Consider the following 121,777-nt stretch of genomic DNA (forward strand, 5'->3'; position numbering starts at 1 on the left):
ATTTTACATTTGATTCATGAAGGCGGTGGGTGGATCTACAGGGTAGGTCAGAAAACATTACAAGCAACTCATTGTAATTTGAAAATGCCACATCAATAACACAATTGCTTAGTAGTTTCTAAAGAAAATTTAAGACTAAAATATTACCAGTATGATTAGCTGTCGGGAATTTTGAATTTCAAAAATATTTACACTTATAGCAATGTTTTCTTACCTACCCTGCATCTACTAATGGCTCAAAAGAAGTTTATTTTCATCAAACCAGTTTGCCATAATGAAAAATCTTTGTTTAACTCTTTATTTAAGCGCATAGATCAAAAGCCACCACAATTTTAATACTGTTTCATCGGTGTATAATAAAATGTCGGATAAATTCCAGCTCATTCAGAAAATCCTTAATGTAGTTGGTCAATACTAAATACTAATTTCTGTATAATAAACAAACAGTTTATTTGAGCCACAACGTGTGCCTTTCTTCCAATTGCACTTCAAGCACTGTCAAGTGAAGATTTTCATCCTTAACTTTTTATCCCTATAATGAAGGACCGCATCTCTTCCATTAATTTTCATAAAGGTACTCAATATTGCTTGTTTTAATGTCTGTGATGATTATTCTTCTCGCATTTTTGTCAAAATTGTGAAGGACAGGCAAAGACACTGTGATTTTGGAAGTATTTTAGCTATTTTCTATTGATTTTGAAATGGCAAGTGCTTTGAGAAGAAAGAAAGGGGTGGAGTGTAAAATTCATAGTTTTACCAAAGTAACTTGACCATATAGTGCATTGTTTCCAATCGTAAAATTTACATTTTATTTGTCACGCAGGTTCAGTGATTATGACTTTTCTAATTTCGCGTAAAGACTAATCATTAGCAAGTTTATAATAATAAAAGCAATAAAATGATTATGGTGATAGTCGGGAGGGCACATTGTTATATACTTTGTAAATATAAATATATAAATATAAATATATAAATATAAATATAAATATGGTAATTATTGATGAGAAGAAGAAAATACACAAAAACTACAATTTCATCCCGACAAGTCTGTTTCGTGATTTCTCACTCTTCAGGGGATATTAAATGAATACAAAGCATGTGCTAGATTATATATACAAGAGGAAGTTAGGGTAAAAATTAAGATAGAATTACAGAATATGTTGAGTGTATGGTTACAAATTGGATAAAAGTGCCTTGTGTCTATGGCGACAAGAGGAGATAAGTTCGTTACGTTTGTTGAGTGATGATAGTTGTGGTTGGTAGGTGATAAAGAATTTTTCTTTCAGGCATAGGTTGCATCTTTTGTTGGCGCTGTTGCACGGTTTGCTGTGAGTGATGATGTTCCATGAGATATCGTGAGCGATGTTGTTGTCTTTTAGTGTCCATATGTGTTTGCTGAGTTCGGTGGAGTTTCTTAGTTTTTTGTGGCGGAAAGAGGCAGTGTGGTTCCGGTGTCGAGTCTTAAATTCGTTTTCTGTAAGTCCGATGTAGGTCTCAGTTGTGTTAGCGTCCAAACGTTTAACAGTTGCTTACTACTTGGCTTGATGTAGGATTTTGGATCTGCCAATGCACTGTGACTACAATTCTCAGTTGTAGCTACTAATCTGTCTGCCATGCTGTTAAAGAAGTAGTCCTGCTAAGCACTTCAGTCGAATAGAAGACTCGTCTTCAGAAGTAAAGTTTTGTAGTAACACCAGAATGATGCTTGGAACTCTTGCTTAGTGAATAGAAAATTCATTTTTAAACAGCATTATTTCTATGCATGTGCAACGTCATCAAGAAAGAAAAACGAGTGAAGGAATGATTTGCAAGTTATATACAGCATAATATGAATTAAACCTTTTTTCTATTTCAAAAAAAGCACTGTTACAGTGTTCATAAAATGGAAAAATCAACAACAAATGACATGGCTACAAATCTCTCTTTAACTAGACTTATCTCTTTTGCTAACTTTGATATTTATTTAGCTATCACTTCTGTCAAAAAGATGTGGCACGTCCTTTGCATTCTTGCAAACAAAATACGAAACCAGCTCGTTTTTAAAAAGTTTCGTTTTCCATCAAGTATACTGGGTGAGAGAGAAAGATGGTTATGTCAACACATGAGTTGCAAGACAGCTAAAAGATCATGTCTAAGAAGCCGCATTTTTTATCTTCTTTATGCATCATGCATGTTTACTTTTAAACAACCAAATCTCTCTTTCTAACTTTGATTCTGATTGTTATCCTGAATTAATCTGCACTTAGTTATATTGGTCAACTTGAATCTGTAATTTTATACTGCAATCGCTTGCAAACTGAATTGATTGTAATAATTACATTGTTTTTCTTTTCGGCCAAAAGATATCAATTCATGATCGTGTATATTGCTCGAATACCAGCATGCAATGTCACAGAAAACACATTCAATTAAAAGCAGTTTGCAAATTGATCACTGCAGTTAGTATGTCGTATAATGCTCATAAAATTCCTTAGAATGATATTTTTCTGAAATCTGATGCAATCAGAAATACTACAGCAAATATTTTCCACGCAGAACATTAGTAATAGTTGTGCTGTTGACCATTTGACTTGATTTTCACTGGGGAGGAGAGAGGGTGAAGCATCTGTGGTTTTGCCACAAACAAGTATTCATATTCCATTTATATTATGAAATTTACATTTATTTGCCAGAGTCGGTCATTTTATAGTTTCTTACATTAGATTTCGATTTAAAACCGAAAAAATAAAATTTAATCATGACCCCACTCGATGACAAATGGTCACATTTTTACAAAGGAATGTAATTGACTTCAGATGCAAAAGTCCAACAAGAAAACTCGTGCACAGATAGCTATCTCTATACAGCATACTATTGAAATAAGAAATCAGTGTAATGAAGCAAACTCTTATTAATCAGTTTTTGTGTCAATAATTATAGTGCAAAGTTAATTGCTATAAAAAACCTACATAATGACTTAATTAAAAAGTCCAAGATACATGCAGTGCAGAGTACAATTGATCAAAGGTTAATAGGTACAAACTATGCTTTACTTTGTATTTTAATGTTAAAAGCTTTTTGAGATTGTTCCAGAGGCGTCGCTATGCTGTTCGACAAGGGTTTGAGGGACATGGCCTTATAAATATTGTTTATTCGCGAGATCTCTAAAACACCACTTCCCACATTTTCAAGAAAGTTTTATGACAATATGAAAGACTCACATCGGCAATTTAAGTTAAAAGCAAATATTTTTACAAAAGTTAATCTAAATTTGTCAACAATGGAATCCAAATCCATACTATGTGCGTTTTCTCTTTCTATGCTGATATGAAACAAATATTCAAGGTCTTTATCCTATGTAATTCACTCAACTATGTGCAAAAGTACTCAGCAAATATTTATAGCTTTTTGTTAAATGAATCATTGTATATTCCCTTTAAGATTTCAAAGTAAAAAAATTATAAAATTGAAAAATTGTGAAAGCACGTCTCACCCCCTTCCATTTCACTCTTTAGCTACGCCGCTGAATTGCTCCATTATTTTTCAATGTTATAAGATACTCAGGATAGCACTGGTTATCTTGGAAAATGACGAACATTGTGGGATTATTTTGGTTATCGACAACAGAATCATAAAGTAGACCTGGATTACTGGGATCATTTCTTGATGGTGGTGCCTTTAGTCCTTCCTTACCCAATGTGTACTTTCCAACAAGAACTTTGGCGATGTATATCTTTGGTTGTGATCCAGCAGAACACTGTTCACGAGAGTAATCCAGAGAAAACGATGCATCTCTTGCAAAGTATACTCCATTTCCATAAATTGCTCCTGTAAATTGAACACATGCATTAATTAAGGAAAAATGTTTGTTGTGGGCGTACACTAGAAATTACAAATGGATGTCCATTTGTGAATTCTTTAGTTTTAACATAGAAGGTCGTCGTATTCTTAATAAAATATCAAAAACTTTTGTCAAAAAATTAGGCTAATGTACTTTCAATTGCGTTAACATTTTTCTCTGTAATTATAAATAGGATTTAATGCCAAATTGAGAAACTCTTCAAAAATTGTCTAAGTAAATATGGATCTGTCTTTAACTCTCACCATTTACGCCAGCAAAGCCTTCGCTAAAGTTGTTCGAGTTTATTGCTTCAACGTTGTTTGGGTTAGTGCCGTGAAAAAGACGCATTTCATTCACATCATCACGCATTGAACTTTTAAAGGTCTGGTAACGACAGTAAAGCCCGGGGTTTTGTATCCTTTGAATCTCATAAATTTCGTCAGGATCTCCTTTACAAGCCTTGAAATAATTTTTTATCTCGTCATATTCAGCGGATGATGGTTTAAGTTTTTCAACATTGACAACTTGATCGGAAGGCTGAGGTGACCAACTTGATGGAACTGGGATATCTAAATCATGTATGAGGTGTTGCTACTTATAATAGTATGTAACACTCGAGGATGACAACTTGAGATTAAAATTTATGATTACGATTTGAAATTAAAATTTAAGATTAAGAATTGAGATTTAAGACTTTCTATGCAATGAAAAATTTAAATATGTTTTCTGTTTCTTCAAAGTATTGAAGATTAAAAATCAAATAATAAATGTTTTACCTATAGTTGAGGAAATTTCTTTTATGGTGTACTGACTAATACGTTTTTTGAACATATGGCTTGCTATCATCACGTCGCAGCTCAAACCAGTGAAAGAAATTGTGTTCTCATCCTCAAACTCTATTCTAATGCTATCCGACGGTGTTTCCTTCAATTCATCTACCAAATATCGTAGAACAAGATCATAGAGATTTTTATGACGAATTTTTGATGTGGTGATATTATCTTTGATGAACTTTTCGATTTTTTGTATTGCAGAAGAAACTTCTTCATCGGAACGTCCTATAATTCGAAACGTTATGGATTCTTTGCCACAGCCAAATGCAAGAGGAACAAAGATTGGCTTTAAATTAGAGGTACTGTCGCCTAAATGGAAAAATTGGTTTGCAAAATGCTGATCATATTTACTTTAAAAAAGGTTCTTTTTAACCATATAAAGTGGAAAACATCTTTTACAAATAGATTATTTTTGAAATGTAATCGTTTGAGTTTATAGTGTTTCTTTCTTGTAATTTAGTGTAATTCTATCCTTTTAATTAAAATGAAAAGTTTTTTTATGATATTAATTATCAACTAACAAATTTAGACTCACTGCTTGTAGTCTGTCTTTCTGGATCATATCTTATCAACTTGATTTCCTTCAGTGAACTTTGTGGATATGTGGAACTGAATCTTTTGAATTCTTCTTTCATCAAACGTAAAACAGTTGTTTCGGGAAACTTGTGTTTACCTGCTCCTATTATTGGCAACGCCACAGACTTGGCAGAACGTTTGTTGCATTCCTCAAGAATTTTAAATAGTAGTTTTCGGAGCACCTTGTTTTATGATAAAAATAATTATATTTAAAGAAATCGAAGAAGACTTGGCTTTTGAAATATATTGAATGAATTTTTCTTAAGTAATCCTTACTTCTTCAGCATCACCTCCCGGTTTCCAATCACAACAAACGGCATGAACGACAAAATTACATGAAAGATTTCCTGCATTCGTTGTTGCTATATCACCTGTGGAAATGTAAGGCTGATTACCACATTCTGTGACATAAGAGTCCCCAGCCATATTATTTAATGCTCGTCCAGTCATTGTTGCATCACTCAGATATGAGACCGCTGAGTTGACCAAAACATCAACCTTGGAATAAAATTAAAAACACAGTGATCTTCTGATCCACGTTAAAGAAGGATATTATTTTCTTTTTTATAAATGATATACGAAAACGTAAAATACACAAAACTAGTCCCCCTTTTACCTATGGCATATTATCCGACAAAAGCATGGAAGTAAAATAAGTAATGATGACACTCACGCTTTCTTTGGCGAGATCGCCATACTTCCATAAAACGTTTAGACCTTCTTTTGTCATAAAATTGCATTCATTGAATTGTTTTAAATCTTTCTTAAATTGACGTCTTTTATAGATAATGCCTTCAATGTCAAATTGCTGAATATTTTCTGCAAGGCTATCAGTCACCTTCATCGTTACATTCGTTTGTACTTTAATAAATTTCAAATATCTTTGTCCATCCTCGTTAAAAAATAATTTGAGAATTCCAGGTGATGAGTATGATCTTGTTTTCGTTCTAATATCATTTTTTAACTTCATTATGCTAGTCTTTGCCTCTTCAATTCCTTTCTTTGTTCCAGAATATTTCAATAATCCCAGACTCATCGTAATTTTAACTTTCTCATCTTTAAGTTGAGCTTCAATCACTTCAAATTCTTTTTTTAGTTTTTCTTTCATAAAACGTGTCATCTCAAGCTCAACATCAACAAAGAGAGATTCTACCTTTGGTATACGAAAAATTATTTTAATCGTGTAATAAAATAACTAACGGTTTCTGATTGACTAATCGCTATTGGTATAAAATCTGCATGTCTCTCTACTCTACTACATCAAGCGCCGATGAAAAAGTCACTATCGCGTTATGACATCGTAAAGGTAACATGAACGTCCTGAGGAAAGGGGATTATGAAATACCTCTCCCCCTCCCCCCTCCTCCGATTGGCTTATAATACAAAGTCACAAAATTGTGTTTCGATGTCTGTATTCAGTTTTTAATCGATAAGAAATATAATAATACACGCCTTCATTTTTTTTGTCAGTTATTTGAGTGTTGCAAGTTTTTCTTTACTTACCACTTTTGGACTTGCCACTCTCTTTTTTACTTCTATGACTTCACAAGTATTGCTCTCTGCAGGATTATTGTCATAACTATTATCTAGGTAATTGTGATCACTTTTAACACTCTTATTTGATGCAGGTGGAATAATATTTATAAAGGAGTTGGTGATTCCCTCATTTTGATGGATGCTATCAACGCAAAGCACGCCTGGCTTTTAAATATTTTACAATTATCTTTTTTTGATAAGCATTTTGAGCTTTTGCTGGCTCTATTACCTGCTGGATGAACTAAAAACCTACGCAGATGCCGACCAACGTCATCAGATTTGCTTTTCTAAAAGGAGTTAAAGGTTGCCTTAACAAAAAGACAAAATTTTCTCTTGTCGTTATGGCTGTAACAAAGTTTTTTTGTCATGGGCTATCAGCAGCATTTACAAAGCTAAAAATTGTATGGTATAAGCAAACAATGATATCTTACTTTCCTTGTCCTTCCTTGACTATTTCCCATTTTGTGAGTTGAGGTTCGTGTGACTGTGACGACTATTTCAAAGATCGTCAACTGTTTTTTGTGATTTGAATGTCAGCTGATTTAGTTTTACTGACAATACCAAATTTCAACTAATAGTGAGAAAAAATAAATTTGTGGCTTATTACGAGAATGCTTTCATGTAATTTCAGTGAGAGTTCATAAATTTTTATCCGAGTAGTTCTATATAAAATTCATATATACAAGATCTCGATATGTAATTCATCATACCTGGCCATTTTGGTTCGTTTTTGAGATAAATACGGTATCTTTGAAAAAGTGTCATGCAAATATTTTGTCAAGAGTATATATTAATGCATCATTCGTAATCACTTAACAAGGGCGTTGGATGGAAAGGGGGTTGCATTAAAATAGCAAAATTACTATGATAGAGAATGTTTTCTATGGTTCTATTTTGACACAAAACATATTGATATGTTCATTGCAGCCAACCAAGCGGGCTTCTAAATAATTGCGCAAGAGCATTTAGCAAATTTGTTATTAATATGAAGATTACTCTGAATATCATTACTGCTAAGTTTGTCGAAATGTCAGTGAACATCAACACCAACAGTCATGCAGTCTCAGGATGATACTAACCTGGACGATCTACATCTGCAAAAATTTTATCCAGAGGTGTAGGAAGTATGTGAAAGTTTGGTGGGCTCAAGATTTTTCGGGAACTTTTCATTTAAAAAGGACACATTTTTTGTAAAAAAGTGCACCTTTCTTTTATCAAATTTAAAAAGTGGGAGTGGGTGGGCTCGTGCTTCCCCATGCCCCATCCTTACGCCATGGTAATCATCTGCTGAGACAGCAAACTAGTCTACGACGTGTTACATGAAAGCTTATGCTTTGAATGCATAAACAATTTAGCGCATATACATATTTTTGTATCAACAAACAATGTAGACATTTGACTAGACCGAAATATAAAGTTGTCTTACTATTTTTGTGCGAAGGATCGTGTTGGTTTGTTGTAACTATTTTCTTAATAACATTTTGGCAAAATTACATTGCAGAAGATTCTGCTTTCATGGCAATTGATCTTTGAACGCGGAGGTTTCGCACATAGTAAGTATTTCATTATATTCATTATTTATTGGTCTTGTGACTCGTGTTTTAAATTCTTTATCGTTTTGACGTAGTAATTACAAAAATGCAAAGGAAAAATGCATTGAATTTGTTCCTGCTTTACAGTTTTCTAAGCTGAGCATTACAACATTCTGACCACAGTGATTGACATACAATGCTTCAAAGCACTTACGGGGACTCAGAAAATAGCTAACATAGAATCAAAAAAAAAGAAGTTAGTCACTTTAAAAAATAGTGGCATGCAAAGCGTCTTGTAAATCAGGGAATCAAACTTATTGTGGCTTTCTTAGCGTTTGAAAGTTTCTTTCTTACGAGGCTCATCTAAATAACTTTTCCAAAATGTATGTAGGCAAGACAGCTTGACGGTCTATTTTCAACAAAGCACAGCTTTGTAGGTGTTGCAAATACAGCAAAATTAAGTATATTTTCTAGTATGCTTCCAGCCTCGCTCCCAGACGCTTTCGTATACTTAATAAGTTTTGACCTATGTCTTCCACAATTAAGGAAAAGCAGTCAGAAAGTTTAAAAGAAGCACGTTGGTATAATTGTTTATGACGCTTTAAAACCGCCAAAAGTTGATAAAATTGTGTTGTAGACAGAAGCTTTTTTGATAGCAATTTCAACAACAACAACAACTACCGACAAGTATTTAAGTAATCTTACCTTTCTCAATCAAATTTGAGTAATTGCAATAAATATATTAAAAGCCTTTCACAAACTATTATGGATACAAGAAGCGCTTCAGTCAATATTCTGTCTCATTATGCATGAACGACGTTGGAGGATGTATAATGGGGGTGGGCTCGATTCACATTTACGCATGTTATAATCTGTCGAAAACAATGGCTTTCAAAGGAACTTAGTAGAGCATATCATGCATTTATGAATATAATACCACACAATTTATTAATCTTTCCAAAGTCCAATTATACATTGTTTTATATTTCTAGGTAATAGCAACAATGAAATGAAACTGAAACAAACCTTGAACGTCGACAACTTCTCGTCTTCTTTTTTCATTTTGACTCCTGTTCTTGCACGACACTTAAAGAACAAATTGAGTGAAATTTTATTTTTTAAATTAGCCATATTGCCTGGCCTAGTTTCGAAAATGAAAGTGCATACTTTCAAAGGATTTTTACTGATCAAAATGTCTTTCAATAGAATTATAATTTGTTATGATGATCAGGGATGTAAATTAGTTAAATCTCTGTTAAAGAAACATACTCCCAAAATTATTTCGAATTTATTTTAATGAGAAAAGATACTCGTAGTAGGAATGTTAATTATGGAATAATAGGCGATCCTTAATTAGGTTGCTTGGGCCATTCAACAAGAGAACCATTAACAGAATCAAAATTGATAGGATAGCTTATTAATGAGTGTAATAATACAGTGTTGATATCTTCAATTCGTGTTCATCATGATTTATTCATTTTTGGTGAGTTGAGTGCAATTTTATTTTGTCAATCAACATAGAATGTCTTAAAATTATGTTGTGATGGCTCGTATATATACTTAACATACATACATGAAGTAAACATATAGTTTCGCAGTACAAGTCAAGATATTCTGACTATTCCGAAAATAAGATGCCCTAGGACGAAAGAATTAACTGCAGTTACCAAGAGCGTAAGCAGATTGGTAATCAGGGGGGGCTCATATTCATACATTCATGTCATAATTCTTTCAAAACAATGCATTTAAAAAGAACTTAACTCTGTATATCATGAATATATGAATATGAGCCCGTCAATTATCGATCTTCCTACGCTCATGGCAGTTAATGTTCTTGGAGTGTAGGAATGTAGTTTGTTATTACAAAGAAGCAGAAGATAAGCCCATGCGCTGTTTTTGATGATATTTCAAAGATAGGAAGGAAGAAAGATACGTTAAAAGACCGAAATTGAGACGACTGTCCTTAGGCAGCAACGAAAAGAGAAGATCAAACACCTTAAAATTAGAGCTAGAAGTTGCCATAAAGGAAGGTACAGTAAGATGACGGCTTAGGCAAAAAGCTGGAGAGGATGTAAATATATTTTAAAGAGTGAAGAGACTAGTTGCAATGAGAAAAATGATGTTTTGAAATGAATCAATCTATAAAGCTAATCCCTGGAGTAAAAATATTTGTCAGTGTTACGTGTGTGGTCCCGAAAGAATAACTATTAATTTTGGTTCTATTTCCACACGCAACAAAGATAGTGTGAACCAGTTATATTTCTCAAACAATTTATTTATCAACGCGTAATTAGTAAAGTAGATAAGTGTCTTAATAATAATATTAACAAGTATGAGTAAAACTTATCTCTTCTGTCTGAGTACAGCCGCGAGTCTATTGTTGAGCGTTCGTGAGTCCAACAATGACTCACAATAGTTTTCCAAATAGATTAAAGGCACAGAAGCCAAAAGATAGTTATGGCACAAAAGCCAAGAAAATCGTCTTGTAGATTGTAGCTTGTCAACCTGCTTCGGTAGGCTATGCCTCCTAAGTTTGTCTCCTCGAAGGTTGTGCTCGTAGGTTGTGCTCGTAGGTTGTGCTCAGTGGTCTAAACTACTCATATATATATATCTAATGGGAAGTATTGTGGTTTTGTGACCTACATCCCATACGCAATACAGTATGTTACAGCAAGATATAGTTTACAGCAAGATATAGGTTCTAAAATATGTGTTTACGCATGTAAGCAAGCTTCTAGCGCATGCAATCAAGATTCTAGATTATGTCCTATTTGTAATGAGTTTGCAAAATGGATACTAAAGTTAAAATATAAAAATATGGAATGTTTAGTAATATAATAGTGGTTTAAAGTAAATGGTTTGAGCCTGGGAGTATCGTTACATGTTTGTAAATGTACATCGTCCAGGTTGGTATAGTCCTGAGAAGGACTGTTTTTGTTGTTGTTGACTGACGTTTCGACAACCTTAGCGGTAGTCATCTTCAGAGTCAAATGAGGAGTAAACGTCAGGTTAGCCGTATTTGTTATCTGGTTCTTACTTCATTGTATTGTGTGTACAGGAAATGTGTATTGTCATTGTGAATTAGTGTGAAGTGAAATATTTTTATTTTTAGTTGTGATGTGTGATTTAGGTGTGATGTTTTTAGTTGTAATGTGTGGGTGTCAATTATGTATTGACATTGTGAATTAGTGTGAAGTGTAATGTTTTTAGTTGATAGTTTGTTTGTATTGTGAATAAGTCGTTTGTAAGGTGCCGGTAATTGCTGTGATCTGTTCAGGGGGGTTTGTTCCAAGTTGGTAGACCAACTTTCTAATGTAAGCCGTTGTCTATAGTCAGTACTGTAAGTAATGCATTTTGCCGAGTCACAGTCAATGTTGTGCTTTGTGATTCGGTGATGTTCGGCAATGTGATTAGTTTTGTCTTGTTTCTTAGTAGCTCGTTTGTGTTCAGTAAGTCTTATGTTTAAGTTCCTGCCAGTTTCCGAGATTCAGGAAGCGTGGCAGTCGGAACAGTTTATTTTTTAAACTGCACCTTGTCGTTCGTTGGGTTGTTCTTTGTCCTTTATGTTCGTTAATACTTGTCGCAACGTTGTGATTGCTTTATGTGCGACACGTATGTTGTATGGTCGTAAGATACGCGAGCTAGTCTCAGACGTACCTTTGATGTAAGGTATCGTTGCTGTTGTCACTGAGTTGTTCGTTTCATATGTGAAATCACTGTTCACCAGTATTCCACTTAATCTGGCACTTACTTGTACAAAAACCCTCATTACAAACACCACGGACGTACTGCCATTACCGACAGAAGACATTATGGAGCTACTGGAACTCTGCCTCACCTCGACTTACTTCCAGTAGAAAGTTACACACTACAAACAATTACATTGGACAGCAATGGGCTCACTCGTTTCTGTTGTAGTTGCTGAAATTGTAATGCAATCTATTGAGGAATGAGCGCTAACGACTTACAAAGATGCACTACCTTTTTTGATTTTGCTACGTAGATGACACAATCACAGCACTACATTCAGACGAGATTGATGACTTTCACACTCACATCAACAAACAGAACAGCCACATACAATTTACCAAAGATGTTAAAGAAAACGGAACCCTTCCTTTTCTCCACTGTTTGGTAAAACATGACAAACAAAAACTACGAACAACAGTTTATCGCAAGCCAACACATACTAACCGACATCTAGACCAATCATCTTTCAACCCTACATCAGACAAAGCCACCACAATCAAAATATTAACAAGACGTGCACAAATCATATGTGATTCACCGAACGCTCTACACAACGAAAACAACTATCTCAAACATGTTTTTGACAAAAACAACTATAACTCTGACTTTATCAAACGCAACACTTACAAACCCAACGAAACGAACAACTCAGTGACAACAGCAACGATACCTTACATCAAAGGTACGTCTGAGACTATCTCGCGTATCTTACGACCATAAAACATACGTGTCGCACATAAAGCAATCACAACGTTACGACAAGTACTAACGAACATAAAGGACAAAGAACAACCCAACGAATGACAAGGTGCAGTTTACAAAATAAACTGTTCCGACTGCCACGCTTCCTGAATCTCGGAAACTGGCAGGAACTTAAACATAAGACTTACTGAACACAAACGAGCTACTAAGAAACAAGACAAAACTAATCACATTGCCGAACATCACCGAATCACAAATCACAACTTTGATTGGGACTCGGCAAAATGCATTACTTACAGTACTGACTATAGACAACGGCTTACATTAGAAAGTTGGTCTACCAACTTGGAACAAACCCCCCTGAACAGATGACAGCAATTACCGGCACCTTACAAACGACTTATTCACAATACAAACAAACTATCAACTAAAAACATTACACTTCACACTAATTCACAATGATAATACATAATTGACACCCACACATTACAACTAAAAACATCACAACTAAAAATAAAAATATTTCACTTCACACTAATTCACAATGACAATACACATTTCCTGTACACACAATACAATGAGGTAAGAACCAGATAACAAATACGGCTAACCTGACGTTTACTCCTCATTTGACTCTGAAGATGACTACCGCTAAGGTTGTCGAAACGTCAGTCAACAACAACAAAAACAGTCCTTCTCAGGACTATACCAACCTGGACGATCTACATTTACAAACATGTAATAATAGTAGTTTATAAATGATATTACATAATAGTAGTTGCTATCATGTAACAGTCAGAGGAGCTCTACCATTTAAAATTCTTTGTTTCCTATAGAAAAATTAAGGAAAACAACAACGAAAATTTAAAGAAATTGCCTTGGAAAAGCTTAGACGAAATAAAAGTTCTGTGAATTATTGTATAATTTGCTGGAATACCTGCATGCAATGTCAAAAGAAACATTTTCATGTAAAGGCTGTTCTCAAACTAATCACTGCAGTTGGTGTGTAATATAGTTCTCATAGAATTTCACGGAATGCTGATGACATCTGAAGTCATTTCACAGTTGGGAGTAAAGGTTATGGCGTTTTACCGACAAACACGTGACCACAATCTGTTGTTATTATGAACTTTAATTAATATATCAGGGTCACATTAATTATGTGCTTATCATTAAACGTGCGGAGTGAAATACGATAAAAACTTGAGCTAATTAACCCAGTAAATATAAAAAGTGTAAAGTACAATTGACTTATGGTAAATAAGTGCAAACTGTGTAGGACTAATTCACTTTGTTTTTATAATAAAAAAGTTTTGGAGGCGTTGCCAGGTTTTTAATACTGGGGTAGAAACAATGTGAACATAAGGTGTAAGATCTCTTAGAGCATTCGGAGAATGACCTCATAAAATTGTTTATTGACAAGATCCCAAACAATTTCCATAATTAGCTAGTTTGAATATTTCAACAATAGAATCCAACTCAATGTTATGTGCAATGTTTTTTTTTGTTCGTGTGAAACAAATATTCAAGATCTTAATTTGACATGAACTCTACGTTGACATTCTTAATAACATACATTTTTCTATTTATAAAATAAAGCAAATTCCGAAGAGGGACATCTCGTTTTCTTGATATTCAAGATATTACAAGAGTTTGAAACAAAATAATGTGTAATATTTCGTCTTTATTCCAAAGACATCATCAGACTTATATATCTGATGATATCTTCAGACATATAAGTCATCATCAGACATATAAGTCTAAGACATATAAGATGATATCATCAGACATATAAGTCTGATGATGTCTTTGGAATAAAGACGAAATATTACACATTATTTTGTTTCAAACTCTTGTAATATCTTGAATATCAAGAAAACGAGATGTCCCTCTTCGGAATTTGCTTTATTTTGTATTATTTGAAATTGTCTGCTTGTCCTGGTTATTTTTCTATTTATGAGAGTGGAATCCTTGAACTCTACCCACAAATTTCAAGTTTGAAGTATGAACATCAAAAAATGGTCTTTTGCCTTAATGGAAAAACCTGTTTCCCATTTCACTCTCTGGCTACGCCCCTGATTTTCATTATTTCTTCAATGTTATAAGATACTCAGGATAGCACTGACTATCTTGGAAAATGACATACATTGTGGGATCATTTTGGTTATCGACAACAGAATCATAAAGTAGACCTGGATTGTTTGGATCATTTCTCGATGGTGGTTCATTTAGTCCTTGCTGGCCCAATGTGTACTTTCCAACGAGAACTTTGGCGATGTACATCTTTGGATGTGACCCAGAACACTGACGAAGAGAGTATTTGAAAGAATATGATGCCTCTCTTGCAAAGTATACTCCGTTTCCATACAATACTCCTGTAAATTGAACACATTTATTAAGGAAAAATCTTTTTTGTGGGGTTAAAAGAAAAATTTTGAATGGATATCTGTTTGCGTATTCTTTAGTTTCAACAAAGTAGGTCGTCATATACTTAAAAAAATATCAAAATTTTGTTTAACTTTTTTCTTTGCTTGGTAATTATAAAACAAGAAATTGTCTTCGTAAAACTGGAGCTATCTGTAACTCTCACCATTTACGCCAGCAAAGCGTCGGCTAAAGTTGTTCGAGTTTATTGCTTCAACGTTGTTTGGATTAGTGCCGTGAAAAAGACGCATTTCATTCACATCATCACGCATTGAACTTTTAAAGGTCTGGTAACGACAGTAAAGCCCGGGGTTTTGTATCCTTTGAATCTCATAAATTTTGTCAGGGTCTCCTTTGGAATCTTTGAAATAATTTTTTATCTCGTCATATTCAGCGGATGATGGTTTAAGTTTGACAACCTTGACAACTTGATCGGAAGGCTGAAGTGACCAACTTGATGGAACTGGGAAATCTAAATCAAATACGAGGTGTTGCTACTTATAATAGTATGTAACACTCGAGGATGAGAACTAAATTTTGGAAGTTTATAGGATTTTTTACACCATGAAAAACTTAAATATATTTTCTGTTTCTCGAAATTATTGAAGATTAAAAATCAAATGATAAATGTTTTACCTATAGTTGAAGCAATTTTTTTTTTTGTGTACTGACTGATAACTTTTTTCAACAAATTGCTTGACATCATCACGTCGCAGCTCAAACCAGTGAAAGAAATTGTTCTCTCATCCAGACACTCCATTCTAACGCTATTCGACGGTGTTTCCTTCAATTCATGTACCAAATATCGAAGAAGAAGATCATAAAGATTTTCATGATGAATTTTCGATGTGGTGATATTATCTTGGATGAACTTTTCGATTTTTTGTATTGCAGAAGAAACTTCTTCATCGGAACGTCCTATAATTCGAAACGTTATGGATTCTTTGCCACAGCCAAATGCAAGAGGAACAAAGATTGGCTTTAAATTAGAGGTACTGTCGCCTAAATGGAAAAATTGGTTTGCAAAATGCTGATCATATTTACTTTAAAAAAGGTTCTTTTTAACCATATAAAGTGGAAAACATCTTTTACAAATAGATTATTTTTGAAATGTAATCGTTTGAGTTTATAGTGTTTCTTTCTTGTAATTTAGTGTAATTCTATCCTTTTAATTAAAATGAAAAGTTTTTTTATGATATTAATTATCAACTAACAAATTTAGACTCACTGCTTGTAGTCTGTCTTTCTGGATCATATCTTATCAACTTGATTTCCTTCAGTGAACTTTGTGGATATGTGGAACTGAATCTTTGAATTCTTCTTTCATCAAACGTAAAACAGTTGTTTCGGGAAACTTGTGTTTACCTGCTTCTATTATTGGCAACGCCACAGACTTGGCAGAACGTTTGTTGCATTCCTCAAGAATTTTAAATAGTAGTTTTCGAGCACCTTGTTTTATGATAAAATAATTATATTTAAAGAAATCGAAGAAGACTTGGCTTTTGAAATATATTGAATGAATTTTTCTTAAGTAATCCTTACTTCTTCAGCATCACCTCCGGTTTCCAATCACAACAAACGGCATGAACGACAAAATTACATGAAAGATTTCCTGCATTCGTTGTTGCTATATCACCTGTGGAAATGTAAGGCTGATTACCACATTCTGTGACATAAGAGTCCCCAGCCATATTATTTAATGCTCGTCCAGTCATTGTTGCATCACTCAGATATGAGACCGCTGAGTTGACCAAAACATCAACCTTGGAATAAAATTAAAAACACAGTGATCTTCTGATCCACGTTAAAGAAGGATATTATTTTCTTTTTTATAAATGATATACGAAAACGTAAAATACACAAAACTAGTCCCCCTTTTACCTATGGCATATTATCCGACAAAAGCATGGAAGTAAAATAAGTAATGATGACACTCACGCTTTCTTTGGCGAGATCGCCATACTTCCATAAAACGTTTAGACCTTCTTTTGTCATAAAATTGCATTCATTGAATTGTTTTAAGTCTTTCTTAAATTGACGTCTTTTATAGATAATGCCTTCAATGTCAAATTGCTGAATATTTTCTGCATGGCTATCCGTCACCTTTATCATGACATTTGTTTGTTTTTCAATAAAAAATTTCAAATATTTTTGTCCATCCTCATTAAAAAATAATTTGAGAATTCCAGGTGATGAGTATGATCTTGTTTTCGTTCTAATATCATTTTTTAACTTTATTATGCTAGTCTTTGCCTCTTCAATTCCTTTCTTTGTTCCAGAATATTTCAATAATCCCAGACTCATCGTAATTTTAACTTTCTCATCTTTAAGTTGAGCTTCAATCACTTCAAATTCTTCTTTTAGGTTTTTTTCCATAAAACGTGTCATATCAAGCTCAACATCAACAAGGAGAGATTCTACCTTTGGTAAACAAAAAAGTATTTGAATTAAAGACATGTTGAAAAAGCAATATAGGTAGCTTATTACACAAAGTTGTGTTACGATTCTTAAATTCAGTTTTCACTTGATGCGAAGAATATAGCAAGCCTCATTTTTTTGGTGTGAAACTTTGGCATTGCTATCAAACTCATATTGTTTATTCCACGAGTTAATATTTGGAATTTTCTGCTTTATGGCTCATTGCCGTAAATTAAGTTTTCTTTTACTAAAACTTGGACTTACCACTTTCTCGTTCACTTCACTAATATTGCTCAGTAAAGGACTTTGGGCGCCATCACCTATGTAATTATGATCATTTTTTACACTCTTATTTCATGATGTTCGAACCGAAAACAAATATTTCTGAGGGCAGGTAGGAATAAATCCCTTATTTTGCTACATCCATGGTATTAACAAGGAGTTGACCCAGCCTTCTGGGTTTTTTATTATTGTTCTTTTGTTTTTTTAAGCATCTTGTTCTTTTGCTGGTTTGATTACCTTCTGAATCAGGTGGAAGATTACATGGATGCCGATCATCGGACGTGCTATTCTAAGAATGGTTAAATGGTTATGGGCTATAAATAATACTTACAAAGCTACCTATTTTAAAGTAACATAACAAACATTAATCTTACATTAGATTTTCCTTGACTGAACCATTGGGAAATCGAATGCCGGAAGGAGCTATAGGAATAACAAGCAGATGTAATTAGCTACAATTCTAGTGCATAAAATTGATTAAGTACATGTATTATGCATTTATCGTACCTAAAGCAATTTTCATTGCTTTTTTCTTTTGCACTTTTTGTTTTGTTAATAGATGTTTGTGACGTTGACGACTATATCACGAAGAATTTATAAAACTTCAGTTTTTTGGTACGAAACTTTGGCATTGCTATCAACACTTAAATGGTTAACTCCACAAAAAAAAAACAAACAACGAATTATGTACTTGTAAGTAACAAGTGCTTTTTGTCATGGGTTATGAAAAACATTCAGAAAGCTACCCATTTTAAAGTAACATAACAAACATTAATCTTACATTAGATTTTTCTTGACTGAACCGTTGGGAAATCGAATGCCGGAAGGAGCTATAGGAATAACAAGCAGATGTAATTAGCTACAATTCTAGTGCATAAAATTGATTAAGTACATGTATTATGCATTTATCGTACCTAAAGCAATTTTCATTGCTTTTTTCTTTTGCACTTTTTGTTTTGTTAATTGATGTTTGTGACGTTGACGACTATATCACGAAGAATTTATAAAACTTCAGTTTTTTGGTACGAAACTTTGGCATTGCTATCAACACTTAAATGGTTAACTCCACAAAAAAAACCAACGAAACATGTACTTGTAAGTAACAAGTGCTTTTTGTCATGGGTTATGAAATACATTCAGAAAGCTACCCATTATAAAGTAACATAACAAACATTGATCTTACATTAGATTTTCCTTGACTGAACCGTTGGGGAATCAAACGCTGGAAGGAGCTATAAGAATAACAAGCAGATATAATTACAATTTTGGTGAAAAAAGTTGAATAGCATATATCATACAATGAAGAACGTTTCTTGCGCTTTTTATTCTGATTCCGTCTTTGTATATTTCCCATTTTGTTACGGTTGATGTTTGTGTGACTGTGACGACTATTTCACGAAAGTGAACTAATGTGAACTGTTCTTTGACGATTTAAATTCCAACTGACTTCGTTTTGTCGACTGTATAGATGTATATAATCATAAAATATATTAATATACCTTAAAAAATCAATTAATGTTCATCGATCAATGACGTTCTCATAATCTTTTTATAACGTCAAAGAAATTTGAAGAATTTCTTTGAAATTTGAAGAATTTGAAGAATTTTGAAGAATAAATAGCTAGTTTAAAAATGAACGAAGTAGTCCCTTTTAAAATGGTAGCTGAGGCAAAGCCTTCTGTTATTGTACCTTTCTTACAAGACGTTTCCTAAATGTATGCCAAAAAGAAAACTCTCTGGTCTATTTCCAACAAAGCAAAGCTTGAAGGCGTCACAAACATATGGCAATACGCAGTATACTTTCCTGTATATCTATAAGTTTTGACCAAAGTCTTCTAAATTAAGGGAAAAGCATTCTGAAAGTTTAAAATAAACGCAGTAAAATGTTTGTTATTACGCGTGAACTCGTCAAAATTAAGGCGCTTAAATTTTGTTGTTTACGGAATTCTTTTAACAACACTTTAACAACAAGAAAAACCAACAAGTTCTTATATTTATCTTACCTGTTTAAATTCAATTGAACCAATTGCAGTTAGTATCTCAAAAAGCCTTTTCATGAACGTTTATAGATTTAAAAGCACTTCAAATAAACATTCTATCTTCAAAGGAACTAATTAGATTATATCATGCACATACAAATATTACCCCTCTAGCCCCATTTATTAATGAAACAAAGTTCAAATGTAAATTGCTTTATATTTCTAGGTAATAGCAACAACGAAAGGATGGAGAAAAAAACTTTAAACGTAGTTGCTTTTAGTTGCTTTAATCTAATTTCGTCCGTCCTCATGTCTGTATACTTTATGACTGGACGCAAATCAACTTTCGTTTACTCATGCTTTCAGTAATAACAAGATATTTAAAGAATCCAAAGCACTGTCACTTGCTCAGTTACTAAATAATCACGCAAAGAATTACACAGTTTCATTATAACTTACGTTAAAACAATGTAAGGTTCTTTATAAAGCAAATCGTGTAACACATTGCATGTTGAACTCAAAGGCTTGATGCAAAGACATACTTCCAGGTACAACACTTATAATATTATAAATATTAATTCTTATATTTTTAGGCTATCGACAAAGAGCTTAAATTTACAATATTACATAAATAAAGAAGAATTTAAATTGCTGGAAAGTGAAAGATTTGTTAAAGACTCTCAGACCGTGAAATCGCGATAAAATTGTGTTATGTGTATTTGTAGTATGTTGGGTATATTTTTTGAGTATTGATAACATTGCAAAAATTATACACAGTTTAACTTACCTGGATAGGTAGAGAAGTGCCGAGAAATTTCTTACAAAAGCTTGAAATCAACTTTCGCGTCAAGTGAACTTTCGCTTCGAACCGCTTTCACTTTGTCACTGACGTGTAATTAAATAATCCAAAAACCTTTCACAAGGCAATTAATATTCATGCCAACAAATATGCTGTTCCGTAAAAATGAAATGAAAAGTGAAACAAAAAATTGGATGCCAAATTTTGTGTTGTCTTTGCATTAATCTACTGAAATACTACACGTCTAATGACCATTTTTCAATACGTGTGATTTTGTGTTAAAAATGGAACAAAAAATTTAAAAAAAGTTTGACAGTTGTAGCCAATTCAAGTTGTCAATAATGAAACGCAAGATATTCCGCCGACATCTACATTTCAGCGCCATTGTAATTTATATCAAATCTTATTAAGGAAATTTTCTGCTGCAGAAATTATTTTCAGAAAGGCCTTAGAAATGTTAACACCAACTACACATATTAGATTAGTAATAGACTATCACATGACCTACCTATATATGTATAACACAATGATAAAATCATTATAACTATGTCAAGACACTTAACAGTTGTTATCAATTTGCTAAGAGTATTCTGATAGAAAAGTCTATGTTTTTAAAAGTCCGAATTTATTTTATTAGAATCTTTAGTATCATTACTTAGCTAATACATTCATCAGCTGCTTGACAAAGAAACATTCATCCTCCCCAATTTTAAGGTAGTTTCAACTTGTCTTTATTCCAACAACTTTTTGTGCTTCTAATATCATATGGTGATGAACAATCTATTTAATTTACACTGAAAAATGCATCTTCTTTCCAATCATTTTTGTATAACATGAGTTAATTAAGAAGTAAGAAAGAATACCTTCATATTTATACAGTCGAAGAATCCAAAGTCTCTTAGTTTACTTGTATAATATATTCCGCATGCTCTGGCCTTGTAAAGTTAAAGTTAGATGAATGAAACAAATCCTACATATTTAAAATTTTTCACAAAGTCAATATTCTGTTAATATGTACATATCTAAAGGGATGGATTTCATATTTGCTTGCTGAAGGTAGTGATAGTGAGAAGTATAGGAGTGTTATAAAATATCCTAAGAGTATCTTTACCTTTTTCCTAATCCTACATCATAGCCTTATTATTGTTTGCATGCAGTTTTTGAAGCAGGCTATTCTATAATGGTGCCGGAATACACTTATATGACTTAAATACTCATTACCCCTGCATTCGCTAATTGTTCAAACTATGTTTATTTATATCAAACTATTTTCCTATAAGAGAAACTCTTTAACTTATAACTTAAGTGCATTGAATCAGAGCTATCACATTTTCTGCTGTATAATCTGTGTATGATGCATTATCTCAAAAATACCATCTCGTTCATCTCCCTAACGTAGATGGTGGATACTAAAGAATCAGAAATTGTTATTTTCTGTACTCTGAATGCATTAGACCAAAAGTGGATAAAAGCAATAACATACACGTTGCATCCAGTGTCACATGATATATTGTTAAAAATAGTTAATGACTGTAGCTATTAGACCGTATACAAAGTTAGCAACCGAAGATTGTTCGTCTAAGTGGTGTCGTCAGCTTGATAATATTTGTTTTTTGCGGACTATAACACCACTGGTTCTTTTTAATAGCTATGATGATTATTCTTCTATCATTTCGGTGAATTGGTCAAAAATGTGAAGGACGAACAAAGACATTATGATTTTGGTAGTATTTTAGTTATGTAATGCAGATGTTCTAAAAGCCAAACACTTTGACTGTGTGGTATAGTAGGGAGGGATTGGTGTACAATCTTTAGTTTACCAACGTATTCATATTCATTGTTTTGCTGAATTTATTATTTATTTATCAGGTTGGTTGATTTAGATTGTGGGTATTTTAATTTGTAGGAAGGACCAATGAATAATTGACAAGATAAAGACAATCAAGTCAAGTTTACTTTTGTCCAAATTTTTGGTAGTTAGATATTTAATGACGAAACAGCATCTACCAACATACGTCATATTATTTATAGCGATTGGTAAAGAAAATTAGAAGGAGTATAGCTCCACCCCTTCCCACGTGTCAACCCCAATTTCCATTCGATATTCGAATAGAAACAATTCTTTCTAAGCCTCCATCATCATCTCAACAGAAGATTTAATGTTACATTGTTGTACATGTGAATGGAGTTTACAGTAAATTAAATTGAAAAGAATAAATATCTACGACATGTTGTCGAGAAAGAAAATGAAATCAGCTATATTCACATTACTGAATTCAGCAGTAAATATCAAATGTTTACGTAGAATGCATAACACAAACTTGTAGTTAAGAAAAATATATAGAAATGTCTCTAGCTTGTAAAAGAAATGTGCAGAATAAAATTGATCATTACTAAAATAAGAATTGCAGAACTTTTTTACTTCGTATTTAGAGACGAAAGTCTCCTGAAACTGCTTTATTGTTTGTTTAATGTTATAAGATACTCAGGATAGGACTGGTTATCTTGGAAAATGACGAATATTGTTGGATTGCTTGGAGTATCCACAACAGAATCATAGAGTAGACCTGGGTTACCGGGATCATTTCTTGATGGTGGCTCCTTTAGTCCCTCCTTACCCAATGTGTACGCTCCAACAAGAACTTTGGCGATGTACATCTTTGGTTGCGATCCAGAACACTGATGAAGAGAGTACTTGAGAGAATACGATGCATCTCTGGCAAAATATACTCCGTTTCCATATTTTACAGCTATAAACAGAATACAAGTTTTAGGACAACTGTTTACTGTAAAGATTATTAAAATTTCCCGAAGAAAATCTACTTCTGCAGTCTTAAAGAGTCCTCATATACTTCGAAAAATTTCATGAAGTTTCTTAGAAAAATAGCCTAATGTTTTTTTTGCGTCAAACCATGTTTGTACTTATGCATATATTCTGTGATGACCTTTCAAAAAGGGATAATTGTAAGACATGAAAATATGTAACTCTCACCATTTACTCCTGCAAAGCTTCGGCTGAAGTTATTTGAATTTATTGAACGAACGTTGTTTGGATTAGTGCCGTGAAAAAGACGCATTTCATTCACATCACCACACATGGAACTCTTAAAGGCCTGGTAGCGAGAATACAAACGAGGGTTCTGTATTCTATTAATCTCATAAATTTGATCAGATCTTCCTCCTCGAGCCACAAAGTAATCTTTAATCTCGATGTATTCAGAGGATGATCGTGTCAGTCCGACAAGATTGACAACTTGATCGGAAGGCTGGGGTGACCAACTTGATGGAACTGAGAAATTTAAAAGAAATATTTATAATGTCAGCAAGCATGGTTTTGAAAACTTTTATTAACAATCATTCTTCAGAAATGAGTCGTCACAGCATATAAAATATTCTCTCCCCTGTTTTCGTTATATAACAAATAAATTATTAAATAAAAGAAAAGATGGTAAAAAATGGATATCTGTATCGAAATTTCTCTCTTGTAAAATCGTTTTAGGAAGAATTGCTTCAGGATATAATAAGTCAACAAAACTACAAACCAGAATTAAATCCAATTATCTTTCTCAACAATGTCTTTGTTTCACCCGTCCTTCTGCTGGTGGCTTTCATTTGTGAGAAATCTACATTGAATACTTGTCCATCTGATTCTGTGAACTCCACTGTTTGTTCATCATGCATTCGAGCAATCTCGAGTATACTGCTCAACTCTTTATTATAATGGATAACTTTATTGTGTACATCTTGGTAACTCCATTGAACGTTTTCTGACAGGTATGTCAGTCGTTTAAGTCTTTTTTCATCTTCAGTGAGCTTGCTTATGAAATCTTTGAGAATTGTGCTCGTTTGAATAACATTGGTGTTCAAACCTGTCAATGAAATCGTCTGTTCATTCTCACATTCCATCCTTATGCGAGCATCCGTTGCAATCTTTTTCAATTCACTTGCATATTTTAGGAGAACATCGTAAAGATTTTTATGATCAACCTTCTTTGTGATGATGTTGTGATGGATAAACTCGTCGATTTTTTGAAAGGCGAACAACATTTTTTGGTCGGAACGTCCCATAACCTGAAGCGTTATGGACTCTTTGCCGCAGCCAAACGCAAGAGGAACAAAACTCGGCTTTTTATGCGATGAAGCGTCGTCTAAACAATCAGAAAATTTATCAGTGGCTTCACAATTGAAGTTTTGATAAAATTTATATGCTTCAAAGTACCGTTTAAGTTCTTTTTTCGTGTTCCTCCCGGATCATATCTTACCAAAATGATTTCCTTTAGTAAACTTTTTGTAAATTTGGAACTGAATATTTCGAACTTTTCTCTCATTAAACGTAAAACAACAGTTTCCTGAAAATTGTGTTTCCCTGTTCCCAACAAAGGCATCGCCACAGATTTGGCATTAAGACGATTGCATTCCTCCAGAATTTTCCACAAAAGTCCACTTAACACCTGAAAACATGAAAACAATCACATGATTTTTAATAAAATTTACAGTGTCCTTAGGTTTTCAATAGTGTAAGCTAATCAGGAAGAATTTCTTTGAAAAGTGAAGTTGTTTACAACCAATATCAAATTATGTAAAAAATATAAAATTACTGAAGATGACTCAACCCGTACTTCAGCAGACTTTCCTCCTATGCTCCAATCACAACAAACCGCATGAATGACGTTATGGCATGAGAGCATCCCTCCGCCCATTGTAGCTATATTCCCTTGGTTAATATGAGGATGTTGACGACACTCAGCAACATACGACGGTCCAGCAATAGGATAAGATTTGGCAAAGATATCTATTTACGGAAGACGAAAATCTGTCATGATCTGTGTGTGTTAGTAATTTCAAATATGAGATGTATAAGTTTTCTTTTTAAACTATAACTTACTGCTTGCATTTTTACATCTTCAAATTTATTTGTAGAAAAGAAAGGCCTGACGTCACTATTATACTTACATCATTGTGTTCACTAGTTGCACTCTCCTTTGGGGAAAGCAAATCTCTTCTTTGGTCATGTAATTGAGAAATAGAGGGACAAAATTCTGTTGGAAGTATGGAAAAAAAATCATGAATGCAAACATTATTTTTGAATGGATCCATCCATTCCTTGCTGGGTTCATTGTGATTTCATGCTTTGTCGCGCTGCTTGAAAATATTAGGGAAGATATTTTTATGATTTTTATGACAATAGTCTGAAAATTCGGAGCTGTTCCAATAAACTAAAATACATGGAACGCTACATGTAATACAAAACCCTAATAATTTTTTGAAGCCGTGAGTTCACACTCAGACACGCGAGACTTTATCCCAGACACGCGTGTGTAGCAATTAATTATTACTCGGCGAGAGAATCTCGAAACACTACACATGCGTGTCTGGGTGTAATCTCGCGCATACGGTTGTCAGATTTGGCTTCAATTATTTGTTTCAGTAGCGTTCCATCTAATTTAGTTTAATGAGCTGTACATCCGTAGTACAAACGAAAATTGATAATTTTGTTGAAAATTTTTAATTCTTGTTGAGTACAGGTTAATGCAAAAGACATAGCATTTTTTTTTGAAAATCCTGGAAAAGCCCTATTCCTCTTTTCTCGTATTTCAATGGATAAATACAAAATATGGAGCAGAAAGAAATAAAATAATCAGGATGTCTTGCTGATTCATGAGAAGTAGAAAGGATTCCCGACCATGACGTACTGGAAGATGATTAAGTACTCAAATGCTAATCATAAAAGTTACAGGGAATCTCTGGGTGGTGTGTTTTTTTGGGGGGGAGGTGGGGAGAGTGTCATAGAGCTACGATCTGCGTACCTGCTGAACTACTTGAAGACAGGCCTGGACGCTGACCAGTGTCATCAACTGTGCCAATCTATAGGAATTTTATTAGGAAACAACATGTTCAGTGAAAATTGGACTTGATCGCACAACACGAATAACATCAAAAAACATGAATGTATACATTCAATGAATTCTGTTCTTACGTCAAAATGTTCTGGAGCATCTCGTCCGACATGAGCAACATGCCTGAAAAAGATCAAATTAGTTTTACGTATAGCAAATATAACTTAAATTTGTACCATCAACAATGAACGACTGTAAGGTTTAATCAGACATCTCCGATTCAGCAATGGCTGGTTGAAAACGGAACCTTAAATGATAATAAAACAAAACCTTACCAAAAATTAGACGGTACACCAATATCCTCCTTTCTGATATTTCTCTTCCTTTTAACGCTTTTTCTCTTTTTAATCTTGGGCATTGATGTGAATGACGGGAGCAATTGCGTGATTGGAGGATGATCTCTAATGTAAGTGATAATCATAGAAGATGAAATAACGTAAACTTAGTTTGGAAATGCGTTTTCGTATCGAACATTTACACTTTCGTATAAGCTACACTAAATTAAATGTTATTCTTACTAAATCCATGGAATAGAACACTGGGTAAAACACAACCCGCGATACGGAAGGGTTTCCGGTGTAACTTTTCACAACTTGCATCGATTTACAATGCAATGAAAGAAAAATATTTTCTAACAATGAAGCCATATGCCAATTTGAAAATCTAACTGAAACTATCGCATTGTATCCTAAAATCAATTGCTTTATAGCAATCCAGACAAAGAGTCTTCAACATACTGCAACGTCAAACATTTATAATATATTGTTATAGCAATTTCAGCACAATTACTACAACGTTGAAGGAAGGAAAAAAACTAAGGCTTGTTTAAGATGCAGTAGACCTTCAAAGCGTTATGGCAAAACAATCAATGTTGTAAAGCTTTACAGAGTATTCTCTGACAACGTTACAAGTTTAATATTTACTGTAAGCCCGATTTAAAAGCAGCAGGAACATGTATAAACATCGCTTAACTTACTCTTACCTGTTCAACTGAATCGAAGGATTTTTCTGAGAACACTGGACGCACAACAATTTTATGACTTTTAATCTACCCTTCAAATCAACTTTCGCTTACTCATGCTTTTAGTAATAACAAGATATTTAAAGAATCCAAAGCACTGTCACTTGCTCAGTTACTAAATAATCACACAAAGAACTACACAGTTTCATTGTAACAAAGAAAATGAAAGAGAAACAGACAAATTGCACGTCTGTTTCCGGGTAGGCAAGCTTACGACAATATGTGCGCTCGAAGACTAAACGGTTAAGGCCGATTTAAGGCCGATTTATGCTGCGCGCGACAAGCGTTGCGCGACGTGTCGCACAGTAGATCTTACGTCATTGCGACTAAAACGGAAGTATATCTTGATGGCGCGTTTGCTTGATGTCGCGTCGCGTGCATTCAAAAATTTTGTAACGTCGAAGACAAGTTGTCGCGTTGTCGCGCGTTGTGATTGGCTGAAAGGCTTCTTTCGGGGGGAAGTTCTTGAGTTGTTTGTCAATACTGAATAATGAATATCCAATTACTAACACAAGATGGCAGCAGCAATGGAAGGGTTCGAAGAAAAATTAGCAGAAGAAGTCCGAAAATATGGTCATCTTTACGATTCTTCGAGACGAGATTATAAAGATACTCAGAAAACCAATAATTCTTGGAATGAAATAGCGAGAAACCTTAACACAAATGAACAAATTTGTCGACAGAAATGGAAAAATTTGAGAAATCGTTACACCAAAGCAAAGAAACGAATGAAGTCTAGAAGTGGAGATGCTGGTGGCAAATCTATCCCACCGATATTCCTCAGTCTGTCTTGGTTGTCTGATCAAATAAAGCATAGGGACACAGAAACTAATTTTCGGGAGGTAGTTATAATCGCTATTAAAAAAATTTGATGCAATATGGGACAGGCTGACTGATTGAGTAGATTATTATGTTACATCTGTTGTTGCTGTGATTGTAGGAGAACACTGAAGAACCTATAACAACATCAGAATCCCTTCCACTAGGAGAAATTTTGTGACGATAAATATGGAGGAGTTTGACCTAACCGCATGGTCTCCCTCAACAAGTAGAAGCGATTCAAATGTCAGTGAAAATTCGTGTACAACACCTACATTACCTACCAAACCTACCACACCAGTAAGTAGTGACCCATCTGCCCCTTCCACAATTGCTTTGAGTAGAGCTGTGGTAAACCCGACCAAGGGCTATAGAAAGAGATCTGCACATTTAGAGACATTAGTTTGTGAAAGACTTGATTCTTTGAAAAAGATTAGAGAAGAAAGAGAAACAAAACATATGAAAATTGATGAAGAAAGTCGCTTTTCAGATACAGTGGCTGACACTCTCCGAAAGCTTCCAGGCAAGTTGAAATCTGAAGCTAAATTTTCCATTCATAAAATATTGTTTGAAATGGTAATTTTCAATTACCCTTCTAGCTCTGGAATGGCGGTAGTTATAAATTTTCTTGGGATTGTCAAGGTTATTACCTTAAGAGTAAATAGAACAAAAATGGCATTAAGATCAACTGTTTTAGCAATTTACTGAGTCTTGGGAAACTCTGCCAACAAGCAGCCAGGAAATTTTTTTGATCGCAATTCTTGTGGGGAATGAAAAAAACATTTTGAATGAGTCTTACACAGACATAAATTGAATAAATTTATTTCATTTTTGAAGTCACAAACAGTTAATATAAATTTTCAAAATATATGAAATAATTATGTTTTGATTAAACATAAGAAAATTATTTTCATTGAAAACGGAAAATATATATAAAAGTGCATGGAGTTAACAAAAGAAAATGTACCTGGGTAAGGTCTCATCATATTAACATGAAGAGGAAAAGCAGCATCGCCAACAAATACATAAGGTAATGTAAGTTTACTAACAGGTAGATCCTCTGGCAAGGGCAAACCAAGTTGTCCATTTAATAGCTGCTCCCCAAATTTGCTTTCTTGGAAATCCCCCCATCACTTTGCCTTCCATATGCACCTACATCTACCATTAGAAAGCGATAGCAAGCATCACATACAGCCATTAGTACAACAGAATGAGTTCCTTTATAATTAAAGAAATCACTTCCAGAAAGAGGAGGTGCTTTGAGTTGCACATGCTTTCCATCTATAGAGCCCAGACAATTTGGAAAGTTCCAAAGCCTCCAAAACTCACGCGAAATTTCTGCCCATTGTGAACCAGAAGGAAAGGCAACAAACTCTTCATTCAATGCCAACCAGATAGCTACACACACCTCCAACAAAATTAGGGAAACTGTAGTTGATCCTAATCGGTAACTTGAAGCCACAGTTTGTTGTGAGGCGCCAGACGATAGAATTCTTAACGTAACTGCTAGCCTTTCTTTTACACTAACAGGACTTAAATGCGTAGATGCATGCTTTACATGAGGCATAATTCGATGTGCCAAGTCGTCGAAACGGGCAGAAGACATACGAAAATACTTAAAATGCATTTCTTCGTCTATGCCTCTCATTTGTTGAACAAGAACGTATTCACCCTCACTTTTTCTAGAAGCGTGAAGTGGTCGAACTGACCATCTTCTTCATTTTCGTTTTTTCTGTTGTAGCAACAAAAGTAAATAGCACAACATTTCCTCCTCCTCCAGATCGAGAAGGTCATCCATTTCTCCTCTAACTCGAGTTGCCATGTTTGATCGTGAGAATACCGCATTACTTCATGTTATCCGATTTTGTTGAATACGCGTCTGTAAGCGCGTTAACTATAAACACAGCTTAGCACGCGCGCACCTGTCTTGCGCAAATCGAAAGTACGCGCGACGCTTGTCGCGCGCAGCATAAATCGGCCTTTAGCTGCCATTCTTTCATCCCTGTTACGTGAACACGAGTCAATTAATGTCATGAACCTTTTCATAGATATCAGATTGACGGAAATAAACAAATTTGTTTTCTTAGTTAAAATGCCTATGAAATAAAATTTTGCGAATTTTTTTTGCTATTTCGCAAGACCTTATCGTTCTGAGCCATAAGAAAAAACCAGAATTCAATTCCGACGCATAGAACTTATTTTATAACGTCGCAAAATTACGGCATTTATAGTCACAATAATAATAATAGTATTTACAGATTTAAAGAGTAGCTGTGTCACACGGCACACGTCATCACGACCTCTTGACCCCGCGCGGTTTTGACAGAAAATTTGCTGATGTCCTTACTTTAAACTCAAAATTTATTAAGTTTTAGTTGGAGTTGCTCTACAAGGTTGATGTTAAAATGATCAAGAAAGATGATATTTTTCGATAATGCAAAAAAAATTCACAAAATTTTATTTCATAGGCACTTTATGGTTTCGAGAATGAATACAACTATATCGTGCATATATGTGTAGTTTAGCGTGGTGAGGAGATCCTTGTTCTCACTCCACAGAATGCGATTCAATCAGTCGTTTTTACAGCGTAAGCTCTAGAAATGATAACCGAGCAGTCGACGGGAAAATGAAATCTGTTTTGTGTCACACTAGCACAAGACGTCAAAATCGAATATTTTAACGTTAACTGAAAATTACAACGTGTGAATGACTTTCTCGATCTTGGTTAATTACACATTCCAAAGAAACACTGTTCACAGTTTTCAAATGAGTAACTTGACTCTAGGTTTTCTCTTAAAAGCAGCACAGCACACTTAAAATTCAAGCTTGCGCATTACTTTCCAAAGCTTGAAAATCAATATGGTGACGCACTGTATATTTTGTGTACTGTAGCAAATACAATCAATTTTGGCAAGTAATGAAAATGAATATATTTTAACAGCCATGACCAGCTGTTTGGTTTACCGTCCTCCTTACGAAAATTATCAAATTTTTTGTACATATTTAACCAACTCTCTTTTCATCGCAAAACATTGCAGAACTAGTACATAATATATATTTTGCATCTTAAACACAGTTTTCTTTGAGGGTTGGTTAAAATAAGACAATTTTGTACATATTTAACCAACTCTCTTTTATTACAAAACATTGCAAAATAGTGCATGATACATGTTTTACATCTTTAATAGACTGCAAAACGGAAGTTGGTTAAATATGTACAAAATTTGTCTTATTTTAACCAACGTCCTTTTAGTGAAGAAAAACTGAGTTTAAGATGCAAAATATTTATTATGTACTAGTTCTGCAATGTTTTGCAATTAAAAGAGAGTTGGTTAAATATGTACAAAATTTGTCTTTTAACCAACCCGATTTAGTGAAGAAAACTGAGTTTAAAATGCAAAACATGTACCACATCGCATTTGTTTGTTGTTTTGTAATTAAAATAAGAATTTGTTATATATGTACAAAATTTATCTTATTCTAACCAAATGTTGAATTTTGTCAATGTTCACGGAAGGAAAAAAGAATGACCTAGATTTTTTTCACATATTGTCTCCTTCCAAGAGTTGTCATGAAATGAACAACTTTTACAGTAATGATTAGTAGTTGCAGTAAACATGTAAAATTATTTATTTGTAACAAGCCAAGAGTTTCCTCTTGCATTTTCAGAAAGGTACAAAGAGAAACAGCTGCAACATAAAGCATTGAGATGTTGGTCAACACTTGGTGAAAATAAATAAAAGATCACCACCATTAGGTAACTATAAACATTTGATAAACCAAGCTATGTTTACTTTGTTTATGTCTGCACGAAACTTTATACGGAGTTTCCACAAAGAAACTCTTTCATTAGAGAGTTTGCATAAGAATTGATAAGAATCGTCATCTTTTCCAAGTGTTCTCTGCACATGAGTATTACGTTTTGCTGTAGGTTAAGCACTTTAAACAAATCTGATCAGTGATCACTTGCAACTTAGAAGTATTTGCCACAAACATAAGAGCGAAGAACATTACTATTTTACTGTGTGTGTGTGTGTGTAGGGGGTGGGAGGGGGATCATAGAGTAGATCTGTCTTAAAGTGGGTTGGCTGGTGAAGTCAGAAAATTGTGCTAGGCAATGTGTAACAGAGTTATGCTTGTAAGAAAGTAATGGAAAAGTTTTAAAAACCCCTGATCTTGCTGAATAATCAATTTCATTACCAGCACAGATGTAATATTACATTAACTACTTAAACTATGGAACCTATCCTTTATCAAAACTGAGATGATCAATTTTTTAAAGCTGCAACAGGGTGAAAGTAAAAATTTGAATAGACAAGAGTCAAAAGATTTAACATGTTAGGGTATAACAATCAAAGTGCTGTAGAAGAACATCTTTTTCTACTGACCATTATAAATAAATTTCTAGCAAATCAGGGTCATAGAAAGAGATATATCTGTGTGTAAATGATACCAACATTATTTTATAGACGACGTGACTTTTTACGTTTTGCTAGGAGGCAGGTTTAATCGAGTGCTTTTAGAAAGCACTGGAAACAATGGTTTAATCTGGGATGAATCTGTCTGCCAGCAAATTGTAAACAAGCTTAGTCTGAGTATTAAAGTCATGTATAAGCTTCACTCAGTGAGCTAACGAGTCACCCGGTTCACCCCCAACTGCTAGCTTTTTCTTTGTCTTCTAAACAAGAATATCTCCCTTTTCCATGCCTCAATTTTAATACGTTGCTTCGAAATCTTATTAAATCTTAATAAAAAAAAACACTTCAAACTGTACCACAATTTCTTTTTTTGCGTGTGTTTTTCCATAGTTTCCCTGTTGTTGTTTTATTCACCATGTCGGATGAGATTTATTGTGTGGCATAGTGGCCAGGTCTTGCCAGGCCAGCTAAGCTTAGTCACCACGCCTTGGCTTTTTTTGTTGGTTATTGTACAAATTTTGTCTGAAATAATATCTGACTCATCATATACAATATTGGCGGAGTCAGTTATCTAGTAGATTGGGTTCTAGGTCATTGCTGTCCCTTTGACTAAATTTTGTAATAAATTGTTCCTAGTTGCTCAACTCAAAACGGATCAATCCAAAAAATACCATTTTATTTTCATTTTGCGATAAAAGGTTAGTAGAGTCCAGAGAAGGACTGTTGGTATTGATGTAGACTGAAGTTTCGACAACCTTAGCGGTAGTCATCTTCAGAGTCAAGTGAGGAGTAAACGTCAGGTTAGCCGTATTTGTTATCATGTTCTTACGTCATCGTTTGTACCTCGTTTGTGTTCAGTAGGTCTTATATTTAAGTTCCTGCCAGTCTCCCCGATATAGGAAGCATGGCAGTCGGAGCAGTTTATTTTGTAAACTGCACCATTTACTTTATTAGTAGAGTGTGTTACAATGTTTGATTCTTTATTTGAGACAGCAGTGTATACCGATATCAAATAATTTTTAATCACTAATAATGGCCGCCCTAAGTTTCATAAAAGCCATTGCTTTTTAACTCATTTCAACTATACCCATCAGTCTATTATTCAAATTTCCAAATCGATCCTTTTTATAACGTTACTGCGGGTGAAATTCTACAGCCATCCAGATACAATCGGTATCAGCGTAATACTGATGCCATGGATAATAGAAGGTACCGTCCTCGTGGACAGCGGCAAAAGGAGTGTGAGTCATTCCCTCACCAAGGATGACATCCTCGTAAATTGTCGAGAACTTATCATCGTGGAACTTCTGCATGCGGCCGACTCCGTAGACCTGCGTGTGAACCTCGAGTATTTCCTTAGCCTTGTTTTCACTGTGATGGTCGTGAATGGCACAGTTTGTGTGTTCAGGACTGAACCAGAGATTCACTTTTACCTGGAATATACAGCTGCGTTTTAAAATACTTTCAATACATCGAGATTTGCAAGTGTTGTTTAATTGCTTACCTTGTATTTCTTCAAATTCTTTGGCTCCGGTTGAGCTGCAGCTTCGGTAGCAAAAAAAGGATCGAATTTCACTTCACCAACATCAAACTGCGTTGATTTGTACAGCGGATATTCGGTAGAAAATGTTGGCACTGTGTCGCTCAAATGTGCCCAACCATTGTCAAGTATAATGCCACCTCAAATTATACAGAAATTTTAATGATGTGCATCGTGGCTACGTATACCAAACACGACAGAGAGAGAGGTCTGGGTCACAAAAAGAAGTTGCTATGGAAAAGGCTCCAGTTCAAGCATCTCTAATTGTTGTGGGTGCAGTAATGAGCTAGGTTGAAAAGACTGAAAAATTGAAGGAAAGATGTTGAACTATAATCATCAGGGAGAGATTTTAAAATTTCTATCAATTAAGTTGATTATTTCAAATAATGGCATTACAGAATACGCGTTTTTTCGAAATAAACTACAGCAGCTCAATTATTTATTGAAAATCTTTAAAACAGTACCATTGGTTGCGGAGCTCCAAAGATTTTACCAACTGGGCTAGTCCGCTTTTTCAAGGAAACTTCATTTAGAAATTCGTTAAAACTTATTGTTAAAACTGCAGTATCTGCATGTTATGTCGCATTCTACATCCTACATCAAGTATTCGAAGAATTACCACATCTACATACCACAAACCAACATACACAGGACTTCTGACGAACTATTTTAGTTTCACACCACTTTCATACAAAACCGGACTTATACGCACACTAATCGACAGAGCATACAAACTTAACAATACAAACAATGGCTTTCAACGAGACATAAAAAACATCACATCCACTCTTTTACGAAACTCTTTCCCACTTCACTTTATTAACAGAACTGTAAAACGATATCTCGACAACAAACAAAGCAACAACCTCAAACTAGACACCGAAACTACTGACACGACGATCACAACCAACACAAATGAAAATTCCAAAATAACAACTCTATACTTCAAACTACCATACATCGGACATTACTCAAGACACACACAACGCAGACTTACAAACATTATGAAACGCTTCTGTACAGATATTGACATTCGACTAATTTTCACATCATTCAAAATCAAAAACCTTTTCTCATTCAAAGACCCAATCCCTGATTCAATCAAATCAATGGTGGTATATGAATTCAATTGCGCGGGATGTAATTCCCGATACATTGGCGAAACTTCGCGCCATTTATCCACCAGAATCAGGAACATACTACAACAGACAAAAACTCTCATATCTACCGACACCTTCTTCAATCTCACTCATGTAAAACCAACTATTCACCCTCTTGCTTCAAAATCATCGACACTGCCGACACCTCATTCACCCTTAAAATCAAAGAAGCACTCCACATTAACAAAACTAACCCTGACCGCAATGTTCAAGTTTTTAAATTCAATACAATATTTAAAATTGTAGCGAGAGACTTGCCGAGCGGAAATCGAATTCGTGTGATAAAAATTAATGCCCAACATAAAGTTCTGATTATAGCCATAGAAATAGACAAAAAAAAAAAAACGAATTGTAAAGTTAAATTTATTGTGGAGTGTGCTTGTGTTAGTTGTGCTGAGAGGACGCGTATACGAGCGTGTTTCCCGTTTATTTCTTCTTGAAGGAGTTTATTTTGGCATTGGCGATAAGTGCATTTTGAAGACAGAATGCTGCAATTTAAACCAAGCAGTATTTACAATTAAACACTGATGATCCCAATGATTACAAAATTTTATGGTTTCTTGAAGGCTTTATAACCATCAATTTAAGATGTTAAAAATTCTCTACATAGTAAATAAGCCTGACCGAGCTTCGTAACCGAGTCCTTCAAAAAAACTCCGTTAACTTGTTTTTGTTTTTATCAAGGCGACAAGTACTATATTGGTGCTCTTCACGGGGAACTTGATTACTATTTCTTTGCTGGTGATAACGTGGCTCAGGTGTTAAACGAGTTGACCCAACTGACTGGTCGCACCCACCTGAAGCCAAAGTACGTATTTGGCTACCACCAAGGTGGGTACGGTCCGTGCTACAACAACAAGTGGAGTCTCCTGCAGGTGGCATTACAGTACCGGGAGGCAAAGATCCCTTGCGACGGTATGCATGTTGATGTTGATTTCCAGAATAACTATCGAACCTTTACCTACAGTCCAAAGAAGTTTCCTAATCCCAAGGAATTCTTTCGCTCGCTTCACGATTGGGGATATAAGGTATGACGTCATTTAAATGTACCTGGACTCCAGTGACGTAGCCAGAGCGATCAATTAGTCTTGCGCTCTGAAAACATTCAGCGTTCACAGACATACTGTAATAACGATAAATTTCTGAAGAAATTGGTCGTCATGATACTCTTAATTAGTTAATTTCGCGTTTTCTTTCACTAACAATTGACCCAAAACCCTTTGCCAGCGATGCTGATGACGGGCAGATAAGGCAGTTGCTTACACTGGGTCATATCTCACTAGCAATGATTACTTTTTGAAATGGCACATAAGACATGTGACTCAAATATAAAGCGTTGTCACCTGACGTCATAGCCGTTATGTTAATCTGCCTATTGAAAAAATTTTAATGAAGTTACTTTGTTCGCTACACCAATATGCCTACTTCCATGTTCGTTTTATTCCACTTCATTTCAGATGAGTACAAATATCACACTATTATCAGTTGCAATGTGGACGAGAATGACGAGAACAGTCCTTATAAAGCCTTGGACAGCGGTAAGGCGAAGAAAATGTTCGTGGTGAATCAACACGAGGGACAACCTCTTTCATTGGATGCCAATGGTGACGAGGAATTCTTCATCGGAAATGTGAACTACGGCCGGGGAATGTTGACTTGGGGTCATTACCCAGATCTTGGAAAACCTGAAGTTGAAGAATGGTGGGGCAATCAGTATCAGGTGCATTGATTAGACAAGTCTTTTTTTCTTTGAGCTTTTTCAAAATTTTTTCGAAGAGCGTACTGTAATAGGAGACATTTGTGGTACTTATGTGAAATACTCAAACGTTTCCCTACATTTGAGATAAAATTCATATGCAACCGAAGATGAAGTCTTCTGAAAGATTATTTCACATGGTATTAGTGCCGTATCCTTATAGCAATGTATTTTTGTTCATTTGCTGAAAACACGAACTCGCAGTTCTTCAAAGAAATCAAAACAACACTTGTTCTTCACACACGTGAAATTCCATCACAGTTCACGTTATTTGGCTCAAAAACAGATGACGCAAAACAGTGCAACTTCCTTTGATTACTTTTTTAATTTGCTTTGTTAATTGTACACTTGTGTTACGTATATTTGTGGAACGAAAATTTGTGGTAGGTATGTTTGTGGTAGGTATATTTGTGTTAGGTATGTGTGTGTTAGGTATGTTTCTTTTTACTTATATTTGTTTTATTACAAATGTGTACTATTTAATGCTCTGAAACCAATCAATCACAGTCGAATAGCATTTCCTATACAATAAATACAACATCAAGCGTATATAGTATGTCTCAAACATGCAATATGGAACAATCATGAAATAATACTTATTTCTTTCCAAGGATCTGCTAGACTGGGGATTGGACTTCGTTTGGCAAGACATGACAACGCCCGCTATGAAAGCAAGTATACATCAAAGTCCCTGTCCACTCCTTTCATTTCCAATGGATCTCATGATATCAGATAATGAAGAAACCCGTTATGCACAGACGGTTGTGTCGGTTGGGAAAAAGCCATTCGCCAAGATTCGCTGCCTGTATAACTACAATCTCTGCAAAGCAACGCACGTTGGACTGGACCGTATCAACGGTGAAAAACGGAACTTCATCATCGCCAGAGGTGGCTTTATTGGAGTTCACCGTCACGCGGCACTGTGGACTGGGGACAGCACATCGAACTGGGAATTCGTACAGATCAACATTCCATTGGTGCTTACGATTGGGCTGTCAGGGCAACCGGTGTCTGGCTGTGATATTGGTGGCTTCTGCTGCGAGTACATGGGTCAGATTGTCGATCCCGAGTTGCTTACAAGATGGACTATTCAAGGAGCGTTTTTGCCTTGGTTTAGAAACCATTACGACAACTATTCAGAGCCATATCAAGAGCCGTACAAGTGAGTTACTCTGTTTTTCCTCAGAACACCAATTCAGCATGTATAATGTTGAAATTAACATACAACTGATATGCTATTTCATGTTTAAAGCCATTTTCACAAGCACTTTTTTATGTGCTTAAACAACCAATGTTGACAACACTATTCTCTGATTAGGTATTTGAAATTTGTCAACTTCCACTTAACATAAATAAACATTAATATATTATGAATTTTTTTGTAAACAACTTAATATTTCTTTTGGCTTATAAATAAGTTTATGCAAATTTCACTTAAAAAACACTCTTAGAGAAAGCCAAACAAATGTGATTTTATTAAGTGGGCTCTAGCTGTGATGATTAAGATGAATTACAATAATTAAACATGCCCCATTACCTTCTTTCAATAGATATGCCGAGCCTGTGCCGACCATTTGCCTAAAGTATATCGAGTTGCGATACCGTCTAATCCAGGTTTTCTACGATGCAATGTACGAGAATACTGTGACTGGTAAACCAATATGTCGCCCTCTTTTCATGGATGAAATCGAGCCAGGTAATTTTGGGTTTTGATCAGCGATATGTATATTAAACTGGACAACGCATCTTATGTTACAGTTGAAGCTAGAAGTTGGCTCATTTGTTTAACGGGGGGGCGGGGTGGGGTCAACGGTCCTCTATTGTGATAATTTTGTATTACAAAATCACACTGTATTTCTTTCAAATATTTCAGATTCAGAGGATATTAAAATTTAGATGTTTGTTTGTTCACTTCTCTGTGAAAAACTCTTCAAATCGTGCTCATTTTGGTTGCCTTCATTAGGTGTATTTAACTACGATGCTGCTTGTGACGATGATCACTCGTGGGGCTGGGTTGATGGATACACGGCCAACCGTTTAGACGATCAGTTCTTTGTCGGACGTAACATCCTTGTGTGTCCTATCGTGAACCCGGGACAAACAAATCGTCCTGTCTATCTACCACAAGGAAGCGTTTGGTATCATTTCACTGACAGCAAAGCGCCTCTTGGACCAGCGGTCTCAGGCGGTCAAGAGTTCTCATTCTATGCACCATGGGATAAGCCTGAATGGGACAATACAGCCATCTACATCCGGGAAGGTGGGTTCTTTTTTCATGTGTACTGATCTAGGTAGACCTCGATGAATGGCGTTTATCTAAACGAGAAAAGCAATAAACGAAATATGTTTACAAACGGATCTTACGTTCACCGTAACGAGAAAGATTTAAGAACAGAAGACTTTCATTATTTTATATTATTTATTAAACGAAGAAAGCTAATGAGAAGAAATAACAAGATAGTATAAAGTTATCTGTTCACGCCAAAAGCAAATAGCTTTGCTTCTCAGACAATATCTTTAACTCTTCTCTGTCCTCAAATCTTAACGAGGATACGTTCAGAAACAAACAGCCAACTATAACGAGCATTCGGTATCTTTCATATATTACACAATATCTCATAATAAGCACTCTAGCTGTCCCCTGCTTATATACTGTCGACAAGCTAATTATAAAGTATAGCGTACAGTTCTTTTTATAAATTTGACATAATTGCTATTTACAATATATGACGTAATGTAACTAAAATTAGAATGTAATTATGTAATTACAATAAGACAGCATGACAAAGCGAAATTGTCAACTTAGAACTTCAAGCAGTAGTCCACGCGTAAATTTAAGCGCACACGTTTTGGTTAATATTATTATAATGTCAATGTATTTAGGGGCAATCATCCCCATGCGAGAATTGGAGCAGTATATCGGAGAATTATACTCTCAAGGAAAGAGAACACCATCACTTTCTACATCTACCCGGGTAGAGACGATCGCTACACTTTGTACTTGGACGACGATGGTCTGTCACGTGACGCCGAGACAAAGAAGAAGTACCGCCTGACAGAAATCAGCCACAAAGGTGTGAACAGCGGGCAACAAGTACGCGTTAAACGTGTACACGATAAATACAAGCCTGTTGAAACCTACTATTACATCGGATTGTTGGGAACAGTTAATCCGAAAAGCGTGAAGATCGGGGTTTTGGCGTTGGAAAAGAAAGTCGAGGAAAATGACAAGGCCAGCTCGAAAGCGCTTGCGGAGTCCAAGGTAGACGGTTATTACTACAACTCGTACCTAAAGACCACTTACATCAAGATATTTGATACGAAAGTGGATATAACTCTGGATATCTTGTTCTGATTGGAAGAACGGAACGAAATTTTGAGGTTTTTATGTGATATCTCACGCGTATGTGTTAGTGCACTATTATTTTGGATAAATTTGGATAATTTCGAGATTTTTAGTTTTATTTCGATTATTCGAGAAGAAATGTTAGACGTAGTAATTTGTTGTTGATTTTGAATCGACGTTAAAAGTTCTCAGTAAAGATGCACATGTGGGTCTACTTTGCATTAATCGTAAAAATACTTGCAAAAAGGCGCATGCCATTTGAACAGTGAAGGCGTCCTCGCATTTGAACTTCCCGAGCACGAGGAGAGAGTGTCCGGGGTACAATCTCGCATCGACTTGAGCAAAAGTATAAGGGGAAAAAATCAGTTATCAAAGATGTTTTAATAAGCCACTAAAGCGAAAGAAACAAAATTCTTGTCCTTTATGCTTATTTTACTTAAGTGGACCAGGCTTACCTTATGGTAGCCTTCCAGACATATTTGTTAGTGAAAACTGAAAAATTCATATAGCATTACAAACCCCCACCACACCCACTCACCATTCTTCGCGTCGACAAAAGACGTTTGCTCGAGTACAAACTGCACTTTCATATGAATTTTATTATATTTGCTAAGATCGTTTCACCTTTTATTTGATTTTGGAATTTTTTCAAAAAAATGCCTAGGTGGTATGCCACATTACAAAACAAAAAAATGTAGTTTTGTTCAGTTTTCGGAACTCATTTTCCCGCTAACTCCAAGGCCGCTTTTACTTTCCGCTGTGCGATCTCCGGCCTTTCGTCAGCAAGAATTTCCTTATCATAATTCTACAAGGGCAAAGAAAAGAAATGCTCATATATACGTCATCAAGTCTTCTTAGAGATGTTATTAGCAACCGAGGTTGCTGGCTTGGCAAGTAGAAATACGTACATCAACATAGGTGTATAGGAAGATTTGTAGTTGTTCGTGTTCGTACACATGCATGTTCTAATCCGTAGAAAACAGTTGATTTCAACTTAACACCTCATATTATGGTTAATGATAATCAGCCTCCTCAATTATCCATTTTCTTACACCTATGTACATCGATCTGCCACAACGATTGCACTTATATTTGCTAGCTTGTACCTTAGCAATATAGAAATGTTATATAAAATTGAGAGATAGGATTTACAGACAATTTGTCGACTGTAATTCAAAGTCGTTCTTGAGCCAATTTAATGAATTTGCAGAAAAATCTTATCTCTTGCTATAATCTTAAGTTTACAAGATGATGCTTTTTAGAGTATATTTTCTCCTCTATTCCTTTGATTGTCGGCTGCAAAGTTTCAACCGGATTGCATGAAGCATTCAAATGAAAGTCTACTTGTGGCTGTTAGCGTTGTCAAGGCCGTGAACAGAGAGTTTCATAGGGAGTGCACATTTGAAATAAGGGAGTTGTATAACACAACTATATATTTATGAAATTTAGCATTACATCAATTCTTTTAAACAACAAAAATAGCTTATTAAACAGTAAATTTAAAATAAAGTGTCAAATTGCAATAGACGACTATGCTTCTTGAATAAATGTTTATTGATTGATCGCAAAGTGGATGTAAAAGCTGAATTCCATTCAGTGCAAATTGTCGCACGATCGACTTTTTGCGATCACTTTCTTTTGAATTGTGTGCAGCAGTGTAAAACTGTTCCGGTCGAGAGCTTACAATTGAAAAGAAAATGATCGGAAAAAGTCGATCGCGCGACAATTTGCACTGAATGGAAATCGGCCTTAAGAGAGCAAAGCTCGTCCACTTTTTATTTAAAGCTACCAGGAAACTAACAGGTTCAAAAATATAAAGATCATTTTTATTTTCAATAATTTCAATATTGCACGTGCATCCAGTGCACTCCCCTGGTTACGGATCGGTTGATTGCATGTTTTACACACCTAATGAACCGGAAACGTTCTGAAATATTAACATGTAATAACTGCATGTAAGAATACATATATATATATATATATATATATGTGTTGTTTCTCGAAAAGTTTTTCTTTAATATTGATTTCATCATATGCTTAAATTGATTTCATCATTGATTTCATCAGTGCTTAAATTGCATCAACGCTTAAATTGATTGCATCATTGATTTCATCAAGGCTTAAATTGAATCAATGCTTAAATTGATTGCATCATTGATTTCATCAATGCTTAAATTAACAGTCTATATGTCGATGTCAGTACATAAAATTATTGTATGAGATTTCGGTTCGTGTTACTCACTTAACGTTCACGCCCTATTGCCTAATCGTGTGACGTGGCCGATAAAGGATAATTTAAGACGTGGCAGCAACATCTGAGTAAATTTTCGTATTTAGCAAAGTCTTGTAAGAGACAAAAAGTCTTCGTAAAGGACACTGTTTAAAGAAATACAGTCTACTTTTCCTTACCGGACAGGCTTCCTTAACGAAAGCTTTATCTGTGCTGACTTTAGCCTTTTTCAAAGGAGATACACCAGGTCCAATCCATGTTATGAAAGCGAATTTTGCTCGCCTGCTCATTTCGTCACCAGTTTCAACTCGAACGTACGCGTATATGCGAGCGTCATCTGTAAATTGTTTACATTTGTACGAATTGTTTGACTTATTGTAAGTTTTATGTAACAACAGAACTGATTATAACAGCAATAATTATATAATATACGTACCTGTACAAAATCGAAGAAATCCGTCATAGTTATTCCCGTGACCGGCGTACACGATGCGCTTACCTTCATATTTGAAAGCGGCCCTGATGGGTAGGAAATATGCATTGAAAGATTTAATTGTTACATAGACTATCCCGATTTAAGAGCGACGCCACATTTTGGGGACACCTAGGTTTAGATTACTCGGGTATGATTTCGATCGATAACGATAACACAGTGCTTGGATTATCAAGTATCATAAACATCGACTGATATCTCCGTCACTGATAGATTACTTTAGCATTATTTTAGTTTTTATGATACCAGTTGCACCTCTAGGTGATGGGATGGGCTTCTTGTGAACACCGCCACGCCAGCACTTGAAGTAGGCTGCAGCCGTACTCCATAATCAAACACTTATCATTCGGCAACAAAATACAGTACCTACCACACAGTTGGTGAATCGTCGTTTCGCACGTCTTCGTAAGCGGCACGAATAGCATCGAAATCGATGATTGGATTCATTGACGATCCTTGTATCTAAAGAAATGTATGTAAAGTTTATCGCCTATTCGTTGTATATTACTAATTATAACAAAAACAATTAACAAGGTATACCTGTACAAAATTGAAGAAAATCGTCATGGTTGATACTAAGATCACGAATGTACGCGATACGCTGATCGTCATTTTTGCCAACAGCCTTGCTCCTTGCTGTGTTAGAAATATACGCTCTGTCAACGATGCAGCTGTCACACTGAACCAAGTGACTGCCACACGCTTCGTTTATCAATAAGTAAACGGTAAGGACCGCTTTCTATAAATTGTTTTCCAATTGGCTCAATAAAACAATATGGATGAACACTAATTGTTGTTCGTCGTTTATCAAACCAATCGTGAATCATAAATCCAGAACAAACAGAATAATAACATCCGCCCTTAACTGTAGCGTCACTGATCACTGATTCCATAAGATGCCAAGGAATCGATCAACCCTTTGAGGCAATGTTACATAATGATTACGTATGCAACGCCATTAAAGAAGGAATTTGATTTTACGAAATCTATGCATCTCGAATTCATTGCGAAAAAGAATTGGAAATCGTTTGAATCGCTCGCCCCTCAAAAATGGCCCTTACATGTTATGATTTATAGACTTGAAAATGTCATTCGAAGGGGGTCTGCTCCCCACTTGCTCATCCTTGCCTGTCTTTTGGTAGAAGTTCGCTGACGACAAAGCGCACCTTACAGTTACAGTGCTATCTCGGGTGATCAAGAGATGTCATTCCAAGTCTTATGTGATAATCCAGACTCAGACAAATTAGCAATCTACATCCGTGAAGTGGTGTGCTTTTTTATAGGTACTTAATAAAATTAAGTTCTTAATCAAATCATGAAATAGAACTTGTTAAATTTCAGCCAAAAGAGAACCATCCAAGAGCACATTTGTTTATGGAATGTAATTGATACTATTTTATACGTTAGACAAAATCTCCCCATTCTAGAATTTTTAAAGCGCATACGGGAAGAATACATTTCTACGAAAAGAAATACATAACCGCATTCTGATTTTCAAGCTTTGCAAAATGCAAGAAATCTAAGGTGCACCCACTGGGTAATTGTGACGTTTTCCACATGAAAAATGTAAGGCATAGCCATTGTGTGTGAAAAAATCACACTTGTTTTTGAGCAGTTACTACATGTATTTCAAAACAAAACGCGTACATCGGTTTCATTTAAATTGCCAAGAATATTTGACCAATTATTCTAATTTATTTTTTTGTTAGTAAGTGCAGATATGTTATGTCATATTTCTAAACAAAATCCAATACAAAAATATTATACAGGAATACAATTTATCCAGATTCAAGTGTTCATTTTCAAAAATCCCGGCTACTTGCCAGTACCATAATTAGCACCACCTGCTGCCTTCAAGACTTCTTTGACCTTCTCTTCTAAAATTTCCGACTTTTCGTCGGCGAGAATTTCCTTGCCAAAGCTCTATAAAGGCAAAAAATGCACATTTACACGTCACGCGGTCCTTTTTAGAGCCATTTCGAAAACCGGCTGGCAATACGCAGTTCAAGTACCGAAAATGGCAAATAGAGAAAACGGTTTCAAAATACGACAAAGATTATACACGTGACAAGTTTGATCTTACTGATCATGAGGAATTTCAACAACACACCGGCGACTTCTCGTTCAATGATTTGCAACGATTTATTCAAATAAGAGATTTATTTGTATTTTACAAATGTATGGAGTAATCAGAAGATGAGCCCGATCTATGGTTTCAGTTCATATCTCCTGCATAACCTCCTTTGCCATCTCATGTAAATGCAAATTCGAATAAAAATGCAGTGTGTCTGTGACCGGTGCACCGTAGCAGGCCGATAAAAAATGCTTTGAACATTGAAAGCGTTTAGCGGCAATTATCGGCGGTAAATGAAAAGTCCAAAGAACTCTGCCCCAAATATTGTATGAATGTCTTAATAGGTAGTTAGGCTACAACCACTCGAGATTAAAGAACTCATTCGCGTTCGTCATTTGTCTGCCAAACACCCTAAATTTGGATCTTGGTAAACTAAGTACCGTAACGCCCACCATTGCGAAATAATACAAACAAAAAATTAAACAGAAAAATTTGAGGAAGTGGAACATTTTCGAAGTCTACAGCTGTACTTAATAAAATATGAGATAGTTTGCGATTCATCAGTGTCGAAGTCGCCATATTAAACAGAGATTGATAGAAACAAGAAAGTCTATCTTTCAGGATGTGTTATGAAGATACGGAGTCTAGTCTGGCTTCCCTTACCGGACACGATTCCTTGATGAAGCCTTTATCTGTGCTAACTTTTGCCTTTTTCAGCGCAGAGACACCGGGTCCAATCCATGTTATGAAAGCGAATTTTGCTCGCCTGCTCATTTCGTCACCAGTTTCAACTCGAACGTACGCGTATATGCGAGCGTCATCTGTAAATTGTTTATATTATTAGGAAAACATTATCATACAGCGATAATTCATCAGACATACCTTCGCAAAAATTAAGAAAGTCCTCGTATTTATCGCCACAATCTCCAGTGTACACTATACGCTTATCGTCATATTTGAAGACAGCCCTGTTGGGTAGGAAAATAACGAAATATACATTCAGTCAAAGATAATAGTGTTACACCGACTCCCATCAAGAGTCGATACCGCATTCTGATCTCACGGCATTTTGCATATCTGATAATTTCAGTCGACAACTGAGAAACAGCGCTCCTATTATCAATAGCCAGGTACGTAAAAACGGTGTTTGAATGATACAAATCAGTTTTTATCATTTCGACTACTATTCCTTCATATTTAAATAGCCCAAGTGCTGCGTACAAAGATGCTACAGTGCAATGTATCGAATTGCCGGTGATAAGACAGGTTACACTTGCCAATGGATGCGCTTCTTGACACTTCAGACACGCAACCTATCGATAGAATTGACTGCCGTGGAAACAAGGTGAAAGCACCTACCACACAGTTGATGTTTTATCGTTTCGTACGTCTTCGTAAGCGCCACGAATAGCCTCGGAATCAATCAGCGAAGACATTTTTAACTGAATGATTTGAAAAGCTTTCAAACCATAAGTGTGATGTTGCAAACTGTGGCGAATTGTCTCCTAATGGCTTTATTTATGACGTCACTGATTTCATAAAAGCGGAATTGATCGATCATTTGAGGCAATGTGACGCATGAGCACGTAATGCTGCGCAAAGGATTTTGGTTAGATAAATTGGTAGCTGAATTGGTACAAGACCCAGGCCCTCAAGACCTTAAAGATTTCCCTTTTACTTTTTGGTTTATCTTTTTACGTTATCACGCTCAACGCCAAGTACACAAAACCTTTAAAATTATGTTAGTAATTTTAAAAACAAAAACAATGTCTGCTAAAGACGTTTTTACAACAAATTTTTTTCTGAATGATGTTATTCTATTCACGCACATAAAATTGAAAAATAAAAATGTAAGCAGCCCGATAGGGGACTCGAACCCCTGGCCCTCAGATTAAAAGTCTGATGCTCTACCAACTGAGCTAACCGGGCTTGCTCGATGTGAGGTGAGAAATTTAATATTATACTACAATAATCAAGCTTTCAGTCGGTAACTTAGTAAACTTAAACTAACAACACGTGCTACCTGACCACGACAGTACAGCTTCTCTGTATCTTGAATAATTCTGGTTTCTTTACAGAGTTGAATATTTGGCAAAAATGCATTTAATGCACTATTTGGACGAGCAGGGTAACCGAGTGTATACATTGAAGGTTAGTAACAGGCTAATTGTAGTTAAACTAACGTGAAGGGCATGTTGTATAGTGTGGACAGTGGGCATAAAACATGATGGCTAACCAAACCATCATCCATTTATTTGTAAGTAGCAAGTTCAATGTAGAAATACACGTTGAATACAATCAGCTTGTTTTGTTTGGATGCCATATCCATCATTGCTGTTTTGTTTAAACACGAAATGTCGTGTTTAAAGTATTGTGTTTATCAATAATAATTTCAGCTGCATTTAGAATTTCAAGTTCCAAGGGGATGATTCGAGTCTGTTTTTGACCATATTTCTTACTTTGATGACCACGAAACTTTAAATTTCTGAAGAAATGAATACATGTTATAGAATTTACAATGTAAGACACAGGCTGCTCAAGACGCTACATTTATTCAGATTTGATATTCACTTTATGTTTGATGGCTTTCTTTTGGAATTGTTGTTAAGAAATGTGATATCTTGTATTTCAGAAAGTTGACCCCCAAGGAAATAGAACTTTATCTTCTCATCCAGGTATAGTTTAATGTAACTTAATGTAGCTCTGAACTTATTAATGCCTGTGCATGAAAGATTGTAAAAACTTATATACATTGCTTACTGAAAGAATACCTCGGGTACAGCTATTTTTGTTCGGAATGTACCTTGTTCTCTATTGGTGTATCTAGCTTTTGTCAAGTTATTGAAGCTAGCTTGGTTTTTCACTCCTGTACTACAAGTCTTTTTGTGTTCATTTACTACAAATACAATTGATAAAATTTCTTTTCTATGAAGACGAAGTTCATTTTGCTGAATTTGATATAGTAGCTAGTTTACCAGGGATAGGGAGGGGGTCTACCTATGTTGTATATATATATAAAGTAAAAAGTACAAATGGGTCATAGCTGAATGGGTCCTATGTTGTTGGGAACTTGTTCTAAACATTATGTGTATCATTGTGATATGTCTATATTTTGAGGTTCAATCGGGGTTTATCCCTGTAGACTGGGCACTACCCCATATAGCATTCCTAACTTCCTTTGCCTTTCACATATGCATCTGGGGCCGGTTGCACAAAGATCAAACAGCGCTATCCACTGGATAGCAAGCTTTTTTGAATGTTTAAGAAACCTCTTAACAGAGAAAAATATAAGATTTGAAATGAGAATTCGCTTAAGGAAAATATTGCTTCCCAGATTACAAAAATTTCTATGTCGTAAGGAAAATACAAATAACTTTTTATAAGTTTGAAAATTTTACTATCCAAAAGAATAACACTATCCAATGGATAGCGCTATGTCATCTTCAGAGTCATACCGCTAAGGTTGTCGAAACGTCAGTCAACAACAACAAAAACAGTCCTTCTCAGGACTATACCAACCTGGACGATCTACATCTACAAACATGTGACGATACTCCCGCGTTCAAACCATTTACTTTATTCGTGAATTTAGTTATTTAGAACGATTATTTATAAAGGCGGAAGGCATAACAGTAAATATTAACCATTTGAGTTAGAAACAAAGCATAACGATCAAAGCAAAGTTTGAATATTGACATGTTGTCGTGCAAATGACTTTTTTTGTAAGGATTATTACTGGCCAAATTCCGTTGAATTCGATAAGTGTGCTGTTTAATTGCAAAATTACTAGAGAAGAGAAGTTTCTTTCTAGATTGAATCATGGAATACTGTAAGGTAAAAAGAAATTCATTATCCAAAATGAATCAAAATTTTATAACATAATAGTTGAAAGCGAAGTTCAATTTCCACGATACAAATTGCTTGGCTTATTAAATGTTATCTTTATAGAAACTATTATAAAAAAGTATATAATCCCTTTTTTCTACGAAGCCCATGGATGCTTTCGTTCATGATGAGCGAGTTTTATTGTGTGAAGAGGAGGCTCTCCTTCATCACGAGAGAGTTATGACAAAGTTACATTGCAAAAAGTAACAATTAAAAAAAACGTATAAAGATGCTTCGAGTTTGTTTAAATTATAAGTCAAAAAGGCAGAAGTTGTTTGAATTTTTGCAGTATCCTTGCATGTTCTAGTTTCTTTTATGAGAAGAATTCTTGTAAAGAAAAAAGACAAATTTTTTCTAGTGACACGTCTAGTGCTCAAATACCCCGAGATAGTTGAGCACTAGACGTCGCATGTTAATTAAGGGAAACGGATAGTCGTTGTTTGCTTTGAAGCCCATGTATGGTTTGCTCGTGATACATGAGAAACAGTAAATAAGAGAGTTAGGTCAGAAAGATATAATCCAATAAAAATTGTATAAAACATGTTTAAGGTTGTCTTAAATTATAAGTGTCAGAAACAGTTAATCAAAACATCGCTTGGTATATTGATGCCAATGTTCATATTATTTATATTATTTATATGAACATTTATATAAACAATGCTTATTTTGTAAACAAAAAGATAAAGTTCGAAAGCAAAAAACCCCGTTTTCGGTCCATGCTTCCCGATACCCTCTTGAGTGTAAGGCACTAGAACGCCGCATGTTAACGTTTCGGTAGGAGATTTCGGCCCCTCCACGCTATCCTACTTGGGGAAGCCAATACGTAGCAAGCTTCCGCCCATCAGATCCCGAGATCCCCTGCGATAGGCTTTGCTCGGGGTACGCAGGGAGAGTGCTGTCGCGACCGATGTGTGAACCCCTAAGCCACTGCATATCTAATCGCACCCAGCTTCGACTGCTAGTTGACATCTACTATATGAAGTTTTAGCTTTATATATATATACATAAATTCAAAGGCTTGCGAAAGTTGTGGTATTATTGACATCATTATCGCGCATGCCCAGATGTTTTCTTTGATAATTTGCGACTAAGTGAGCTAATTGCCACAAATGTAGTGCAAGTACATATAGTTAGTCGTTGCCATGACTATCAACAATTAGTCGAGTGGACTGATCTCTCTATTAAATTGTCACTACGCATGCTATATACTTAAAAATCGGTGCTAGTAGATGCAGTTGGTCATTGCCATGACCATGAACTTGGGCAGCTGGTCAAGTCGACTGTGCATGCTCAAGCATACTGCGCATGCGCAGTTCCTTTATTTGAAAATTTGTGATTGAGCGAGCTAAGTACTCAATAATCGGTGCTAGTACATACAGTTGGTCGTTGCCATGAACTTGGAGAGTTGGTGGGGTGACTACGCATGTTCAGATTAATTCCCAATTAATTTGTAACGTAGCGAGCTCTGAAATTGGTGCTTGTATAAGCGCTTAGCAAATTCTTAATCATATATTTTTGGCATGCTCTTTGTCTTTTTAAGCTTGTTTTAACAAATGCATATCAAATTCATCAGCACTTTGTTACGCCACTCGTAATATCCGTGACAATGTTAGAGATGTTTTTGTTTTTCTCTATAACTTTGCATCTGCGCATATTGCATGTCATGTCCTAGCTTTCTTTTGATTTGACGGAAAATGGTTTTTATTCACACTTGCGCCTTCTGCTTTTATAAGTAGTCGTTCTGTATTTGTAAAATAAGATTTGCAAATGTCCCAAGAGCAACTTCTTTCTATTTTATTGCCACTATTCTACATATACAGCATTAAGTCCGACCATTTGATTGTGACCCGCCATTTTAAAAAGTACTCGTACGACTCAATCATGAGACTGGACTCAATTATTGACGTCATCGTTTTCAAAACCCTCCGTTTTCGCTCGTCCACACGTAAACACAAAACCGGCGTTTTCAAAAGTCTTCACTCTGGAGAGCGTATTGGAAAACCTCCGTTTATGGTCACGGAAAACGCCGTTTACGTGTGGACGCAAGGCCAAAACGGAGGAAAAAACCTCCGTTTTTCAAAAATATCCGTATACGTGTGGACGGGTCCTTAATCTCGTATTTCTGACACGTGCGTTGACCGTCGGAAATCGTTAACCCAATTTTTCTAACTGGCTTTGCCTTATAATTGATGAATTGTCAACTGCAGACAGCATATTGTGAACCTTTTTCTTCTATAATTTAAAAATTTATAAAAAATTGCGGACTGTGCACGACATTTTTAAACAGAAACTATGTAATTCGGCTTGGTGTAAGTCTCTCTTCGTGGTTCTACTTGACTGTGTCACTTTGAACGAAATCAAAAATTTATAGTTTTGTGTAAATGATTAATGTTTTCATTGTCACAATTTTCCAGCCAGATTTTCCCCCGACGACAAGGTCTCCAAGGAACGCGTTACAATCAAGAAACGGTTTGGCCTGCTATTGACTCAACAAAGTCAACAGGTGTTTTGAAATCAACGCACAAAAGGTATGGCGAGGAAATTTTACTGCAGTCCATCGTGATCGTCTTTGAGTGAGGGAGAAAAGAACGTGTATATATTTATGTTCAATGAATATTTTCAAAATAAAACATGTTTATTAGTTAGCTATAACTGCGTGGATGAGTTCCAATCCATGTCGTCAAAACCTTAAATATTTCGTAGCAAAGAAGTACATTTCATTTTAATGCACGTGTAACCTATGCTTCGATGCTGCATAAATTAGCTACAAGCTTCCGTCATGTTCTTTTATTTCACTGACCATTTTGTATCAGTTCCTCAAACTACTTAATCAACCAAGTATATTTACAATAGGTACCAAATATTATACCATCTTTTTCATGTAGACAATGCTTTTATGATTAGCAGTTTTTTTCGATATTCAAGTTTATTTGTTCTATACTCCGAGTAGCTATTGACGAATACTGCTGTTCCTAAAGTGGTTGGCCATTTTAGGCGTCCCTTAGAATGGCAAACCACGTGCGCAAAGCATGACCTTAATTGGTACTCATTTAAAGTCAAATAGAGACTTTGTCGTGGTGAAAAGTTTCAAAATTGTTTCAAAAAGAGCAAATACCATAGTGAATGGTGAAAATAGTAACATAATAGTTTTTAAAATAACTGTTTAAAACCAGAACACTAAACCAAGAGTTCTAAAAGACCTGTTTTCAAAGCTGAAAGACGATATGCATCTCGGCAGACTACTCATCACGTGTATTATATATCAACATTTAATCTTAACATAAAAATCGCTTGACTTTGAAGCACTCATTTAGCAGACTTTGACACCTGATGAGTAGTCGGTTAGTGTTAATAGTTCTTTTAAGAACTATTACGTTTTTATTTTGACCATTCGCCAGACTATTTTCTCGTTTTAGAACTCATTTAAAGCTTTTGATATCGTTTTCTGCTTAGTAAATTTCCGAAAACTTTCATATAAAAGTCACCATTCACATAAGTGAGCTTTTTTCCGTGCAGTTTGTCTCCCATATACGCCATGAATATCGTGTGTATTACGCGAGAAAGCTTTTTCAGATTGATGAGTCAACTAAAATAGAAATTAATCAGATTTGAAATACTGTCACGACAACAGCATTTTTCACCCACTTATTTTGTTTCGCATAAACACATTGCTTGCACTGCCCACTTCCGCTTCTATTGCGTTTCAAAACAATCAATTAAAGTCGTTTTCACACGGGCTGATGTCTTCCCGTTATGGGAGAGGCTCGGGATTAAGTTTTCCACTCAGAATGAAACGAGCTTATGTCGATTTGCTTGGTTAATTTCCGCCATTTTAGGGGGTGGTTTGTTTCGCAATAAGACAATTGAAACGAAGTATGATGTTGATTGCTTTTTTGTTAGTTTTAAAATTGAATTTCCATGTAAAAAGTACGATGCAAATATTCACTTTCTTGTCGACGGAATTATCGACAACATGAAAAGTGACCCCAAATGTGATATGTATATGGCTGACAAGCTCAACAACCTTAATTTTTCGAACTTCGTGATCGCCTGCTGTTCGACGAGACGTTGAATGGTTTTTTTGGAAACTGAAACTACCAACTTTTATCAAACAGTGGCCGGTTGCTTGTGGCCTGGATGGCCCTTTACATGGTAGCATTATTTCATAGTATCTAAATCTCTCGAAGGTCAAAAAGCTACTAGTAAATCTGGGTAATCAACACGACACTAAAATGTTTATTTATAAATAACAAAGTTTCATTATCGCCAAAAAATACTACCTTATTAATAAGCTTAAAAAAGTCTTAGTTCTGAGCAGACCCCGGGCAATTTACCTGAGCATTTTCGTTAATTTTTACTTGGTAAACAAATTTGTATAATGGCATTATCCAACTCGCACCCATTAAATTACTATCAAGTTACAGCAAGACACGAAATTACGGCGTTTGATGAAGTGTTCCTGTTGTTAAGCTGTAGTGTCGACTCTTCAACTGCCGGACCTTTCACTTCACGTCAAGTCTCTGCCAAACTGTATCCATAGTCCTAACTTAAATGGGTTACACATTTTGCCAAGCGCCATAGCCTTTCTCCGCAGGTAGTTGGTCTTGTCTGACCGCAACACGATGTTTGTTTTCACATTGTGATTATATTACGACGTCAGAATGCGTCAATCACATTTTTAGTGGAAGTGAATTGAAGTAACGACGTATTGTTTGTTTTTCTTCCCTCGCTAATTTGCCTTTTGTTGCAACGTGAGAAGTGCATTTGTTCGATTTATTTTTACGCGAATCGAAAGAATTTAAATTATGCTTTAAGCATTTCCTGCCTCTCGATGAACCTACGTCGAATTGCTCCAAGATCGGGTGTCATACCCGAATGAGTTCACAACAGAGAGATTTGCCTTTGTTTTTATCACACGCTCTTTTGTATTTTCGAAAGTGTATCGCGTTGTACCATACGAAAACTCATACTTTTGGACGTATTGCTCGGTTAGTGATAAGATGTTTCTTTGCTGCCATAAGCTGATCGTGTCTGGCGATAGTTATCATTAATTCAACTCGTAAATGTCATCCTTGACTCAAGAGAGAGTTGCCTCTTAGAGAGGAACTCTTTATTCAAAATGAGCCAGTTCTTCCAGCATTGTGCAGAGCTCTGTTGAGATCAACTCGCATGGCCGCTGTTAAGTTCATCTTGGCCGTCACCAGCGGTAACCTGGAAGGCGTACAGATCTTGTTGAACAACGACAAAAACAATGATCTTGTCAATTATTGCGCAGAAGATGGCAACACTCCGCTCATTTACGCGTGCGCTCATGGTCGCGAAAGCATTGTTCGCTTCTTGCTGAGCAAGGGCGCCAATCTAACTTCGGAGACGTCAACAAATGTTTACGGTTGGTCTCCATTGATGGTTGCCTCTTATTACGGCCATTTAAAAATCGTCAACCTTTTATTACAACAGAGCGCGGACTGTGACGTTGTTAGTCACTGCAATCGGCTGTTCGCAATGGCATTGCATTGTGCTGCTCGATGTAACCGTATTCAAATTGCCGAGTTGCTCATATCAAAAGGGGCGCTCGTCAATATCCCCAGTGATAAGATGGACAAGAGATGTCACAGGTCCCCTCTAATGGCCGCTGTTCAACACGGTCATGACCAAATGGCATCGCTACTCCTATCCCATGGTGCTGCTGTTGATTATGGTGATCCTTACACGGGCTGGACACCTCTTATGCTTGCGGCAGCCAATGGGCACAAGACCGCTGTCAAGATATTGTTGGAACGCGGCGCAGATTGTAATTTGGTTAACAATCTTGGGCAGACCGCCTTAGCTATTGCAAAGAGAATGAGACGTAAAGATATTGAGAATGAACTCAGACCTTGTACGTCCAGACGAGAGCAAAATCCAGGTACGAGTTTTCTTCTTCCCAACAACCACCGCGCGTTTGACGATGTTGTTTTTGCGCGCTTTTTTGCGCTGCTTAACTTGTGAATTGACATTTTTTTATCTTAGTTCACTTATAAAATGATTTCTGTTTAGGAAAGTGTTCGTATTAATAAATGAGGATGAATAATATATTATTCCTAATATGGAATGGCATTGTACTATCCAACGCATTTCATCCTCATTTATAGAGTTGCACACTTAACGAGAAATGATCCTTAAATGGACTATCTTTAAAAGTTCAATTATCAGCAAAAGTTCCTATCACATGTCAATTAAAAACACACAATCTTATCGCCACCTTCATCTTTTATTAGTTTTTACAACCTTTGCATTTATGTTCACGCCGCGTTACACATTCGAAAGCAACAGAATTAACATAGAAAATAGACTTAAAGTTCATTTATGAGACATTGAGTTCACAGTGAAAACCGAGTGACTGAGAAATTCGAAACGCTTTTACAGAAAGTTTGCTGGTCAAATCCGTGGATATTGTCCTGGCAGCAAAAGCAGGTGAACAAATCATTAAGTTTCTTATTTGTGGCTCGGCTTCATGAAATATTCTCACATTTTCATTCCACGCGACGATGACAGATGTTCATTTGTACTTGAGTTTGAACTTGGGCTCAATTTTTTTTGTGACCGATTAGGTTAAATTACAAAGGCTCTGACAGATGAAATAATTAGACATGCATATATAGATTACAACAGTCTGTGTTACACATAACAGTTGCTCCTCTATTATCGACAAATATTCAACCGCTAAATTTCTTTTTACTGATTATCACAGGGGACCTACAACAGATACAGAGTATGTCTTTGCAAAACGACTTCGATGTAAATGAGTCAAGTAAGTGAAAATTTTCAAAAAGTAAGAGTAGCAATGATCATTTGGTGACTCAGAATAGAAAAGAAAACCGTTGATTTTTTTTCATTTGAAAAGAAAACCATTCTTTCTTTTCATTTGAAGAGAATATCGTTGATTTTTTACGTTTGAAGAGAAAACCATCGATCTTTTTACATTTTTTTCATAAGCTTTTTTCAAAACTTGTTTTTGTTGAAACATAATCCGTATCTACATCTTTGATGGTATAGATTACTATACCATCCCAGCTGTTATTTTTTCAAAGTAAGATTCAGAGAATTCCTGATTCCAGTATGATGGATCCTCCACCTGTTGATTTTTATGAAAAGGGCCTGAATAAATCTCGTCGGCACATGCGCAGTGCCATTTATAAAGTTTCAAAGACAATATAGAGATGGTTTCTTCAAAACCTAAGATTTGACTTCGTCCTTTGTGTCAAACCAAAGGCGAATAAAAAAGTAATTGTAAATTTTGTGAAAGTGCCCATAACAATCACAAAGTTTTGACGCCTTTAAACGAAAAATTTTTTTTTGAGTGGAGAGCTAGCTGCTCTATTATAGAAATGAATTTTGAACACTAGAATAGGCTCATTCTGCATGCGCACTCGATCAAAGAACCAAAGGTACATTTTTGCCCATGACTTTCAGCTCTCGTAATTCAGAAATGGCAACTTGAAATGACTTAGGTAAAATTTCATATAAAAGACGAGGAAAGGCTTATTTTGTACACACACGACCAAAAGCCAGTGGCGCAGCCAGTCCGCAAGTTTGGTTGTGCTGTGTAAATTTTCTTGTGTTCACTTGCTGTAAAAACTAAAGATTTCTAAAGAAATGAATAATGTTAATGATCTAAAATTTACAAAGCACGACCAAATTTGCGTGCGGGCTACGCCACGACCAAAGGCCCATCTCGTAATTGGCGTACGAAGTTAGAATATTTGAAGAATGCGAGCAAGTCGTATGAAATTTGCTTGCACCGAGATTTCTTTTAATCTGCACACGAAATATGTTCATGGTACGGTATTTTCTCTTTCCCTGGTTTTATTAAAGTAGGAACCGCTCTGTAACGTGTGTGGCCGCGCCGGCAAACGTTTTAAAGATTGATTGTTGTCTCTTGATCCGGTGTTTATTTTTTTAAACCAGAGACCACAGAAAACAAAGCTAGGTTTTCACTTCAGAGATGCTCAAGTATTTCGTCTTTGATTGGAGACGGAGTAAAAACACACGGAAACTCTTATGTTACATATTTAAAATAATGTCTTTCGTTGATGTTTACATGCTGAAATTCCCAATCAGGCTCTTTTTAATTTATCCGACATTCTTTTTGCACAGCGGTCGATGTTGCAACAGAAGCTCACTTAGGATGTATTTAAATTTCAAAATTCCTTGCAGTTGATGCAATTTGTGACATCGTATTTTTTCATATATCGATCGTGTTCATTGAAAGTCGGTTTGAATTTGAAAACGAAGTAGCTACTATTTATTTTGACGTGGATGTCGCGTTTAAAATGATGTAACAGTCAACGTGTTGCTGAAAACGTGTTGCTGAAAACGTGTTGCTGAGTTTACTAATGCATCATATTGATCCCGAGTGATCCCTCAATCACCCCCCAAAAAAGATTATTGTTTCTTAGGTTTGACGATCTCATGGCATCTATATTCTTCTAGGGGAAGACGGGAGGACGCCATTAATGTGGGCTTCGATTGGCAATCACTTTCGTATCGCTCTCTTCCTTGTAAAGAACGGAGCAGATGTAAATCTTCAGGATAGCCATCATGGCTGGACGGCATTAATGTATGCCATTCACAATAAGTGAGTTATTGCAACGCTTCGTTTTTTCCGCTCATGCGCAATAGATCACTGTGTTTTGAATATGGCTGATGGACTTCCGCTAGCATTTTTGTTTGTTGCTTTCCTCATCGATGAACTTCAGTTTGGTAGAGTTCTGGTTGCATTCTTGTTTATTACTTCCTGGTTGGCAAACTTCCGGTTGCATTCGTGGTTCATACCTTCCTGGTTGGTAAACTTCCGGTTGCGTTTCTGATTTTTTACCTTCCTGGTTGGCAGACTTCTGGTTGCTTTCCTGGTTCGTGGGCTTCCTGTTGCATTCTAGGTTTGTTGCCTTCCTAAAGTGTTAGTTAAAACTTTAGCTTACGAGGAATGTTGTTGAATTGCGTACCTCCGTAATTTAAATGGTTTGGTTATGTCAAAAACGTTTATTAATGTGAATTCAACCTGCAGCAGGAATGCAGATTGAAAAATAGTGAATCGTTGTGTTTGTCATCTGCTGATATTTCAGTTTGTTTTTCTTTGCATTTCAACCAAATCCTATTTCGTCTCATCTTCGATGTTACCGTTCACGAAAATGTGTATCTTGAATATTTTTTAGTAACAAAAGCATTGTTGGCCTGCTAGTACTAAATGGCGCGAACATCCAACTGGAGTCATATGACAAAAAGATTCCTTTTGACCAAGCAACAGTCGTTGGTATGTAATTAGAACATTTTGGGAAATCAATAATAGGGGGCCATCCCCATGCTATGTGCTAGCCATACCATTCTAGTAAGCAACAGTAATTGGTAATATTAATTATTAGAAAACTGTAATTGTATTGCTAATTAGAAAGCAGCGGTATTGATAATTAAGAAAATAGCATTGGTAATTAGAAAAGATAACTAATTGGTAATTAGAACAAATAAAAACAGTATAAAACAATAATGCTAGTTAGAAATCATCAACAGTAATTAGAAAACTTTTGAAAATCTAAGCATAGTGCTCATCCCCCTGAGCTTCTTGTTCTTTGATCCTTTATTTTTAAGCAAAGTTTTTGCTCCTGAAGCGTGTCAACAAAAATTATTTTGGCAAGTTTTGGTGCACCACGGTTGCTGAGAAAAATACTTATCACGTTGCATTTTAGGTGATTGTGAAGTAATTCGTATTTTGGGTGCTGCTTATAGCCTCAACGGGGAAAATGAAGAGAAAGCGAAGAGAAATGCCAGTTGGAATTGTAAGTCAACCATTTTTCTCTGTATGTGTTTTTAGTGTAAAGTTGCTAGGCGACTTCTACCTGTTGTAGTTAGCTTCAACTACATTGGCCGTCATTTTAAGTAGATTCCGACACTCTTATCAATAAAGTAAATGGTTTGAACCCGGGAGAATCGTTACATGTTTGTAAATGTAGATCGTCCAGCTTGGTATAGTTCTGAGAAGGATTATACCAACCTGGACGATCTACATTTTCAAACATGTAACTCTTATCAATTTTGTTCTGGCATTTTTAGATCTCTTAAAAACACTGCAGAAAAACTTGTTTGAAGATAATATCAACTTGTTAGTTCGATGCAACACAGCAACGAAAGAATTGCAATTTTTGGACTTGTAAGTTCTTTGTTAAATTCGAGACTTTGGGGGGAGAGTAGCGTTTTTTCAGGGAAATTATTGACAGAAAACAATGTTAAATGAGTATCGTTTCATGTTTCCAAATGTTGACTGTCCAGGTTTGTAGAGACATGAGTGTTTGTGTTACGGTTAGGGTTAGTTGACCGACGACTGCACGAACCTGGACGTTCAACATCGACAAAAACATGACACGACTGATGGTAACTTGTTTGCCATATTTTTAAGGTCAACCGTGAAATCTTTTGGGTGCTTGTCTCTATGACTTATGGTGTTGTTAATACCACCATGCTTCGCTCCTCTGTTTGTTTTTTAATCACAAAAATACATTGGTTTTTAGATGTGAAAATGGCAAGCAAGGTTTTAAGGTATGAGAATACATCTTGTTCTGACTTCTGCGTGTGGCAGATGTTGTTTTATTTTCAAATGACTGTATCCTAGTTTACCAAGGGGCTACTTCAAAGCCCTTTTAAACTTCGGCGTTCAGCTGCTGCTGGCAAAATAGTTTTGGCCTTTTCTTTCGTTGTCCATTCATGAGCTATCTGAATTGCAATTTGTTGTACGACCATTAATGAATAGTGGGCTAAAGTTTGAAAGTCTTTCTAATTTTTAGACGTCTTTGACTAAAAAATTCAGCAAGCTTCAGTATAATTTTAACCGTACAATGCATTTGTTGAACAAGAGGCAACCCGTGAAACCGCAGACATTGCGACCGCCGTCTCACGAAGCGCTTCATCCAATCAACGGCAATCTCACCGGTAACTCGATTTCATTGACACGAGGAAGCAACGCGACAACAGGTGAGGAAATTTACGCGAATTTATGAATTGTAAATTGAAAATATTCGCAAATGGATTCAACAATTGAAATGGATACGCAAATATATGTAATTCGTTCATTATTTAAAATTGCAAAAGGATAAGTAAATCTTTTCTAGAAAACCTTTTTTCTTCAAAATTCCTCAAGGTTCTCGGTTTCTCCGTGTATTATTTTTATTAAAAATATTCAGTGATATAGTTCATTGCTATCCAAAAAAATGTTCCTTGGCGAACAGAAAACCATGCATTTTCCTACTATTCCAGAGGTATCCGAATCAACAACTACAACCATAGACCTGACGGATCCACTAAAGACCACGTTCTCGTATGTACTCGAAATTTTTTCTTTAATTTTCAAATATTATCAAAACATCCACAAAAGCTCTGTTTCACATGTTATTTTCCTGTTACATGTTGTGTTTTTTGATACGCGCCTTGCATTTGCTACCAAGCAAGTTGCGCAAACTTTGAGTTTACATATGAGTATACTTCTGTATAGCCGGTCAAACCATTTCCAAACAAGTTTCATGATGTGCGTTCTACTAGCAAACAAATGCTGTATATTGCTTGAAGCAGTGGACTACACAGTGCAATTCCTATAAATCCTTTTTTCAGGGTATTTCTATCCTTTTTCAGGCTATGACATGAATAGGTATTTTGCATGTAAAATTGTGGTGTTGGGTTTTCATTAACGTTGGATCTTCCTTTGGTAAATTACATTATATGAAAATATAGTAGAAAATGTTTTAGCGAAGTTCATGTATAAATTCAGTCGATATAGTTCAATGTTACTCATTCAGACTATTTCTTGGTACAGCCCCTGGCGGGTCCGTCCGTGAACGAATGGATTGGAGACATTGTAGCACCCATTGTGCCCCCCTTTACCCCTTCGACGACACGTGATTTCAATACGAAACAAAGAGAGCTCATGGATGCGTTACTCTCAACCTCGCCACAGGTATTTTAACGCCAAGACAAGTACTGGATTAGGTCACCATTTATTTTGGTAGAAAATATTAGCACATCGAATGAGCGATAACAGGGCAGCTAGTTGAATCTTCACGAGTAATACCCACGCTTTTCTCTGCTCTTTGGAGCTCTTTATTCGGAAAATTTGTAGTCGATAGAATCTACATCTACATTTCATCTACAAAATAGCAGATTGCATCTACAAAATAGTAGATGTAATACACATTTTCATTGCCCCCTTAAAGAAATTTGGGGGTCAAAAGCCATGTTTTCCTTTACTCGATGTTTAGCTCCTTTAAGAGTAACTTTTGAACAACATATCAGCATGTTTTCTTTTCTCTTCTCACTCCATTTTTGAACAACGTTTCTGTAAATTTTCTTTTCTGTTCTTTCCCAATCTATGAACGACCTCTTTCCACGTTTTACCTCTTTTTCTTGTCCTAGTTTTCAACAATTTTTCTTCAAGTTTTGTCACCTGCTCTCACCAAATCTTTTTGCCAATTTCTCTGGAAGTTTTCTCCTTTTTTCTTACTCCATTTCTGAAAGATTTTCTTCGAATCTGTCTATCCAATCGAATCTTTTCCCATTCTTGAACTTTCTCTCGATTTTCCAATCATTTCCCAATCTTTGAACTACTTCTTTCTTTTTTCCTCTTCTCATTTCCCATTCTTGTACTACCTCTTTCTTTTTTCCCCATTCTCATTTCCCAATCTTTGAACAACTTCTCTTTTTCATTTCCAATTCTCATTTCCCATTCGTGAACAACTTCTCTCGTAGTCACCAACTCTGTATCTACCCAATCTTTGAAAAAACTCTTCAACTTTCCTTTTTCTCTTCTATTTTAGGACGACCTCGATGAATATCCCTACGGGTCAAAACATAAAAAGGATAAAATACACCCGGGGACGAATGGTCGCGTTCACAGTCGAACTCCAAAGCCTCCTGATCTTCCGAATCCCAAAATGTGGCTAACTAATGGCACAAACCTTGCGTATGTGTCCCTTTCTTTTATCAAGTCCAATTGACGTTTTCTAATTTTCATCCCAGCGACTCGACTTTCTAGGAATATGGTTTCTTGTACCTCTTGTTGCTTATAAAATCGTTAGGTGCAATTGAAACGATTGCTGATATGAAATTATGAATTTTTATTTGAGAAGTTTTGCATAATGCTTGTATTCTTAGCGGGTGATTCAATAAATTCGGCAACTAAACAACACTTTCTAATGTTTTTATATCACAGACATTCTCGTTTCAAGATTGACGCCTTGTCTTACACTCCCCGAATATCACCGTCCCACGGCAATGCTTCCACTTCTCAAAAACCTTTTTCATTATCTCCTGCACCTCCATGCAAACCTCCTTCAAAACGAAAGGCAAACTCGCTTCCGAGAATTGGCCGAACCTCCGTTATTTCTACTTCCCAAGGTTCATTTTCGAAAACGATGTTCGATTCTGGTTATCCAGGTAGGGAGAATTGCAAGTTAGAAGTTATCGTATTTCCTCATACACACGTCTAGTTTTTTAGCTTTTATTATATGGCAAGCGTCACTTCTGGCAAAATGGCGCGTTTTGATTGGCTCAGAAACTTATTTGCCGGTTCATTATTTCGTGTAATGGACCACGGTCCAAAGTGCGTAATTTTGCAGTCAAATGTAAACAAATGTCGTAAAGCAAATAGCAAAACGCGCAAAAAAACGAAACAGAAAACCATTTGCGAATGAGAGTCGAAGGAAAAACGCTTGGAAAACAGTTTAACTATCCAGACGATACAATTTGAAACGATTTATTTTTTACTGACGAAAACTAGAAAAGTGAAAACCAACCCGTACAAAACAGCAAAGAAGAGAAAAAAAGCAAGCTTCGTTTCAGGTCAAATAATGCCATATGATAAACTTTTTATTAACCTCGCTTGCTCGGTTTACAAAAAACTTCGGTCCGATATTTCTTCGTAAAGACCTCGAGCTCGGTTAATAAGGGCTTATTAATTAAGAAAATTTGACGCGGCTTGTATTGGAGTGAGGCGAGTATTGGAGGGAGGGTTTCAAAGGAGGGAGGCGTCTATTTTACAAGAGAAAGTAAAGAAATCGATAAACAACACAACAAACAAATCGATAGTAATAACTCTCCTTAAAAAATTAAAGATTAGAAAGAAACACTGCTTCACTTCAACTTCAAATACAAACTAAATTAGGTCATTATGTCTCTGTAGGAATTCAATTTCTGATCCCCTGTAGTGACATACACGATCGCCAACCCATTTCAGTTACATAGTTTCGGCTATGTAGAATTCACCGAACCATTAATTTGTTACTTAACTGGACCAACTTTGCAATTCAATTATGATTTTGTTTATCACAGAGATGATGAAGGATTTATTGGAAAGGCTTTCACTACAACAGTACACCACCATACTGGAAGAGCAACAGGTCTACTATTTCACATAATATTTTTTTAATTTCTCTAACGCGTGAACAACCAGGATTTTCGGCGAGTTCAACGTAACATACGAAAGGTCTCTTCTTCTTTAAGGTTGATGTTAAGACGTTCTTGACGCTAAACGTGTCGGATCTTAACGAAATTGGAATAAAAAAACAAGAGGAACAAGAACAGATTTTAGCTGCAGTGCAGTTACTAAAAGGCCAACTAAGGGTAAATGTAGTATATTTGACACATTTTCCTACCCGTAAGATTTCAAAAAGGAAGTCTTTTTCTGGTCTGTTCTATAAACGATTCTCTGTGCTTTCGATGACACGGGAGAGCCCTTTCTTGCAGTTATATTCCTAACTTAAACGGTCTTGCTTTCTCCTTTCCTTTGCTGTAGATTTTCCATACCTTACTTCATAATGTATACAAATTTTCTACTTAACCCCTGCAGGAAGGCGGATCAAATGCGTTAAAAACAGAAGCTTCAGTATCGTGAAACCGTAGATGGTATTTTTCAACGAATGGTTCTCCCAGGTTTGAAAAACACAGAATATGTCTTTGCGGACGAGTTGAGGTGAAATGCAAGCTTAGAGTTTTCGATATTTCTCTGTTTGCAACGCAATATTGTTTATATTTTCTTGGAGGCTGTCTCGAATTTTTCTAATTTATACATAAGCGTTTCCATATTTCGCATTTGCGAAACAAACTTCCTTTTGAATTCCACAGTAATGATAGCTATAACAATCGCCATAATGTCAAATAATCTTTCCATGATCATATTTGTCAATTAATTGAAATTGTGACGTGACGTACAACTTTGAGACCTTCTTTTGAGATTTCATTTTCTACAAAATATGACTTGTGAAGACAGAAAAAATGAACAATATTTTGAATAACCTATTTTCATTGTAAAAAGTATAACACTCTTTGGCTTTTATGTTTCGATAAATCTAAATTGACAAATGTTAGGGTTGTACCCGCTTAAGAGTTAAGGCAGATTTATATATTCTTCGCTCTTCTTTTATAAAGATAAAGATTTTTTACCTTGCAGACTTGTATTGTATAGACTAACTATTAGCAGTTTGTAAAACATAATTTTAACCCTACAACTGCCTGAGTGTTATAAAGAGTTTTATACCGTTTCTCTTTGACGTAAGAAATTGGGGAAAAATTGCATCTTTTAGATGCTCATCGTAATTCCAGCCTACGACGAAGCCTTTATAAATTGTATTAAATCGATCGTGTTAGATCCAAATAAAAATAATTACAGTTATGAATAGTCATTAGCTATAACGGTATTACTAATACAGTTGCTAATCTGTTTATTATAATAACAATTTACGTACATTTGTTGCATTAGATAGTGCATCATTATACTGTGATTTACGATTCGTGTTGTTTCCCAGAGTCGATGTGATTAGTGCACCTATTTAAAATGCGAAAGATGCGAATCAGTCAAGCTCGGAGTACACCTATACTCGTAGTTTTCTAGTGTCTAGTATCCTAATGTCATTCTGGTCAATGATAACTGAAATATCCTACGTCTCGGAATGATTTGCTCGTTGAAGTAAAGGCTGAGACAGTGAGTTGTTGTTCAGCGGGATGTTTAAATTATGCAAAACTATAATATGAATTTGGTGTTTGTCATAAGGGACAAATCTGAATGTAGATTGTAGATTTGAAAATATGGCGTAAAAAGTGATGTAGGGTGGCTTTGTGTGATGTAGGCCAATTACATGGGACAACAATGGGCTCGCCCGTTTCTGTTGTAGTTGCTGAAATTGTAATGCAATCTATAGAGGAACGGGCACTCATGACTTACAAACATGCACTACCTTTTTGGCTTCGCTACGTAGATGACACAATCACAGCACTACATGCAGACGAGATTGATGACTTCCACACTCACATCAACAAACAGAACAGCCACATACAATTTACCAAAGATGTCGAAGAAAACGGAACTCTTTCTTTTCTCGACTGTTTGGTAAAACATGACAATCAAAAACTACGAACAACAGTTTATCGCAAGCCAACACATACTGACCGACTACTAGACCAATCATCTTACAACCCTACATCACACAAAGCCACCACAATCAGAACAATAACAAGACGTGCACAAATCATATGTGATTCACCAGACGCTCTACAAAACGAAAACAACTATCTCAAACGTGCTTTTGACAAAAACAACTATAACTCTGACTTTATCAAACGCAACACTTACAAACCCAACGAAACGAACAACTCAATGACAACAGCAACAATACCTTACATCAAAGGTACGTCTGAGACTATCTCGCGTATCTTACGACCATACAACATACGTGTCGCACATAAACCAATCACAACGTTACGACAAGTACTAACGAACATAAAGGACAAAGAACAACCCAACGAACGACAAGGTGCAATTTACAAAATAAAATGCTCCGACTGCCACGCCTCCTATATCGGGGAAACTGGCAGGAACTTAAACATAAGACTTACTGAACACAAACGAGCTACTAAGAAACAAGACAAAACTAATCACATTGCCGAACATCACCGAATCACAAAGCACAACATTGACTGGGACTCGGCAAAATGCATCACTTACAGTACTGACTATAGACAACGGCTTACATTAGAAAGTTGGTATACCAACTTGGAACCAACCCCCCTGAACAGATGACAGCAATTACCGGCACCTTACAAACGACTTATTCACAATTCAAACAAACGATCAACTAAAAACATTACACTTCACACTAATTCACAATGACAATACACAATTGACACCCACACATTACAACTAAAAACATCACACCTAAATCACACATCACAACTAAAAATAAAATATTTCACTTCACACTAATTCACAATGACAATACACATTTCCTGTACACACAATACAATGACGTAAGAACCAGATAACAAAAACGGCTAACCTGACGTTTACTCCTCATTTGACTCTGAAGATGACTACCGCTAAGGTTGTCGAAACGTTAGTCAACAACAACAAAAACAGTCCTTCTCAGGACTTTACTAACCTGGACGATCATCATTTACAAACATGTAATACTCACTATCCCACGCCAAGTCCGTAATTTTATTAAATTCATCTAAAACATCTTGCCAGTGATTTCTTTTCTTGTTCCTCGAGTCCTTATAATCCGGGTGACTTTTATCATACAAAATTGGTTTTTCTCGAATCAGATTTATCAAAACCAGAGCCCTCTATAAGAAAGAGTTGGGACATCTATTGTTATCCGTTTAGCTTACGTTGATTGGGCAATATTGATCACCTGATCAATTTCCGCCCTTTTGGTTCCTAGTTTTGAAATTTTAGCTAGTGTTTATATAGCAATTGCTGCTAGTAATACAGTATTTTGAGATAATATTGCGTTTTTTTATGGATAAGTGTGTAATAACTGATTGTTGAAGGCTACTAAATGTCATTACATATCACATAAATCGAGGATTACGAAAAAAATGAAAGAAATGCCTTTACGTCGAACTTACGAAATTTGATTGCGTATGGTGATTGTTGTGCTGAACAGCTTTTGATATAAGGTTCAATTAACTGACTCAAGAGAAACATTTTGGGCCAAATAACATTGCAAAGTTCGTGCTGATGCAGTTTCAATAGTTTTCTTACTCCAAAGCTTGTTTTTTAATCGAAGATGATTTCTCATTATATTCTGAAATTGGTCAATCTACAAACCTCTCAATTCTCAGCCACTTCCACACTAAAACAACTACACCAAATCACAGAAACTCTTATGATTTTCCATGTTGTATTTTGTATTTTTAGTTCATCATTTAAAAATGAAGTAATTATAATTAGGATATTCACTGAAACAGCTTAGTTTTGAATTGTACGAATGTACCCTACTTCTGTAGCTCAAAGTAGAGCATTACTTCTCTTCTAGACTTTTTGATGATATTTTAATTGTAGGTTTTGGTTTATAAGATCACAGAGGCATATCTCCGTAATTTCAGCTATTTGGGCTTTTTAATGTATATTACAACTGTTGCTACCTTTCTCATATATATTAAAGTATTGCCGGCTTTCTGATATATATTTAGGTGCTGCTAGCTTTTTGATATATATATTTCACTGGCAATACAAGGCATAGAATTTGAACAAACGGGGCTGAGCTCCCTCCAACACACCCCTGTTTGATCATTAAACACATATAGAAGTTTTGTCATTCCTCAACCAATAAATTTAACTCTTCGCTAACTTAAAGATTGGATCAGACTCACATGCTGTATAAAAGACTACAAACAGTAGCATTTATAGCAAACAGACTGTTCTTCAACAACAGAAATGTTTCATATTATAGAAATAATATATTCATTTTAAAGAAATGCTTCACCAAAATTTTCAGCAGAATCCCTAACAAACTTTATTAGAAATAAACTTTAATACTTTATAAAGTGATAAAGGCGAAATAAATTCGTATAAAGGAATAATATTTTAAAAAGGAATTATAAAGGAATAATAAATTCATATAAAGGAATGATATTAAGGCCAAATGCATCTTGGTCAAATCATTGCATATTTCAATAACTAAAAAGTAAAAAAGTCTGTCATTTTCTGCTGAGCAAGAAAATTTTGTGATCTTTCAGAATAAAAATATCATGCTTGGATTAAATTGGGGGGGCATAAACCACTCACTACCATTAAATTGTTACAAATCTTGAACACAAATCTCTCCGGACCAAATCTGCATGATTACTATGATTCGAAGTTTCGAACAAAGTCTTGTCCAAGTATTTGGTAACACTGATGCCAGGATAACATTGCCGCTTGCCACCAAGCTTAAAGATCTTGAAAACTTGTTACAGAGTCGGAACTTAAGCCGAGAAAACACGTTCACGTACGAAAAATACTTCTTACAATGGGTCACGATCAATTTGAAGCACGAACTAGTAAACCGCAAACGAAGCTCAAACCAATGAAATTAAATCAGGTCTGCCGCAAATCGTTAAAAAAACGAAAAGAGCTTGCTATTATTCCTAATATATTTGATACTACCATGGAATAAGCTTAAATTGCTTTCTTCTTTTGCATATAAACCCAATTTCCAATAGTATTATTATAGTTTCACTTTGCAAGTAGGAACCAAAATGGCGGCTCCGCGCTCGTCCCAGACCGGTTGTCCCAACTCTTATTCTATAGAGGGCTCTGATCAAAACCTCTTGCCACTCCGCAATGTTTGAGTACATAGTTTGATATTATCAAGATATTTTTAGCCAATAGTATGCGTTTTCGTTGACGAAAAAGGTCAAAAGTTCAACCTTCTAATATGAACGAAAACGAAATTTTCGTCGAGTTTTCGTTCAAAATTTTCGTTGCGGCAGTTTTCGTTCTAATTTTCGTCGATATGGACGATAGTGTGGCCTACGCTTAACACAGGTCTAAATCAAAGATTCTTTGTCTTCCTTTAAGAAACCAAAGTGGGTGCATTGTTCAGTTAACTTGTTCTGAATTCATTATGATGCAACGACATTTTAAGACTCGCCAAGACGTTCGGAATGTTTTGGTGAAAACTTATCTGAAATAATAAATAATTTTCTACACTTGCTTTTTCTTTGATTCGAACTACTTTACTTAGTCACCACAATGGATGAAGAGAATTCTGCGAGGAAGTTCTTAAAAGAGATTATGTCTCAACTAGTTAAAAATATCGTCAATAAGGCAAATAAACATCTTGTATGTCATTCTCAGCTATGTCGGAGGTTTAAGGAAAAAACAGGCTTTGAAATGGAGGAATTTTTAGACATCGATGGCTGTGGCGTCAGTGAAGATGATGTGATGGACGTTATACGGGATGTTCCTGGCTTAAGCGTTTCATATGATAAATATTTCATCGATGGCAGTGTTTCTTTGTCACATAGCAATAAATTAGTGAAAAATCGGGAGAAAATTTTGGTTAGCTGTGCTAAATTAGTTATAGATAAAAAAGAAATGTACGATATGGACAAATGTATTGATGAACTGGGGAACTCTCCACTTCATGTGCTAATGACCTTGCCCGGAATTAAAGACGATGGTTATTTGCTTGAAAATCTATTTAACACTGGTGTCAACCCACTTGCTGTTAATAAAAATCGTGAAACTTTTTTGCATGTTCTGTTTGGGGAATGTCATTTTAAAAGCATTGGACATATTTTCTTTGATCTTGCGAAAGAGCGAAAAGAACGAAAGAACGCGAAATTGTTTGACGAAGATCGAAAAGCTGTACTTGAATTTGTAAGCGACAACATATCTCCTGACAAATTGGCGTCTTTGTTCGAAGCTCAAGATGAAAAGGGTAATACGGTTTTGCATGATTTTGCCTTATCTACAGCTATCCATGATAAATGGGCTTATGAATCGACGACTTGTCGTAAGTTGCTCGAATTTGAAGGCAAACAATCTTTGATGATTCCCAACCGAGAGGGGAATGTCCCTCTTCACTACGCGTTCAATCCGAGCATATTTCGCATTTTTGTTGAAACATGGAAGACAAATTGTCGCGAAAGAAATGATCGTCTGGAAACACCTGTACTATACATCCTGAAAATGTCAGTTGCCCTCGCATTTATCCAAAAAGATGAATTTGATGAATTGAACCTTGAGGAGTTCGTTACTAACATAAACAGACGAAACGTCCCCACAGCAGTCAAGTTGTTACAAAACCTACAAGAGATCATTACCGATAACGAAGAAACCAAGGAAACCGTTTGGATTCCCGATGTTAAAGGCAACATACCCATTGATATAATATTGATCGCCATCCGAATAACCTCATATTGTAGGAGATCAAGCATGTCAGATGTTCACGTGACCCTGGCGAAGTTATTGTACGTTATTCTTTCTGTTGCAAGTCAACAAAATCTTCAAAGAAAAAACAATCGTGGGCAAAGTTTCTTTCATCTTCTCCTAGACACCAAAAATGATGTTGTCAAGGAAAACTACATCATTGAGGCGATTGAAATTCTGTTGGAAAACCATGTAGAGATCGACGTCAAGGGTGATGGTGATGGGTACTGTATTAAAGATAAAATTCACGAGTTTAAAGAAACATCCCCAAAACTTTACAAGAAGTGCGTGGAGTCATTTTCATTGGAGACGCGCGAGTTGATGTCATGTCCACCTCGTCATAATGACATTGCCCTTCGTTTGGCGAATGAGCACGGTCCATTGATAACAGTTGTCGACAAGTATCGTTATTTTCATCAAGAGTCTATTGGCTCCGGAGCGTTCAGTAACATATTCGTTGCAATCAAAGATGAAAACGTCGACAACATATCTGGTACCATTCAGTGTCGGGCATATGCTTTGAAACGAATCGATAAGGCAAGCATTAATCCCAAAGAAATCAAAAACGAAACGACTGCATTACTGTCTTTGCCTGGCAGCTGTGAGAATATCATCAAATATCACGATTCCCTTAATGAAGATAGGTTCTTTCAGTATCTTGTCCTAGATCTAATGGATGGTGATCTTCGTGAGTTCGTTTGCAACATTCAAGTCAATTCAATTTTAAGGAAAGATCCAAGTCAATGTGTGGAAGTAACGAAGCAGATCATCAATGGAGTGGCGTTCTTGCATAATAATGATGTCATTCATCGTGATCTCAAACCTGGAAACATACTTTATACATCGCATCCCCACCTGCATTTCAAGATTGCAGACTTTGGACTCTCTAAAGATATCTCGGCTTCATCCACTATGATGTCTACGCTTGGGAATGCAGTATTTCTAGCAGCCGGAAGTCGATGTTGGATGGCACCAGAGTTAGTAAGCAAGAAGTCATTGAAGCACACCAAAGAGTCTGATATTTTTTCTTTGGGTTTAGTTCTTTACTACCTTATGTCATTTGGGGAACATCCTTTCGCGCCACCTGGTATTGATACTCCTGTATACGTCATTGAAAAGAATATCGTGGACGTTAATTTATACAAACAAAATAGACTTGACTACGAAGCGACAAATTTTCTTCTGGCATTGTTGAATGTACAGCCATCGAGAAGGACACCAGCAGCGTATATCAATCAACATCCTTTCCTTTGGAGTGACCACAAGAAGATAGAATTTCTCAAAGCGGTTGGCGATCAACCAGAAGCAGAAAAGCCGTTAAACCATCCTGACTCAAAACTGGAAAAACATCTGCAGAAAACACAAACTGGGCATTTAATGCCTTGGGACTTAAAGGTTCCAGATCTATTTGTGGAAATGACTAATGCATGGAAACAAAAGAAGTATAGAAAGAATAAGGTAATCGATTTAGTGCGATTCATTCGGAACGCTTACGCCCATAAACAGGAGAGACCAGATGATTTACAAGAACAGTTGGACAAAAATATTTTTTTAGTCAAGTTTCCTTCTCTTGTTCTTGATGTCTTCAGTGTTGTGCAACAATTAAACCTTGAATCTAGGAATACAATAGAAGCAGCTTTGAAAATTTAAATTTTCTTCATGGCTGCTACATTTCAATATGTCATTTCAGATCTTGCATTCTCATAAACGACGCATGATATTACATAAACGGTAGCTTTAAAACCATCGGGTGAAAGGTAGTTATTAAAATTTTGATGGGTGTATGCTTTTAATTGTTTTGGCTGCAGTTACCAGTTTAGCCAATGCAATCGTCCGAGCACTTCTACATTTTTATGTTGCACAAAAGTATAAAGATATTTCCACCAATTGATGCAAGCAAAATTAAGAAGTTCGAAGTACAAAGGTGAACAGGAAGCTATTGTTGTCAAAATTTCAGGAAAACAATGTTTGGTGTATTATTTTTTTTTATTATTGTCTTCTTTTTTAGTCCATAATTACTAGAAAACTTTTTCGATGTTTTTATCTGTATTGTGGTGAATTGTATTGTAAATAAATACTTTGTTTGGTGGTCGGCCACAATTAAATAAAAATTTGATGATGTATGCAACTTCAGTTCGATAACAGTCTGGTGTCACACATTTCAAGTTATGCGTGGTTATAATTTGTTGTGCTACGTTTAATCTTAATCATAACCTTGATTAGTTACCATTTGTTTAGGAGATGTGCCAGTAAGGATCAGATTTTGGTGGCTACTTGTCGCCGTAACATATCATACCTCTTCTAGTTTAATTCTGTTATCTTTTACTATGATTGGGAGATTTTTGAATATGTGCTTCATTAAACGCTAATCACATTTGCTTTTGTTTATTCGTGTGCATGTTAAATTCAGTATTTTGCAGGAAGCCCACACACACACACACTCATGCTTTCCATCTTATCAAAGCTCGCTGAAGTTTATCTATTTATGTTACCATTCAAGTGGCAGAGAGGATGGGGTGTTATGAAGGAGGCTGAGGGTATAAGTAAAGGAAACACAGCATGGACAGCATACTACATGGTGTCAATCACAAGCGTGACTAGTTTATAGATGTAAAAAATTATAGTTGCTAAAAATTTTAAAAGGCAACCCTATATCATCAACATACCAAAACTAAATAGTACCTTTGACACGAGCCGGTATTGATAAGTATACACTACACAATATTCATATCAATGCTCTTGTACACCACACCAATTTTCTTTTTCTTTGATTCTGCCGAGTGCACCGCACACTGAGTAAATGATCACAAGCTTAAAGCTGAATGAATGGTGTTTCGAGATTCAAGTTCTAATCGTTGTATAACACCAAACACATCGAGAACAAGACGTGGAAATTTTCGGAGAAACATGTTGTCGTCCAGCACTTGTTGAAACCAAAATGGCCTTTCCTGTTTGTGCGCGTAAGCATTACGAATAAATCTAACAAGGTCGATCACATTATTTGTTCTGGAGTTTTTCTGTTTCCATGCAGTAGTTATTTCCTGATGCAGCATTGGTATTTCTCTACTCCATGGTTTCAGTTGAAAAGATTGACCGGTTCGTGTTTTTTGTAGACACGGTTCAAATTCTGAAAGCAAAGAGTTACCCGGTTTTATAGCTTCTGGTTGATCGCCAACTGCTTTGATAAAATTCCATCTTCTTGTGGTCACTCCAAAGGAAAGGATGTTGATTGAGATACGCTGCTGGTGTTCTTCTCGATGTCTGTACATTCAGCAATGTAAGAAGAAAACTTACCGCTTCGGGAAGAAGATCATGTTTAAGGTTGCCGTTCATCTCTTTGATGTTCCTTTCAACAACGTGAGGACGTTCGTCACCTGGAGTAGCAAAAGGATGTTTCCCAAATGACATCAGATAAAGAAGAATCAAACCCAAAGAAAAGATATCTGACTGTTTGGTGTGCTTTAATGACTTCATGCTGACTAATTCTGGTGCCATCCAGCATCGACTACTAGCTACAATTAAAACCGCATTTCCACGGGTCGAGATCATGGTCGATAAAGCCGAGATATCTTTAGCAATTCCAAAGTCTGCAATTTTGAAATGCAGATGATGCTCAGTTGAATACAGGATGTTTCCAGGTTTGAGATCGCGATGGATGAAATCATTGTGATGCAAGAGCGCCAATCCATGGATGATCTGTTTTGTTACTTCTACACATTGACTTGGATCGTTCCATAGAACCGATTTGGCTTCCATGTTGCCAACAAATTCATTAAGATCACCATCCATTAAATCAAGGACAAGATACTGAAAGAATGTATCTTCCAGAGAATCGAGATACTTGATGATATTCTCACATTTGTCAGACAAATAAAGCAATGCAATCGTTTCGCGTTTGATTTCTTCAGGATTAATCGTTGCTTTATCGATTCGTTTCAAAGCATATGCCCGACACTGAATGGTGCAAAATATGTTGTCGACGTTTTCATCTTTGATTGCAACAAATGTGTTAGTGAACGCTCCGAATTCAAAAGACACTTGATGAAGATAACGATACTTGTCGACAACTGTTATCGCACCATTTCCATGAGCTAAACGATCGGCGTGTTATAAGTGACGCTTGGAGCACGACCGCACCTTTCGCATCATATTTCCGGAGGAGAAAGAAACCCAGAATGAAACTCAATTCGCGTTTACATGAGGTTAAAACTAAATTTCCATCCGGAATGAAAATAGGAGTGAACTCGCTCCGGATCGAGTTGTAACTCATTCCGGATTCATGTAAACACCCCTAAATAAGCAATTGTTAATTTTTAAATGCATTCCTATTTACGGTATAAAGTTCGCCGAACACTAAAATGTAATTCAGTGACATTCAAAACAGAAGCAGATGTTGAATGCAATTTGCAACCGATGATGTGGCGAAGCAGAGAAAGATTGGGCATATTCGAGCAAATTTGGTAGAGCTAGGCCGTTGAGTGCTCACCCAGCTCATTTTCCCATTGCTTTTGTTTTGCATGTAGCTGCAGATTTTTCGTGTATTTGATGTACACAGTGTTTACTTTTAGCTGATGAGGTTCTCCAATATCCATTTATCCGAGTCCTTACCCAACCAAACAAGCATACGTCATTGATTTCTATAACCTTAGCCTTTTCAGTTTTACTGTAGTGGCAATTTATAAAACTTTGTGATAGAAATGTCTGGCCTTCTAAAATCTAATGAAGCGGAAAGTGAAGAGTCGACTACAAATACTTAATACTTTTTAGTTGTTTTGTTTATTTACATGGTCAATAAGTGGGAAAATTAAATTTAAACGCCAATTCTGAGCGATCGACTTTTGGCAAAGTTCAGATCATATAACTCTTAGTTGAGTAAGCTAAATCGCAACGTCTGAATACACCCAAGTAGACATAGTCACAACAGCTCAATCACTTATCACAGTTGCAGAACTACAATTCATCTTTATAGGTAACAACAAATCAAGGCTTACATTGAAGATTTTAATTATATTTGTTGTGAACTTGTGCATATATATTTATATAAAATAGCATAATGTACATCAATGTTCGGCAGTGTTGCAAATGATATATCTACTTCGTCTTGCATTTAAACACCATTGTTAAAAATATTTGTTGTGAACTTGTGCATATATATTTACATAAAATAGCATAATGTGCGTTAATGTTCGGCAGTGTTGCAGATGATATATCTATTTCGTCTTACAACTAAACACCATTGTTAAAAATATTTGTTTGAACTTGTGCATATGTATTTACATAAAATAGCATAAGGTACGTCAAAGTTCGGCAGTATTGCAGATGATATATCTATTTCGTCTTGCAACTAAACACCATTGTTAAAAATTGTTCGTAGCTGACGGTTATGCATCCAGTCAAGTTATGATCGCGTTGTTTGAAAGCGTTGGTCAAAGTCTAGAGGTAAAAACACAATTAATAAGATATTTTACTTGTTAAGCTTCTACTTTGCAGCTCATGGTGTGACATTTTTGTGCAGGAATGGAGTACCGGCCCAACAATTCATGAGACATTAATGCCTTTTTTAATGCCATCAAAATTGATCAGAATGAGGTTTTCGTGAGCCTTTTTTCTTAATTCTTTAGCCATTATTATTAATGATTGTGATAATCAGATTGTGTAATTATTTCAAGTCGAAAGCAAATTATTAAAACCGATTTCTTTATCTTGGAATGACAGCCAACTTTCAGATAGTAAGATAGCTAACAATTTACGTGAAGCAACACTTTGATCATCTTGTGATTGATGTTTTTTACCTGAAGAACAACACAACACTGAATGAAATCATCAAAGCGAATATCTCCACTGTCAGTTCTATCAAACTTTCTGATAAGTATTCCGTAAAACCTCTCCGATAGATTGTATCCTACAAGTCAGATAAATTTAAAAAACAGACCAGTCGTATACAAGATCCATTTCAATATCACTAACCACTTAATATTAAATACTCAAAAGAAAATCTTACCGAAACTTTGAAGAGCTGAAAAAATCAAAAAAATTATTTTACTTTTTACCAACATAACATGCGTAGCTGCTATCATGAACCTAACTTACTGCAAGCAAAGATTTGACTTGTATATACTTTGTAGTAGGTAAAAAAACATGTAAAATGAAGATTTTAAACTCTTTTCAAAACGTAAAAAGTCATTGCTCAACGCAATCATGAGACAAGTTGTAAAATTGTAACTCAACTGCGATTTTATAGTATGTAAAGACTGATATTTCTGTAATAAGAACTCTTCTAATTCACCATTAACAATTCATAACATGTAGAAATATATGTGTTTGTACACATGAAAGCAATACACCAGACCTGCTTTCAACTCATTTCTGTCAATTGTTCCAGAGCTATCAGTGTCAAAGCTGCGAAATGATTCCTGCCAGTCATGGACATACTGCCAAAGATTAGCAAATTCATTGAAAGTAATCATACCGTTGCCATCTGTATCAAACATCCCTGAAAATGGAGAACTTTACAGATATTTGTCTGGTTGGTAGTAACCGCACACAAATGTTTTAGAACTTTTTTGTAGTAGGTAATGTCTAAAGCAATTTATTCTCTTTCAGTTCTTTACATGACCAAGGTTTGAGAGAACTTGTGTGAAACATTACTTGACTCTTTTGAACTTAAATTTGTGGCTACACGTACAATGGCACAAGTCTACAGATACAACAATTTAAGCACGTACACAAGAGAAATAGAACAATAAAAATAAACATTACCCATCATAAGTCGTATGGTCTCAGGATTAAAAGGATTCCAAGTACCTTAAAACGGTTCAATGAAAACTTTACAGATCTTAACATAATCGATGTTGATCAAAGAATAATTGGTGAATTGTTGAAAAAGAAATCACCACCATCAAACTGCTGAACAATATAACCATGGGCTTGGGAAACTATGGGTGTCTGGTTGTCATTTTACAGTTTATGGAGTTGGGGTGTACCTTACCTAGGAAGGACAGTCACAAATTTTGCTCTTGTTTGAAAATTTATCACATGAATATGAATGATCAGTTTTTACAATGATGCAGTTAAAAGAAGAGAACCGAATAAAAATAATTAATATGAAGCAGTATCATTACTAATTTATCTATTGCACGTGATCACATAGTGAGCCTGGCACACCTGAAACTTTCAAAAGATTTCACAACCCCTGAATAAAACTCAGAGTAGATATTTGAATATAATGCAGGTTTTTCAGTGCAACCAAGATTCCACTTCTCGTAAATGAAACCAGGAAGTAGTACCATTGTACTTATGAAATTGTCAAATTGTAGATACCCACCATTTGCCAAGGCGCTTTGAAGTTCATCACCATTGATAGAGCCGTTTCTATCCGTGTCGATCCTACATTTTTGATAGTAGAGAATGAATTCCTCTTTGTAAACCTATCTCTTTGCAACAAACGATGAATATAAATGTTCTTAGAACATTTACATTGGATATGGAACTTAGAACTTAAGACTTAAAAAATGTGACGGACGAAAGAAATGTGACCCATGAAATCTGATAAAGCACATTTAATATACACGACGAGTTTTTTTAAAATAGACATGTTTCGACATCTAATGATGCCATCTTCAGTATAGGTGAAATAATAAATAATACAAGGCTTACATAAAAGTAATATGATACATAAATTACAACAATAATAAAGAAATAGGATAAATTAATGGGAAGCGTCCGAGCATATTATAAACTAAATATTGTATTGAATTTAAAAACTTGAGCATTGAGGTCAGGGTTAGTTTTGTTAATGAGGAGTGCTTCTTTGATTTTAAGGGAGAATGAGGTGCCGAGAGTGTGGATGATTTTGAAGCAGGAGGGTGAATAGTTGCTTTTACATGAGTGAGATTTAAGAAGGTGTAGGTAGATATGAGAGTTTTTTTCTGTCCTGGTATGTTCCCTGATTCTGGTAGATAAATGGCGCGAAGTTTCGATTTTGAATGATGTGAAAATTAGTCGAATGTCAATATCTGTACAGAAGCGTTTCATAATGTTTGTAAGTCTGCGAGCGTTATGAAACATTTCTGTACAGATATTGAGATTCGACTAATTTTCACATCATTCAAAATCAAAAACATTTTCTCATTCAAAGACCCAATCCCTGATTCAATTAAATCAATGCTGGTATATGAATTCAATTGCGCGGGATGTAATTTCCGATACATTGGCGAAACTTCGCGCCATTTATCTACCAGAATCAGGGAACATACCACAACAGACAAAAACTCTCATATCTACCAACACCTTCTTAAATCTCACTCATGTAAAACCAACTATTCACCCTCTTGCTTCAAAATCATTGACACTGCCGACACCTCCTTCTCCCTTAAAATCAATGAAGCACTCCACATTAACAAAACTAACCTTGACCTCAATGTTCAAGTTTTCAAATTCAATACAATATTCAGTTTATAATACGCTCGGACGCTCCCCATTAATTTATCTTATTTCCTTAATTATAATTGTAGTAATTTATGTATCATATTATATTATATAAACCTTGTATTATTTATTATTTCACTTATACTGAAGATGGCATCATGAGATGTCGAAACACGTCTATTGAAAAGAAACTCGTCGTTTATATTAAATGCGCATTAGCAATAGTGCTTCTACGAAATTATGGAAATCTGATAAAATTACCTTTGAAAAATGTTCCATAAAAATGATCTGCTGATTGGTGGCATTTTGGATTTAGGTCTTATAAATACGTCTTGAGCTACCGCACATACTTGGGTATAATTTCCTTGTTATTTTTTTCGAGAGGTTTCGACTACTTATTATTCATTACTTCCGTTGAAGCCAGAGGCTTTAAGTTGGCATGATAACTGATGAAACAAACGTATTTTACTTCTCCTTTGCTTCTAATAACTTTTAGGGATCATAGAAATGAGTGACAACATAAAATATAGTGAGAAATGTACTGTTATCAAGAAATATTCCACATTTTATCACGTCCAATATTGTAAACAATGATTGGATTAACCCCTGCCATGTTAATTCTAGTCATGCATTCGAAATACCAAGAACAGAAAATTCCTTACTATTCTTAAAAACCCTGATTTTGGATTCAATTTTATGCTCCAACTATCAACACCGCCTTAAAATCTTCTTTTCAAAATCGTCTTTCGCAATTATTTTTTAAAGAGAAGCGAAGTACCGATCCACACGTTAGAAAATAACTAATTAATTGTGTAGGATAAGCTATATTTCCTCGGAAGCTATATTTCCTTCACTACACCGAGCACTAAACTTCAAAATGGCGTACTACAGGCAGCCTGCAGGTGTGGATCAAAATTTTCTTTTGGGGGTTTTTCAGAGGTGAGGAAAATCCGCAAGGGGAAGAACTTACATTTCTATTTCCATATTTCTTTCATTTGTTGTATTTTTCAGCGTGGATCGCGACAGGAGCGGCTCAATATCCGCAGTTGAACTTCAACAAACTTTGTCAAATGGTAAGACCGTAAGAGATAATCGATGGTTTGCCTTTAAAATTGAATACAAGATGTATGAGAGGAAATACCCACCAAACATACCACTTGTAATTTCCGAATCATGCTTTTAATGCAATATCCTGTTCTTGATTTTTCATCTCAACTGTCAACAAATCTTCCATGTTACGTATAAATGCTTCATTGTCATGACCATAATTGTTTGTAAGGCAACGACACAGTTTAACCAAACTTTGTTTTCATATAGAGAAACTTTAGACCCTGTTTACGTTATTATATTATTTGTTACAATTTCTTCATAAATCTCAATTGTCCAGGTTAGTAGAGTCCCGAGAATGACTGTTGGTGTTGGTGTTGTTTGACATTTTGACAACCTCTGTGGTAGTCATCTCCAGAGTCATCTATGGTAGTTGTTTTCTAATTCAAATAACCGCTAAGGTTATCGAAAAGTCAGTCAACATTAACACCAACAGTCCTTCTTGGGACTCCACTAACCTGTACAACATCTGTACAATCAACCTGTACAAACAACATCTACAAACATGCAACAAATTCTTTCATTGGTTGCAGTTGCTAACTTGCTATTGCAATGTAATGTTAGTTAGCATTGATGTAGTGATAGCCATAGTACAGTTCAACACTGTACCCTGCTTGGATAGAGATAGTGGATGTCCAACTAAAGTTATCAATATAAAAATGCATTCAACCCAATGAAGGTCGTGTTTTGTGAAGTCTCATATTTTCCTCTTGGTCTAGTTTACAGACTTTGATACTCTTTGAGGTTATAAATTATAGCCTAATTAATTATTGCCTGCCTAATTTTTAGGTTCATGGACTGCTTTTAACCCAGAAACAGTGAAGCTCATGATTGGTGAGTTTTTACTGCATCCCTATGAAACTTATGTTTTCAGTATGGTTGTGATACTTTTACTCACCCGAATTACGTCTTTACATCATAATATATTATGAAATGAACACAATGAAAAGCGTGTGCTTATTGGATTTGATTTCAACGGGGGCGTAGGCAAAGCTGCACGTAGTTGCAAGCTGTTTTAATCGAGTGTAATACTGATCTAACGTTTCATTAGCGTTTTGTTGAGTACGACGAAATTTATAGCGTTCGTATTCGACGTTTTGTTGTGGCTTGAAATGTTCTGTTAGTTTAGCTTTTGCCGTGTCGTACTCCTTTGCTTCTTCTGTATTCTCAAGCTTGTGAAAGATTTGATAGATATCGTTCCCTACAAAATGAAGTAACATAGCTCGCTTTCTTGTTGCGTCTTTGATGTCCATGGCTGCCCGATAATTTTCAAAGCACTCTTGCCATTCGTTCCATCTACTAGCTACAGCTGTAGGACTTTCTCCGACCACAAACGGTGGAAAGACAGGCAAGTAGTATGGACAAAGACATGCAGCATGTTCGTCAATTAGGTTTAAAAGGTTTGTTGTGGCAAAACTGTAAATGTAATTCTTTAATGATGGAATAGTTCTTAATTAAATAATGGAATAATTCTTGTATGACTGGATGTTGCAATCATCTCTGAATGGTACATGGATATCCTGTACCATCCAGAGATGTTTAATCTTTGGATGATACATGTGTACCTCGTATTTCCTAAATACAACCCCGTGTGTGTTTATTTCTTTTTGATACCTTTCAAGTGGGGGGTTATTTGTAGGGGAGGAAGATAGAGAGGGGAAGAAAATGAGGGGGATTACACAATGTCCTAATATAAAAAAATCGTTGACATGAGAAGCTCGAGCAAAAAATAGAAAATACTACTTTAAAATTTCTCTTAAAATTGATTTATGAATGTCAGCTATTCCCCCCTCCTCCCCGAATTACCAATTTTCTGCAATCACAAGCTTAAGGCTGAATGAATGGTGTTTCGAGATTCAAGTTCTAATCGTTGTACAACACCAAACACATCGAGAACAAGACGTGGAAATTTTCGAAGAAAGATGCTGTTGTCCAGCACTTGTTGAAACCACATTGATCTTTCTTGTTTGTGCGCGTAAGCATTACGAATGAATCTTACCAGATCGATCACATTATTTGTTCTGTAGTTTTTCTGTTTCCATGCAGTAATTATTTCCTGATACAGCATTGGTATTTCTTTACTCCATGGTTTCAGTTGAAAGGATTGACCGGTTCGTGTTTTTTGTAGACACTGTTCAATTTCCGAAAGCAAAAAGTTACCCGGTTTTATAGCTTCTGGTTGATCGCCAACTGCTCTGAGAAATTCCATCTTCTTGTGGTCACTCCAGAGGAAAGGATGTTGATTGAGATACGCTGCTGGTGTTCTTCTCGATGGCTGTACATTCAACAATGCCCCAAGAAAACTTTTCGCTTCGGGATGAAGATCATTTTTAAGGTTGCCGTTCATCTCTTCGATGTTCCTTTCAACAACGTGAGGACGTTCGTCGCCTGGAGTAGCAAAAGGATGTTTCCCAAATGACATCAAATAATGAAGAATCAAACCCAAAGAAAAGATATCTGACTGTTTGGTGTGCTTCAATGACTTCATGCTGACTAATTCTGGTGCCATCCAGCATCGACTACCAGCTACCATTAAAACCGCATTTCCACGTGTCGAGGTCATGGTCGATAAAGCCGAGATATCTTTAGCAAGTCCAAAGTCTGCAATTTTGAAATGCAGATGATGCTCCGTTGAATACAGGATGTTTCCAGGTTTGAGATCGCGATGGATGAAACCATTGTGATGCAGGAATGCCAATCCACTGATGATCTGTTTAATTACTTCTACACATTGACTTGGATCGTTCCTTAGAACCGAGTTGGCTTCTATGTTGCCAACGAATTCATTAAGATCACCATCCATTAAATCAAGGACAAGATACTGAAAGAATGTATCTTCCAGAGAATCGTGATACTTAATGATATTCTCACATTTGCCAGACAAAGAAAGCAATGCAGTCGTTTCGCGTTTGATTTCTTCAGGATTAATCCTTGCTTTATCGATTCGTTTCAAAGCATATGCCCTACACTGAATGGTACCAGCTATGTTGTCGACGTTTTCATCTTTGATTGCGACAAATATGTTACTGAATGCTCCGAATCCAATGGGCTCATTATGAAGATAACGAAACTTGCCTACAACGGTTATCGTTGGACCGTTTTCATTCATCAAACGGTTAGCACTGAGAGTATGACGTGGTGGACATGATCGTAACTTTCGCCATTTGGCTAAAGGTGAGTCGTTGTTGTCATTTGAAGCATCGATCTTCGAGAATAGCTCAACACACTTTTTGTAAAGTGTTGGCGATGTTTCTTTAAACCCGTTAATTTTATCTTTTACACTACATCCATCCCCATCATAATCGACGTTGTACTGTCGCAGAATATCAATCGCCTGAATAATGTAACTTTCCTTGATAACATTCTTTTTGATGTCTAGGAGAAGATGAAAGAAACTATGTCCACGAATGTTTTTTCTTTGAAGATCTTTTTTACTTGCATTGGACAAAATAACGTGCAGTATGTCGGTCAAAGTCACGTAAACATCTGACATGTTTAATCTCATACAATATGATGCTATTCGGATGGCAATCAATATTATATCAATGGCAACGTTATCTTCGTTATCGGGACTCCAGACAGTTTTCATGGCTTCGTTGTTGACGGTGATTATATTTTCCAGGTTTTGTAACAGCTTGTTTGCTGTAGTAATATCGCGTGTGTATGAGTACCCAACGAGTCCTTCAAGTTGTAATTCCCTAAATCCATCCGTTTGGGCAAACGCAAGGGAAACTGATGTTTTCAGAATGTAAAATACTGGAGTTTCGCCATCATCATTTCTTGCTATATAGTTTGCATTCTGTGTCTCTGCAAAAATACTAAATATGCTTGGATTGAACGCGTAATGAAGGGGAATATTCCCGAGTCTGTTTGGAATCCTTAAACATTGCTTTCCGTCAAGTTCCATCAACATACGGCAAGTCGTCGATTCAATAGCTGATAAAATCTCAAAGGAAGTTGATAAAGCAAAATAATGCAACACCGTATTACCCTTTTCATCTTGCATTTTACATAAAGACGCCATGTCGGCAGTAGATAATTCATCGGTAACAAATTCAAGGACAGCTTCTCGATCTTTGTCAAACAATTTTGCGTACGCTCGTTTGGGAATATTATAGAAAATATGGCCAATGCTTTTATAGTAGCATTCACCAAAAATAACATGCAAAAAGGTTTTACCCTTTTCATTAACAGCAAGTGGATTGACCCCAGCCTTGAATAGATTTTCGAGCAAATTACGATCATCACTAATTCCTGGCAATGTCATTAAGATATGAAGAGCAGTGTTCCTCGATTCATCAAAACATTCATTTATATCGTCCGTCTCGTCTTTATAAATCAATAATTTAGCACAGCTAATCAAAATTTTCCCCCGATGTTGCGATAATTTCTTGCTATGTGAACAAGAAGAACTTCCATCGTCTACGACATATATGTCATCATCCTCATCAAATTTTAAGCCAGGAATATCGCGTATAACGTCCATCAAATCATCTTCACTGACATCATTGCCATAGAGGTCTAAAAATTCCTCCATTTCAAAACCTGTTTTTTGCTTAAATCTATGACATAAATCGGAATAGTTTACAAAATCGTCTGCTTTGTTGACGATGTTATAAACCAGTTGAGACATAATCTCTACGAGGAAATTCCTCACAGAAACTTGTTTATCCATTATAGTGACCAATTAAAGTAGTTCCAAAGAACAAACACGTAGAAATTACTGATTTCAGAAAAGTTTTCATCAAATTTTCATGTCGTTGTGGCATTCATGAGAATTCAGAACAAGTCAGTGCTGCCACTCTGTGTATGCACATTTCACCTACAAAAACTTTATTTTCCCCCTACCTCCCCTAACCATTTTCCTTGTTTTCTCCTACTTTACCCCTACACAACAACATATTCCCCTATTTTATATCTACGTCGGGTAGGGCCACAGAATTTTTTATTCTGTTTTAAAAAATGAATACAAAAAAGTTTATATAGAAAACTAACTAAGAACATCTGAACGACGAAGATAGTAATTTGGTGTAGGAGAAAATGATATGCAAATGACGGAAATGACACACTGAGTTAAATCATAGGTTAAAGTTTATACTAAATTGCTAATCTTCTAATGCCATATATGGTCACAAAATGTGCCAAAAAAAGATTCTGTTACAGTCACTTGTTCTATGGTGAGAACACGGGAAGAAAAGTATTTTGAGAATAGACATTCTCATTTTAAACGATTTTCCTTTCCCCTACATTCTCCCATTTTACAGTTTTTCCCGTAGGTTTCCCCTTCCACCTACAAACCACTAAATCCCTCTACTGTAAGAGATTTCCCCTAAATGTTGAAGGGGATTTCCCATACAACTGGCAGCACTGAAACAAGTTAAAGTGCTTATCTCACAGTTTTTTTTTAATTTTCTGATTGAGATAAAAAAATCATTGTAAATGTTATTTTACAGTTTTCTGATTGATGGCTTCGTTTATGAGATAAATGCGTTTCTTTTCTCAAAATGGGCAATAATGTAGAAAAATTGCTGCGCGTTCAATTTGCTTGATGAGAGCCTGAATCGAGAAGTATGTGACGTACATAAGGACAGGAAGTTTTGTGAAGTGTGATTTTTGCTATAATTTCTACTTAATCTACTATGGCTCTGCATCAAAATGCCTGATAGATGTGCAGTTTTCTACTGTTCAAACCGAACAAATTCTGCGGAAGGAATTTCTCTTCACCGTATACCAATTTACGGTGATGAGCGTAAAATGAAGCGAAGCGAAGACGTAAAATCTGGGTGAATATTATTGCAAGAAAACGCGCTTAATGGACACCGACTAAGTACTCGGCTGTTTGTTTGTTTTACTTATGATGGTGATGGCAAAGTAATTTGGGCAAAATTCAAATCTTTCCTGAGTCACATAGTAGACAAGCACACCAATTTGGATAATCCACTGTTTTCAAGTTGTTTTCATGGCCCTGATATTAAACCAAGGGAATATTTGTTAGAAGGTTTGTGAAGGCATTATTTAAAGATAACTCCCCTAACAGTTTATCATCATTTTTTGTTGTAATGTTTAAGGTTCAGTTGCTCATGAAAAGCTTTGTGCTAAATTGTTAAACCCACAGCTGATGAAGTCAATTCACCAGGCTTCACCAGTTGCTCAAACAAGTTGTTTGGAAGGATTCCATTTTGTCCTGAATCATTTTGCTCCAAAAATGATTCATTATTCCTAGGTTGGAATGTATTCCAGGTAGGATATTTCCAATATGACAATGTTAGTTCTTTTGCAACTTCCACAAGTCTATTGTTTTAGACACATTTTGGCATCCATCCACTTCAACAACAAAGAATGATGGCACTTCCCAAATAAATGTGGTGTATCCAAAGTTTAAAAATGGTGAAGGCACTGTGAGGGATGTCAGAGTTAAGCCCAAATTTGGTAAGTTGCTGCTAAATGTGTTGCTTTGCATCATTTCGTAGTATCAAATATGACAATAATTTCTTTTTAGAGTATGTGGATGAATTATTTGAGAGTGTGATGCTATCAATAAAAGACAAAGATTCATTATCAAATTCGCAAAATCTTTTAAAAGTAATGTCCCCACCACCAATGAATGTCATGCTGCAAAAGCAACCCAGATCTGAGGTGCTACTAAAACAGGTCGGTCGAAAATGCATTGTGGTCAATGATGTCCCCCCCTCAATTCCAGGTAATTAATAACAATTATATAACATGTTGTAGCTAAACATGGCTTGAAAATCATTTTAAATAATAAAAATGTTTTTGTTTCATGCCAGCAGCTACCAGTGTGCCATTCAGCTGTCAGTCAAAAGTGGCAGTTTCAAAAGAAACAAGTCAGCCGAAAAGTTTTACATGCAAGAAGCCAATGAAAGGTCACAAACATGTGGCAGATTGCCCAAAAAATAGGAAAACTTAATTTTCATATTACTCATTTATTTCGTTTTCTTCGTACCCTCTAAATTCCAACTTTTTATCATTAAATTTTAATCTTATTGCATGGTATGTACATGCTGGTAATGGTCTTCTTTCTTCTCTTAAGCATCCATAAATCATAGATGTGAATTCTCTGTACGCAACACATCGTAAAAACCTGAATATAAAGCCAAATTGTTACTAATGTGTCATAACACTAAAATATACTTAAATACTGGGAAATAACATAGTATGTTATAATACATGTTTTCAGATCCTGTTTCTCTGTATCGTCTTTGTTCTCTGGTTTTATATTTCCTAGCAGCCATTTTTAGCGACCACTTTTCCAAACAAACTGGTCTGAAACCTGGGTGTATAGTGACACAACATGGAATAGTTGACAGATCTGCCAGAACCGACTGGTGTGTTAAGCTTTCAGCTACAGACTTAAGTTCTTGGCAGCACCAGGCCTCTAGAGGATTCTGAAAAAGTGTAACTTGATAAAAACCACACTTGCACCTGATCAATAAAGAAAATCACATTAAAAAACTGTAATCGAGCATCTTTTAACAATTTTTAGCCCAAAAGTAAATAAAAAAGCGAGGGAAATCTCGAATGGAAAATTGCACGCTTATGTATATATTTCATAACTAGAAACCTGAATTGAAATACATTTCATAAGTTGAATTGAAATTAGAAATTTTATTACTCACCAAGAACTCAACTCAACTGTGTGATCAAGTCTTTTTTGTAGCATTTAAAGTTGCTTTTTATGTTCATTTGACTTTTCCACGTAGTCTTCATACCATGCTTGTTCGGCCATTGGTTCATCAGCGTAAAGATAGGACTCGGACTTTCCGTGATTTTCATCTATTGTATTATATTGTATTATATTATATTCATCTTCGATGACATAACCGGGAATATAATCATACTCCGGATCACATTGCGAACTATGAGAGCTTTCCGAATCAGAATTCAACTCCGCCATCTAATTGTTGATAACAAGCCCTTGACTTGTTCCTTAAGTCACGTCACAGAGACTTGATCCAGGCCCTATGCCAATTATCAACTTTTACTGTCAAATTTCATATTTGATCAATAATAATTCGAAAACAACGCAGCGCATGAAAAAATTGTAATACCAGTTTCAGATTACTTTCGAAGAAGCAATACGAAAGTGCTATAAAAAAATTGTGAGATATGCACTTTAAATAAACAGCGCACCCGATTGATTACTTAGAAGTTACACAAAGAGTCTTCAATTCAGACCTGTTATTGAATTTATTATAAGCATCTGAACTTGCATGGCACAATAAATCTTCGAGTCTAAGTACAGATCGATTATTTTTCTTCAAATAAAGCTGAGTGGGACAAGTATTTTCTATAAAGATAACACAGAACCTCTGGCTAAACGCCCTTTAATCAGCAACCTGTCAACTACCAGGTTTACGCTCCCAACGATTTTCTAATTGAAAACGTTTTCCAAACGTTTGTTGATTTAGATTTATCGAATGATATATGAGTGTTTTATTATTTACAATGAAAATAAATTATTCAAAATATTGTGTATTTTTTCAATGTCTTCATAAGTCATATTTTTGTTGCAAATATAATCTCAAAACAAGATCTGGCAAGGTTGTATTTCACGCCCCAATTTCAATTGATGGATAATTATGACCTTACTCAAACTATTTGACATTATGATGATTTTCATCGTTATCTTTATTGTGCAATGTAAAAGGAATTTTGTTTTGCAAATGACGAAATATGGAGACGGTTAAGCATAAATTAGAAAAATTCGAGACAGCTTCAAAAAAAATATAAGTGATACTGTGTCGCAAACAGAGAAATATCAAAAACTCTAAGCTTGCATTTCACCTCAACTCGTCCGCAAAGACATATTCTGTGTTTTTTCAAACCTGGGAGAACCATTCGTTGAAAAATACCATCTACGGTTTCACGATACTGAAGCTTCTGTTTTTAACGCATTCGATCCTCCTTCCTGCAGGTGTTAAGTAGAAAATTTGTGTCAGAGACTAGCATTAAGGTACATATATTTGATAAAAGTCTTTATGACAAATACTTGAGACAAACACTTGAACTAGCCTATAGTGAGTAAAAAGGGTGTGATATTAAAATCAAGAATGAAAAATACTTGCAACATTGGGATTGTCTGAGAATGTGATACGGAAATATTAATCAAAAAACTCTATAATTCCAGTGTGCTTAAATTCAGTGAAGTGCGGGGAGAAACTATGGAGACGATTCCCAACAATTTGTATACATTATGAAGTAAGGTATGGAAAATCTACAGCAAAGGAAAGGAGGAAGCAAGACCGTTTAAGTTAGGAATATAACTGCAAGAAAGGACTCTCCCGTGTCATCGAAAGCACAGAGAATCGTTTATAGAACAGACCAGAAAAAGACTTCTTTTTGAAATCTTACGGGTAGGAAAATGTGTCAAATATACTACATTTACCCTTAGTTGGCCTTTTAGTAACTGCACTGCAGCTAAAATCTGTTCTTGTTCCTCTTGTTTTTTTATTCCAATTTCGTTAAGATCCGACACGTTTAGCGTCAAGAACGTCTTAACATCAACCTTAAAGGAGAAGAGACTTTTCGTATGTTACGTTGAACTCGCCGAAAATCCTGGTTGTTCACGCGTTAGAGAAATTGAAAAAAATTATGTGAAATAGTAGACCTCTTCCAGTATGGCCGTGTACTGTTGCAGTGAAAGCCTTTCCAATAAGTCCTTCGTCATTTCTGTGATAAACGAAATCATAATTGAATAGCAAAGTTGGTCCAGTTAAGTAACGAATTAATGGTTCGGTGAATTGTATATAGCTGAAACTATGTAACCGAAATGGTTTGGCGATCGTACATATTACTACAGAGGATAAGAAGTTGAATTCCTACATAGTCCTAATGTCCTGATTTTAGTTTAAATTTGAAGTTGAAGTAAACGTTTTTCTTTGTAATGTTTAATTTTTTTAATGGAAAGTTATTACCATCAATTTGTTTATTTTGTTGTTTATTGATTTCTTTATACTCTCCTTTGTAAAATAGACACCTCCCTCCTTTATAACCCTTGCTTCAATACACGCTTCCCTCCAACACAAGCCGCACCAAATTTCCTTTAAAGGCTAATAAACTAGACGTCTATAAAAGGAATTACGATAACTTTTAACTTGCAATTTTCCACACCTGGACCACCAGAATCGATCTTTGCGTTCGAGGATGTATCTTGGGAAGTAGAAATAACGGAGGCTCGACCAATTTTCGGAAGCGAGTTTGCTTTTTGTTTTGAATGAGGTTTGCTTGGAGGAGCGGAAGATAAGGAAAAAGCTTTTTGAGAAGTTGAAGCATTGACGTAGGACGGTGATTTCGGAGAGTGGGGAGTAGTCGTGAAGTCGGTTGAAGATTTAGGCGAATCTACAGTAAAAGGCGTGACAACACAAAACAAGTTAGGAGTAAAACCGGAAGAAAGATATCTTGCGTATTACCTGTAGCAACCCTTTGTTTCCAATTTCATTAATATCCGCCACGTTTATAGTCAAGAGCGTCTTAACATCAACCTGAAAGAAGAGACAATACACGCATATAAGGAAATTTTGTGTGGTTCACGTATTAGCAAAACTACCAATTTGGTGTAATAGCAGACCTGATACTTTTCCTGTAGCTATAGCATTGTGGTGTGGCGGTGAAATTCTTTCCAATAAATTCTTCATCATTTCTGCGATTAACGAAATCATGCAATGAATTGCAAACTTGAGCAAACCCAGTAGTGAATTAACGAAAGCAATGGATTAATTTTTTAAAAGTTGATCGTCTTAACAATGGGTTGGTGAAAAAAACTAAGTCTTAAATATAAGAGATTGAACCTATTGAACAAAGAAAATCTACATTATAGGCGGCTGCATTTATGTTGTAAATACAGCTGAAATTCTGGATTTAATCTGGTCTGCTCTTCCTATGTTTTTACTGCGGGTATATATTGTCTAAAATTGAATAATTAAGGGCTGATTACATGGAGCAATTTCAGCCCGGGCCTGTTATAATATCCTATCAAAATAGCGTACGCATTTACATGAGAACAATTCTAACCCGAGCTTGAATTTCAGCTCAGCTTGAGCCTCCCGGGGATGAAATTTCAGTCCGGGTTGAAAAATTTGCCATGTAATCGTTTCAGCCCAAGCTGAAACCACAGCTGAAAATATTCACGCATACGTAATTGCGCACCTATTTTTTATGATGACGACAATAAAATGACAACAAATTAACGACAACTGGCGATCATGCCTCGCACGATCTTCGTAAATTTCAGACCGGCCTAAGCACCGGGCTGAAATTGACCATAAAATCGCACAAATTTCAACCCGGCCAATCAGCTCGGGCTGATATTGCTTCATGTAATCGCTCCCTAAAATGGTCTTCATTACTTCGTCATAACAGTGGCATTTCTAAATTAGTGAACAATATGTTGTCAAAAAATTATTTTTCTTCTTATGTATTTTGAACATTGTAAAGTTCACCATGAGTGAGCAATACTTTGAGAGTTACTTTATTCAATCCACTCTTTACTGCGTAGTTTCTCTCTGTTTTAGGCTAGACAGCTTTTTCCTACCTTAAAAATAACGAGCTCTCTAATTACATCATGACATTAAAACTGTTTCGATACTTTTTCGAGATTTAAATCCCAAACTTTCTATTACGTAAAACACATCGAGAATAAGACGTGGGAACTTGTGAAGAAATATGTTATTATCTAACTGTTGTTGAAATGAAGTTGTCTTTTCCTGTTTGTGCGCATAAGCATTACGAATGAACCTGATGAGGTCGATCACATTATCCGTTCGGTAATTCTTCCTCCACGAGTTCACCATTTCTTGGTAAAGTTTTTTTATTCTTTTATTCCAAGGTTCAGCTAGAAACTACGTCCTATTTGACTCCTCTGCAGCTCTACCTCAAGAAGTGAATTTGGAAACTTTGCCGGGTTAACCGCTTCTGGTTCGGCTCCAACTGTTTTCAAGAATTCATTCTTTTCGTGGGTGCTCCAAAGAAAAGGAAGTTGTTTAAGATACCTAACAGGTGGTCGTCTAGATGGATCTTTCAGAAATGTGAAATAAAAAAAATTGCTAATTTCGGAATGCAATTTTTCTTCATGCGATGACTCTTTTTCTTCAATGTTTCTTTCGATAACGTGAGGACGTTCATCACCAGGGGCAGAAAAAGGATGCATCCCAAATAACAGCAGATAATGAAGAACTAAACCCAATGAAAAGATATCAGATTGGTGTGCTTCAACGACTTCATGCTGACTAATTCTGGTGCCATCCAGCAACGACTACCAGCTACTAAAGCAACTGCACTACCACGTGTCAAAATCATGGTGGATAAAGCTGAGATATCTTTAGCAAGTCCAAAGTCTGCAATCTTGAAATACAGGTGGGGATCCGTTGTATACAGGATGTTTCCCGGTTTGATATCGAGATGAATGAAATCGTGGTCATGCAAGAACGCCAGTCCATTGATGATCTGTTTTGTTACTTCTACACATTGACTTGGATCGTTCCTTAAAACCGAGTTGGCTTTCATATTGCCAACAAATTCATTAAGATCACCATTCATTAAATCGAGGACGAGGTACTGAAAGAGCGTATCTTCCAGAGAATCATGATAATTGATGATATTTTCATGTTTGCCAGACAAAGAAAGCAATGCAGTCGTTTCGCGTTTGATTTCTTCAGGATTAATCCTTGCTTTGTCGATTCGTTTCAAAGCATATGCCCGACACTGAATGCTACCAGATATGTTGTCGACGTTTTCATCTTTGATTGCGACAAATATGTTACTGAACGCTCCGGATGAAAATAACGATATTTCTCTACGGCAGAGATTGGACCGTTTCCGTTCACCAAACGATTAGCACTGTCGGCATGACGGGCTGGACATGACGATCTCAATTTTCGCAATTCGAACAGAGATAAATCAACCCATTTTTTGTAAAGAGTTGGCAAGGTTTCTTTAAACTCTTGAATTCTATCTTTTACACTGCATCTATCACCATCACCATTAATGTTAATTTCCACTTTGTGTTGTCGAAGAATTTCAATCACCTTAATGATGTAGTCTTCCTTGATAACATCCTTTTTGATGTCCAACAGAAGATGAAAGAAACAACGACTATTTTTTCTTTGATAATCTTGTTGACTTGCATTAGAGAGAATAACGTACAATAACTCCTTCAAGGTCATGAAGACATCCGACATGCTTGAATCTCTACAATATGATGCTATTCGGATGGCAATCAATATTATGCCAACAGCAATATAACCTTTGGCATCGGGAGTCCAAACTGCTTCCATGGCTTCCTTGTTGTCAGTGATAATCACATTCAGGTTTTTTAAGAGCTTGACTGCTGTGGCGATATTGTGTCTGTTTGTGTATTTAACGAATCCTTCTTGTTGCAATTCATTAAATCCATCCGTTTTGTTAAGAGCAAGGGCAACTGATATTTTCAGGATGTGCAGAACTGGGGTTTCGCCTCGATCGTTTCTTTTGAAACAATTTGCTTTCTGTGTCTCCGCAAAAATATAAAATATGCTTGGATTGCACGCGTAGTGAAGGGGAACATTCCCCTTGTTGTTAGGAACCCTTAAAGTTTGCTTGCCGTCAAATTCCATCAACAAACGGCAATTCGTCGATTCAATCGCCCATTTTTTCTGGACATCAGCAGATAAAGCAAAATTGTGCAATAACGTATTTTTTTTATCTTGAATTTTGAGCAAAAAAGTAGCTTCGGCATCGGATAATTTATCGGTTACAAAGTGAAGAACAGTCCTTCGATCTTGTTTGAACCAGCACGTATTCGGTCGCTGTGTTCGACCAAAGAAATTATGACCGACGCTTTCAAAGTCGCATTCGCCAAAGAGAACGTGCAAAAAGGTTTCACCGTTTGTATTAGTAGCAAATGGTTTGACACCAGCGTTAAATAGATTTTCAAGCAAATCATAATCGAATTTGATTCCTGGCAAGGTCATCAACAGGTGAAGTGGAGTGTTCCCCAGTTTATCCATACATTTGCTCAGATCTTCGTACACTGTATTCATCATCAGTTTAGCACAGCCTATTAAAATTTCCTCCCGAACATGCGTAGCTGTTATCATGAACCTAACTTACTGCAAGCAAAGATTTGACATGTATATACTTCGTAGTATGTAAAAGTACATGAATTATGAAGATTTTAAACTCTTTTCAAAACGTAAGATGTCATTGCTTAACGCAATCATCATACAAGTTTTAAAACTCAACTGCGATTTTATAATATGTATAGACTGATATTTCTGTAAATTAAACTCTTCTAATTCACCATTAACAAGTCATAACATGCAGAAATATATGTGTGTGTACATATGTATACACCAGACCTGCTTTCAACTCATATCTGTCAATTGTTCCAGAGCTAACGGTGTCAAAGCTGCGAAATGATTTCTGCCAGTCATGGACATACTTCCAAAGATCAGCAAATTCATTGAAAGTAATCATACCGTTGCCATCTGTATCAAACATCCCTGAAAATGGAGAACTTTATAGATATCTTGTCTGGTTGGTAGTAATCGCACACAAATGTTGTAGAACTTTTTTGTAGTAGGTAATGTCTAGAGCAATTTATTCTCTTACAGTTCCCTACATGACCAAGGTTTGAGAGAACTTGTGTGAAAAATTACTTGACTCTTTTGAACTTAAATTTGTGGCTACACATACAATGACACAAGTCTACAGATACAACAATTTAAGCATGTACACAAGAGAAATAGAACAATAAAAATAAACATTACCCATCATAAGTCGTATGGTCTCAGGATTAAAAGGATTCCAAGTACCTTAAAACGGTTCAATAAAAACTTTACAGATCTTAACATCATGGATGTTGATCGAAGAATGAGAGTTGAATTGTTGAAAAAGAAATGACCACCATCAAACTGCTGAACAATATAACCATGGGCTTGGGAAACTATGTGTGTCTGGTTGTCATTTTACAGTTTATGGAGTGTGGGTGTACCTTACCTAGGAAGGACAGTCACAAATTTTGCTCTTGTTTGAAAATTTATCACATGAATGCTCAGTTTTTACAATGATGCAGTTAAAAGAAGAAAACCGAATAAAAATAATTAATATAAAGCAGTTTCATTACTAATTTATCTATTGCGCGTGATCACATAGTGAGCCTGACACACCTGAAACTTTCAAATTATTTCACAGCCCCTGAATAAAATTCAGAGTAGATATTTCAATATAATGCAGGTTTCTCAGTGCAACCAAGGTTCCACTTCTCGTAAATGAAACCAGGAAGTAGTACCATTGTACTTATGAAATTGTCAAATTGTAGATACCCACCATTTGCCAAGGCGCTTTGAAGTTCATCGCCATTGATAGAGCCGTTTCTATCCGTGTCGATCCTACATTTTTGATAGTAGAGAATGAATTCCTCTTTGTAAACCTATCTCTTTGCAACAAACGATGAATATAAATGTTCTTAGAACATTTACGTTGGATATGGAGCTTAGAACTTAAGAGTTAAAAAATGTGACGGACGAAAGAAATGTGACCTATGAAATCTGATAAAGCGCATTTAATATACACGACGAGTATTTTTAAAATAGACATGTTTCGACATCTCATGATGCCATCTTCAGTATAGGTGAAATAATAAATAATACAAGGTTTATATAAAAGTAATATGATACATAAATTACAACAATAATAAAGAAATAAGATAAATTAGTGGAATAGTCCGAGATATTATAAACTATATGTATTGAATTTAACAACTTGAGCATTCAGGGTTAGTTTTGTTAATCGGAGGCTTTGATTTTAGAGATTGAGGTGTAGTGTGGATGATTTTGAAGCAAGAGGGTGAATAGTTGCTTACATTAGTGAGATTAAGAAGGTGTTGGTAGATATGAGTTTTTTCTGTTGGTATGTTCCCGACTCTGGTAGATAAATGGCGCGAAGTTTCGATTTTGAATGATTTGAAAATTAGTCGAATGTCAATATCTGTACAGAAGCGTTTCATAATGTTTGTAAGTCTGCGAGCATTATGAAACGCTTCTGTACAGATATTGAGATTCGACTAATTTTCACATCATTCAAAATCAAAGACCCTTTCTCATTCAAAGACCCAATCCCTGATTCAATTAAATCAATGGTGGTATATGAATTCAATTGCGCGGGAAGTAATTCCCGATACATTGGCGAAACTTCGCGCCATTTATCTACCAGAATCAGGGAACATACCACAACAGACAAAAACTCTCATATCTACCAACACCTTCTTAAATCTCACTCATGTAAAACCAACTATTCACCCTCTTTCTTCAAAATCATCGACACTTCCGACACCTCATTCTCCCTTAAAATCAAAGAAGCACTCCACATTAACAAAACTAACCTTGACCTCAATGTTCAAGTTTTTAAATTCAATACAATATTCAGTTTATAATACGCTCGGACGCTTCCCATTAATTTATCTTATTTCCTTAATTATAATTGTTGTAATTAATGTAACATATTACTTTTATATAAACCTTGTCTTATTTATTATTTCACTTATACTAAAGATGGCATCATGAGATGTCGAAACACGTCTATTTTAAAAAACTCATCGTTTATATTAAATGCGCATTAGCAATAGTGCTTCTACGAAATTATGGAAATCTGATAAAATTACCTTTGAAAAATGTTCCATAAAGATGATCTGCTGATTGGTGGCATTTTGGATTTAGATCTTATAAATACGTCTTGAGCTACCGCACATACTTGGGTATAATTTCCTTGTTATTATTTTTTTCGAGAGGTTTCGACTACTTATTATTCATTACTTCCGCTGAAGCCAGAGGCTTTAAGTTGGCATGATAACTGATGAAACAAACGTATTTTACTTCTCGTTCGCTTCTTATAACTTTTAGGGATGATAGAAATGAGTGATAACATAAAATATACTGAGAAATTTTTTCAAGTATATTATTAATCATGAAATAATGTCTGCTTTCTTAGTTCTCTGAAACTATTGAAGTTTTTGTGCTATGTGAATAAAATGACCTGTGGTCAGTCGTTTACATATCTTAAAAATATGTTGTATTTGGTAGTTACGTATTTGTTTTATGAAAAATTTTGATTGTTATGGAGTGTAATAACTTTCTAAGATAAAAAATAAATTTTGTTGGCAATAATAAATGCAAGCAAGGAAAATGTGAAAAAACTCACAAATCTTCTAATATCACACAAACGTCCAATGTCAAATAAAAAGTTCATCCTAATTATAGGGGATCTTTTATGTAAGAAAATAAATTTTCGTGTCTTAGTCGGACATGGACAAAGACTTGCAGCATGTTCGTCAATTAGGTTTAATAAGTCTGTTGTGGTAAAGCCGTAAATGTAATTCTTTAATGATGGAATAGTTCTTAATTAAATAATGGAATAATTCTTGTATGACTGGATGTTACAATCATCTCTGGATGGTACATGAATACCATGTACCATCCAGAGATGAGTGTTCTTTGGATGGTACATGTGTACCTCGTATTTCCTAAATACAACCCCGTGTGTGTTTATTTCTTTTTGATACCTTTCAAGTGGGGGATTATTTGAAGGGAGGAAGATGGAGAGGGGAAGAAAATGAGGGGGATTACACAATATCCTAATATAAAAAAATCGTTGACATGAGAGACTCGAGTAAAAAAATAGAAAATACTACTTTAAAATTTCTTAAAATTGATTGTGTCATTACGGATTTATGAATGTCAGCTATCCTCCAACCCTCCTCGAATTACCAATTTTCTGCAATCACAAACTTAAAGCTGAATGAATGGTGTTTCGAGATTCAAGTTCTAATCGCTGTACAACACCAAACACATCGAGAACAAGACGTGGAAATTTTCGAAGAAAGATGCTGTTGTCCAGCACTTGTTGAAACCAAATTGATCTTTCTTGTTTGTGCGCGTAAGCATTACGAATGTATCTTACCAGGTCGATCACATTATTTGTTCTGTAGTTTTTCTGTTTCCATGCAGTAATTATTTCCTGATACAGCATTGGTATTTCTTTACTCCATGGTTTCAGTTGAAAGGATTGACCGGTTCGTGTTTTTTGTAGACACTGTTCAATTTCCGAAAGCAAAAAGTTACCCGGTTTTATAGCTTCTGGTTGATCGCCAACTGCTCTGAGAAATTCCACCTTCTTGTGGTCACTCCAGAGGAAAGGATGTTGATTAAGATACGCTGCTGGTGTTCTTCTCGATGGCTGTACATTCAACAATGTAAGAAGAAAACTTTTCGCTTCGGGATGAAGATCATTTTTAAGGTTGCCGTTCATCTCTTCGATGTTCCTTTCAACAACGTGAGGACGTTCGTCGCCTGGAGTAGCAAAAGGATGTTTCCCAAATGACATCAAATAATGAAGAATCAAACCCAAAGAAAAGATATCTGACTGTTTGGTGTGCTTCAATGACTTCATGCTGACTAATTCTGGTGCCATCCAGCATCGACTACCAGCTACCATTAAAACCGCATTTCCACGTGTCGAGGTCATGGTCGATATAGCCGAGATGTCTTTAGCAAGTCCAAAGTCTGCAATTTTGAAATGCAGATGGGGTCGTTGAATACAGGATGTTTCCAGGTTTGAGATCGCGATGGATGAAACCATTGTGATGCAAGAACGCCAATCCATTGATGATCTGTTTTGTTACTTCTACACATTGACTTGGATCGTTCCTTAGAATCGAGTTGGCTTGCATGTTGCCAACGAATTCATTAAGATCACCATCCATTAAATCAAGGACAAGATACTGAAAGAATGTATCTTCCAGAGAATCGTAATACTTTATGATATTCTCACATTTGCCAGACAAAGAAAGCAATGCAGTCGTTTCGCGTTTGATTTCTTCAGGATTAATTCTTGCTTTATCGATTCGTTTCAAAGCATATGCCCGACACTGAATGGTACCAGATATGTTGTCGACGTTTTCATCTTTGATTGCGACAAATATGTTACTGAACGCTCCGGATCCAATAGACTCTTGATGAAGATAACGATACTTGTCGACAACTGTTATCGCACCATTTCTATGAGCTAAACGATTGGCGTCTTCTAAGTGACGCTTGGGGCATGACCGCAACTTTCGCGTCATGTTTCCGGAAGAAGAAGAAAAGGGCAAGACATGGTTAATCTCACTGACTAATGACCCATTTATCATAAGTAAGTCGGCGCACTTGTTGAAAAAACTTGGGGACTTATCGTAGACTTTGCAAATCATGTTCATTGCACAACGCCCCTGAACGTCAACGGCATTTACATCAACATTGTGTTGTAGGAGGATTCCAACGGTTTGGAGTACATACGCCTCCTTGACGACAGCTTGTTTGATGTCCAATAGTTGATGAAGGAATGTTCTACCTCGCTTGTTTTTCCGTCTTACGTCTTCCGGATTTGCAAGAGAAAGCATTTTATCCAACAGTGTCACCAACGACGAACGAAGTTCCGCCATTTGACAGCTTGTGTTGTTCAAATCATAAGATCCAATCCGAATGGCGATCAGGACGACATCAATGGCAGTATTACCATCTTGGTCGGCAATCCAAACACTTTTGAAGATTTTTTCGTTGGGGGCATGAACTTTTAGGAGATATTGGATCAAATTAATGGCTTTGGTCAGGTCAGAACTATCCACTAAGTCGTTGTATCCAACATCACCTTCTTCCCGGAGTTCGTTTAATACAAGCGTTCGACCAAACGCAAATAAAACGGATTTTTTCAAGATGCACAATAATGGTGTTTCATCTCGATCGTTTCTTACACGACAACATGCCGGCTGCGATTCAACGAGTATGTTAAAGATCGCAGGATCGTAAGGACAATGAAGAGGAACATTACCTTTATGGTTGGGAATTCTTAAACTTTGCCCATGGTCGATCTCGAGTAACTTCCTGCAAACCTCTTGTCCTTCAACAAGTTCACCCTGCAAGATGGCGGATGAGGCAAACTCGTGCATCAAGGTATTGCCTTCATTATCTTGCGCTTTTGTCAATAAGGAGACTTGAGAAGGCGGTATGTGATCAAGAATTTGAAGAACGGCTGTGTTGTCTTGTATAAACCACTTCGTAGTTGGCAGTCTCTTATAAGGGTAAAATCATCGTAATTGCTTACTGTTTTATATCTTCCCAATAGGATATGCAAGAAAGTTTGGCCTTCGCTATTTGCGGCAAACGGGTCTACTCCAGACTGTAGTAAATACTTGAGTAGGTTGGCATTAAAACTGATTGCTGGAAGAGACGCCAACAAATGTAATGGCGTATTTCCGGTCTGTTTGTCACGACAGCTGGTCAAGTCAGAAAAGTTACGATTGTTTTTCTTTATAATTTCACTACATGCCCTAAATACTGTCTCACGATATTGCGATACAGTGAGTTTTAGAAACCGATTTTTTATTAAGTATGTCTCATTCATAAGCTGCAGAACGCTGTTTGTATTAATTTCAAGTAAGACAATGGCACCGAGAACAACTTCTATGTCTGGAATAGCACGCAACAAACTAGATACCTCAGACCAACGTATAATCTTCAAAAGATGTGCGTCGTCTAAACCTGTTCTTCCTTTCAATTCTTTATAGAGTTCGCCTTCTTCTATAATTTTCTTTTCAAACACGATATTGTAGATGAGTTCGACTCTGATGTGTTTGTAGAATTGCACAACCGCCTCCACTTTATTCATTTTCAACAAAGTTCTCAGGGTATATTGCAAACGGAAACATAAACTTACGAATAGTAATCCTCCATTTGCTCATGAGCAATCAAAGTAGCAATTTTTAACGAAAGCAATTTTGTGCTACTATATTTCCTTTGTAATTCATTAGTGCATTGTAAGTGGGTGTTCACAGGAATCTACAATGACTTTCAATCTTGATCGAAACGTGATGTCAATCCGTGTTTACATTGAAGTCAACACACAGAATGACCTTTCGCAGAAATTTTGAAATTTGAAGATGGCAAACATAAACATTATAGCAACCCTTTTTTTCTGTTGTTCCTGCGTTTATTAATTTTTGTTTTTCTTTGCACTCATTTAAGCCCATTTAGCCGCCTTATTTGCTTACGATCTTTAATTTCCCAGAAGACAATACCCATGGCGAATGCGTGTTTCGTCATTAATCACAATCTCATTCCAGAATGAAACTCAATTCGCGAAACGTAATGTCAATCCGTGTTTAATCACAAATATAATTACATTCTTCAATGTAAGCCTTTATTTTTTGTTAGCTATAAAGATGAATTGTAGTTCTGCAACTGTGATAAGTGATCGAGCTGTTGTGACTATGTCTACTCGGCTGTATTCAGACGTTGTGATTTAGCTTACTCAAATAAGAGTTATATGATCTGAACTTTGCCAAAAGTTGATCGCTCAGAATTGGCGTTTGAATTTAATTTTCCCACTTATTGAGCATGCAAATAAGCAAAACAACTAAAAAGTATTAAGTATTTGTAGTCGACTCTTCACTTTCCGCTTCATTAGATTTTAGAAGGCTTATAGAAGATTATAGAAGATTATAGAAGATTATAGAAAACTTAATTTGGATCCGGAATGAAAATAGGAGTGAACTCGATCCGGATCGAAAATTATTCCGGACTCATGTAAACACCCCCTAAATAAACAAATGTTAATTTTTAAATGCATTCCTATATACGGTATAAAGTTCACCGAACACTAAAATGTAATTCAGTGACATTCAAAACAGATGCAGATGTTGAATGCAATTTGCAACCGATAATGTTGCGAAGCAGAAGAACATTGGGCATATTCGAGCAAATTTGGTAGAGCTAGGCCGTTGAGTGCTCACCCAGCTCATTTTCTCATTGCTTTTATTTGGCATGTTGCTGCAGATTTTTCGTGTATTTGATGTACACAGTGTTTACTTTTAGCTGATGAGGTTCTCCAATACCCATTTATCCGAGTCCTTACACAACCAAACAAGCATAAGTCATTGATTTCTATAACCTTAGCCTTTTCAGTTTTACTGTAGTGGCAATTTATAGTACTTTGTGATAGAAATGTCTGGCCTTCTATAATCGAATGAAGCGGAAAGTGAAGAGTCGACTACAAATACTTAATACTTTTTAGTTGTTTTGCTTATTTGCATGCTCAATAAGTGGGAAAATTAAATTCAAACGCCAATTCTGAGCGATCGACTTTTGGCAAAGTTCAGATCATATAACTCTTAGTTGAGTAAGCTAAATCACAACGTCTGAAGACACCCGAGTAGACATAGTCACAACAGCTCGATCACTTATCACAGTTGCAGAACTACAATTCATCTTTATAGGTAACAAAAAATCAAGGCTTACATTGAAGAATGTAATTATATTAGTTGTGAACTTGTGCATATATATTTACATAAAATAGCATAATGTACGTCAATGTTCGGCAGTATTGCAGATGATATATCTATTTCGTCTTGCAACTAAACACCATTGTTAAAAATAATTGTTGTGAACTTGTGTATATATATTTACATAAAATAGCATAAGGTACGTTAATGTTCGGCAGTATTGCAGACGATATTTCTATTTCGTCTTGCAACTTAACACTATTGTTAAAAATATTTGTTGTGAACTTGTGCATATATATAAAATACATAAAATAGCATAAGGTACGTCAATGTTCGGCAGTATTGCAGACGATATATCTACTTCGTCTTGCAACTAAACACCATTGCTAAAAATTGTTCGTAGCTGACGGTTATCCATCCATTGAAGTTATGATCGCGTTGTTTGAAAGCGTTGGTCAAAGTCTAGAGGTAAAAACACAATTTATAAGATATTTTACTTGTCAAGCTACTACTATGCAGCTCATGGTGTGACATTTTTGTGCAGGAATGGAGTGCCGGCCCAACAATTCATGAGACATTAATGCCTTTTTTAATGCCATCAAAACTGATCGGAATAAGGCTTTCGTGAACCTTTTTTCTTAATTCTTTAGCCATCATAATTAGTGATTGTGCTAATCAGATTGTGTAATTAATTCAAGTTGAAAGCAAATTATTAAAACCGATTTCTTTATCTGGGAATGACTGCCAACTTTCAGATAGTAAGATAGTTAACAATTTACGTGAAGCAACAATTTGATCATCTTGTGATTGATGTTTTTTACCTGAAGAACAACACAACACTGAATGAAATCATCAAAGCGAATATCTCCACTGCCAGTTCTATCGAACTTTCTGATAAGTATTCCGTAAAATCTCTCCGATAGATTGTATCCTACAAGTCAGATAAATTCAAAAAATAGACCAGTCGTATACAAGATCCATTTCAAAATCACTGAATATTGAAATGGAATATTAAATACTCAAAACACTGAATATTAAATACTCAAAAGAAAATCTTACCGAAACTTCGAAGAGCTGAAAAAATCAAAAAAATTATATTATTTTTTACCAACATAACATGCGTAGCTGCTATCATGAACCTAACTTACTGCAAGCAAAGATTTGACTTGTATATACTTTGTAGTATGTAAAAATACATGTATAATGAAGATTTTAAACTCTTTTCAAAACGTAAATGTCATTGCTTAACGCAATCATGAGACAAGTTGTAAAATTGTAACTCAACTGCGATTTTATAATATGTAAAGACTGATATTTCTGTAATGAGAACTCTTTTTATTCACCATTAACAATTTATAACATGTAGAAATATATGTGTGTGTACATATGTATGCACCAGACCTGCTTTTAACTCATTTCTGTCAATTGTTCCAGAGCTATCAGTGTCAAAGCTGCGAAATGATTCCTGCCAGTCACAGACATACTGCCAAAGACCAGCAAATTCATTGAAATCAATCACACCATTGCCATCTGTATCAAACATCCCTGAAAATTGAGAACTTTATAGATATCTTGTCTGGTTGGTAGTAATCGCACACAAATGTTGTAGAACTTTTTTGTAGTAGGTAATGTCTAGAACAATTCATTCTCTTACAGTTCTTTACATGACCAAGGTTTGAGAGAACCTGTGTGAAACACTACTTGACTCTTTTGAACTTAAATTTGTGGCTAGACTTACAATGACACAGGTCTACAGATACAACAATTTAAGCATGTACACAAGAGAAATAGAACAATAAATATAAACATTACCCATCATAAGTCGTATGGTCTCAGGATTAAAAGGAGTCCAAGTACCTTAAAACGGTTCAATGGAAACTTTACAGATCTTAACATCATGGATGTTGATCAAAGAATGAGTGGTGAATTGTTGAGAAAGAAATGACCACCATCAAACTGCTAAACAATATAACCATGGGCTTGGGAAACTATGGGTGTCTGGTTTTCATTTTACAGTTTATGGAGTGTGAGTGTACCTTACATAGGAAGGACAGTCACAAATTTTGCTCTTGTTTGAAAATTTATCACATGAATGTTCAGTTTTTACAATGATGCAGTTAAAAGAAGAGAACCAAATAAACATAATTAATATAAAGCAGTTTCATGACTAATTTATCTATTGCGCGTGATCACATAGTGAGCATGGCACACCTGCACCTTTCAAAGGATTCCACAGCCCCTGAAGAAAACTCAGAGTAGATATTTGAATATAATGCAGGTTTCTCAGTGCAAACAAAGTTTCACTTCTCGTAAATGAAACCAGGAAGTAGTACCATTGTATTTATGAAATTGTCAAATGTAGATACCCACCATTTGCCAAGGCCCTCTGAAGTTCATCACCATTAATAGAGCCGTTTCTATCCGTGTCGATCCTACATTTTGATAGTAGAGAATGAATTCCTTTATGTAAACCTATCTCTTTGCAAAGGCTATGAATATAAATGTTCTTAGAACATTTATATTGGATATGGAACTTAAGACTTAAAAATGTGACGGACGAAAGAAATGGGACCTATGAAATCTGATAAAATTACCTTTGAAAAATGTTCCATAAAAAGATCTGCTGATTGGTGGCATTTTGATTTAGGTCTTATAAATACGTCTTGAGCTACCGCACATACTTGGGTATAATTTCCTTGTTATTTTTTTCGAGAGGTTTCGATTACTTATTATTCATTACTTCCGTTGAAGCCAGAGGCTTTAAGTTGGCATGATAACTGATGAAACAAACGTATTTTACTTCTCGTTTGCTTCTTATAACTTCTAGGGATGATAGAATGAGTGATAACATAAAACATAGCGAGAAAAATACTTTTATCAAGAAATATTCCATATTTTATCAAGGCCAATATTGTAAACAATGATTGGATTAACCTTTGCCATGTTAATTCTAGTTATGCATTCGAAATACCAAGAACAGAAAATTCCTTGAACTATTCTTATTAAAAACCCTCATTTTGGACTCAATTTTATGCTCCAACTATCAACACTGCCTTAAAATCTCTTTTTCAAAATCGTCTTTCGCAATTACTTTTTAAAGAGAAGCGAAGTATCGATCCACACGTTAGAAAATAATGAATTAATTGTGTAGGATAAGCTATATTTCCTCGAAGCTATATATATATTTCCTTCACTACACTCAGCACTAAACTTCAAAATGGCGTACTACAGGCAGCCTGCAGGTGTGGATCAAAATTTTCTTTGGGAGTTTTTCAGAGGTGAGGAAAAATCTGAAAGGGGAAGAAGTTACTCCGTTATATTTCTTTCATTTGTTGTATTTTTCAGCGTGGATCGTGACAGGAGCGGCTCAATATCCGCAGTTGAACTTCAACAAGCTTTGTCAAATGGTAAGAACGTCAGAGATAATCGCTGGTTTGCGTTTGAAATTGAATACAAGATGTATTATGAGAGGAAATAACCACAAGACATACCACTTGTAATTTCCAAATCATGCTTTTAATGAAATATCCTGTTCTTGATTTCTCATCTCAACTGTCAACAAATTTTCCATGTTACATATAAATGCTTCATTGTCATGACCATAATTGTTTTAAGGCAACAACACAGTTTAACGAAACTTTGTTTTCATATAGAGGAAATTTCGACCCTGTTTACGTAATAATATTATTTTTTACAATTTCTTCATATATCTCAATTGTCCAGGTTAGTAGAGTCCTGAGAAGGACTGTTGGTGTTGGTGTTGACTGACATTTTGAAAACCTTTGTGGTAGTCATCTCCAGAGTCATCTTTGGTAGTTGTTTTCAAAATCAACTAACCTACTGCTAAGGTTATCGAAAAGTCAGTCAACATTAACACCAACAGTCCTTGGGACTCCACCAACCTGTACAATCAACATCTACAAACATGTAACAAATTCTTTCATTTGTTACAGTTGCTAACTTGTTATTGCAATGTAGTGTTAGCATTGATGTAGTGATAGCTATAGTACTGTTCAACATTGTACCTTGCTTGGATAGAGATAATGATGTCCAACTAAAGTTTTCAATATAAAATACATTCAACCCAATGAAGGTCGGTTTTGTGAAATCTCATACTTTCCACTTGGTCTAGTTTACAGACTTTGATACTCTTTGAGGTTATAAATTATAACTAATTAATTATTGCCTGCCTATTTTTAGGTTCATGGACTGCTTTTAACCCAGAAACAGTGAGGCTCATGATTGGTGAGTTTTACTGCATCCCTATGAAACTTATGTTTCAGTATGGTTGTGATACTTCTTTTAGTGAGCTCCCTCACTTAATTTTGTTTTAGATTATAATATATTATGAAGTAAACACAATGAAAAGCATGCGCTGATTGGTCTAGAGCCGTGTTTGCATTAGCCTGGCAAAACACATCAGAGCTCAACTAATCAAATCAATCAAAACAATCAATCAGTCAAAGGGAATTTTCAAATCGATCCTGAATAAATTTTTGAGGAAAAATCAAAACATTTGCTTAAAATTTGTCTGTTTTGCATTGTTATTTTATAAACGAAATAAAAGATGTTTTTGTGTTTGCACTGGGTTATGCAAATCTCGGAGACGTTTAGAGAACCTTGAGCAGGTGCAACCCTTGACCTTTGTTCTCTGGCTTGCACTGATCTGCTCTCAAGTTCTCCCAACAGTCTCCTCGGTTTGCATAAGCCTTGCAAACAGTAAACATCTTTTATTTCTTAAATGAATATTATAATGCTCAATGTCTATAATTCTTTGAGTTTAGGATGCTGCCTTAGGTTAATTTAGTGTAACTATCAAAATGTGTGGGACATGTGTGTATGTTGACCGCTGACCAGTATGTTAAAGTGCTTCTATTTGCCATATTTCACAGTGTTTCTAATTTCTGACTTGCCTCAATAGGAATGTTTGATCGAGATAACAATGGCACGATAAATTTCCAAGAATTTGGAAGTCTTTGGACTTACATATCTGATTGGCAGAAGACTTTTCGAACCTACGATCGCGACAACTCCGGCAGCATTGATAGGAATGAACTGCAAAGCGGTGAGACTTTTTGAAACAAGTGTAAACAAGTTTTGATCCTTGAATCTTTTTCTTTGTATTTTTCTTTGTTTCCTTCATCTGAAAACGATAAACTTAAATTTCCTTCATCTGAAAACGATAAACTTAAATTTCCTTCATCTGAAAACGATAAACTTAAATTTCCTTCATCTGATAACGATAAACTTAAATTTCCTTCATCTGAAAACGATAAACTTAAATTTTCATCTCTGAAAATGATAAACTTAAATTTCCTTCATCTGAAAACGATAAACTTAAATTTCCTTCATCTGAAAACGATAAACTTAAATTTCCTTCATCTGAAACGATAAACTTAAATTTCCTTCATCTGAAAACGATAAACTTAAATTTCCTTCATCTGAAAACGATAAACTTAAATTTCCTTCATCTGATAACGATAAACTTAAATTTCCTTCATCTGAAAACGATAAACTTAAATAGATCATCCAAATAACTTGGTAGAGTTTTCATTTGACTAAAGATTTATCTTGAATGAAGAACGTTGTAAATACTTACTGACGGTATGAATAACATTATAGTTTTTCTTTTTTTAGCTCTAACAAGTTTTGGTAAGTAACAATGTTGTCATATTTTCTTGATTACGAAAAACAACGTTTTCTTGATGTGCTGTTTTCGTTCAAAACTGTCCAGTTAATGTGCAAACTTACTCCTTTAGGATATCGTCTATCTGACAGATTTTACAATATTTTGTTGAGAAAGTTTGATCGCAGCGGTCAAGGCGTCATCAAATTCGACGATTTTATTCAGTGTTGTGTTGTTATCCAGGTTAGTCAAACTTGCTCTTGTTGAGTATTTGTTGAACCTATAGATTGAAACTCTCAAGCTATTTGCATACATTAAAAGCGTCAGAGATAAAGCTGCTATTATTTGGTTGTGTATAAAGCAAAAATACACAAAGTTTTGCAAAATAACCCGTCAATTACATACGGAGCTAGCCAGTACTGTACACTTCGGCTATCAAGTGAATTTACAACCAAGCATACGTATATCATGTTTTACTTTCTCCTCGTAATGGATCATCGGGGGATAAAGAAAATCCAGGGCGGACTTATACTTTTGTGTCATTCATACATCACTTACTTGTTTGATTTTACGATTCGAATCCTAGTAAATCCCTGTGAAAATTTTACTCTGGAAGTGAAAGTATTCATGCAACAATTCAGGTGTAGTTTCTAAGTATATTTCAAATTTTAACTCCCAACCGTCAATTGACGTCATTGACGGCCAGTTAAGTCGCCAAATAGGCAAATACATGCGAATCCGCCCCATTTGAAGAAATGCATAGTGTTGTTGGATTCCGGATTCCCTACAGGACCATACGCGTGGATTTCAGATTTCATACTCGTCGATTCCGGATTCGATACTCGTGGATTTCGGATTCGAATGAATTTCCTTGAGCTCTGGATTCCGGATTATCTTATACAAGGCAATCATACGATTTATATGTACTTTTTTTAGAACCTCACGCAAGCGTTTCAGAACTATGACACGAACAGAAATGGATGGATTCAAATCAACTACGAACAATTCTTGAGTCTCGTGTTCACGATGAGGGTATAATCAAGTTAACGATATCCTTTATTAGATTTTCCAACATAATCATCGATCTTAATAATTTATCAATTTTTGTCCGTCTTCACGTGACGTCACCAATTTTCGTGGATTTTCAATAGCTTTTTTTCCAACGATTGTTTCCAACGTTAATTTCACATGTTATAGCTACATAGAAAAGTTTCATTCTGCATGGGAATCCAGCTTTGATACTTAAATTAATCTACCGCTACAATTAACGAAGTGCAAATGTCAATGTTAACAATTTTTTTTGATCACGCGAGCAAAAAATATAAAATGGACGACAAAGTATTTGCATTCTAAATTATGTCCGTTTATAATTGTAATATTTCAATGCTTCTAATGATTTTGCACTAGAAATTTCATGACAGTTGGCGTGGTCACCCGGCAAGTTTGGCCGTTGTCCACTCACTGTATAAAGTAAACTATAGAAATAAGTAATGCCGACGATATCAAATTTACATGGCATGATCAAACTTGTTTAAGAGTACCGAGTATACATTAAAATAACAGTAACGGCAACAGTAACAAACAATTACGTTTTAAAAATGGAGCGAAAAATGTATTATCAAGCTGCTTTTTCAAGGGGCAAATTTAAAATGGCTATTTATGTATTCAACTAATAACGGACGTTATAATCTGAAAAAGCTGAACTAATATAATTTTCAACGACTTCACACGTATAGCGGTATACAATAACCAGCATTACATGAAGCATAATAATTATAGAAGACGAAACCACTGACCACATTTTGTTCGAAGGCGCAGCGCAGAAGGCGCCAAGTTTGTTTCGGTTTCAGCCAGCGGTCTCTTTTTGCAAATAATTGTTTGTATTTATGCAATATTTTAATGTTTTGCGGATTATTGAATATAAGAGTAGCTGATGGTACATGTGAAACGTTTCTATGTGAATATTGATAGACATTATTGAATTTGCAACAATACGTTGGCGTTGCTTGATATATTTTTGCATAACAGCAGCAGGAAGTTCAAAATGTCAACAATGCGTATAATTTATTCGATGGCCCTACAAAGAAACAATTATGTCACGAGAAGTTGCAATTTATAGAAATGGAAAGAAATCTCAGGCTATTATTTACCGAAAATCATAATAATAAAGGGTGCGAAAATCAATCGGGAAAATGGATAATTATGCGGTGTCTTTTGTCAGCTCGGAATCGCTGATCATGTCTTTATTAGAGCAGATGAGATGTTTAGAAAATGAGAGGGACAATGCTCGAGTTCTTGCCGCAAGAATGCGGGAAAGGCTGAAGAAATATCAAAACAATGAGAACGACATGTCTGGTAATTGTGACAATTCCAGGCAAGACTTGAACAACAATCGCCGTATCTCCAAACTCGTTAAAAACGTAAGCTCCGTCGTGTTGAATGACCTACAGCAGGTTATCCACAACGAAGAGGTATCGCAAGTTGAAAGAAATATGCGATAGAAGGGAAACGGAAAGGGATGCCATCCTTCGTGGGCAAGTCACGGTGTGCAAAAACCACTATGAAAGGATTTTGAACGACTCAGAACGGGAGAAGAACGAACTTCGTCGTAAAATGAAGGAACAACAAGATATGTTATTGGACAAGGACATCAAAATAAAAGAATTAGAGAGCAAATTACACGGAATGAGTCGTAAAGATACCGAAGCATTTACAGAAATATAAGAGCCTTTGTAAGGTCTCCTTACTGCTGTGAATTCAAACAAACACAGTGTATATGCACGTGTAATTGAAGGGATTACATGGCGTCATATTTTGATGTTTAAATAAGGTTCACACCAATTAGATGATTCCAGAAAAGATTTACGTGACGTAAATAGTTCCTCAATTATTAACATACTTGGATCATTTTAGGTCATTATTGACAGTAAATCACTGCTTATCATCGTATACACGTACATTTGTATATTAATGTCTCATTGATAATGTCTTGAAAGCCTAAAGATCCATAGGACTGACTGAAATGACTTCATTCAGCTTAAGTTCCTCTTCCTTATTTATATTCTGAGACAAAATCTGTGCTCTTCCTTTTCAAAACTTCCATGTTTACTGTTTAGGTGGAGATATTGATTTTATCTAAAACATTTAGAATCGTGCCTTGTGTTAAACTAGGGTAGCACTGCCAGACTGCAAGTTTTGATCATACTAAGTAAATTTATTGTTTCCACACTAATTTAACTTGGAAAAATTTGCATGGCAGCTAATGTTGAGCTATAAGATTTGCTTCAAAGCTGCTGAATAATTTTTCAGCGATTCAAGTAATTAATGTAATAGAAGTGGTAACTAGCATTCCAATGGTTCATGTAGTTCTTCCTGAACTTTTTCATTTTAATGTTCCTGTCTTTCTCACAATACTTACCATACATCATCGATTGTCCATGACTATCATTCATTGTCCACCATCCACTTGTGCTATGCCAAAATAATCATGGCCTTCAGAATTGAAGCACTTGTACCGAACACAGCTGGCCTCTGATGGGTACGATTCGGTGAGTTCCTTGTCCCCAGACCCTGTTGAGTTGATCACACTTGAGTAAGCCCAGAAATAGCATATACTAAAATTGAGGTTCTCATTGTCAAAATAAAGTTGCACATGCGCAAACGTTAAATGCAACTACTGCAAGGCCGAGAGGCGTGGTCCATAAATCAACTATGTCATTTCAACTCCGATATAGATTATTTTTGCTCATTCCTCAGGGTTCAACATGAAGTGATGTATTGGTGTACCAAACCAAAGAACTTCATTAAAATTCTTTTTAATTGATGAACGAACATAGCGGCCATAAAGTCAGGTGACTTTTTGAAAATGATCTATACTTGGTGTTATGAACAATGAACATTAGTGAATACCTTTTTACAATCAATAAAACTGACGCATTCCAACCATGTGTTAAGAAACGATTCACCGCACAAGGCACAAATCCCGCAAAGGAAAGCATATCTTTTATTTCGGGACATTCGCGAAGTTGCACACGAATATGGGATCGTCTACGATAGGTAAGACAAAATGTGAACAACAAAATTATCTGTACTTTGCCCCGTAAAAGTTTAAAAATTGCTTGTTAGCGGCATGGCGAATATCACTGGCATAGCGACCTTGCTTAGCCTGCTATGCAATTTTTTGTATTCACTTACATAGCAAGACTAAAACATGGGCTGGCTACGTCACTGCGGGCTGAGAGAAGTAAAATTTGATCGAAACAATTGGCTACAAAGAAATTCGCCTTAAAGAGGTGTATCTACTTTGTCTGCATTACCAAATTTATTACTTTACCCAACACCTTATCTCTGTACGCTCCGAAGGAATATTTATAGCTTACTTATCTCTGTTCTTCTTCATTACAAAACGCGCCGTCAACTCTTTGAGCGACAAGACCTCTTCAACTTGTTCAGAATGAAGGGGTAGATGCTTCAATAGATTATTTCCTTCGCAATAAAGCTCTCGTAAAGGCAAAGCATAAAACTAGAAGAAAGAAGAAAGTTTTCAATCTTTCTTCAACCATGGATTCTCTCTTTATGGTTGATGATGGAACATGGGTTGGTTACGTAGAACGTAGAACATATGGTTGACGTAGGTTGAACGTTGAACATATACTGACGTAGGTTGAACGTAGAACATATGGTGACGCAGGCAACCAGCAAGTTTGTTCATCATGCTATGTAATCTTACTTAAAAAAAGTAAATTAAAATAGATTATAAAAAATAAATCATATTGTTCTGAAATTTACATAGCACGAACAAACGTACGGGCTGGTTGGCTATACGGCACAGCCAACAACCGTCGACGCTCATCAAAACGTCAGTTTAATTTATTGAACTAAAATACATGGAAAGCTACCTCTTATATAAAATCCTAATAATTTTGAAGCCGTGATTTTACCGCAGACGCGTGAAGTCAATCAATCAAACACTAAACACGCGTGTCTGGGGTAAAATCTCGCATTTCTGGCGTAAGATATGGCTTCAATTATTTGCTTGAGGTTGCGTTCCATGTATTTGAGTTCAATGCTTCAATCAAATAGCTACTTGTAAACTTTGCTACGACGCATGCGTATTACTGCACTCTCTCGTCACTCACGTTGACCGGAAAGTATTTGATGAAATTGCAAGAGACATCGAGGTATTCTAATTTACAACATTTTGACAAGCCCTGCAAGGAAATAAAATACGGTCCTTAGGGTTATAAAATGGATAGTTTAAAAAAAACGGAATGAAAAAACGTCCATGAAATACATCATCTTGAATAGAGTATCTTGTTGCGTGCTTAAATAAATAACCGCGTTTACCTGTGGTAGCTCAGTTAGTCGATTCTTGTACAAAATCAAACGTGTCAGGTTTTTCAGAAATCCGATATTTTCTGGTAAACTGAAAAGCAGATATGTATTCGAGTGAGCTGTTAGAAATTCACAATGCCCATTTATCTTTAAACTTTTAACGATTTTATCCTGTTTTTTGCCACTCTACGCCTTCTGCTTTTGACGGAGACAATACCTTTCAAGGAAGTTATCTGCCAGGTGAAGCTCGGTCAAGTGGGTTAGATGACAAATCTCATCCGGGATACTTTGCAGTCTATTCTTGTTCGCGCTCAAAAATTGCAGGGATACCAGCCTGAAAAGAAGACAAGATGTTGACAAGTTTTGCTCTCTGGACATTGATCTGCAAATCTCGCTAGTACCTTTCGATTTCCGGAGGCAAACTTGTCAATTTGTTGTCGTTGAGGTTTAGAAATGTCAGATGCTGCAAGGCGGCTATCAATATATGAAAAATCTAACTTCAATTAAAGTGTCTAACACATTATCTAAACCACAAGAACTATATGTTTTTTTGACATAGTTGAAGCAGTGAAAATGATGTTAATAAGTTGGAGTAAATTAGTCTCGATACGGATACACTTACACAGTACGAAGGAAGAGAGGATGATGATGTGATTTGCGAACAAATGGAGTTTTTTTAGATTGACCAAATGGCCCAATTCTGCCGGCAGCTCTTCCAAAATGTTGTTGCCAAGATTCAAGTTCTCCAGCTGGAAGGTACGAAGATTAGATCACGTGATGTCGATCAATGCGTCAGTCACTAGTATTTCAACTTTCTCAATTATGTTCTTTTAAGAGGCGGTATGTCGACTGACATCAGCATTTTAGCTTGTTTGTAAACATTGCTTTCAAATAATCAAATCTACCTTTTCAAGGGCTTGTTTACAATGGAGTTTAGGTGACATAAGTGTAGGAGAATCCCAGCAAGGGAATGAGCAAAGAAACATTTTATAATGTTTTCATATGCACTTAGTCATCCTTGTGGTATAGTCATATTATGCACCCAATTCTGCAGACATTTCCATTTTTTTTCCGTAAGAAAAACGTCAGACTCACTATTTATGAAAGCACTCAAATAAATTTTCTTTCCTGACTGAAATATTGTCATATGTATACAATGCGAAGATACAGGATTTAATACAATCAAACACTGATTAAAGCATGCATTTAAGAGCAAGCTTCTTTCTTCGCCTGCTCCGTTTAGATGATAGAAAGCAATTTTTTAAATATGAATATTTTTCCAGAGATTTATCTCAATCATTAACAGCCATAAAATTAGCCTCTCTTCAAAGTTCTTGTCTGTCATGATCCACAAACATTTAATAAGACTAAAAATCCGGATGACGTTTAAAACATATACTTATTCTGCAAGTTGCAGTGGATATTTTGAATCTTTCTTTTATCAATAATGCCCTACGTGTAGATAATTGGTTCTTCCTTGACTGCAGTCAATTCCTCCATAAATATTTTGAAAAGTATTCCATTTTTTATACCTAAGCGTCTGATGTAACTTAGCAACAAAGTTTAATAAATTACCTGCGTAATCACGCTAAAATCTTTGGGCAAAGAACAAATCTTGTTTTTTAGGTCAATACTTTTACTTTCGAAAGTTTACCTATAAGATTTGGCACACTTGGTAGATTTCTGTTGCTTAAGTTTACAGACTTTGCCTGACCCTTATAAGCACGAAGAAGAATCTTGTCAGCCATTTGTTTGTGAGCCCACGCTAATCTTAATCAGCGGTTTGCTCAATGCTTGTATGGTGGATGACAATACCAGCAGATTGATTTTGACCAAATTTGACTAGTGATTTTGACATTAAAGCAGATAAATGCTGCTCTTCTACTTCAAAATGATCCCAAGGAACGAATGAAATCAACGAATAATCATTATGAGCTTCAAAAAGACAAATAATTCAAAAATTAAGTCGTTTGTTACCGAGGAGGAAGCCCAGGACGCCAAGGAGAAACGTCAAAAGGAATGGGAAAGAGTCAGAAAGCCCGATGACCCTTTAGGTACATGTTTATATTCTTCTTGTATGTACTAAGGTCTACAGGAACTGAATAAACCTCAAATATTTAACGGTGGATAATCATACGTAATTTTCTCAAGATCCTCGAATTTATCAACATTTGTTTTCAACTTTTACTGTTTACTTCATCCAGAATGTCCAGATGTGCAACCAAAAAGTTTATTTGAACAGCTTCAGGCCCAGAAAGAAAAGGCACAACAAGAGCATGACGAGAAATATGACATCAGTAAGAAACAACTTTTGATTCAGTTTTCAAAAGCATTTTCATTGCCTACCAGCCAGTTATTTACTTGGTCAATCCTATCCCTGCTTGTTGATGGTTGTCGAAATCTGAATAGATTTATACATTGAATAGCTTGGAGAGGTGAATTTCATCCAGGGAGGGTTGTGTTTTTTAAATGTCATTATACCATAAGACTTTCATTTATGAGCTATCAAAATATGAGTCAACTTATGCAAGCTTTAGGTGTGTACCCCTCCCATTGCACCCTCCTGTCAATTTTTCCCGGACTTGGCACTATTTCAAAATATTCAAAGATTAGTTTATTTCACCCCATGGAGGTTGATAATTTTTGGTGTTTTTACTGACAATAGAGGTCCATTTGAGTTCATTAAAGTTACATAACTCCAACTAGTAGACAGCTGTATAAGTGGGTTCAGTGCCAATGCTCAAATTTGCATTTCTTGATATTGTTCAGTTTTGTATCAAGCAATCTGTACCTAGTTGATCATATGATTTCCGGATGATTGAAATTCCTGACTAAAGAAAGCGCAGACTTAAAGTACTTTTTTCTTGTAAAATTGTTAAGAAAAAATGTTCCAAGGATCGATAATGACGGTTCTTTTCTCGAGTTTGCTTCCAAGCAACAGGCAGAAGTTGACCGAGACGTTTTGCTCTCACTCCAGATTAAAGACTACAGAGTATCCTTTGAAGAAACTATGCATGCACTTTATTGATTATTGCAGTGCAAAGATACATACTTTAACCTGTGAACTTTAGTTCAACTAGGTAGCCACTTAACTTATAATACACTAAATTTCCAAAATCGATAAAGAAAAATGCTTTTTCCCATTAAGAATTTATTTTACTTTAAAAAATCATTATGAATTGACTACACATACATTGTTTAATCGGCCTTGGATTTTAGTATAACATTTGGTGTATTCACTTTATTGGAACAGTTTGTTAAAGCTACGCAGTCTTTTTATTCTCGATCAGTCAGTTTATCCATTCTTTAATTGCCAACAACCAGGATGAAGTTGCAAAGTTTAATATGACTGTAGCCGTCTCAACCCCAGCTGCTGTGGGAAAAGAAAAAAAGAAAGCCTCCAATGCTTTATTGGGAAAGAAGAAATCACAGTTGGAACTATTGGCTGGCTGCATTAAACGACGGCGGTAAGATCACGTGTTTAGAAAGTCATGTTGATACCTTGCGATACTTTGAATTGGCCACCCCCCTGGTTTCCAGCAAATACCCTAGATGTGCAGGGGGACATGTTATCATTTATGGGAGCCGAATGCCCTCCAGGTGAGGGATTAAGATTTATCATTTGTCCAGGTTCAATTTTCTCTATTCATGTTTCATAAGTTAGATGTACCTCCGGAAATGAAAGCAATCTTAATGAAATCAGGGGGTTGGTTCCTCATAAGCAAACTTACCGGAAACATGGTGAACGGACAAACGCTCTTACTTTATGCAGGAGTGATGTGGAGACGAGCGAGGACGAAAAATCTGACGATCAAAACTTCTCCAAAAAAGGTATTTGATACTGTTTCATATGTATTTTACGGTTTTCTAGTGAATAAAATAATACATTTTCATGACACGAGTGTACACGAAATGAGGCCGAATTCGCCATTGGAGATGAGTTATTTGTTGCCCTCTCTGCTTGCAACCTTTCCGACGAAAAGTTCTTTTTCATATATTTGCCTACATAGTTAAGGTTTGTAATCTTCGTTTTGTATTCACATCGCTTTGACGTTTTATTTTGCGTTTATTTTGTGCAAGTTTTCACGTTAAGAACAACTGTTATTTTCAAAAATATCCACATTCACGTGAGTTCGAATGAAAAGAACATGTTAAGTATTTTCTTTTCCCGAACTTAATTTTCTTTCGACTCTTCTCATATTTTTTTTTTTATTTCACATTTCAATATCAAAGAGTCAGCTGTCGAAAAATCGTCACAAAACGAGGAAAATTTTGAAAAGACCTCGGAATGCAAAACTCTGATACAGAGACTAAACACTTTCCACAAACTGCGAAAAGGCGCAAGAAAAGACGAAAATGGTTCGGTTGCCTACAACCTTGGCTTCATAGCGAGTCTTGGTGACTACTCAGACTCTAGCGATTCGGAATCCTCATCAAGCGACTCGGATATTTTACCATCGCTTTTAAGTAACATCGAATCAACACCGACGAAGTAAGTCCTGAATAAGCTGTAGAAGTTGACGAAATCTCGTAGTATAATTTCAAAATACTTCTTCGAACCTATTGTAGCTGAAACTTCAAAAATCAAATTCGGAATTACAAGAAGGGCATTCGCCATCATTTGGATTTGACGTTAAGCTTTGGGAAAATCGAATGCTTTTAAGATTGAACAAAATGACATTAGTAAATATGGCATCAAGTTAACAGTTTGCAAATTCCATCAATTGTAAGTTGTAAGTCATGATAAATTTAAAAATTGGATCACGTATTGTTTCAGCTGTGAAATGAAAACTTGACATTCGCGATAGCTCAAATATTTCTTTGAATAAAGGCACGTTTCGAAACAAATTAAACAATCCTTTTACAAAACATCACCTTGTAGAAACGTAAATGGGAATCGCAACAATTCTATAAATTCTATCGAGAATTACAATATTTGGGTAAAGTATACACATTTTACCATAAAAGCTCCCTTTTAACCTTATCTACATATACCTAAAAACATGAGAGTTGCTCAAAATCGCGAATTTCCAAACAAAATATACCATCCTTTTACAAAGCACCACTTTGTAGAAACATTATTGACACGTAATGGAAAATTGCAACAATTCTATAAATAAAATCAATAATTACAATAATTGGCTAAGGTATTCACATAATACCATAAAATCGTGATTTCGAAACAAACTAGACCATTCTTTTACAAAGCATCACCTTGTAGAAATATTAATGAAACGTAATGGAAAATTGCAACAATTCTTTAAATAAAATCAATAATTACAATATTTGGGTAAAGTATACACATAATACCATATAAGCTCCCTTTAACCTTGTCTAAATAAAACCCATACGTATATATAAAACATGAGAGTTGTTCAAAATCGTGATTTCGAAACACGTTTCAGGAACTTAGCGTGATGCACGTTAATCCACACAAGTTCTAAAGCGAAAGTCAAAATAAATTGCAAATGGTTCTATCCGCAAGATCGTTCAATCTCACAACTGACTTATATGTCTTTCAATTCGACCGATCTAAGATGGTAGCAGATAAGTTTTGAGTAAATCTTCTGCAAACGACCGTACAAACGGCTGAAAGCATGACCAGAAAGTCGGAAAGAAATTGACGTCCACATACACATGTCATTCGAAACATCAAATTTTGGCAGGTAAGTTGATAGTTGATTCCAACCGCCATTCTTCTTGTTATCTAGTAAAGCATCTTATTTTAATACTCAAACGTCAATGGACGACCCGACCGGTGCTACAAGCGCGAAAATAATCAGACAGAAAAGGACAACAACCGCTAGGACTCTCAAATGTGTTGTCTTTCTTTTCAAAACAACTTCTCTTCTCTTTGTTTTTGTGCGCTTCCTTTCTTCTCGATGGATAAATTTCGATTCCTTGTGCCTCGACATTTCAGCTACAAAATGAAGTAATGACACAGTTTTATTAATAGTAATTGTAAAGTAACAAAAGACAGAACAAGGCAAGACGGCCATCAAACGCAAACTACCTGAATTTTCTGATGACGGTGGTGGATGGACTCGATGCAATATCTGATATTCTTCTGCACCTTTCGACGTTGAATCAGATGATTTTGACGTGCTTTCTTCTTCGGTATAAAACCATTAGCGCGACCTCTCTAGGGAAGACAGACCGTTTTTCATCGCAAGTAAATGAAGAGATTTATCGGGCTTTTCCGCCCATCATACAACCATATCAGTTGAAAGCATTCTCCCACTGAATAAGCAAAGAAATATCAAGTAGCTACCGTGAGTGAGACTAAGGTCGTAAGAGTCACCTCTACGCTGTCGTTCTTGACAGTCATCCAGATTGGCAGTCATGGGGGCTTCCCCACCCACCCCATTTATTATTTCATAGATTCATATGGCTTCTTAATTGTAGGTGCCTCTTTCTACCATTCCTATCAAAAGTAGCAACAACTCCCATATCGTGATAGTCATCTAGCTTTGTGGATGTTGGTGCCTCCTCTCCCATCCCTACTTTCATCTCTTATCACTGGTACAGTTATTCATGTGTCTCCCTCTGCCATCCTGTCTCTACCTCTCATCCCTTATACAGTCATGTCAGCCTCACAGTTGTATGTGTCTCAATGTCCCATCCATGCCACCTCCTCTTATCCCTGCCACCTCCTCTTATCCATGCCACCTCTTCTTATCCCTGACACAGCCATCGGAGACTATATTTTGTATATTTGAGTGAAGAAGAACAAACAATACTTTGAATTAAAAAAATTTAAATTTTACTGTACTGACTTCTTGCCTTCATGCTTATTTCTTTTTCCCTTTTTGAAATTGTCTAACAAGTTCTTGGCATTCATTCATGTTTTCCTCTGGTTCCCATGAATTTTCTTCTGATGAAAAACCCTTCCATTTTATCAGGTATTCAACCTTTCTCTCTCTCTTCCGTCTTGCTAGGATCTTTCTCAACCTAGCATTCATGAAATATACAGCAAGAAGTGGATACATTCTCAAGCATATTTTTGTAGAAAAATATCTTGAAAAATTATGCATTGAAAACAGTGGTGCATGTAGCCAGCCTGCAAATTTGGTCCCGCCATGTAAATTTCTCATTAGAAAAATTCATCTCTTTAGAAATCTCTTGTTTTAACAGTTCACATGAGTGAACATCAAAACATTTACATTGCATCAACAAACTTGTGAGCTGGCTATGCGACTGATTGAAAAAATATTTCATGTCAGAAGAGTAGCCTGCAAGTAAAACTATCAAATTGAACTCTAGATTTACTGTATTTCATTCATAAATCTATGTGGGGAAGAGGACAGCGATTCGAGAATATTTCTTTCATAATAACGACCTATAAAGTTATGCTATGCTCCAACAGTCTTGTTGCATATAAGTGCATTTGAATCTATCTAAAAAAATTGAATCAAATATCTTTGTACATGTTCTAGAGTTTGAGCTCACGATTGAGCTATGGATCAGAACCGCTTTTATGAAGTTTGTTTTTTAGTCATAAATAAACAGAACAAAATCGATTGTTATGAATTCTGAATCCCTCATCAACGACTACAAATGCCAACACAACACACAATCTAGAAGTAAAACGACATTGTATTTCTGCCACTCGAAATATTCCATAAAGGTCGATGAAATACCTCAAAATTTTGATCGTCATATGCGTTGATCGATTTTTCTGCCATGTACAAAATTTAATGCAAGACACTGAAATTAAACAAAGTTTGATGATAAAAAGTACACAATTTCGAAAGCCTCCAGACGTATTATTTAACCTTCCCCCCCCGCTAAAGCTGCATCCTCCATGTTGCACCCCCGTGACATTTACACCTCGTGTTGCTTTAATGCTTTTGAACTTTTAATAAACAAACATGATCATGCATTAACACTATTTCTGTGGAGGAAATGAGAAAACAAAAAGCGAAGTCTTGCTCTCCGAAACCTTTTAGAGCTTGGACTCTATGAGCACGACAAAGGTTTGTTTGCCCCAAGACGTCGAGGAGGGTATACGAGTGATGTTCTGTTGCTTCCCAGATTAAAAGAGGTATTTTGTTTACAGTTTGCTCGGTTTTGTACGCACTATGATTTATTTGACTGAGACAGAGGAATAGTGGCTGACCTGCTTCATAATGCCTTATTTATTCTGTGACCGAAACCGTCGCCTATCAACAAGCTACCTGTGTTGTTTATCTATTGAGGGAATTAATGTGTGCATCGCTGATGAATTGTCAAACCAAGAGGGAAATTTACTTCCTACATTCTGAAAAATTCTTGAAGCACCAAGTACAGTCATGAGTTGATATTGAGATAATGTTGGCCACTTTAAGAAGAACAGTGTCCTATCTCTTGTCTTGCCCACCTGTTGTATTTAATGCCACTAATAACGAAATAGCGTGTTCATACTATAGATGTATTGTATTACATACTCTCTTGCACCCCATTCAACACTTAAAAATATTTTTCCATTTTACACCAG

At 35.8% G+C, this 121,777-nt stretch overlaps 17 protein-coding genes, 4 long non-coding RNA genes, 1 other non-coding gene and 2 pseudogenes across 22 annotated transcripts; 10 read left to right on the plus strand and 14 right to left on the minus strand.

Moving 5' to 3' along the window:
- Positions 1-3,490: 3,490 nt before the first annotated feature.
- On the minus strand, positions 3,491-4,666 carry LOC124437239 (protein mono-ADP-ribosyltransferase PARP15-like). The gene is made up of 3 exons (XM_046987231.1): positions 4,597-4,666; positions 4,084-4,389; positions 3,491-3,807 (listed from the first exon to the last, which is right to left on the minus strand). The coding sequence occupies exons 1-3, from the start codon at positions 4,664-4,666 to the stop codon at positions 3,491-3,493; spliced, it is 693 nt and encodes a 230-aa protein (XP_046843187.1).
- Positions 4,667-22,790: 18,124 nt separating this feature from the next.
- On the minus strand, positions 22,791-25,361 carry LOC124436649 (protein mono-ADP-ribosyltransferase PARP14-like). The gene is made up of 5 exons (XM_046986624.1): positions 25,271-25,361; positions 24,871-25,102; positions 24,194-24,799; positions 23,644-23,940; positions 22,791-23,401 (listed from the first exon to the last, which is right to left on the minus strand). The coding sequence occupies exons 1-5, from the start codon at positions 25,349-25,351 to the stop codon at positions 23,109-23,111; spliced, it is 1,509 nt and encodes a 502-aa protein (XP_046842580.1). The 5' UTR covers positions 25,352-25,361; the 3' UTR covers positions 22,791-23,108.
- Positions 25,357-27,789, minus strand: LOC124437240. Its single transcript, XM_046987234.1, has 6 exons — positions 27,531-27,789; positions 26,824-26,949; positions 26,629-26,671; positions 26,459-26,516; positions 25,605-25,690; positions 25,357-25,443 (listed from the first exon to the last, which is right to left on the minus strand). Exons 2-6 carry the CDS (start codon positions 26,904-26,906, stop codon positions 25,357-25,359), a joined length of 357 nt encoding a protein of 118 aa, XP_046843190.1. The 5' UTR covers positions 26,907-26,949; positions 27,531-27,789.
- A 297-nt stretch (positions 27,790-28,086) lies between these two features.
- LOC124436697 (transcription factor Adf-1-like) lies at positions 28,087-29,062 on the plus strand. Its single transcript, XM_046986666.1, has 2 exons — positions 28,087-28,411; positions 28,510-29,062. Exons 1-2 carry the CDS (start codon positions 28,097-28,099, stop codon positions 28,567-28,569), a joined length of 375 nt encoding a protein of 124 aa, XP_046842622.1. The 5' UTR covers positions 28,087-28,096; the 3' UTR covers positions 28,570-29,062.
- Positions 29,063-33,836: 4,774 nt separating this feature from the next.
- Positions 33,837-36,628, minus strand: LOC124437241. Its single transcript, XM_046987235.1, has 4 exons — positions 36,557-36,628; positions 36,304-36,412; positions 34,311-34,486; positions 33,837-34,239 (listed from the first exon to the last, which is right to left on the minus strand). The coding sequence occupies exons 1-4, from the start codon at positions 36,626-36,628 to the stop codon at positions 33,940-33,942; spliced, it is 657 nt and encodes a 218-aa protein (XP_046843191.1). The 3' UTR covers positions 33,837-33,939.
- A 246-nt stretch (positions 36,629-36,874) lies between these two features.
- LOC124436700 (alpha-glucosidase 2-like) lies at positions 36,875-40,810 on the plus strand. Its single transcript, XM_046986668.1, is given in 6 exon segments — positions 36,875-37,226; positions 37,874-38,424; positions 38,813-38,958; positions 39,226-39,522; positions 40,146-40,205; positions 40,208-40,810. Coding segments are annotated over 6 exon segments (1,767 nt in total). The 5' UTR covers positions 36,875-36,923; the 3' UTR covers positions 40,618-40,810.
- Positions 40,762-44,025, minus strand: LOC124436701 (coactosin-like protein). The gene is made up of 5 exons (XM_046986669.1): positions 43,872-44,025; positions 43,702-43,793; positions 43,275-43,357; positions 43,018-43,175; positions 40,762-41,413 (listed from the first exon to the last, which is right to left on the minus strand). The coding sequence occupies exons 1-5, from the start codon at positions 43,941-43,943 to the stop codon at positions 41,327-41,329; spliced, it is 492 nt and encodes a 163-aa protein (XP_046842625.1). The 5' UTR covers positions 43,944-44,025; the 3' UTR covers positions 40,762-41,326.
- A 910-nt stretch (positions 44,026-44,935) lies between these two features.
- LOC124437131 (coactosin-like protein) lies at positions 44,936-46,903 on the minus strand. The gene is made up of 4 exons (XM_046987143.1): positions 46,765-46,903; positions 46,288-46,373; positions 46,069-46,226; positions 44,936-45,254 (listed from the first exon to the last, which is right to left on the minus strand). The coding sequence occupies exons 1-4, from the start codon at positions 46,839-46,841 to the stop codon at positions 45,147-45,149; spliced, it is 429 nt and encodes a 142-aa protein (XP_046843099.1). The 5' UTR covers positions 46,842-46,903; the 3' UTR covers positions 44,936-45,146.
- A 358-nt stretch (positions 46,904-47,261) lies between these two features.
- On the minus strand, positions 47,262-47,334 carry Trnak-uuu. The gene has a single exon. It is a non-coding gene; the product is annotated as a tRNA-Lys (tRNA).
- Positions 47,335-47,518: 184 nt separating this feature from the next.
- On the plus strand, positions 47,519-51,858 carry LOC124436655. The gene is made up of 3 exons (XR_006945418.1): positions 47,519-47,556; positions 48,038-48,080; positions 51,709-51,858. It is a non-coding gene; the product is annotated as an uncharacterized LOC124436655 (long non-coding RNA).
- Positions 51,859-54,152: 2,294 nt separating this feature from the next.
- LOC124437242 (ankyrin repeat and SAM domain-containing protein 6-like) lies at positions 54,153-65,061 on the plus strand. The gene is made up of 16 exons (XM_046987236.1): positions 54,153-55,195; positions 55,696-55,743; positions 56,021-56,080; positions 57,763-57,907; positions 58,485-58,582; positions 59,013-59,102; positions 59,377-59,473; positions 59,832-59,859; positions 60,105-60,291; positions 60,574-60,638; positions 61,091-61,267; positions 62,124-62,269; positions 62,519-62,742; positions 63,637-63,704; positions 63,808-63,927; positions 64,154-65,061. Exons 1-16 carry the CDS (start codon positions 54,460-54,462, stop codon positions 64,196-64,198), a joined length of 2,334 nt encoding a protein of 777 aa, XP_046843192.1. The 5' UTR covers positions 54,153-54,459; the 3' UTR covers positions 64,199-65,061.
- Positions 65,062-69,230: 4,169 nt separating this feature from the next.
- Positions 69,231-72,879, plus strand: LOC124435860. Its single transcript, XM_046985803.1, has one exon. The coding sequence runs from the start codon at positions 69,320-69,322 to the stop codon at positions 72,149-72,151; it is 2,832 nt and encodes a 943-aa protein (XP_046841759.1). The 5' UTR covers positions 69,231-69,319; the 3' UTR covers positions 72,152-72,879.
- Positions 72,880-75,437: 2,558 nt separating this feature from the next.
- Positions 75,438-79,747, minus strand: LOC124435863 (programmed cell death protein 6-like). The gene is made up of 7 exons (XM_046985805.1): positions 79,190-79,747; positions 77,826-77,887; positions 77,261-77,305; positions 76,851-76,994; positions 76,503-76,517; positions 76,294-76,403; positions 75,438-75,934 (listed from the first exon to the last, which is right to left on the minus strand). The coding sequence occupies exons 1-7, from the start codon at positions 79,231-79,233 to the stop codon at positions 75,830-75,832; spliced, it is 525 nt and encodes a 174-aa protein (XP_046841761.1). The 5' UTR covers positions 79,234-79,747; the 3' UTR covers positions 75,438-75,829.
- A 967-nt stretch (positions 79,748-80,714) lies between these two features.
- LOC124435859 lies at positions 80,715-84,794 on the minus strand. Its single transcript, XM_046985801.1, has one exon. The coding sequence runs from the start codon at positions 84,708-84,710 to the stop codon at positions 81,855-81,857; it is 2,856 nt and encodes a 951-aa protein (XP_046841757.1). The 5' UTR covers positions 84,711-84,794; the 3' UTR covers positions 80,715-81,854.
- Positions 84,795-86,370: 1,576 nt separating this feature from the next.
- On the plus strand, positions 86,371-87,646 carry LOC124435864. The gene is made up of 3 exons (XR_006945191.1): positions 86,371-86,464; positions 86,535-86,735; positions 86,824-87,646. It is a non-coding gene; the product is annotated as an uncharacterized LOC124435864 (long non-coding RNA).
- A 1,801-nt stretch (positions 87,647-89,447) lies between these two features.
- On the minus strand, positions 89,448-90,522 carry LOC124435865. The gene is made up of 3 exons (XR_006945192.1): positions 90,466-90,522; positions 89,664-90,394; positions 89,448-89,561 (listed from the first exon to the last, which is right to left on the minus strand). It is a non-coding gene; the product is annotated as an uncharacterized LOC124435865 (long non-coding RNA).
- A 3,668-nt stretch (positions 90,523-94,190) lies between these two features.
- On the minus strand, positions 94,191-96,736 carry LOC124437243 (programmed cell death protein 6-like). The gene is made up of 4 exons (XM_046987237.1): positions 96,693-96,736; positions 95,360-95,421; positions 94,801-94,845; positions 94,191-94,533 (listed from the first exon to the last, which is right to left on the minus strand). Exons 1-4 carry the CDS (start codon positions 96,734-96,736, stop codon positions 94,334-94,336), a joined length of 351 nt encoding a protein of 116 aa, XP_046843193.1. The 3' UTR covers positions 94,191-94,333.
- Positions 96,737-96,964: 228 nt separating this feature from the next.
- On the minus strand, positions 96,965-100,028 carry LOC124435861 (annotated as a pseudogene).
- A 2,325-nt stretch (positions 100,029-102,353) lies between these two features.
- LOC124437244 (programmed cell death protein 6-like) lies at positions 102,354-105,284 on the minus strand. Its single transcript, XM_046987238.1, has 8 exons — positions 105,276-105,284; positions 104,936-104,961; positions 104,712-104,773; positions 104,154-104,198; positions 103,743-103,886; positions 103,401-103,415; positions 103,163-103,272; positions 102,354-102,803 (listed from the first exon to the last, which is right to left on the minus strand). Exons 1-8 carry the CDS (start codon positions 105,282-105,284, stop codon positions 102,699-102,701), a joined length of 516 nt encoding a protein of 171 aa, XP_046843194.1. The 3' UTR covers positions 102,354-102,698.
- Positions 105,285-105,543: 259 nt separating this feature from the next.
- Positions 105,544-109,308, plus strand: LOC124435862 (programmed cell death protein 6-like). The gene is given in 8 exon segments (XM_046985804.1): positions 105,544-105,601; positions 105,604-105,619; positions 105,687-105,748; positions 106,542-106,586; positions 107,263-107,406; positions 107,979-107,993; positions 108,101-108,210; positions 108,904-109,308. Coding segments are annotated over 8 exon segments (537 nt in total). The 5' UTR covers positions 105,544-105,558; the 3' UTR covers positions 109,006-109,308.
- Positions 109,309-109,790: 482 nt separating this feature from the next.
- On the plus strand, positions 109,791-110,969 carry LOC124436583. The gene is given in 2 exon segments (XM_046986540.1): positions 109,791-110,438; positions 110,440-110,969. Coding segments are annotated over 2 exon segments (531 nt in total). The 5' UTR covers positions 109,791-110,159; the 3' UTR covers positions 110,692-110,969.
- Positions 110,970-111,776: 807 nt separating this feature from the next.
- Positions 111,777-115,089, minus strand: LOC124437334 (annotated as a pseudogene).
- LOC124437245 (PSME3-interacting protein-like) lies at positions 115,012-117,140 on the plus strand. Its single transcript, XM_046987239.1, has 5 exons — positions 115,012-115,355; positions 115,506-115,598; positions 116,182-116,293; positions 116,592-116,768; positions 117,074-117,140. The coding sequence occupies exons 1-5, from the start codon at positions 115,232-115,234 to the stop codon at positions 117,138-117,140; spliced, it is 573 nt and encodes a 190-aa protein (XP_046843195.1). The 5' UTR covers positions 115,012-115,231.
- A 512-nt stretch (positions 117,141-117,652) lies between these two features.
- Positions 117,653-118,149, plus strand: LOC124436760. Its single transcript, XR_006945471.1, has 2 exons — positions 117,653-117,793; positions 117,871-118,149. It is a non-coding gene; the product is annotated as an uncharacterized LOC124436760 (long non-coding RNA).
- The last annotated feature ends 3,628 nt before the right edge of the window (positions 118,150-121,777 follow it).

The sequence above is a fragment of the Xenia sp. Carnegie-2017 genome, unplaced genomic scaffold, assembly GCF_021976095.1.
Source record: "Xenia sp. Carnegie-2017 unplaced genomic scaffold, XeniaSp_v1 HiC_scaffold_16, whole genome shotgun sequence".
Taxonomy (NCBI): Eukaryota; Metazoa; Cnidaria; class Anthozoa; order Malacalcyonacea; family Xeniidae; genus Xenia; species Xenia sp. Carnegie-2017.

What these genes read in the sequence shown, in the direction of transcription:
- LOC124437241 (XM_046987235.1), bottom strand. Translation starts at nt 36,628, where the DNA reads ATGTCTGTGAACGCTGAATGTTTTCAGAGCGCAAGACTAATTGATCGC. An exon ending in AATACGTACTTTGGCTTCAG is followed by an intron (nt 34,487 to 36,303) that starts GTGGGTGCGACC and finishes GTATAATTTGAG; the next exon opens with GTGGCATTATACTTGACAAT. An exon ending in AGAATTTGAAGAAATACAAG is followed by an intron (nt 34,240 to 34,310) that starts GTAAGCAATTAA and finishes TGTATATTCCAG; the next exon opens with GTAAAAGTGAATCTCTGGTT.
- LOC124437239 (XM_046987231.1), bottom strand. Translation starts at nt 4,666, where the DNA reads ATGATAGCAAGCCATATGTTCAAAAAACGTATTAGTCAGTACACCATA. An exon ending in AGAAATTTCCTCAACTATAG is followed by an intron (nt 4,390 to 4,596) that starts GTAAAACATTTA and finishes TACATGATTTAG; the next exon opens with ATATCCCAGTTCCATCAAGT. An exon ending in AGGCTTTGCTGGCGTAAATG is followed by an intron (nt 3,808 to 4,083) that starts GTGAGAGTTAAA and finishes TTCAATTTACAG; the next exon opens with GAGCAATTTATGGAAATGGA.
- LOC124437131 (XM_046987143.1), bottom strand. Translation starts at nt 46,841, where the DNA reads ATGTCTTCGCTGATTGATTCCGAGGCTATTCGTGGCGCTTACGAAGAC. An exon ending in CTTTCTTAATTTTTGCGAAG is followed by an intron (nt 46,227 to 46,287) that starts GTATGTCTGATG and finishes AACAATTTACAG; the next exon opens with ATGACGCTCGCATATACGCG. An exon ending in TCATCAAGGAATCGTGTCCG is followed by an intron (nt 45,255 to 46,068) that starts GTAAGGGAAGCC and finishes TTGCCTTTATAG; the next exon opens with AGCTTTGGCAAGGAAATTCT.
- LOC124435863 (XM_046985805.1), bottom strand. Translation starts at nt 79,233, where the DNA reads ATGCCACCAATCAGCAGATCATTTTTATGGAACATTTTTCAAAG. An exon ending in TTATGGAACATTTTTCAAAG is followed by an intron (nt 77,888 to 79,189) that starts GTAATTTTATCA and finishes TCAAAAATGTAG; the next exon opens with GATCGACACGGATAGAAACG. An exon ending in TCAAAGCGCCTTGGCAAATG is followed by an intron (nt 77,306 to 77,825) that starts GTGGGTATCTAC and finishes AACCGTTTTAAG; the next exon opens with GTACTTGGAATCCTTTTAAT.
- LOC124437244 (XM_046987238.1), bottom strand. An exon ending in TCAGAGGGCCTTGGCAAATG is followed by an intron (nt 104,199 to 104,711) that starts GTGGGTATCTAC and finishes AACCGTTTTAAG; the next exon opens with GTACTTGGACTCCTTTTAAT. An exon ending in GACCATACGACTTATGATGG is followed by an intron (nt 103,887 to 104,153) that starts GTAATGTTTATA and finishes CTCAATTTTCAG; the next exon opens with GGATGTTTGATACAGATGGC.
- LOC124436697 (XM_046986666.1), top strand. Translation starts at nt 28,097, where the DNA reads ATGGAAGGGTTCGAAGAAAAATTAGCAGAAGAAGTCCGAAAATATGGT. An exon ending in CAGAAACTAATTTTCGGGAG is followed by an intron (nt 28,412 to 28,509) that starts GTAGTTATAATC and finishes CTGTGATTGTAG; the next exon opens with GAGAACACTGAAGAACCTAT.
- LOC124435859 (XM_046985801.1), bottom strand. Translation starts at nt 84,710, where the DNA reads ATGGATAAACAAGTTTCTGTGAGGAATTTCCTCGTAGAGATTATGTCT.
- LOC124436649 (XM_046986624.1), bottom strand. Translation starts at nt 25,351, where the DNA reads ATGGGCGGAGGGATGCTCTCATGCCATAACGTCATTCATGCGGTTTGT. An exon ending in GATAATTGGATTTAATTCTG is followed by an intron (nt 23,941 to 24,193) that starts GTTTGTAGTTTT and finishes TAAATTTCTCAG; the next exon opens with TTCCATCAAGTTGGTCACCC. An exon ending in AAGCTTTGCAGGAGTAAATG is followed by an intron (nt 23,402 to 23,643) that starts GTGAGAGTTACA and finishes TTCTGTTTATAG; the next exon opens with CTGTAAAATATGGAAACGGA.
- LOC124437242 (XM_046987236.1), top strand. Translation starts at nt 54,460, where the DNA reads ATGGCCGCTGTTAAGTTCATCTTGGCCGTCACCAGCGGTAACCTGGAA. An exon ending in TGTCCTGGCAGCAAAAGCAG is followed by an intron (nt 55,744 to 56,020) that starts GTGAACAAATCA and finishes TGATTATCACAG; the next exon opens with GGGACCTACAACAGATACAG. An exon ending in ATGGCAAGCAAGGTTTTAAG is followed by an intron (nt 59,860 to 60,104) that starts GTATGAGAATAC and finishes TCTAATTTTTAG; the next exon opens with ACGTCTTTGACTAAAAAATT.
- LOC124436701 (XM_046986669.1), bottom strand. Translation starts at nt 43,943, where the DNA reads ATGACGATCAGCGTATCGCGTACATTCGTGATCTTAGTATCAACCATG. An exon ending in GACGATTCACCAACTGTGTG is followed by an intron (nt 43,358 to 43,701) that starts GTAGGTACTGTA and finishes CCTACCCATCAG; the next exon opens with GGCCGCTTTCAAATATGAAG. An exon ending in ATTTCTTCGATTTTGTACAG is followed by an intron (nt 43,176 to 43,274) that starts GTACGTATATTA and finishes AACAATTTACAG; the next exon opens with ATGACGCTCGCATATACGCG.
- LOC124437240 (XM_046987234.1), bottom strand. Translation starts at nt 26,906, where the DNA reads ATGCCCAAGATTAAAAAGAGAAAAAGCGTTAAAAGGAAGAGAAATATC. An exon ending in GGTGTACCGTCTAATTTTTG is followed by an intron (nt 26,672 to 26,823) that starts GTAAGGTTTTGT and finishes GATCTTTTTCAG; the next exon opens with GCATGTTGCTCATGTCGGAC. An exon ending in CAACTAGTGAACACAATGAT is followed by an intron (nt 25,444 to 25,604) that starts GTAAGTATAATA and finishes TTCCGTAAATAG; the next exon opens with ATATCTTTGCCAAATCTTAT.
- LOC124437245 (XM_046987239.1), top strand. Translation starts at nt 115,232, where the DNA reads ATGAGCTTCAAAAAGACAAATAATTCAAAAATTAAGTCGTTTGTTACC. An exon ending in TGACGAGAAATATGACATCA is followed by an intron (nt 115,599 to 116,181) that starts GTAAGAAACAAC and finishes AAAATTGTTAAG; the next exon opens with AAAAAATGTTCCAAGGATCG. An exon ending in GGCTGCATTAAACGACGGCG is followed by an intron (nt 116,769 to 117,073) that starts GTAAGATCACGT and finishes TACTTTATGCAG; the next exon opens with GAGTGATGTGGAGACGAGCG.
- LOC124435860 (XM_046985803.1), top strand. Translation starts at nt 69,320, where the DNA reads ATGGATGAAGAGAATTCTGCGAGGAAGTTCTTAAAAGAGATTATGTCT.
- LOC124437243 (XM_046987237.1), bottom strand. Translation starts at nt 96,736, where the DNA reads ATGCCACCAATCAGCAGATCATCTTTATGGAACATTTTTCAAAG. An exon ending in TTATGGAACATTTTTCAAAG is followed by an intron (nt 95,422 to 96,692) that starts GTAATTTTATCA and finishes TCAAAAATGTAG; the next exon opens with GATCGACACGGATAGAAACG. An exon ending in TCAAAGCGCCTTGGCAAATG is followed by an intron (nt 94,846 to 95,359) that starts GTGGGTATCTAC and finishes AACCGTTTTAAG; the next exon opens with GTACTTGGAATCCTTTTAAT.